We start from the raw sequence: 144179 nt of genomic DNA on the forward strand, positions 1-144179 counted from the left end.
ACCGAATGAAATACATGCAAATATCATAGTCCATTCTGTGCTGAAAATGACATCTTAATACTGGCCTGGTGTTGTCAAATAAGTCAGCTGCCATTCACGTCAGTGTGAAAGAGAAAAACACAACACAAGTTGCAAAGCACAAAGCAAATAATAGCTCTGATTTGCCTTCCACTGATTGCGTTATATAAGGAAATTGCCCATCAGTATCTTTGTTTCTTTGCCAACGCAAAAAAAAAATAAATTTATCACTTAAATATTCAGTTATACCTTTTGGTGCACTTTTGTGTGCATATCTGATGGGTATATATCATGGAGTGAAATTTCTGGGTCCTGGGGTACATACGGATATGTTCATTTTAATCGAAAGCGAAAGTTTTTCAAAACCAACGTATCAGTTGAAACTTGAACCAGCAGTAGATGAGAGTTCCAGATGCACCACATCCTCACTACTATCCTTCCTTCCTTTACTTCCAAGTAAAATATTTGATTTTAGCCATTCCCTAATGAATACTGAAGTTGAAGTGCTTTTTATAGGTGTAATGGCTTCCTTCATATTGTTTTTGGTGAAGTGCATTTATAAGCCTCTCGCTCCACCCCCAGGTTGTTTGTCTTACTCAGGGGACAACAGCTAACCGGAATGAATGGTCATTCTACATATGCTGGGCATAGGCTGGCCTCTGAACGAAAACCCTGTTCAAATGCATTAGTCTTAAAATAAATGTTAGGGTTTTTTTCCTTCTAATTCGAAGTAAGTTTCAACTTACTATATTTAGTCAAAGGGTTGGTTGCTCTATACAACAGTATCGTCGCTCGAAGCGTGGAGCTTTGGGAAATGGTCGGCAGAGCGGCTGTGTGGCCGAATGATGAGGCTGGTGGACAGATCCTTAATGTTTGAATCTATAGGGCTTCTCACCATTACTGGAGGCCAAACGTTGCTAAAAATACAATATGGAGGCCGTTCTCTTTACCAGGACTGTTAGAAGTAGGTGGTGTGAAGACTAATTCGATAAACTACTGAGATAGGAGATATGAATATCAAGAATTATGCTGGAGTAAGTACAGACGATCTCTAAATGGCACTTCTGACGGGCTGTATTTTCTTGTAGGAAAATGTATCATATTTTTTTCTTTTATGCCTTCTGAGAGCATATGCTTTTGCTGTGATGCATTCAGAAATCATATAGCTCTGCTTTGTTCTCTTCTCATTTTGGGCAGGTTACAACTCCGCAACAAAACTGAATAATCGTTTTAGGCTTTCGCAACATAATCATATTGCCACCTATCCCATCTGAGATTGCCATTCAATAGTTATTCACTGAGATCTTTCTATATGCCTAGAAATCAGAGAAGAAAAAAAACCACTAAATTACAGAACCATCGTGAAATACAATTTACACTGAGCCACTAATCTTGCTCTTTATTAACTTTGTGAAAAAGTGCTATTTCCTTCTCATCAGCCTTAAACAAGTATAATATTAAGCTTGCCTGATACTTATAAATATATTTTTATTATTTTTCATTCTGTTACTTTCTTAGAAATAGTTAAATGCCTTCCGATACCATTTTTGTCGAATGTTCAAGTGCCATCTTCATTAGTATACAGGTTAAACCTCTGTAGCAAGAAGATTACTTTTTAGGTAAATGTCTATTAGGTAAACATCAGTACTGAGTCATGTGGTCACAATGGGCTCCAAATAAGGCTGAGAAATTTCATTTCTACCTGGTCAGCCATGTATTTGCTAAAATTTTGGTTAGTTCTATGATTAGAAGGAATTAAGGGATACTGAATACTAGGGGACACTAAGTAGCTTCTACCATGACCTATTTGCATGGTAACTCAGTTATCTCCTGTCCCTTTCATCCCACACACGTCTTTTCCAAGAGTGAACAATGTAGAGTCCAATCCAGTTTAGCTCAAAATCTAGAAAGTCTGCATTACAGGATTTCCTTTCCTTTAATGCCCGTGGTTCTTGGTCATGCCACTGGGAAGAATGAAGAAGTAGATCAGATGAAGAGTGGTGGGCAGCAAAGCATAGCTTATTGAGTGACAGAACAAAGCTCCTGAAGAGGGAGGGGACCCGAGAGGGTTGCCTTGGCGTTTCTAAGGCCAGGGGTATTTACGGGCTTGTTGATGGGCTGTTTTAATCTGATTAACCCTCCCTGCACCTGTCACCCAGTCAGGTTTTTGTCCACGTGGTCATCTACCTATCAGGTAGTTATTCACATGGGAAAGGGTGGAGGGCTCCTTCCAGGGTGGTGTGTAGAATAAGATGGGGTCTTTTTCCTTTGAAGGGTAGTTTCCTCTTAGGATGGGGCCCCTTGCCCCTGCCTGCCTTTCTTCCAACTATCTTCCATTATCTAGGTGAGGCAAATTACTTCCATGAACCCCGATGAGGCTTTGTCTGATTCCTGTGACCTATAAACTAGTAGATACTTTCACTGCCATGCCTCCAGCACCCCCACACAAGTGCAAATACCCTGACATACAGCGATGAAATAGAACTAGGAAAACTGTAAGAAAAATTCCTACTTGGACATGCAAAGAATGGGAAACATACAGAATCACTTGTTTAGAGCAGTGCTGAGATCTTGCTGGGCAGAAAGTGTGAAGACTACCCTCATAGTGGTGGAGAAAGTTCCTTAATGAAATTCTTCTTTGCTCTCTGAAAAAGTCCTGTGTCCTTTTGGTCTCCAGGCTTTGTTCTTTGCAAACTCTCCTCTGGCCGTAATCCCCTGGGACACAGCTACTATGCGTGTTGGAGAGCATACCCTCTTTTCCATTCTAGATGGGATGATAGACAAGGAGTTCTAGGTTTTGAGCAGAATGTAGCACAAGTTTCTCAGCTCTCTGCTGAGAAGATCTCAGGAGGTGCTTTATGGTTAAATAATTGCAAATGTTTGTAGACTAGACTTGTAAGTTCTTTAGTAGTATAATTGGCTCAAAACCAGAACTGATTTCTTGTCTGCTTGGTTCCAGGTAGCTCTATATGAGAGAAACCACAATCAGAGGCTTTATCTGGTTATCACGGTACGAATCATCCCTCTCTCCCTTAAATTAAGAGCAGCTACATTGAGTGGGAAAACACCCTTAATCTGATTTTGGATTGGCTCACATTCCTGGTTGAGAACACTTAAAGGAAGGCTCTTGAATAAGGTCCTGAGTGACAACTTTATCTACTGTTATTTTGTTTATAGAAACAGTTGGCTTTTCCAAGTTACTAATGCCTTAGTCAATTTAGATTAAAGGCCACCTGCTGAGAAGAGAGCAGACTTAGATCCCCTTTCATCTCTGCTTTAAACTGATTAATTCTTGCCTGACTTCATCTCTCTCTGAGAGCACATTGCAAAAAGCTGCAAGGAACAGCCAACACACATTACCACTCTGCATTTTCTCAACCTTAGCCTGAATCTGATCTGCCTTCTTAGTTACCACTGGTAACAGTTTTATTTAATAGTTTTACCATATAAAGGATTACGTGCAGCTCAGCCTAAAATATCTATTTACTCACTCTTAGCAAGTCTGTCATTAAGGCGGGATGCCATATATTAGAACATTTTTATGAAAAACTCTACTTCTGATATCAGTTTTTATATTAATGAAGGTACAGGCTAAACTGGTCTGAAAAGACTCCACAATACAGTGGCTCAAATATGACAGAATGTTCTTTCTTTTTATTTATCAATCTTAAAATAAGCAGATCCAAGTCATAGTAGAGAAGGTCTGTCATCTACTACATGTGGCTTCTGTCTCTGGACCCAAGGGAGCCATTCAAGCTCCCGTCACTTTCCAGCGAGTGGGAAAGGGAACAGAAAAGTGTAGGACAGAGGACTTCCTTTTTAAGGAATTGACTAGAAACCTGCCCTTATAATTCAAAGAACTTCTGCTCATATGTCATTGGCTGGAATTTAGTCAGACGACCACACCTTGCTTCTGGGAATGAGAAGAATATGAACTATGAAGGCATGTAGGTGGGTTTCTATTACTAAAAGGAAAAAGTCAAGAATGCATAATACAGACTGATTAGCAGATACAGATATAACATTAATATGTTTTGTTCCTCTCTTGCTTGTGTTTTTGACATCACTTTGACATCATATATTTAGAAACAGTATTTTTAGCTCCCAAGTTACATACAAAATTACATCTTTTCAATCTATATTTCATATCTTTTGAATATTCAGACTGTTTATCAGCACCAAGTCACAATCAATAAAAATATTATTTATTTGCAATACATTCTGCTTTTTTATTGTTCTTTGTCCTTTAAGTTACACTCATTTTTTTTTTTTTTTCAGAGCTAGAGAGAATACCTCTCTAAACTTCTACCTTCTACTTTCTGAATGTTCAATATAATTGCAATGTCTTACTGATGTGCTTGATGGTAGAAGACTCTATCTGGTAAATGCAAAAAGTGAGTGGATATATAAAATGGTTAATAACATTCCTATATGAGGTGGATATTTTTCTCCCAAAAAATTCCTTCCCCAAAAATTTCTTCTGTAAATGAAGGAATTTTCCCTACCTTCTATATAGGTGTTGTTTATTTAATTTTTTACTTCTCACCTTTGCTTATATAACAAATCTCATCGAGCACTTCAAAGCAGTAAGAGAGTTTCTGGCACTCAGTTTTCTTCAACATCGCCCCACCCTCACCACCATTATTGTTTTATTTATTCTACTCAATCCTTGAGCTTCTCCCGACACTCCCTCCTTTTCTTGCCAAGGTTTCTATGAGTAGTGAATAATTAATTAAGCTTATTACTCCATTCCTCAGCATATCCACTTTTTGACACGTCTGTTAATTTTGGCTTTGTTCACACAGTTTATCTTGCCTTCTCCATATTCTGTACATCAGAGACTGGCCATGCTCTTGTTCATTGTCTCCTTCTCTTGTCATTTGGCTTAGCCTGGGGTGGCAGCCCAATGACCTCCTCTGACTTCCGGTGTTTTTCCCAGCATCCACACTCACCAGTGAAGGCTATCTTATATGTGGATTGTAAGGTGAGTAGGCAAGCAAATGTATGCTTACCTATTAGAGAACCTGAGGTTACAGAGTAATTAAGCGATTTACCTAATATCCCCGTCCCGACTAGTAATGATAGAGCCAGGGTTCTTCCCAAGGTCTCTTTTAGTTAAAGGACCTATGAAGACACCATGCAGTGTTCTTTAGTGTGGCGTTGGTACCATAACCAACTTTCTGACAAAACAAAGGAAGTCCAACAGATCAGTAATCTTTCCATTATATTTATATTAGGTGTCACCATAGGGATGCCCAGGAGGGCATCTGGTTCTGCTGAGACTGAGTAGTTTCCTTTCTGTGGGAAAAACCATGCCTGGAATGAAATCACACCCTTTCCTTTTTGGTCTCATGTAATGATCACCCTAAAAGTCCACAAGTACTAAATACATTAAAAAATAAAAACCCATAGAGCTAGAAATTTCAGGATCATAGAATATTTTAACTAACTACAGAGTACCTCTAATCCTTACCAGGAAATAGAACATAATAACTTTGCTATTAATGTTGTTTCATTAAAAGCTGTGGACTCATTATTCTGTGTTTATTTTTGCCTACACATTCTTTTGAGCTTATGGCAGTTTTGGTACTAGAACATGAAATGGTTTGCTCCCATGTGTCTTTTATAAAATTCCTTGAGAAATATATGGTGTTTGGCAGCAGTCTCTTTTCCTAAGGAATATCATCATGGGAACATGAAGCAGAGGGTTGTGTGGATTCTGTAGGAACGGTTAGGCATTGTACCAATTTTCCGCTTTGAGTGACCGATGACCTCTTGGGGCCTAAAACATTACAAAGGAAAGTATAAAATACAGACTTAAATGAGCAGCTGATTCAAGGATTGTAAAATCAGATGTTATCTGTAGTGCCCTCATAAAAGTTCATATAAAATAATACTTGACCTAACAAAAATATGACCTTTTTTGAAATACTCTTATATTCAGAAGTCAAAATTTCAGATAATGATTCTTCTCATTCAAACCCAGGCTGAATATTATGTACCATTAGAAGCCTGTTGGCTAACCTCACTGATGACCTGCTGAGACTATTATCATTCTAGCAATGTCTCTACTGTATCTTCAAACACAGGGCATTCACAGATATGTTGTGCCTGAGAATAGAAAAATGCCACTCTCAAAAACCAAAGCGCAAAAATCTCTTATTGAACTGGATCCTTAGTTGTTCAAAATATTTTGTTTTTGGCTAAAGCCCCATGAAATATTGTACCTACTCCCTTGTCCCCATAATTGTCCCATATTTACTTTTGTCTTTTCAAGTAGTGTTACTATAATCCTACAGACAGCAACTGCCTTACGTAAGCCCAGGATAAGGGATTTCTTTCTGCCTCCTTATAAGATTCTCAGGTTGGAGCAAGAACAGCAACTTGGCAAGAATTAGGAAAGAGATGAAATGCTGATTAGATGTCCCCCTAGCTACAATTATATTTATTTTCTATTTCGGAAATGAAGGTCTGAGGCTGAAGGAGGAATAGATGGAAGAGAGTCGGAAAATCTATCAGTTTCTCAGCTTTCCCCCAGTATGCCAACGACTAGAATACTGATTTCATTGTACACCTTTCTACCCAGTGTGGTAGGTAGAATAACAAACCCTCAAAGATGACCACAACTTGTCTGGGACCTGGGGATATATTACCTTACATGGCGAAAGGACTGTATAGAAGTGATTAAATTAAGGATCTTAAAATGGGGAGATTACTCCGGAGGACCCAACATAATTAGAGCGGTCCTTACAACTGAAGGAAGGAGTGAAGGTAGGAAAGTCAGTCAGAGAAGGAGACGTTACTGATGGTCACATAGCAGAGGTCAGACAGGGAGAGAGAAAGATTTTTGAAGATGCTACACTGTTAACTTTAAATATGGAAGAAGTGGCCCCAGGCCAAGGAATGCAGGAGGCCTCTGAGAGCTGGAAAAGGCAAGGAGAGGGATTCTCCCCCCAGGACCCCCAAAAGGATCACAACACTGATGATCCATTTTATAATTCTGAGCTCCAGAACTGGAAGACAATACATTTGTGTTGTTTTAAAGCCACTGAATTTGGGATAATTTGTAACGCAGCAATAGGAAATGAATATACCATGATTCAACATCAATTTTAAATATAGCATCTCAAAATTGTAGTGTTTAAAACTGAATAAAAGGATCTACACACACATTTGTGTTCATATATTTTAATATCTGCTAAATAACTAAGTCAGGTATAGGATCTCTATTTCATGATGATAAGAATATGGCAAATTCAGTTAGTTAATTTGAAGACCTTATTTGTCCTTTATGTGAAATATCATGTTAAAAAAAGAACGCAGCTGTCCTATCATTTGCTAACGTCTCATTTTAGCTTCTTTCCTTAAAATTTCTCTGTGGTAACTCCCTACTTTTTTTTCCATTTGAAATGTAGTTCCTCTAGGTTTGGGATTCTTGGCCTCAGCGATGTTGACATGTCGGACTAAATAATCCTTGTCACGAGGTCTCTCCTGTGCTGTAGGATGTGGAGCAGCATCTCTGGGTTCCACCTACTGGATGCCAGTAGCACGTGATGTTCCCTCATGTGACAACCAAAAATGTCACCAGACATTGCTAAGTGACTCCTGGGGAGCAAAATTAGCTCTGGTTGAAAGTCACTGCTTTAGGTAATGCATAATTTGGTGATAAATGCCCCATAAGCATCCACTACAACATTCACAAGAATATGATTATATTGTGGGAATATTATCAGAAAGGCATGGGTTGTTGTATGACTAAAGGAGGCCGACAGCCTCAACCATCATGGATGCCCTTGGATTTCTTGCCTCACCATCCTCTTTGCTGCTCCTCCCCACCTCTCGCACCTCTCCATAGTGAAACGTCCTGGGACTCAGTTATCCTGTCAGATGCCTTCTTTATCTACACTCACACCCCATGTCATCACATCTGCTCTCATATCTTTAAATGTATCCATGTGCTGACTCATAGCAAATATATGTCCCTGGCCATGAATTCTCTATTGAACTTGAATAGCCTACCTGACAACTTCCATTGACAGTCCAGTAGGATAGGCATTTAAAATAGGAACATGCTCAACTCCTGTTTTCCCAGTCAAACCTCTCCTCCCACAGCATTTCCCAGCTCAGTAAATGGCAATTCCTCTGAGAGTCAATTTCTCTCATTTTCTCACACCCATTATCAAATCCATTATCCTCTTATTGGCTTCATATTTCAAACATATCAGAATCCAGTCCCTCCTTGCCATTACCACCATCAGCTCTGGCCTGGTTTATAATCAAAGCTCTTTACTGGCCTCTCCTAGGCTTGCCATTCTCAGTCTCTTCTTGACTCAGCAGCCACAGCCATCCTCTTAAAATGTGAGACAAATCATGTCACTCCACCGTATCTCACCCAGAGGGAAAATGGAAATATCATAATTTCTAGGTGATCTATGCCTCTACTGCCTTTCTGCCTCATCTCCCGTACTTCTCCATCTGTCTCAATCCTCTCCAGCAACACTGGCCTCCACACAATGCCTTGAACAAGCCAAGCAGCTTCTTTCCCAGGGTATCTGCCCAGAGATATGTCCAGGGTATTAGTCATTAGTCATGATTCTCCAGAGAAACAAATCCAGTAGGAGGTGTGTGTGTGTGTGTGTATAATTGAGAATTATTTTTAAGAAATTTGCTCACGTGATTATGAAGGCTGAGAAGTCCCACGGTATGCTGTCTATGAGCTGGGGACCCAGGAGAAACGGTGGTGTAAATTCCCATCTGAGTACCAAGCCCTGAGAACCAAGAGAGCTGATGGTGTAAATCATAGTCCTAGGGCAGAAAACTGATATTTCAATTCAAGCAGTTAGACAGAGAGAGCCAATTCAACCTGCTGCCACATTTTTGTTCTATTCGGGCCCTCCACAGACTGGAAGATGCCCACCCATACTGGGGAAGGCCATCTGCTTTACAGTCTACCAGTTCAAATGCTAATCCCTTTGAGAAACACCTCCACAGGGATGCCTGGGTGGCTTAGTCAGTTAAATGTCTGCCTTCGGCTCAGGTGATGATCTCAGGGGGAGCCCCGTGTCGGGCTCCCTGCTCAGCAAGGAGTCTGCTTCTCCCTCTTCCTCTGCCACTTGCCCTGCTTGTGCTTACTCACTCGGTCTCTGTCTCTCTCAAACAAATAGATAAAATCTTAAAAAAAAAAAAAAAAAAAAAGAAGAAACACCACAGACACACCCAGAAACAATGTTTAACCAGATATCTGGGCATCTCATGACCTGGTCAAGATGACATAAAGTTAATGATCACAGACTCATCCCCTCACTTCCTTTAGGTCTCTGATCAAATGTCACCTTAGAAAGGCCTTTCCTGTTCACTCCATCTGAAATGGAATCCCTCATCCCACAAATGCAATCCTCTCTGGCCTTATTTTTTTTATAACACTTATTGCTATACAGCAGAATACATATTTGACTATTTGCTTCTTTTCTGTCTCTATCCACTCAATTGTAGCTCCATTGAGGACAGGGCATCCTTAACTATCTGCTCTCTACTGTATCACCAGTTCAAGGATATATACCAGCATCGATCGATCAATCGATCTGTATCTATATAATATAGATATAATAGATATTACAGATATAGACATATATCAATATAGATATATAGATATAGACAGATATCATATATATATCAGATAGATAGATAGATAGATAGATAGATAGATAGATAGATAGATAGATAGAGATATGCTAGGATATACATGCCAGGCTATCTTGGCATGAGCAAATATATTACAAAAATCAATACATGATTTCACTCTGTTGAACCTCAAATTTAGAAGATAGTATAACATATTTTTAGAGTGAGAACACAGCCATATTTGACTTGCCTAGAAGCACTATTCTTTTTCAATCTAAAATAAAATAAATGACTGTATTCCTCAGTGTTTTGACCATGAGGTCGGTCTTTATTAACATGGAGAAAGAGTGCCCTCTACTGTGCTGTTTAGACGTATACAGTTCTGAAGGGTTTTAAAAAATGTCTTAATTTTTGGTTTAATCAGGCAGAACACTGTTTCAATGAATTTGAAGAGAGTTACAAATAGATAACTTCCATTCTTATTGCTTTAAAATAAAAATCTATTTCTAGAGTAAACGGAGAATAAATCTTATGCTGTTGGCGTGTAGATTTCTTGTAACGGAGTATTCACTGCCTCAAATTTGTTTCGAGGCTAGAGTAGGACATGGAAAGAAGTTTTAAGTCAAAGGGATGTTTGGCAGTTATCAAATACTGTGTTTGAAAGATAAATAATTATCGTTTTTGCTGTTCCTGCATATGAAAATAATATAAGTATGCTCCCTGGTTAATGAAGAGGGCTCTAGAGCTGGAGAGAGCTGTATTTGATTTGCAGAAGGCTCTGTCCTTGTTGCATATTATAATCACCTGGGAGCATTTAAAAACTATTAACACCCAGATCACTTTCACCAAGAATACTTCTTTTTCAATCTTTGAGTCTTTAGCTCTTTCTCTTATTAAAGTGGTTCTCCACAGAGGGGCCATTGTGCTTCTCTGTCTCCCCAAGGACATTTGGAAAAGTCTGGAGGCATTTTCAATTGGTACACCATCGGTAGAGGAGAAGAGTGCCACTGGTATCCGGGGAGCAGAGGCCAGAGGTGCTACTAATCATCCTGGAATGCACAGCACAGCACCACCTACTTAAAACAAAGAATTATCAAAATGTCAATAGTGCCCAGGTTTTTTTGTTTGTTTGCTTTTTGTTTTTTAAAGATTTTTAAAATTTATTTGACAAAGAGAGAGACACAACGAGAGAGGGAACACAAGCAGGGGGAGTGGGAGAGGGAGAAGCAGGCTTCCCGCGGAGCAGGGAGCCCAATGTGGGGCTTGATCCCAGGACCCTGGGATCATGACCTGAGCCGAAGGCAGACGCTTGACGGCTGAGCCGCCCAGGCACCCAATAGTACCAAGGTTTAAAAGCCCTGCCTTATTAGACTGCTTATAACCTCCAGTAAAATATGGAATAAGAAAGATGAGAACAAACAACTGTATTTTGCTCCAGATCTTACTGGGAAACATTTGTTTTCCTTTGTCAAATAGGATATACTTTTTTTTTTTTTTTTTTTGGCAGATATCCCTTTCAAAATCGAGGAACTTCCATTCTATTCCTTTGTTGAGAGTTTTTATTATGAATGTTTATTGGATTTTATTAAATGCTTTGCTACATCTATTCAGATATTCACATGGTTTTTCCTTTTTAGTCTGTTAATATGGAGAATTCTTGACACATTCTTAAATGTTAGGATGGGTTCCATGATAAACTTCTTCAATTTTTACATATTGTTGGATTCAATTTGATGTGTTTTCAAGGTTTTGGTATCTATGTTTTGAGAAATGCTGGTATGTAGTTTTTCTTTCTTATAATCTGCTTCTTTTTGACATCAGGGTAATACTGGCCTCATCAATGAACCAGGAAATGTTCTCTCCTTTTTCTTTTTACCAACATCTTCTAGTATGTGGAAGAGTTTGTATAGAACTGGTTTTATTGCTTTCTTAAAGGTTTGATAGAAGTCACCAGTGAAGTCCAATTGAGCCTAGGCTTTTCTCTCCTAGGAGGTGTAACTACGAATTCATTTTCCTTAGGATGCACAGGTTTTGCTACCTAGGTGGCTGTACTCCTCTGAGTTAGCCTTACTAGTCTGTCTCCCAAGGAATTTGCCTGTTCATAATGTCAAATTTATAAGCATAAAATTATGTTTCTTATTTTTTTAGTGACCATAGGTTTTATGGACTCTTTTTTCCCAATATCAGCAATTCCTATTTCTTCCCTTTCTCTGGAGGAGTCCGTATTTGTCGTTCCTGGGTCTCCCTGCTTTCTTTGGGTTTAGTTTGCTCTTCTTTCAGTTTCTTAAGGCAGAAGCTTCCATCATTGACTTAAGGCCTTTCCATTTATCTTATGTTAACATTTAATGTTATAAATTTCCTTTTGAATACTGAGTTAGCCTTACTTTTGATAGGTTGTATTCCAATTTTCACTGAAATAAAAATATTTTCTCATTTCCCTTGGGATTTCTCCTTTCATCCAAAGATTTGGAGATTAGCCAGATATCTCCCTGTCATTCATATTTAGTTTAATTCCACTGTGGTTAGATACCATTGTATGATTTTTCAATACCTTAAATTTGTTGAAATTTGTTTTATGGCTCAGAGTATTATTTTCTCTCTTGGTGAACATTCTAAATGCCCTTACAAAGCAAATATGCATGCTGCTATTACTGGTGGAGTGTTCAGTACATATCAATCCGGTTAAGCTGGTTGAGAAAGTTGTTTGAGACCTCTAGGTCCTGACTGATTTTCTTCTCACTCTACTAGCTATTGAGAGATGATTTCCCTATTGAGATGTAATTCTGTGTCTTCTGTTTTTTTCATAGTTTCCTTTTCAGTTTAACTTTTTGAACCATATGAACTTTATCTCGGCACATACATGAAAATGTGGATCCAACCTTTTCTGTTTCTTCTCCCACCACCGAAGTAGCTCATCATTAATATTTTAGGTAGTATGGTAAGATGGTATTTGAGAGAAAATTATTTTAGATAATTTGTAAAATACATGGCATACTTTAAAAATATCTAATGTAGTCTTTAAAACTAAAAGGGAAGAAATCATAGCAGAGAAAAAATAAGACAGCAAGAAAAAAGTTTCGATGACACATTTTTGAACTACAACATATGCATCCTGTATACATAAAATGAATACTATTATTCTTTTCTTTATTTTGACTAGAATTCCATCCCTCTGAATAACCTGTCCAATGTAGAAGTTATTTTGAAGCCAATTCTGTAGTGGTCTTGCAAAATAAAACAAATTGATAAGACAATTATTTTACATAGGTTCCTTGTTTCCTGGTCTTTTGCTCAAAGTTAATGTCACAATCTGATTTCTTATTTAAAATTCCTGATATTGGGGTGCCTGGGTGGCTCAGTTGGTTAAGCGTCTGCCTTCAGCTCAAGTCATGATATCAGGGTCCTGGGATTGAGCCCCGCGTCAGGGGCTCCCTCTTTCTCTGCCCCCCCACCCCAGCCCCTGCTCGTGTTCTCTCTTTCTCTCAAATAAATAAATAAAATCTTAAAAAAATAAAATTCCTGAGATGTGCTACTTCTTACTAGAATACTTATTTCTGGTTAGCACTTGGTTTTCCTGTGCTAAATTTTGTTTGTTTTCTAGTCACGCATTTCATACAAAAGAGTGTACTATATTATCTGAAGCAAGGAAAGGTCTGTAAAAGCACTAGTCACTGAGAAACAACTGTATTTGTTTTGGTTTTTCATTCTAAAAATCTTTGAGGAAGATCGAAGAGAAGAAAGAAATCTAAAGTTCATATTAAAAATTAATAAGCAATAGCTCCAAAAAAATAGGAAGTTATGAAACTTAAAAAGTTAGGTTGCATGAAACTGCATTTTAAATCCAGAAAACTAACATCTATGAGGGCTTACATATATTTTGAGTTTTAAGGCTTTCACCTAATATTTCCTGCCCTCATTCCCTACATATCTTTCCTCCATAGAACTTATATTTTAGTATATTTTATAATATACAGTAGTCCCCACTTATCCACAGGGGATACATTCCAAGATCCCCAGTAGATGCCTGAAACTAAGGTTAGTAAGAACCGTATATAGGCTATTTTTTTTCCTATACATACATAGCTCTTGTTGAGGTTTAATTTATAAATTAGCTCTTACGAAATCTCAGTCGTTAGGCATCTGCCTTTGGCTCGGGTCATGATCCCAGGGTCCTGGGATCGAGCCCCACATCGGGCTCCCTGCTCCGCGGGAAGCCTGCTTCTCCCTCTCCCACTCCCCCTGCTTGTTTTCCCTCTCTCACTGTGTCTCTCTGTCAAATAAATACATAAAATCTTTTAAAAAAATAGAACAATTATAATATACTGTAATAAAAGTTATGTGAATGCGGGCTTTCTCTCTCTCAAAATGTCTTATTGCACAGTACTCACCCTACTTCTGGTGGTGATGTGAGATAATAAAATGCCTGTGTGACGCAATTAAGTGAAGTGAATGGCATAGCCGTTGTGTTGTCGCGTTAGGCGACTATTGGCCTTCTGAATATACATCAGAAGGAGGATCGGCTGCTTCCACGCCACAGCTGACCGTGGTTAACTGAAACCATGGAAAGCAAGACTGAGGGTAAGTGGGATGACTGTATCTACTTACTGGCTTTGTTTTTGTTAGCTTCTTCCCTGGAATATAAACTCCATGACAGTTTGGATTTTGTCTGTTTCATTCATGTTGGCTCCAAAGGACTTGGAATAGTGCCCCACACCCAGTAGATGCCTAATAAAAATATTTCCTGACTGAATGAACAGTCTCTGGAAGTGCAGTTTCTCGCTGTTTCCTCACCACTCACACATGCTGCAGGTCCCCACAAGACCACTCACTTTTCCACCATAATGGTCCTGGGCTCGATTCTCCACGCCAGGACCCATGCCAGGATCCAGTCCGAAACACATCCACCATTCATTTCCCCCTGAGGCAGTGTGAGAATTCCTCAGATCATTCCTTGGCTCTGAGTCCCCTTTCCACGGAAAAGTGGTTCCTGCTCCTCCACAGGCCACCTCCTAGCCTGCTGCCAAAGTTGGTTTCTGCTTTACTGGCACCCCACCTTCTGCCCCGACTCCTGTTTTCTGGGGCCGGTTAAATCAGTTAAACGAGGAGGCCATTAGACTCACGTGGTTCTAATGCTGTGGAGACCTATGTAAGCAAACCAAAATCTAAGCTATAAATGCCTCCAGGTTACGAAGTCAAAACCTGAGGACAACCAAGCACAGTCAAGTGGGCTTTCAGCCTAGCCAATCAAGAATTCCCTACTTGGGGTGCCTGGGTGGCTCAGTCAGTTAAACGTCTGCCATCGGCTCAGGGCATGATCCCGGGGTCCTGGGATCCAGTCCCCGCATCGGGCTCCCTGCTCAGTGGGGGGGCCTGCTTCTTTCTCTGCTGCTCCCCCTGCTTGTGCTCGCTCGCTCTTTCTCTCTCTGACAAATAAATAAGTAAAATCTTAAAAAAAGAAAAAAAGAATTTCCTTACTTTGCTTTACTTTTTCTTTAGAAGAGTCTTTCCCTGCGCTCCTGCTGGTAGAGTTGGGCACTGCCAAATCCAAATTGATTTTTGCTCAAATAAACTCTTGAAATGTCTGATACGCCTCAGTTTATCCTTTAACAGGGCCCAGATGTCATATGTACTGATCTTCAAAATCTTTCATAATTATGTAACCTTGGAAAAGTTGTTTAAGTTTGACTACTTAATGAGGATGAATTAAGAAAGATTAAATTCATATTTATTTATGCATAAAAGTATTTAACCTTAAAACTGTGTAATTAACTCACATGTCATATTTAAATAAACTGTCACAACAAAAAACCTTTCCAAAAGAGATGCATTTTAATGATGAAAGACAGCATTAGTGAATTTTTTCATACATAACCTTTGTGGTATTAAACATGTCAAATACATACATACATACATACAACCGGATAAGACTGTAATTATTTTGTCATGAAAAAGCTGTGATTTCAAAGGCTCTTTAAAAGGCAAAAATGTTAAAATTACTCAGAAAAAGATACTTAGGAGTGAATGGTATCAGAGTCACATTGGCTGAAGAAGGAAAATAACAACAAACTTTTAAACCATCTTAACATAAACCTCACTGCAAATATACAATTCTTTTGAACACAGCACATGGAAAGGAGAATAACCTCAAAATTATGGCTTACTTCTCTGGCATATTAAAGAACAAGTTTGGCTAAAGTTTCCTGAATTATAAAATTCCCTGATGAACTCCCCTAGATTACGTGCAGCTTCTCACTTTTAAAAGGTCATATAAAAAGATATAAGTCAGTTTCCAGCAGAGTTAACATTGGTCCATAACAAAAATTTCCTTTAGGTTATTTTAAAATACTAACATAAGAAAATTCTAGTTTAAAAAGAATTTCAAACCAATAGTAGGCATTAAAAAATAGTCATAGGGCCGGTTAATTTTCTAAAACCAAACAAACTAAAAAACCTTTCTTCCCCTCAAAACAGCAATGGGACAGAGGCTCCAAAATATTTGCTTGTTTTTTTCCTACAAAAACCAGTTTACCACTTTCTGGAATCCCAGCCCAGGAACCAGCCTGTGAACGTGGCCGGCTCATGGCCCTGCTTTACGATGACAATTGGCGTCCTCTTGTCTCTTCCAGAAGGATCTGTCTCAAGATACATTTTGGCTATAAAGAATTGAAAAACAAACACATTCAGTTAGTTGTTTTTTAAAAAAAAAATTATTTAAATTCAATTTAATTAGCATATATTGTCTTATTAGTTTCGGAGGTAGAATTCGGTGATTCCTCAGTTGCATACAACACCCAGTGCCATTACTTCAAGTTCCCTCTTAATGCCCGTCACCCAGTTACCCCATCCCCCACCCACCAACCCTCCAGCAACCCTCAGTTTGTTGCCTATAGTTAAGAGTCTCTTATGGTTTGTCTCCCTCTCTGTTGTCCTCTTATTTTATTTTTCCTTCCCTTCCCCTATGTTCATCTATTTTGTTTCTTAAATTCCACATATGAGTGAAATTATATGGTATTTGTCTTTCTCTGACTGACTTATTTCACTGAGCATAATACCCTCTAGTTCCATCCACGTCATTGCAAATGGCAAGATTTCATTCTTTTTGATGGCTGAGTAATATTCCATTGTATATGTGTGTGTATACACACACAACACACACACACACACATCTTCTTTATCCATTCATCTGGGCTCTTTCCATAGTTTGGCTATCGTGGACATTGTTGCTATAAACATTGGGGTGCATGTGCCCCTTCAAATCACTATGTTTGTATCCTTTGGATAAATACCTAGTAGTGCAATTTCTGGGTCGTAGGGTCAGTTAGTTTTGATTAAACTAAAATAACCATGAAATGAAAAGTCTCCCAATAAAAATAATGAATCAAATTTTCATTGCCCTGAAGTAGCCAAATACTGTTCCATATGAACAACGCCTTATTGATTTCTCTCATCTGCCATGGATTGCACATGAGAGTCTAATGGTTGCCTAAAAAAATTTCAAACTTTATAGAATTATCCTTATGGCATAATTATTCCTGTACTTTTCAAAAATAAAAAAAAAATTGTGCAGAAAGAACAGCATTACTCAAAAAACTTTAAAAAATCTAGGTTATCATAGAGGTTTTACTATTTCTATAATACAATATTGTTTAAGTGAATTTAAAGTTTTCAGAATAAACTGATGTAATCATGTTCTAAATTAGGTAATAAAACATTCTTCTTATTCTTATTCTGAAATTCTTCAGTTCAAAAAAATTCCATTACACTTAAGTTCTGAAAGCAAAAGCTTATTAGATTCTGCTCAGTTTTAATATGTGGTTTTGAAGAATGTGGTGAAAAGAGCAGTCAAGAGCTTTGTAATAAGCACTCAGGATAAATGCCATTCATTGTCCATGGGATCTCGCTTACCAGACTTCAGAGATTCTGTTCTCTCAACTTCATTGGCATCTTTGCCGACCCAAATAAAAATCTGAAAAGTGAAACAATAATATGTACGGTTCGGGAAGTAAAGGCTCAGTGCGAGCCCTGTACCAAATGCTTCTCACACATTGCTCATTTCACCTTCACAGCAAGCCCCCAAGTTAGGGATGTGGAGAAGGAGGTGCAGAGAAGGCCCACCACTTTCCCAATGTTTGCACTTATTAAGAGATACTCTAGATTGATATCCAGCCAGTTTGACTCCAGAATCCACATTCTGATATTTCAGGTTTATATAGTATTTTCTAGTTTACACACTTTCTCAAAACAACATATTGGCTGTTTTCTGCAGCCACCCATTTAGGGTATGTAAGGTAGTCATTATCCCCATATTATTATCCTGGGGGGACCTCAGCCTCCCTTGCAAAGCCTCTGCCATAAGCCTGTAGTGTACACCTAAAACTGTATCTTCTAACACTTTGGTAAAAGTGCTACAATGTTTAGTATTTAGTTTTTTTAAAAACTGATATAATTACATATTCTGTATGTATCCTTCTTGTCAAATGTATAGGCTGTGAACTTCAATGCTGAAACATTCTCTTGAATTACCTTATATTTATTTACTTTAAAAGATTTTATTTATTTATTTATTTATTTATTTGAGAAAGAGGGGGGTGGGGGGAAGCACACACATGCGAGAGCCAGAGCGAGGGCGCACAGGAGCTGGGGGAGGGCCAGAAGCAGGCCCCCCACTGAGCAGCAAGCCCAATGGGGGGCTCGATCCCAAGACCCTGGGATCATGACCTGAGCCGAAGGCAGACACTTACCTAACAACTGAGCCACCCAGGTGCCCTGAATTACCTTATATTTAAATCACTTTAAAATAACTTGTTGGCAGAGAAATTTTGGCCAAATTAGTTTTGATTGTATTCTAATTCATACTGAAAGTACTGAAATATTTGCTTGCAGGGCATAGAACAAACAATGACAGCTTGGTCATGTAAATGAAAAAAATGATTTAAAAAATAAAATGTAGTAAGGGAAATATTCTCAAGTATCCTTGACTGCAGAACTGACTACAAATGGACATAATTATTTTGAATAAGGAAATGCCATTCTTATTTTGTAATTCTTAATATACAAAGGTGTTTTATTGACATGACATTTTAAATTTCCTATCTATAAATATGTGATCCATTCACCTGGGGAGAATCTGTGACTAGATTCCAAATTCAAATATGGCAATTCTATACCAAGAAGCTAAGGGGTAATATAACCAAATGACTTTAGCAATTAAGAACAGACCTAGAAGTAACAATTACTAGGGTTGACTCTAAGAGTGGGCCTAATTCAGATACGGGTTTCATAATTGTTCTATACATTTTAGTTCCTAATATATTTATTTTTCCCTTCCACTATTATCAGTTTACACAAAGGGTAAAAAACAACAACAACAACAACAACAAAAAACCCCAACTATCAGATATGGCATGCCAAATCCCCATTCATTTTCTTCCAAATAAAGATATACATAACAGCAACATATTTTCTGTGTAGATTCAAAACTATTCTATGTCTGTTTCTTTGTCAGGGGAAAGGCCCCCTATGATGACTTCTCATCAGATTTCAAGAAAAATTCTGAATCTTTGACGTCCCCATGGCCCTGTTCCCCCATGGCATTATATCCACTAATGCATTTACTAGTTGAATGGATGAATGCATGAAGAAATTAGGAGTGAATCAATTTTAAAAATAAATGAAAAATGGAAGTTTTTCACCTAAAACTATACAGCCACAGACAGTAGCCATGGAATTTTTTCCATTTTAAGAAATCAATTTGCTACATGTATCAGTTTTATTTTTTGCCAAACTGTGTCGAGTCTTTAGAATACAGCCTAAATCCATAGGTCCATTTATTATTAGACTTGCCATTTTTCAAAGCAGGTTTTGTCAGCTCCCAAGTACAAGCACACCAAATACAGTTTTACCTGTTCCCAAGCATCTAGTAACATGACATCATCTTCTGCTAAATCATCCTGGGTGAACTCTCCTGGAACCTCTTGAATCTGAAATGTATGAAAAAGCCTTAGGATCAAAGAGTAAAGCAATAATTTTTCTAATATATAGGATACCAATGCATTGTATTATTTTAAAGCACCACAAAAATAAAGTTTGTTAGTCATCTTTTTTTGTTCTTTCTGGGTAATAAAGATTTAGATAATTGTTGGGCGCCTGGGTGGCTCAGTCAGTTAAGCAGCTGCCTTCGGCTCAGGTCATGATCCCGGAGTCCCAGGATCGAGCCACACGTCAGGCTCCCTGCTCAGTGGGGAGTCTGCTCCTCACCCTGCTCTCGTCCTCTCTCTCTCTCTTTCTCTCTCAAATAAATAAAATCTTAAAAAAAAAAGATTTAGAAAATTGTTTATTTGTTTCATCGTCTATCACAAGCTGATGGAATCTTATCTGGGAAGCACAGTGCTGACTACGAACATGGCCCCTGAATGCCTCAGGGAGGCTACAGGCAGTCGGACCCCAGTTCCACTTCCGGTCCCTTGTGACAAGCTGCTTCACAGATTTCCATTGCCTTCCTCGTCCCTAAAGACATTTGAGTTTATGGTCTAAGTATTCAATTGTTTTTTATTGTGTAGGTCAAGATTATTTTAATAAAATCAATAGGTCTGGTCATTTTCTAAATCAACAATTTTTGACAAGATGATATAATATTTCATATGCCAAGTTTTCTTATTATTATTATCTTAGATGTGTTAAATCATGTTCTCTGTAGTTAACTTTAAAGTTTGCCAGGGAGGTTTAGTTTAACACACCCACTACCAGTGGGCAGGTATTAATCCAAAGTTCCAAATTTTTAAAAGATTCTGGATAACGAACCCCCTGACCCTTAGGAAGGTGTGGTAGATAGGGTTGTGGTTCTTAATTCTTCACTCCTTCCCTCTGCTGTGTGACTTTGTTATAGTACAGTCGAGTGAGTGGAGGTGGCTTTGGCCTTGGCCATGTCATATTAGCAAATGTGACTCATCAGGGGCCCTCTTGCATTCCTGGGCTCAGTCGTGGGAAAAACAGGCATGAATCCAGCCTGCAGCCCAAAGGAGAACCACCCAGCTGGGCTGGACCTAGGTTAACTTGGTCCCAGGCAACCTGCAGCCTTCTGAGCATAACACATATTTATTATAACCTGATGAAATTTTGAGACTGTTATACAAAAACAGACAAAAACTACTTACAGAAGGCAAAAACTTAGTTTATATCATCTTTTTTACAGAATATTTACCAATCACATAATGATTTAAAAAAGCAAAAAATTTTAAATATCATTCCATGTCAGGCACTGTTCTAAATCCTTTATATGAACAACGAATTTAATATTCACACAACTCTATGAAGTGGGTACTAGGATTATCCCCATTTTACAGATGAGAATACTACAGCACAGAGAGGGTAAGTAACCAGCCTAAGGTCACACAGCTAGTAAGTAACATCACCAAGTAAGCGATATTGCACAGGCAGACTGGCTCCAAAACCTGTGTTATTAACCCATAGGCTCTGCTCTCTTGTGTGAATCTATATGTCTAAAGCCTGCTTTTTGATTATGATAACTAGATCAAATACTTTTCAGTGACATTTCTTTCCTTAAATTGTGAGGGGAATAGTCGGGAGTTCCAAATACCAAACAAGAAAATCAGCTGGTGTAGAGGAAAAGTCCACCCCATCCCTCCCACCCCCCACCACTCCAGCAACCCTCAGTTTATTTCCTGAGATTAAGAATTCCTCCTATCAGTGAGATCCAAAGACTAACAGATTTTTTTAAACCTGACGGAGAACAAAGCCTAGGTATTATTTTTGTAAAATACATCTTCATTGGAGACAAGCAGGTTATTTACAATAATATTAGCAAATAATACTAGTAAGAAATTATAGAAGCATTAGTTGAAAAAGAAGTTGGTTGGATGCCATACCAAATTAACAGTCAAAAGAGTAAAATAACAGATTTTTTCTGACAAGTTGCTAAAATACAAGGATTTCCTAGAAAATAGGTGAGCTACTGTGGTGCCCAACAACCAAATATTTATCACAATTCGAATCTTTAATTTGAACCTTCAATTTTCAGGTCAAATCACTTATCATCTTCAAGTGTGGTTTGAATATGAGCAGTTTCTTCCTCAAAGCATTTTATTTCTAGCAAACAATGTAGCTGGGAAAAGACAGACGATTTTCATGTGCGTGTTGAAAAATAAAGCTTGTATTCACCAGGACATAGTGACCAAATCTTTAGATCAAATTTTACATAGGAAAGAAGTTTGTCCTTTAAACAAAAAATTTACTCAAAAACCTACATGTCAAACAGAGAAAAGAGAATTTTTATGCTTAAACTGAGATGAGGGGCTGCACTCCAGGATATTTTGGAGCCCAATATAAAATCAGTCTGAAATTTAAAACCTGTGAATGGGGGCGCCTGGGTGGCTCAGTTGGTTAAGCGTCTGCCTTCGGCTCAGGTCATGATCCTGGAGTCCCGGGATCGAGTCCCGCATCGGGCTCCCTGCTCAGTGGAGAGTCTGCTTCTCCCTCTCCCTCTGCTTGCCTCTCTGCTTACTTGTGCTCTCTCTCTATCTCTCTGTCAAATAAATAAATAAAATCTTAAAAAAATAAATAAATAAATAAATAAAATAAAACCTGTGAATGACTATAAAATAAAACCTTCTTGCTGATTTCATTCAGTTTGCAGGTGCATATGTAGCTTTTTATGATGCTGCCCAATGATCATAATATTTTCATAATATCTCTAGTCAGTCAACATGGTGAAACTTTTTATTCCCTGGGAAATTGAAGTGTAAAACTGACACAGTTTGATCAGAACCCACCACGGTTTCCCACAGAAAGTGTCAAATTATTAAATTAGGAAATCCAACCATATGCATATTCATATAGCAACAACCTCATGCTGACACAGGTGCAAAGTAGTTGATATTTTCAAGAGCGGCTTGATTTATATAGTACTTTACAGTATTCCTATGCTTTCACATCCATTATGTCATTGACTCTTAAAACAAGCCTGCGTAGAGAGCTAAGACTATCATGTCTGGTTTGCAGATAAGCAAGCTAAAACTGAGACCCAGAGCACCGACATGGCTGAAAAGTGCCAGAGCCACCCCTCCCAATGTTGTTCAGTTTTACCCCAGTGTTTTGCAAGACACTCACGATGAATCGTCCAGTTTTGTTAGAGCAGCCGTAAAGCCGAGGCGGATGGTCTTCAGCCTGGGTTTCTAGCAGTGGAGAGGTCTGGTAGTGTTTTTTCCCTCCAAGGGAATTCCAAAACTCCTCTGTGAAAAACACAATGAGTTATCCAGTGCATTTCCAGGAGCACAGGGCTGGTCTTGCCTTACATTAACGAATGATGTGATTTCACCTTGATTTCAATGTTAGGAAATTATTTAAATATAGCGGGTACCATCGCCCAATTTTGCAACTAATGGAAGGATCTGTAATGCCCTATAACTGTTACAAGGGTCCTATTTATGAAAAAATAAATAAATTACATGATTAGCAATTATGCCAAATGTAAGTCCTGGCTCGTGTCCTTGACCCCACAGTACACACCTGGTTCCTGGCCCTCCTGAATCTTTGTGGTTTTGCATTTGAGGACACTTGCCACATACTCTGCTCCTTTCTCCTCCTCCTGGCTAGCACCTTTTCCTATCCAGATGAAGCCACTGTTTTGTCGCAGTTTCAAGACAAAAACATCATTGGAATTCAAAGAATGTGCACCGACATCTACCTAGGGTATAAAGAAAAACAACACCGTGATTCAGATTCATTGCTACTCCCTCAATAAACATGTCTGAGAAGCTGTGACAGGGACAAACCACCCGTCGCCTTCCGTCCTGATCCCAAGGTGGCACTAGGACACCACTCTGGCATTAGAAACCTTAGTAGCTCTTTGCTCTGTATCACTTTAATGCTCAACTGCCCACAGACAGCAGCACAGGACTCTAAGGATAAAATTAGCCAAACTTAAGTGAGAAGTAACAAAGATAATATTCAAAGAAGCCATAAGAACAAGTATGGGCTATAATTGATGTTTGGGAAGCGGGTGTGATAGACACAAACGACACACATAAAGCAAAGATGTTCAGTTTTTCTCTCCCCCGCTAAAGAGGTTTTCCAAATAATCAAAGGGATACCTACCCAAAGCAGTCTACAGATTTAATGCAATCCTTGTGAAAATACCAACGGCATTTTTCCATAGAGCTAGAACAAACAATCCTAAAATTTGTAGAGAACCACAAAAGACCCTGAATAGTCAAAGCAATCTTGGAAAAATACAGACAAGACTAGAGGCATCACAATTCCAGACTCCCAAGGTATATTACAAAGCCGTAGTGATCAAAACAGTATGGTCCTGGCACAAAAATAGCACACAGATCAGTGGACAGAATAGAAAACCCAGAAATACAGCCATGCTTATATGGTCAATTAATCTTTGACAAAGAAGGCAGAAATATGCAATGGGAAAAAGACAGTCTCTTTATCTAACACATGGTGTTAGGAAAACTGGACAGCTACATGCAAAAGAATGAAACTGGACTACTTTTGGGTGCCTGGATGGCTCAGTTGGTTAAGCGTCTGCCTTCGGCTCAGGTCATGATCCTGGGGTCCTGGGATCAAGTCCCACATCGGGCTCCTTGCTCCATGGGGAACCTGCTTCTCCTTCTGCCTCTCTCTCTCTCTGTCTCTCATTAATAAATAAAATCTTTAAAAAAATATATTAAAAAAAGAAACTGGACCACATTCTTACACAATACACAAAAATTAACTCAAAATGGATGAAGGACCTAAATGTGAGACCTGGAACTACAAAAATCCTAGAAGAGAGCATAGGCAGTCATTTGTCTGACATTGGCCGTAGCAACGTCTTTCTAGATATGTCTCCTGAGGCAAGCGAAACAAAAGCAAAAATAAACTATTGGTACTACATCAAAATTAAAAAAAAAAAAACAAACTTTTGCACACCAAAGGAAACAACCAACAAAACTAAAAGACACCCTACTGAATGGGAGAAGATATTTGCTAGTGACATACCTGATAAAGGGTTAGTATCCAAAATATATAAAGAACTTAAGTAACTCAACACCAAAAAAACAAATAATCCAATTAAAAGTGGGCAGAAGACATGAATAGACATTTCTCCAAAGAAGACATCCAGATGGCCAAAAAACACATGAAAAGATGCTCAACATCACTACTCATCAGAGAAACCGCAAATCAAAACCACAATGAGGTATCATCTTACCCCTGTCAGAATGGCTAAAATCAAAAACACAAAACAAATGTTGGCGAGGATGTGGAGAAAAAGGAACTCTCGTGTCCTGGTGGTAGGCATGCAAACTGGTGCAGCCACCCTGGAAAACAGTATGGAGGTTCTTCAGAAAGCTAAAAATAGAACAATCCGATGATCCAGTAAAGGCACTACTGGGTATTAACCCACAGAATCTGAGAACACTAATTTGAAAGGATATGCACACCTATGTTTATTGAAGCATTATTTACAATAGCCAAATTATGGAAGCAGCCCAAGTGTCCACTGATAAATGAATGGATAAAGAAGAAGGGGTATATATATATATATTATTCAGCCGTAAAAAGCAATGAGATCTTGCCATTTGTAACAACATAGATGGATCTACGGAGTATAATGGCAAGTGAAATAAGTCAGTCAGAGAAAGACAAATACCATATACCACATATTCACTCATATGTGGAATTTAAGAAACAAAACAAACAAACAAAGGAAAAAAAAAAGAGACAACCCAAAAAACAGACCTTAACTATAGAGAACAAACAGGGTTACCAGAGGGAAGGTGGGTGGGGGGATGGGTGAAATAGGTGATGGGGATTAAGAGTACACTTATCTTGATGAGCACTGAGTAATATATGGAAGTGTTGAATCACTATATTGTACACCTGAAACTAATATAGCACTGTATATTAACTATACTGAAATTAAAAAAAAACAAACCTACAAAGGGACACCTAAAAATCATAAAACAGGGACTGGAGTCCAATTTTGGCAAAGAGATAACAATGCAAATTCACTAAAGGGGTCTCCAGGCTCAGATAAATTATCCCTCAAACTGTAAAAGACTGTAGCGGATTATTAACACAGCACTGACATACCCCCTCCTTTCAACCAAGAAGCTGTGGCCACTGTCTGGGATCGGCCAGGTGAGCACAGTTGTGCTCCCTGTGGCCACAGAGGAATGAGGAGGACCCACCTGGGCCCAGACTCTGACCTGAGGGGGAGGCTGAAGGCGGACCGCCAGGGCAGGACAAGCATGTGCAGTCTCAGCCCTGGGATTGAGCCCGAGGGTCCTATGATGGGCTTCTGCCTTCATGTCTATGATCTTGGGATTCTATGACTCTAGTCAGACTCTGTGAGAACCTCTGTCTGACCACATGGCTATGTGACTAGGACAGTACGTGTCTGGCTTTCGGCACCACCGTGGGACTCAATGTGATGAAGAAGAACCAGCGGGCAAGTCTGAGATGGAGCAGCCATGAGAGAGGAAGGAAATACAAGGGTGGTGTTCTGGAGGCCAAGTGCAGAAGGTGTTTCAAGAGGGAGGAGATGCTCAACTGCCAAAGGATGGCGTTTGGCCAACTGGGTCGAGCTGCCATCAACTATGTGGAGAGCTGAATGTCACCAGGTTTACCAGGACACTGTCTCCAGAGAGGGCACTAGAGGAGGAAGGAATGGTTGTTGGAACTTTTATTTTTCATTTATTTATTTATTTTTAAAGTATAGTTGAAACACAATCTGTTGGAAATGTTAGATGTGTTCCAGGGGTTGCTAACATTCAGGGAAGCGGGTATCGTCCTTTTGCAGGAGGAACAAGGCCTCTTGGACCAAGATTTAAAGGAATCTACCAGATGTGATGACGGAGACTGATAAGAACCGGGACTGCCAATTTCTCATCCGAATGTCTCCTTATAGGTACAGAGGGAAGAGTTTGGATGACAGACAGACAGGGGACAATAGACCCACACACAGACTAGTGTGACATCAGGGAAGTAGTTCCAAAATAGAACATTATAAAGCTTGAGCCTCCCAGAAAGCCTTACAAACAATGATTTTGATGAGCACATTTCAGAGAGGCTGGGAATGTGAAGGCCAGTTTGACAGGCTGCAAGCAAACAAAGGAACCATATCACAAACAGCTTGCATGTCTCATAAAGACGTGCCTGCTGGGAAGAGATTAGGAATGCAAGGATTCTCGACTCTTCCATCTGAAGTCAGCTGAGAGTGCCTGCGGAGGAGAGCTGTTCATGGCTAACTTGATAGATTTAAAAAAAAGTCATAATCGAATACATGAGAATCCATGTACAGAATGTTCTAGATGAAGTCAATACATATGATGTCATTTAAATGATATGACTGAATGAGATCGCCATGGAGAGGGCCAAGACTGAGCCTTGGGGGTTTGGAGGACGGGCAGAGGAGGAGCAGCAGAAACCCAATTGGCATAAGTGGAGTGAAAACACTCTTCGGAAGCTTGGAAGAAATCTTGGTAAGTGTGGTTGCTCCAGAGTCCTAGTGAAAAAAAGTGTTTCAAGAAGCTAGGGAAGGGCAACTGTGGAAAAAGCCAGTGGAAGGCTAAGGAAAGGGGTCAGAAAAGATACTTCTGACCTCTTGAAAGACGGGCACTAGGTAACAGGCTAGGAGTGGCTGGAATGATGCCCAAGGAGAGTGGCTTTACAGAGAAGAGGCTTACCCATGTAGGGACAGGGAGTGAGTGAGGCCAATGCTTTTGAGGATCTGTGCTTTTAAGGAGGTCGGAGAAAGGATATGGCAGCTGGGAGGATCGGGGTTAAGAGATAGTTTTTAATGGAAAACGGGAGTGTTTTGAAGGCATGCTTGTATTCTGAAGTAAATGATCCGGAAGAGAAGAATACACTAATGCTAGAGAAGAGAAAGATTACTGCCCGCCATAATGATGAACTGGACATGAGGTAAGAACATGGGACAGAGGGAAATTCAGGAAAGTAGGAAGTCAAGAGGGCGGGGGGCGGTTCTGGATGGAAGTTGGGGGTTGTGGTGGTAGGAATTTCACCTTAGGACGGGAGTCACATTTTATTTGTTTATGTAATATATTACTTTTTACAAACATTACTTTGTAATATTAATTTATGGATAAGAGCATGTTGATATTAATTTTTAAAATATTTAGTATTTATATGTAAGTAACTATTATAAAATACTTATAAATTGTTAAATATAAATAAATTATATTTACTTCATGAAACAGGCAGGAAGGAGAATATATATGTACAGACAGGGGCACGTTGGTGACACCGGTGGGGGGTAGATAAGGTGACTCTTGTGTGATTACATTTATGTTCTCTGAGAACTCTGACTCAGTGCTCAGTGGAGAGCAGGCATTTTGGAGGTTTGGAGAGAGAAGACACGAAAGGTGTGATGGATGGAGAGCGTGCATGGATTCAGGTTTGAGACTGGAAATTGCTGGGATGTGCATCCTAGAGCAAAGGGGCCAAACGACAGGAGAGGGTTGTCAGAGATTAGGTGTTGGAAACAGATTTCCAGAGGTGCTAAAATTATAGTAAGGTTTAGTACGGGACCACAAGAGTGTGAGATGAAAGGGTCAAGGACAAGCCAGAGGGATGGAGTTAGTGAGACAATGGCCAAAGCCACCAAAGAATAAGAGGGGAAGGACGGGCAGCTCCATGGATGATGGCACAATGATGCCGAGGGAGGGAGAGACTGATAAAAGTCAAGGAGGCAAGAGTGAGCAAGGAGGGTAGCCCACCCACACCCATACCTGGTAAGAGGGTACTGAGGAAAAACAACTTCCCCTCGTGAGGGTCGTATGGGAATCTGTATCCTCAGAGGATAGCCATAGAACAAGAAGGTTAATTGGGAGGCTGGTTTAAAGAAGAGATTGCAAGTGGAGGGTATGCCATGACCCAGCTGGTTCCAAGGGCTCAGCCAAATGGCTTGTGCAAAGGGGAAGGCTTAGCAGGTGGGTCCAGGTGTGGGGATTTACAGAATACGTTGGGCAGTTTAGGGGTGACGGGAGAGACTTGGATTTCAATAGTGAGAGAGATGTCTAGATCATGAAATGTGATGGATGGTCCTAGAGGCAAAACGCTCAGCCATTTAAACACCTGGGCCTGCTGGCTTGTCCATACCTAGAGGTCTTCTTGTCTTCTGACCTGTGACATGGGGTTTGATTTCTTTCTCAGCTGCTGTCAGAGACGGCTTATTTGGCCAGTTGAGTTATGGTTCCGGCCCGATACGGTGAAGCTGGCTTTCCACATTTGTTACACTTGTACACCCAAGGGCTTTCCCTCTCGAATTTCCCATGTGACCACTTGACCATCACCTGCCATCCATCTTCCCCTAGGCCTTTCGAAGATAAAGCTTCGGGCCTTTGACCATTTGATTTGTTACATTACTCTTAAAATTCTTCTTCTTCTTCTTCTTTTTTTTTTTTTTGGTACAATGCAGTTGAAAAGTGTGAGAGGCCTGGTTTCCATCGTTAACTTTTAACTTGGTTCTCCTGCCTTTGGGTTTTTTTTTTTTTTTTTGGTTTTGGGTTTTTTTTTTTTTTTGTGAACAACGGATTAATTATTGAAATAGACGGAATTTGCTTGCCAATTTTTTGAAAACTAATATTTGTTGATGGCTCAGGTCCACTGGGAAGTCCATAAACAGGGCACATTTTATTGAATGCACGACATTACCTCCATGATTCTGGTGATAGATGCCAGGTTTCTCCGGACTTGAAAGAGGCGTGTAGGGGGAGCAGGCGCCTGACCTCCTTTCTTTGATGTTCCATTCTTGTAAATAATGAGCGGTTTGTCTTTGAACAAACTCAGCAGGTGAGCAGGCTCTTTGCCTTGGGAGACTCGGATCTGGAGGGGGCGGGATAAAAGAAACGTAATGAAGGGTGCAATGAAGGAGGGTTGTATTTCCACATGTGTTATTTTCCTTTTTGAAAACAAAACAAAAAATAAATAAGAAATCAAGAGCAGGAGGCATGACGATTAACAGACAATACAGGTTAATGCTAATCAAGCACAGTTTTCTGGCTGACTTAAGAGTCTTAGACTCCAGACACAGCACGCTGAGCCATTTCTTCTGGGGGGAAACATCACCGTATGGCACCACTTCCTGCTTCCAGAAAGTATAAAGCTGTAAGTGTGTTCACGTACGTCTCCATAAGAGACAAACCAACAAAGTGCGGATGTATGCCATCGTTTGTGAAAATGACTTTTTTCAAGAGCACCAACACTTGATAGCTGTGTAGTGACACACTTGTTTCTGAAATGTTTTGGATCTTGTTCAGAAGGTAAAGAGATGTGCATTTAAATGCTTCCAAAAATAAGAGGACACCAAAGCGTACTCATTATTTCTACATCTCTGTAACTATGAAATGAAAAAATTATGACAATCTGGCCTCCAAGCATCAAAATCTGGCAAAAATAAATAGAATATATTTTCTACTTTTTATTCATAGAAATGGTAATAGATTTGCTTAATATAAGCACTTTAAAAGTATGTAATTTAAGGACTTTTCAGGATAAGGAAATTGAAGAAAGTAAATGGTTAATTATTTAATTTCACCTATTAGTTTAATACCAGATATTGGATTAGAAATGAGTTTCTTATTTCTTACATAAATTATTGATGCAATTTTTTACATAAAGAGTTCAACTTTTGTGTCAGCTCTCTACTTTTTTTTTTCATTTATTTTGCCCTATGCTAAAATTGAACTGTCTTATGCACCCTGGTGTATCCTTTTCTAAAAGCCAAATAAATGGGAATGCAGATGCAATACCATAGCAGGGAGGCCTAGGGAGCACTGAAAATAATTAACTTCACAGATATCTTTCTTTTTCATTTTATTTAAAAAAAATTTTTGAGGAAGTTCTATGCACAACATGAGGCTTGAACTCACAAACTCAAGATCAAGAGTCACATGCTTAATGTCCACAATAGCCAAACTGTGGAAAGAGCCAAGATGTCCATCAACAGATGAATGGATAAAGAAGATGTGGTATATATATACAATGGAATATTAGGCAGCCATCAAAAGGAATGAAATCTTGCCATTTGCAATGACATGGATGGAACTGGAGGATATCATGCTGAGTGAAATAAGTCAATCAGAGAAAGACATGTATCATGTGACCTCACTGATACGAGGAATTCTTAATCTCAGAAAACAAACCGAGGGTTGCTGGAGTGGTGGGGGGTGGGAGGGATGGGGTGGCTGGGTGATAGACATTGGGGTGGGTATGTGCTATGGTGAGCACTGTGAATTGTGTAAGACTGTTGAATCACAGACCTGTACCTCTGAAACAAATAATATGTTAAAAAAAAAAAAAGAAGAAGAAGATAGCAGGAGGGGAAGAATGAAGGGGGGGAAATCGGAGGGGGAGACGAACCATGAGAGACTATGGACTCTGAGAAACAAACTGAGGTTTCTAGAGGGGAGGGGGGTGGGGGAATGGGTTAGCCTGGTGGTGGGTATTAAAGAGGGCACATTCTGCATGGAGCACTGGGTGTTATACGCAAACAATGAATCATGGAACACTACATCAAAAACTAATGATGTAATGTATGGTGATTAACATAATTTAAAAAAAAAGTGGGAGAAAAAAAAAAAGAGTCGCATGCTTTACTGACTGAGCCTGCCAGGTGTCCCCCATAGGTATCTTCCAATTAGCAGTGGAATAAGCAAGTAGCAACTTACAGAAATGTCTTTTAAATCACAATCCCAAAGCTGTTGGGGTGAGGTTAGCTAGGATTACCTAAAACTGTTGCTGGCTTGGAATTTCCCATAACGTTGGGAAAACCTCAATCGCCAACATAAAAAAAAAAAAAAAAAAGAGGGCCAATGATTAAGACTCATTTTCCACTGTTAAATTAAAATAAAAGAGATAAAGCGTAAGTTGAACATTTTTCACTACTGTTAACATACTCTACCAACGACTGGAGTTGTTTATACATTATTGTAAACTACTGCCACCTAGTGACTAAACTAAACATACCATTTCATTGTGAATTTAGGATGTGATAGGCTAACAATGGAAATTCTTTCATGGGTATATCAAATATTTTATTGCAAAATACAGAACTTATAAGTCACAATGCATGTCTTCAAAGTTTTTGCATAATTTGGTAAGGAACACTTTAAAGATCAATTAAATGACACTCATGTCAGTTCTTATCTAGAAAGATTTCATTCAAGAAGTGAATATAATAGTTCAGGGGAAAGTAGAGTTCAGTGCATTTAAAGAATTCAGTCACCTTGCTAATTTGTAAAAAAATAAAAAAGTTAATATGAACCTTTAAATTTAGATCTAACTTGCTTTATATATCGACTAAGAAGTACCAAGATGGGAAAGAAACCAGCTAGAAGACCAAAGTTGGCGTCCACATCTTAGATTTCATGTACTAAAGTATCTGACTTACCTCTCTGTTTAATTATTATCTTTTAAGAAGTAATTGCACATTTACAAAGATCTGAAAACTGGAAAGTGATCAGCTGGAGGTAATAACTTGTGTAGAACGGTTTTATGTCAAATAACTGTCGATTCTTTTGGTTCCTTAGGTCTGTTAATAGTTCTTTGTTTTTGCTTTTATTTTTCAATTTTGTTTGCTCCCTCTTTTCCAGAATCTGAGAGAACTAGTATGGCATGAGATTAGGAACACTTAAGTTGCAAAATGAAAAAAAATATATTTAGAAAATGTCAAATTCCCATCCCAACTTGGGAGGAAGGCTTTAACTAGTCATTGAGCTAGCAAAACTTTAACGTGGATGAGTTCTGGGAGTAAAACTATCCCAACCTGCACAGCCTGTCCTCCAAGGGACCGATCCAACTGAACAGTCAGAAATGCAGATGTTGTCAGCTCATCTCTCGTGGCATTTGCTCCTTGCCTGGAGGAACCAAAGTAAAGTAAATTAGCTTGTATTTAAGTTTTAAGACTTTCTAGTGTAGGCATTTCAGAGACTTAAGTCATTAGGAAAGTTCAAGATGAAACCGTTTTGACATGATATGGCCACAGAAGCTATCAGGTGTTTTTTTTTCCAAAGATTTTATTTAACTATTTGAGAGACAGTGAGAGAGAGAGCATGAGAGCAGGGTGGGGGGCAGAGTGAGAAGCAGATTCCCCACCAAGCAGGGAGCCTGACGCGGGGCTCAATCCCGGGACCCCAGGATCACGACCCGAGGCAAAGGCAGATGCTCAACCGACCGAGCCACCCAGGCGCCCTTATCGTTTTTTTTTTTTTTTTAAGTACTAACATTGAGCCATGAATTACCCTGTGTATTGCCTAGAACTACACATGATAATTATATTTTTATCTTCATTTTATAGGAAAAGAAATTGAGGCTTAGCTCCTTACATAACTTAGCTAAGTAATCGGGTCTGTCTTATTTCAAATTGGAGCTGCCTATTTTGGGAAACCATCTCCACAGTAAAAATAATCCATTTGAGTAGAATATGAGCTTCATCTATTAGGCTGGATTTTAGAAGCAACCTATCTTTACCTGAACATTTGGTGACCGTAGTAACAAATGTCTGGACCCAAAAAAATCAAGGAAAGAAACATCAGAAGTAGGTGATGGAGTGGCCCCATTTTGTCATTCTAGCAATTCTTTAAAGGAGTTAGTAATAAAACCGTAGGAGTGGCTCAACTAACAGAGACCCAGATAGGGGTCAATAAATCAGTTCGTCCAGTTCATTTGCAATTTCTCTTTCTAAGGTAGCTTGTGGCTATAACTCCAGTCACTAGCTTAACCTGTATAGGAACCTTTGGGAGATCTGCTTGTTTGATGAGTTTGTGGGAGGAAAAGCCAAAGCACTGAGCATGGTTTGTTTCTAGCCAATTCTCCCATCTCTGTCTGACTAGGGGTTAGCAGGAAAAATACTAATCCTGGAATCGGATTTCAGAAGTTTACCCTATCAGGATGTCTGGGTGGCTCAGTCAGTTAGGTGTCCGACTCTTGATTTTGGCTCAAGTCATGATCTCATTGGTCTCTCTGCTCAGCGGGGAGGCTGTTGGAATTTCTCTCTCCCTCCCCCTCTCCCTCTGACCTTCCCCCCAACTCACACACACCCGCTCCCTCCCTCTCTCTCTCTAAAATAAATAAATAAATCTTAAAAAAAAAGAAGTTAACCATATCTTTTCTTCTGAAACCTTAAGAGTGACCTACTTGTCCAATACCCAGAAGAGATTAGCAATAACCTCCCATCCTGGGCAATACACACATACACATACACATACCCCAAACACTGGGTACAGGAAACACATTTTGTTTATTTCAGAATATTTCATTGCATCAACAGAGTCAAATGATATAAAAATGTTCTACAAAGGGGGGCAAAAAAAAAAAAAAAAGGACATGCTCATGTGAGGCACACATTTAAAAGAAAATAAAAAATGTTTTCCCTAATAAAGACACTCATAAAAATATAGTCTTTTAATGCCAATAGCCTAAATTTTCCAGGAGGCTATAATGTCATCAAACACTTCTGTGAGCCATGGGAGCAGAGTGGGGAGTAACAGAGAGCTGAGAATGACAGCTGGGTCTGTGACCACCTGTCTTTTCTCTGTCACATCTGCAGTTCCCTGCCTATTTCTCCATTTCCTTTTTTTTTTTTCTGTAGGAAAACATTCAACTGACTATAGACAGTATCAACAAACTTTTGTCCCAATTTCTGTTTTTTTTCCCCTAAAGTATTTCAACCAGCAAACCTGGAAAGCCTCATCAAACTCCCGCCTTCTGACACTCGCAATAAATTTTTTACTACTTACCTCCAGCCGCTCTGCCACTTCACGTCAAAGTGACCCTTGCTCCCATCCACACAGATTCAGAGTAATTTGCTTTATGGATCTGTGACCCAGGGGGTCAAATAGTCCACTACAACTAAGACATAATAAAGTCGCTCTTTGCCTCGAGTTTTGGAAACCTATGCTTAGGGGCGGAGGTTGGGGAGGGTGGAGCGCAATCTACTTTGACATGATTTCTTCTTTATAAACCTTTGGCACTTGTTACTCATTAAAAATAAATGCTGTGGGAAAATAGAATTTACTGCTTTCAGAGATTCACCACTGCCATTGTTCAATGTTTGTTCAATTTCAATTACCTGACATTCCAGAAAAAAGATCACTGCTGAAATTATTTTTCTCCTACCATTTTAGAATATAAGTGGTTTCAGAAATTTAAAATAAGCCACAACAAATATGTGTATTCAGCTGTTGATTTAATTCTAGTCCTTCCCCTGGACTTAATGTACCTCTGGACTTAACCATTTATACCCCTGCATCAAAATTATCACATAACCTGGCAAGTTGTTTAGTCTGAAAGCTAATCTTCAAGAGATCTGCTTATTTTCTAAATGTCTCTTCACTGCCTTTATAGAAGCTTTTGAAGTCCTGCAAACCATGCAATGTTAACAAACTTACATATTTAACATCCATGATATTAAATGGCAAAGACTCTCAAAAGGACTCTCAAGTATCTAACTTATCTTCTTGATATCTCAAAAAAATGATAAATTATCATAGAAAACTTGAACACATAAAATTGGAAAGAACAAATTAAATGACCTCTCCCTCCATCCCAGTCCCATCCCAAAGAGAGTAACTATTAAGAGTGTGGCATATTCTCATCTTTCTTCCCTTTGAATTTTTCACAGTGAGGGCCAAACCTGCCCTCCTTCTACGTTTCTTATCTCAGTGAATGAAACACTACCCACGTGTGTGCATGGACCAGAAATCTGAGGTCACCCTTGATTTGGCCATCTTCCCTGTTTCCCATAGCCAGTCTTTCAGATGCCAACACCTTAATACTACAAACTCAACTTATCCTTTCCCTCCCTGTTGCTCTAACACTAAGTTCTGGCCACATTATCCTTCAGTTGGATTACTGCAACACATTCCCAATGGCTTCTCTGCCACTGATCTTCTCCCACCAGCCCATTCTCGTAGAGGTCAACCAGAATAATTTCTCTAAGAGGAAGGCCAATCATACCATTCCCCTGAGCAAATTCTTTGACTGGTTCCCAATGCCCTGAAAAATAAAGTTCATCTATCCCCAACATGGTTACAAGGCCATTCACAGGTTGGCTCCTTCTGATTTCTCTGATTTTATCTTTTGCTCCCTAACTTTGCTCCAGCCATATGTCATTACTGGTAAGTTAGAGCACACTTTCCCTGCATTGCTTAGAACAATGTCTCTATTTGCTCGCTTGCTAGCTGCTACTTCTGCTCCCACTTAGATGTCACTTCTAGGAGCCCTAGGAGTGGGCTTGGTGTCTTGCCTAGAATTCCCCAAAGATCAGCTTGGTTTTATTTTTTAAATCCTTCATACTTCATTGAAATGCCTGTTCAGTGCCCTCATTGAAATCACCTGCTTCTTTTTAAAGTATAAAATCTCGGGACACAGCTCATTTTTTTTTAACCATTATATCTTTAGTATCTATCTAGCACAGTGCTTGGCACATAGAAAGTGCTTGGTGAATACTTTCAAATGATTTGAGAAATAGTAACTACATTTAACATTTATCATCTGATTTAGTCTGTTTTAGTTACAGCTACATAGTTATTTACATAGATTGCAAATTGCTAATTTTTCAAAATATTCTCTTGAATTGCTTATTTAGTCTTTCTTGTTTGATCTAAGTGCCACAATCAATTATATTTTTTATATACAAATCAGAGTTAAGAGGAAGACCAAGAAACAGAATGTAAAAGAAAAGCTGACTGAGAACAACTGATTTATCCCTATAAATGCCATGCTTTGCACAAACACTTTTCCGAATTAAAATTTTGGAAGAGGAAATTGCAAAAGAAAGACATAGCTTATACCAGGGTATAGCTGCACTCAGCTTTAGACTTAAAGAGAGCTGTAGATCAGGGTGTGAAATGTTGCTTTACTAGTTACGATAGTTGTGAATTTGGGTTATGTTACTTAATCTGTCTGCTTCTCCCCTCCCTTTTTGTCTTTCGAAAATAACCTGGTTGTGAGGAAGAAACATAACAAATGGAAACATCTAGCACTTTGCTGGCACAAACATGCTGCCCCCAAAAATGGATGCTATGAAGATGACATCATAAACACAGAGTTAAGTAGCTAAATACATTAATCTCTGACAGGATATGATAGGAACCATTGCCTAAGGCAGTGCAGTGCCTTAGTCGTGAAAGTGCATGTGAATCATCTGGGGATCTTGTTAAAATGCATGTTCTGCTTTAGTGGGCCAAAGGTGGGTACTGGAAATCTACATTTTTAACCAGCTCCCAGGGGATGCTGATGTTTCTGGTTCCCGGACCACCCTTTGGGTACCAAGACCCTATAGAATAAACATAATCATCCCATCTCCTGAACTTGGTTGGGCTCAAGACACTGGTCAGGGTAAGTGATAAGTGGTCACACTGTCAGGATAGAGGTGACTCTGTCATCTGGTAGGACCCTCACCATAGAGAAATGTCACCATATCAGCAGAGACCCATGTCCATGACACTCCATACACCCACTGAAGGTTGCCATCACCATGTAGGCAAAAGTAGGATCCTGCTTCACCCCTGCACCTTCCACCCACACCTCTCAGTTTTAATATCTTTTTGGAAATTTTTTTTCTTTTTTCCAGTCTCCTCAGAAATATTTTATTTTACCTGATTTCACTTAGTAAAAAGTTTGAGAGTCCCACACTATATGATTTGTTGCAGAATCCCCATCCCTTTGGAACAGCCCAGCATGGTATGTATACTTACCTTACCTGATTGGACATTCCCCATTGATCAGAGCCTTGGCACTGGACTCTAAGTATCTTAACCTTCAATTAACTCAAATCATTATGCAAAACCATATAAGATGTGGATACACTGGCATTTTTTCCTCCTTTATTGCCACAAATTTCATGGGGACCAAGAGTAAAAAATGCATCAATTTGAGGTTTCTGGAGTATGAAACAGTATAAATGATATATATCCCTTAGAGGGTTTGCCTCACTGCAACTCTGCAGCTCCAATTAGGATGGACCTCTGTGAATTTTAATAATAAGAACACACGGTAGCCAGTGCTGGCCAACTGGAGTTAGTTTGCCCCGGAGGTGAGATATTCAACTACATATCCACTAAAAGAACACTACATTTAGATACCAAAATCTTTTTCCTAGACTAGAAAGGATGTTTTTTAAAAAATTTATTTATTTATTTGAGAGAGAGAGAGCATGCAAGAGTGGGGGGAGGGGCAGAGGGAGAGGATGAGGGAGAATCTCCAGCAGACTCCACTCTGAGCACAGGGAGCCCAACCCGGGGCTTGATCTCATGACCCTGAGATCTTGATCCTGAGATCATGACCTGAGCTGAAATTAAGAGTTGGAGGCTTAACCAACGGAGTCACCCAGGTGCCCCTAGAAAGGATGATTTTTATTTAACCCTTCCTGCTTGTGGACAAGGCTACAAAATACAGTCAAAAATCATATTGAAAGAAAATACCACATGCATCACCGGGGTAACTATAGGATAATTCTACCCCATAGCCCATGGAATTTGATGAAACGTAACTTTGGAGCAAAATCTGTCCTCCTTGGAACTCGAGATCTTAAGAAAGAGGAAAACTTACCAGGTGTAGATAATCTGTCCTCTGGGATGAGTGTAGAGTATAATGTAGCAGTCACCACCATAGAATTCGCCATATGAGTTTTGATCAATTTCGATCCTACCATTATTTTCTACACGCCAAATCTGAAAGGAATGGAATGTGTGTAACAAAATTAAAATTTTCTTGATCTAATAGTACTTCTCAGGAGTTAATTTTGGGAGGGGGGTTAGATCTATTGTTAAACAACTTTTAAATACTTTTCTAACTAGCTTACAAATTAAGCAATGGGAAGAAATTTTATCAGTTTGACCGTTTGTTCACTATTAATACATACCTCCTGTTTGATTGATTAGTGAAAATAACACGAGACTCCGGTGGAATAAGGAACTAAAATATTCGGCTCAGAAATATGTCTCTTAACTTGCATAAAATATTTCATCCATTAGGAGATAACTTGTTTGTTAAAAACATTTTTTCCCCTGCACTGTAAGGCATGAAACTATTATTTCTTTAGGCACGAGTGGCAGATTGGGGCCAAATAATCAAGATGCCAATTACTTGAGTATTTTTAAGAGGCATCATCTAGGCATAAGACTGAAAAGGTAAAAATAGGCAGAACCAGTTTTTGTTTTTGTTTTTGTTTTCTAGTTTCTCATCCTCATCACAGATTAAAGACGCTCCAAGTTGGAGAGATGAGAGCTGCAGGTGAACCAGGAAAGTAACACTAGAGAGCCTGCCAGGCACTGTGCGCATGAGCACCCTCCTGGGGAGCGTGAAGCTACACCCCTTCCCTTGAAATCTGGAGATGAAGGAGCAGCAGTGCTTTCAGAGAGACGCACGACATCCTGGTGAGCAGGGGAGAAACAACAGCACTATCGGGCTAAGCCCAAAAGCCTAGAGAAAGCCCCCAGGCTTCCGAAGTCCGGGGACGACTCAGGAGGACATCTCGGAGACAACATGACCCAACACAAGGAGACTGCAGCTGGGACATGGTGCTGGGGAGCCACATCTGCCAAGAGGCCCTGCGGCTGTGCAGAGCTGCAGAAAAGCACGTGTGAGCAGGAAACAGGCTCAGACTGGAAGCTGATACCCCTGGAACAATGGCCACGAGGTGCCTTTCTCCCTTTGCACTTCCCACAACCCCTCGATGGCTTAGATGCATACTTCATGTCTTTGAAAAGAGGCAAAACTACTTCCTAAATCTCTTTCCCATTCACTTTGCTCCAGACATTGTAGTAAGTCTTGGGAATACAAAGATAAAATAGTCAATTCCTACCCTCCAGGAACTAACGAGAGCACTAGGAAGAAAAATAAACAGTTTTGCAGTCCCTAGATGATGGTTCTGTGAAAAATATCACTTATGGTTTGAGCACAGAGAGCTGCTCCAGGGCAGAGGGAGGGCTTCTCAAAGAGGTGCAGCTTGTGACTGAACTGAATTAGGCAGGAGGACGAGTGGAGACTTTAGCCAGAGGGAGGAGGGTGAGGCAGCAAGGAGAGCAAGGATCAAATCCTGGAAGACCTTGTGGGCCCAGCTGAAGATGGAGTGCCATTAAAATATTTTATAAGACATAACATTACCCAGGTCTCATTAAGTTAGATGACTTAAGAGTAGAGGGTGAAGAGAGTTGAATTAGGGAGAATTATAAGGGGGTTATGAGCAATTTTTTGTCAAAAAATGGGAATAATCAACAAACAATTTGAATGCTCTAAAAATATTTATGAGTTTAGCACATGCCCAATTTGCTTTTGTGAATGCCTGTAAGATACAAGGAAAGGTCTAAATAATGGTCATTGGTACATTCAGAGCAACTCGCCCTCACTGGATAATCCCAGTTCCAGGAGCGGGAGCAATTCTGGACCAGGAAACAAGATGACTGGGTTCCACAACATGTCTCTAAGATGATAATGAGGTGATCTTGCACAAATCACCTAACTTCTTGAAATCTCAACACACACACTGTAAAATAGGATTGAAGGTCAGAGAGTATCTCTTCTGGATTTAAACTCCCTGATTTAATATACAGTCATGGTCCACCTTTATTAATAAGTAAAATTAACAAGTAAAATGACAAGTTTGTAGTCTTCTGAAATTACATTTCCAGGTGTACTGGCATAAATGGACTTGATGAAAACAAACAAACACAAACAGGAACAACCAAATACCTCCACTTTGCCGGAACCATCATCCACCATATTGTGCTGGGCGGCCATCTGCGGAGAAGTATGTAGTTTTGAGGCATCAAATGGAATTTGTTTTATTCGAGCCACTTTCTCGGTGACATAGACTTTCCTGAAGCCATCACTCTGATCTTTCTCTCTCCAGTCCTTAAAGAACTGTTTGAAGATTGGTGTTTCCCCTCCTTCTGGAAGAACTTGAATCTAAAATTTAAAACAATAATAATTATTATAAAAAGAAAATAGAGGAAAAACATTCATCCAGGAATGGAGAAAAAACTAAGGAAATGAAAAGACTGTCTTGGTTTCTGTGATGACAGATGTAAATTAGAAGCCGGGATCCATAAGTGAATGTAAAATGGAAGATTATCAGATATGAAGGTAAAACAATCCAACTGTACTTTTTGTCACAACTAAAGTGATTGCCACTGAATTTGGATGTTTGAAGTAAGAACAAAGTTCTTTCGTGTTACCATTACACATATGACTGGTTTTCTGCATTAGGTTTATAAGAGATCTGTGACCTGGAAGAAATTATCTCATTGTGTTCCTTGTGCCAGGACATAAAACTGAAGAGAAAGGATGAGGCTGAAAGACTCAGAAAAGGAAGAGTACCTAGTCAGGTGACTAAGCTGATGTCAATGAAGCCAAATATTATGTGGGTATTAGCCCATGTCTGCACAACTTGCTCTCAGGACTAACTGAAAAGTGCTCTCAGTGCATTCAACTGTGGTTGATCATCTTGACTGAAATGCCATGGAAGAAACAGATGGGGTCTTTTTTTTATCATGCAGCCCCATGGAAGGTCTGATCTCCAGTTTCTGCAAAATTCCATCCTCCACAAAGCTATGGTTCTAGGGACATGGGGCACAATGTGGCACACACATAAGGGAAGAATGACTTCCATGCATAGGTTACTTTGAACCAAATTCTCTCATGAGTTTTATGGAGATAGGATGAGCTCCCACATTTTAAATTTTTTTTCTAGCCAGCTCATTTTCACGCACACTTACTTGGGTATTGGTGGAATAATTCATTTGCTTCAGAAATTCTTCAGCTGTCTTCATTGCAGCCTTTCTCTCCTGGGGATTAGCATCTTTACCTAAAATAGAGGATAAATGAAAAAGACAGAATCCCAGAGAGGGAAGGTATTACATGATTATTAAATACTTGCACACCAAGTAATAAACATAATTATAATTTAATTTAAATATGACACTGAGAATGGCAAAAATGTCCTGGTATGTTAAATATATTTATTAATATCATAATGATCGCTATATATGTATAAAAGATTCGTTTTATATTGCCCTAATGCTTTCTTTAACCCCATCGTTCCTGGCAAATGATACTAGTAGGAAGAAAATATGGTTTTCATGTCTGCGTTTTACATGAGCTATTTACAGATCAAGTCTCAAAATCATAGGTTTTTTTTTAATCAGAAAAGATGTTTTCTTTACCTCTTCAAAGAAATAGCTGTAAATCTGAAGCACAGCTACAACGTCAATGGTTTACCTTTCCATACGAAAATCTGTTTTGCAGCACCGTGGTCCAAAATAAAGCATTCTTCAGAAAGCAGCATTGCCATGGAGAAGGGGTTCTCTTCTGCAACCACAGTCACTCTCATGGATCCACTGGCATCTGAAACCTAATATAAAAACTGTTAGCTTGTTTGCAGATAATAAAAATGTCCTAAAATTACATTATGGTGATGGCTGTACAACTCTGTAAATGTAACAACAACCATTGAATTGTATACTTTAAATGGGTATGGTACGTAAATTATATCTCAACAAAGCTATTTAAAAAAAAAAAAACAACAACAAAAATCCATGAGCCAAATTATACCCTAAAAGGCTTCTTCAAAGTCCTTTGAACAATCAACAAAACTAAAAGACAATCTACGGAATGGGAGAAGATATTTTTGAATGACATATCTGATAAAGGGTCAGTATCCTAAATATATAAAGAACTTACATAACTCAACACCAAAAAACCCCCAATAGTCCAAGTAAAAATGGGCAAAAGACATGAACAGACATTCCTCCAAAGAAGACATACAGATGGACAACAGACACATGAAAAGATGCTCATCATCACTTATCATCAGGGAAATAAAAATCAAAACCATAATGTGATATCACTTAAACCTGTCAGATCGGCTAAAATCAAAAACACAAGAAACAACAAGTGTTGGCAAGAATGAGGAGAAAAAGAAACCCTCATGCACTGTTGGGGGCAATGCAAACTGGTGCAGCCACTGTGGAAAACATTATGGAGGTTCTTCAAAAAATTAAAAATAGAACTACCATCTGATCCAGTAATTCCACTACTGGATATTTAACCAAGAATACTAAAACAGTAATTCAAAAAGATTTATGCACCCACACCTATGTTTATAGCAGCCAAATTATGGAAACAGCCCAAGTGTCCATTGACTGATGAATGTGTAAAGAAAGTATGGCATGTATATAAACAATGGAATATTACTCAGCCACACAAAAGAATGAAGTTTTGCCATCTGCAGCAACATGGATAGATCTAGAAAGGATAATGCTAAGTGAAATAAGTCAGAGAAAGACAAATACCATATGATGAAACTCATATGTGGAATTTAAGAAACAAAACAAACAAACAAAGGAAAAAGAGAGAGAGAAAGATACCAAGAAACAGGCTCTTAACTATAGAGAACAAACTGATGGTTACCAGAGGGGAGGTGGGTGGGGGATGGATGAAATCTGTGAAGGGGTTAAGAGTACACTTATCACGATGAGCACTGAGTAATGTACAGAACTGTTGAATCACTATATTGTACATCTGAAACTAAGATAACACTAAATGTTAACTATATGGAATTAAAGTCTTTTGGAGTAAAAGAACCATTAATAAAAAGTGAAGTTTCAACACTGGACCTAAAGCATGAGAAAATAATAATGATAATAGTAATGGCTAAGGTTTATTTTGTTCTCTCATTAATCTATTCTCCTCTGCACAAAATGACAAGACGGAAAAAATCACCTCAACAAAAAGAACAAGAGGTAGTACCGACTGCCAGGGACCTACTCAATACGGACATTAGTACAATGTCAGATCTAGAGTTCAGAATCATCATTTTAAAGATACTAGCTGGGCTTGAAAAAAATATGGAAGTTATTAGAGAAACCCTTTCTGGAGAAGTAAAAGAGCTAAAATCCAACCAAGTAGAAATCAAAAAGGCTATTAATGAGGTGCAATAAAAAATGGGGGCACTAAGTGCTAGAATAAATGAGGCAGAAGAGAGAATCAGTAATATAGAAGATGAAATGATGGAAAATAAAGAAGCTGAGAAAAAGAGAGATAAACAACTACTGGATCACGAGGGCAGAATTCGAGAGATAAGCGATACCATAAGACGAAACAACATTAGAATAATTGGGATCCCAGAAGAAGAAGAAAGAGAGAGAGGGGCAGAAGGTATAATGGAGCAAATTATAGCAGAGAACTTCCCTAATTTGGGGAAAGAAACAGGCATCAAAATCCAGGAAGCACAGAGAACCCCTCTCAAAATCAATAAAAATAGGTCAACACCCCGACATCTAATAGTAAAACTTACGAGTCTCATAGACAAAGAGAAAATCCTGAAAGCAGCTCGGGAGAAGAGATATGTAACCTACAATGGTAGAAACATTAGATTGGCAACAGACCTATCCACAGAGACCTGGCAGGCCAGAAAGGACTGGCAGGATATATTCAGAGCACTAAATGAGAAAAATATGCAGCCAAGAATACTCTATCCAGCTAGGCTGTCATTGAAAATTGAAGGAGAGATAAAAATCTTCCAGGACAAACAAAAACTAAAGGAATTTGCAAACACAAAACCAGCCCTACAGGAAATCTTGAAAGGGGTCCTCTAAGCAAAGAGAGAGCCTAAAAGCAACATAGACCAGAAAGGAACACAGACAGTATACGGTAACAGTCACCTTACAGGCAATACAATGGCACTAAATTCCTATCTTTCAATAGTTACCCTGAATGTAAATGGGCTAAATGCCCCAATCAAAAGACACAGGCTAACAGACTGGATTAAAAAACAAGACTCATCGATATGCTGTCTGCAAGAGACTCATTTTAGAACCAAAGACACCCCCAGATTGAAAGTGAGGGGGTGGAAAACCATTTACCATGCTAATGGACACCAAAAGAAAGCTGGGGTGGCAATCCTTATATCAGACAAATTAGATTTTAAACCAAAGACTGTAATAAGAGATGAGGAAGGACACTATATCCTACTTAAAGGATCTATCTATCCAACAAGAAGATCTAACAATTGTAAATATCTATGCCCCTAACATGGGAGCAGCCAATTATATAAGGCAATTAATAACAAAAGCAAAGAAACACATCGACAACAATACAATAATAGTGGGGGACTTTAACATCCCCCTCACTGAAATGGACAGATCGTCTAAGCAAAAGATCAGCAAGGAAATAAAGACTTTAAATGACACACTGGACCAAATGGACTTCACAGACATATTCAGAATATTCCACCCCAAAGCAACTGAATACACATTCTTCTCTAGTGCCCATGGAACATTCTCCAGAATAGATCACATCCTAGGTCATAAATCAGGTCTCAACCGGTACCAAAAGACTGGGATCATTCCCTGCCTATTTTCAGACCACAGTGCTTTGAAACTAGAACTCAATCACAAGAGGAAAGTCGGAAAGAACTCAAATACATGGAGGCTAAAGAGCATCCTACTGAAGAATGAATGGGTCAAACAGGAAATTAAAGAAGAATTAAAAAAATTCATGGAAACCAATGAAAATGAAAACACAACTGTTCAAAATCTTTGGGATGCAGCAAAGGCAGTCCTAAGAGGAAAGTATATAGCAATACAAGCCTTTCTCAAGAAACAAGAAAGGTCTCAAGTACACAACCTAACTCTACACATAAAGGAGCTAGAGAAAGAACAGCAAATAAAGCCTAAACCCAGCAGGAGAAGAGAAATAATAAAGATCACAGCAGAAATCAATAAAATAGAAGCCAAAAGAACAGTAGAACAGATCAACGAAACTAGGAGCTGGTTCTTTGAAAGAATTAACAAGATTGATAAACCCCTGGCCAGACTTATCAAAAAGAGAAGAGAAATGACCCAAATCAACAAAATCATGAATGAAAGACGAGAGATCACAACCAACACCAAAGAAATACAAACAATTATAAGAACATATTATGAGCAACTCTATGCCAGCAAATTAGATAACCTGGAAGAGATGGATGCACTCCTAGGGATGTATCAACTACCCAAACTGAACCAGGATGAAATAGAAAACCTGAACAGACCTATAACCGCTAAGGAAATTGAAGCAGTCATCAAAAATCCCCCAAAAAACAAAAGCCCAGGACCAGATGGCTTCCCAGGGGAATTCTACCAAACATTTCAAGAAGAATTAATACCTATTCTTCTGAAACTGTTCCAAAAAATAGAAACAGAAGGAAAACTTCCAAACTCTTTTTATGAGGCCAGCATTACCTTGATCCCAAAACCAGACGAAGACCCCATCAAAAAGGAGAATTACAGGCCAATATCCCTGATGAACATGGATGCAAAAATTCTCACCAAAATACTAGCCAATAGGATCCAACAGTACATTAAAAGGATTGTTCACCATGACCAAGTGGGATTTATCCCTGGGCTGCAAGGTTGGTTCAACATCCGCAGATGAATCAATGTGATACAATACATTAACAAAAGAAAGAACAAGAATCATATGATCCTCTCAATAGATGCAGAAAAAGCTTTTGACAAAGTACAGCATCCTTTCTTGATCAAAACTCTTCAGAGTATAGGGATAGAGGGTACATACCTCAATATCATAAAAGCCTCTATGAAAAACCTACAGCGAATATTATTCTCAATGGGGAAAAACTGAGAGCTTTCCCCCTAAGGTCAGGAACGCGGCAGGGATGTCCACTGTCACCACTGCTATTCAACATAGTATTGGAAGTCCTAGCCACAGCAATCAGACAACAAAAAGAAATCAAAGGCATCCAAATTGGCAAAGAAGAAGTCAAACTCTCACTCTTTGCAGATGATAGGATACTTTATGTGGACCCCAAAGACTCCACCCCAAAACTGCTAGAACTCATACAGGAATTCAGTAAAGTGGCAGGATATAAAATCAATGCACAGAAGTCAGTGGCATTCCTATACACCAACAACAAGACAGAAGAAAGAGAAATTAAGGAGTCGATCCCATTTACAATTGCACCCAAAACCATAAGATACCTAGGAATAAATCTAACCAAAGAGACAAAGGATCTGTACTCAGAAAACTATAAAATACTCATGAAAGAAATTGAGGAAGACACAAAGAAATGGAAAAACGTTCCATGCTCATGGATTGGAAGAACAAATATTGTGAAGATGTCAATGCTACCTAGAGCAATCTACACATTCAATGCAATCCCCATCAAAATACCATCCACTTTTTTCAAAGAAATGGAACAAATAATCCTAAAATTTGTATGGAACCAGAAAAGACCCCGCATAGCCAGAGGAATGTTGAAAAAGAAAAGCAAAGCCGGCGGCATCACAATTCTGGACTTCAAGCTCTATTACAAAGCTGTCATCATCAAGACAGCATGGTACTGGCACAAAAACAGACACATAGATCAATGGAACAGAATAGAGAGCCCAGAAATGGACCCTCAACTCTATGGTCAACTCATCTTTGACAAAGAAGGAAAGAATGTCCAATGGAACAAAGACAGTCTCTTCAACAAATGGTGTTGGGAAAATTGGATAGCCACATGCAGAAGAATGAAACTGGACCATTTCCTTACACCACACACAAAAATAGACTCCAAATGGTTGAAAGACCTCAATGTGAGACAGGAGTCCATCAAAATCCTAAAGGAGAACAGGCAGCAACCTCTTTGACCTCAGCCAAAGCAACTTCTTCCTAGAAACATCGCCAAAGGCAAGGGAAGCAAGGGCAAAAATGAACTATTGGGACTTCATCAAGATAAAAAGCTTTTGCAAAGCAAAGGAAACAGTCAACATAACCAAAAGACAACCGACAGAATGGGAGAAGATATTTGCAAATGACATATCAGATAAAGGGCTAGTATCCTAAATCTATAAAGAACTCATCAAACTCAACACCCAAAGAACAAAGAATCCAATCAAGAAATGGGCAGAAGACATGAACAGACATTTTTCCAAAGAAGACATCCAAATGGCCAACAGACACATGAAAAAGTGCTCAATATTGCTCAGCATCAGGGAAATCCAAATCAAAACCTCAATGAAATACCACCTCACACCAGTCAGAATGGCTAAAATTAACAAGTCAGGAAACGACAGATGTTGGCGGGGATGTGGAGAAAGGGGAACCCTCCTACACTGTTGGTGGGAATGCAAGCTGGTGCAGCCACTCTGGAAAACTGTATGGAGGTTCCTCAAAAAGTTGAAAATAGAGCTACCATATGATCCAGCAATTGCACTACTGGGTATTTACCCCAAAGATACAAAAGTAGGGATCCGAAGGGGTACGTGCACCCCAATGTTTATAGCAGCAATGTCCACAATAGCCAAACTGTGGAAAGAGCCAAGATGTCCATCGACAGATGAATGGATAAAGAAGACCTGGTATATATATACAATGGAATATTATACAGCCATCAAAAGGAATGAGATCTTGCCATTTGCAACGACGTGGATGGAACTGGAGGGTATTATGTTGAGTGAAATAAGTCAAACAGAGGAAGACATGTATCATATGATCTCACTGATATGAGGAATTCTTAATCGCAGGAAATAAACTGAGTGTTGTTGGAGTGGGGGGTGGGGTGGGAGGGATGGGGTGACTGGGTGATAGACACTGGGGAGGGTATGTGTTCTGGTAAGCGCTGTGAATTGTGCAAGACTGTTGAATTTCAGATCTGTACCTCTGAAACAAATAATGCAATATATGTTAAGAAAAAAAAAGAAGAAGAAGGTAGCGGGAGGGGAAGAATGAAGCGGGGGAAATCGGAGGGGTAGACGAAACATGAGAGACGATGGACTCTGAAAAACAAACAGGGTTCTAGAGGGGAGGTGGGTGGGAGGATGGGTTAGCCTGGTGATGGGTATTGAGGAGGGCACATTCTGCATGGAGCACTGGGTGTTGTGCACAAACAATGAATCATGGAACACTTCATCTAAAACTAATGATGTAATGTATGGGGATTAACATAAGAATAAAAAAAATAAAAAAATAAAAAAAATAGTAATGGCTAAGATTTGTTGAGATTTCTATATAATATGCACCAAGTGATGAACTTTACATGATTATTTACTAATTTTTATAGCAATTTTTTCAACTAGGTAATAGTCTTATACTTATTGCACACACACAAAAGCTAAAGCTTAAATATTTATTCATTTAACATTTACTGAGTGCCTACCATATGCCAAGCACTATGCTAAGAAGGCACTGGCACATTACAGTCTATGCTTATAGATAGACTGTTTTCAAATTAGGTCCTGCAAATTGTCAAAGTAAATTTCCTCTGTCACAAATAGTTATTTACTTAGATTCTTGAAGTTTGGAAATAACCACACAACATTTTTTTTAGGGGCGCCTGGGTGGCTCAGTCGGTTAAGCATCTGCCTTCGGCTCAGGTCATGATCTCAGCGTCCTGGGATTGAGCCCTGCATGGGGCTTACTGCTCAGCGGGGAGTCTGCCTCTCCCTCTCCCTCTGCCCCTCCTTGTGCACGCATGCTCTTTCTCTCTGTCTCAAATAAATAAATCTAAAAATTAAAAAAAAAATTTAAAAAGAACAGTTTTTTAAAGTTAAAGGTAGTCTTGCAAAATTGAAAGTGATATTAATGCCCAGGTTAGAATTCCGTTTTTCAAAGGCCAGCTTATAGGCTGCAAGGTAATCACCTGGGCACTTGATAAATATGCAGATTCCAGGGCCCTCCCAGTGGTGGAGTTTTGCAGCATTGTGGTGGGACTTGAGTTCTGTTTTTTTAGAAATTGCCTAGGTGACTCTGCTTCCCAGCTTTGTTCTGCCATCCCAAATTAAAGTATTTTCAAACAGACTTTGTATTTTACATATATGCAATACATTATATATCCACTAGAGGGAGCAATGATTCAGGATTAACATCTTCACATTTAAAAACATTTCTTCATCAGTTCCTAATGCTGCCCAAGAGGGAGAATCGTTTTATTTGATGAGGCAGCATAAAAGGTATTTGTTAAGCTGTTGAAAATGGGTTTTAGAAGCAGTAACGAAAAAGAGGTGCCATGAAGTCTTAATTTTTAAATTTTTATTTATTTGAGAGAGAGAAAAGAGTGCGCATACAAACGGGGGGAGGGGCAGAGGGAAAGGGAAGAGAGAATCCCAAGCAGACTCTACACTGAGCTCACAGTCTGGGGAGGGGGGGTGGGATGCCGATCCCTCGACTGCGAGATCACCACCTGAGCCGAAACCAAGAGTCCCACGCTCAACTAACTGTGCCACCGAGGCACCCCCTCGAATTATTTAGAATAACAATTTCTGTGTGGCTTATATTAAAATCATGAGTATTTAGCAGCAGTCGTGACCACATTTTCCTTTGCCATCTAGGAAGAAAATAATTCACTTCCCCTTTACAAAACGCAAGTTATTAGACACAAGTTAGTAACTTGATCGTCATTCAAAATCAGTTTCTTTTTTTATTGTTATGCTAATCACCATACATTACATCACTAGTTTTTGATGTAGTGTTCCATGATTCATTGTTTGCGTATAACACCCAGTGCTCCATGCAGATCGTGCCCTCTTTAATACCCATCACCAGGCTAACCCATCTTCCCGCCCCCCTCCCTCTAGAACCCTCAGTTTGTTTCTCAGAGTCCATCGTCTCTCATGGTTCGTCTCCCCCTCCAATTTCCCCCCCTTCATTCTTCCCCTCCTGCTATCTTCTTCTTCTTCTTCTTTTTTAACATATATTGTATTGTTTCAGAGGTACAGGTCTGTGATTCAACAGTCTTGCACAATTCACAGCACTCACCATAGCACATACCCTCCCTAATGTCTATGACCCAGCCACCCCATCCCTCCCACCCCCACCACTTCAGCAACCGAGTTAGAAGTTCCCTTCAAGAATAGCAAATATAACTCCTTCCTGTGATGACTGATGACTACCTAGTTCTGCAGGGAGATTAGAGCTCTAAATCATGCTCTTGGAAAGTTACAAGGGGAGGGAACTCCTGAAGGATCCCATTTGAGCAGTCTCAGATACCGGTGTATCTGTGACTTCTGTTACCATCACCAGCAATAAAATCATAAAATTCTGGAGTTGTAAGGAACCTGAATAATCTTCTAATGGAATCTGTCTTTGTTTTTTTCAGATAAGAAAACTGAGACCCAGCATGGTCATATCTTGCCCAAGGTCATCCAGGGGTCATCACTACAGCAGTGACATGGAACTAGGAGTCCAATGGCCAGGACAGGGTTGTTTTTACCCTGTTTCCTCCCAGCTGTTTGATTTGATAGATTTGCCCTCCTGTAACAAAAAAAGCCTTCATTATGGCTGAACAAGATATTTAAAATAACGTGAAGCTTTTATAGTTTATCAAAATTTTATAAGAAAAACCTTACTGAGTATTTTTATTCCATGAAGGAAACATTTTATTGAATGTCATGTATCAAAACATATTGTTGCAAACTAGCACGGCAACACTATATAATTTTATTTAAGTTGTAGCAGTAATTTCACTGATTATTTGACATTTTTAAAAAAAATAACAAAAAGTAATAAAAAGAAGAATTTTAATAAACATACTAGAGCATAGAATGGATTCTACCTACACACTTCTCTTTGAGAGCAATGAGAATTATCAGCTACAGCAGAGTCCCTTCCAGAACAGGTCTCCCGGCTGTATCCAGTCTAGTAAAAACAATAGAACTCACTAACAGTGAACTCACCATGTAGAGTTTAGCCATTTTCCTGTTGGTTATGTCTGCTACGGTGTCGTCATCATCGTCTCCATCCCTAAGCTCCGGCTTTGTCCCTAAAACCTGGAAAAAAGTGAACAGATAAAAGATAAAGACCGCTCATTAAAGAATGCAGAGTTAAAAAAAAAAAAAAGTAAACTATCTTATATTTCTAAAGACATAGATTATAAAATTTTGCAATTAAAATGACCAGGCTCAAACATTTCTCACCAATCATACTGCATTGGCCTTTGCTCATGGATCAAATGAATGAATTGCATTCAGTAAACAAACACTGAGTTTGCTCATGATACTAACTTCCAAGAAAGTAAAATCCTACACTTGAAAGCATAGGTGTTCATATTATTGAAGACTAGCAGGAATCAATTAAAATATGAGTTCTAAATTCACTTCTGTAACAGATTTCTTCTTGTGACCTCTTGTGACAGTTGGGAATTGAACCCACGGGATTTACCAGAAACAAGCTTAACTGCAGGGGTAGGGGGATGCTGTACATTGTCCAAGAATCATTTTAAAATTCAGTACAACAACTAAGCATTTACCAAAAACCTCATTGGGGTATACAAATGAGTTTCTAACCATCTTCTCAAACCTTAAGGACTTTACATCTTATATAGAATGAGGAAAATAACTAAACATATTCTCTTTATCAACTATGCCATACATTATGATCTTTGAAATAGACTGTAAATACAGCTTCTTTTTTTTTTTTTTTTTTACAGGTAGGATAATGCCTAAATTTTAAACAGTCATTTTAGGTTTGTCAAGTGATTAGCATTTAACTCATGTAATCCTTGGTGTGTGAAAAAAAAAACATATATTTTGACAATTTAAAGAGGAAGGGAGGGGCACCTGGGTGGCTCAGTTGGTAAAGCGTCTGCCTTCGGCTCAGGTCATGATCCCGGGGGTCCTGGGATCAAGCCCCCTGCTCCGCAGGGAGCCTCCTTCTCCCTCTGCCCCTCCCCCTGCTTGTGCTCTCTTTCTCTTAAATAAATAAAATCTTAACAAAAATTAAATAAACTTTAAAGAGGAAGGGAAACAGAGAAGCCTTATCTGATGATGTTTCTTAAAAATTTCATCTATTGTTCCAGCCAAGACCTGTCACTCAAGCTTGGAGTCTCCCCACCCCTCCCCTTCCTTCAATTATTTTCTGTAAATTTCCACTTAAAAGTATCATCATCCTTTAACATGCTCCAAAGTGAACTTAGCTTTCCACAAAACTGGCCATTCTTAATTCTCCATTTGTGTCAGTGAATCTCTATTCTGTTCACCTGGACTTAAAATCAGGAGATCAGTTCTGAATACTGCCTGTCCTCCATATTGAATCTCCTACTCACTTAGTCATTAAATTCTGCTTCTTTATAATGTTTGGAGTCACCTTAATTCCCACCTCAGTGAAGTCCCTCATCACCTGAGCGATGGGTTACACCTACTCCGTTCGGTTCCCTCCTGCCTTCAGGCTCACCTCATTTTTTCATCCAGAAAGTTATCCTGTACACTGGCTGGAAGGCCCCTCATTTCACTTTACTCCTAAGTTTCAAGAATATGACTCCAGAAAAAAAGGCTTATATCCTCTATCTGCACCAGTGACTCTTAAAAAGTTCAATGTGCTCAAGCAACATCTGGGTAACCTGATAAAATAAACAATCTCAATAGCCAGCTATTAAGTCGTCAGGTCTGCGGTGAGGCCCAGGGAACTGCATTCCAGATGATGCTGAATTGGCTGCTTACTGACAGAGCCAAAACTTCTGTCTGGATTCCAAAGCCCCTTCAGAGGCTGGATGTTACCGACACTGCATTATTTCTCAGCATTCTCTACCACCTCCCTTCTCTCATCAAGCTGATGTTTTCAGTGTCCCTTGTGGGAGCCACACACTTTCCTTCCCCAAGGCTCTCTGGAATGCTATATGTAACTTCTACCCAGGTTGACTGGGTGTGGTAGAAGCAAAACTGAGCAATTATTCTTTGGTTGGTTCAGCTAATCATAATTGGCCCAGGAATAGTTACTGCTTATTGAGTGTCTACTATGAGTCACGCACTGTCAGGAGCTTTGGACGTGTATTGTTTCATCTTTATAAGAGATCCTATGAGCTAGATACTGTTATCCTCATTTTACAGAAAAGCTCACCGATGCTCAAAGAGAAGTGAATGTTCCACAGAACTGCTAAGTGTTGAGGCTTAAATTCCATCACAGATTCCTTCAATGTCATAACTTTAATGATCTTTAAAATTTTTCTATTTTTAATTTTTTTAGAGAGAGAGAGAACAGGGTTGGGGGGAAGGGGTAAAGGGAGAAAGAGAATCTTAAGCAGGCTCCACACCCAGCATAGAGCCTAACCCTGGACTCATTCTCATGCCCTCGAGATCATGACCTGAGCTGAAATCAAGAGTTGGACACCTAACCGACTGAGCCACCCAGGCGCCCTTCAGTCATTTTCAGAATAATTAGTTGCATACTTCCCTAAATCAAGGGAAACTAGGAAACTCTTCGAAACAAACAAAAAGATTCTTTCCAAGGATGGTGTCTAGGGGCTCCTTCTGGTGATCTGATACCATAAAGTTATTTTCTTTCCTTTTCTTTATTTTCTAATTCAGTAGAAGATTGATAGCAGCAAATGATTTCATCCACAGAGATGCACAGGAATTTTTTCTGGTGGAGATGAGACTAATTTCTCCCCTGTGGAAGAGGCCAGCTTTGCATTTGTCAGCAAATTCATCTTAACACTGATCACCCATTCACTTGTCTGTTCTTTAGATTCTTCTTTGAACTAATTACAATATCTTACTAGTTCTCTTTTTTTTTTTTTTTAAAGATTTTACTTATTTACTTGAGAGAGAGAGAAAGAGAGCACAAGCAGGGAAAAGGGGCAGAGGAGAGGGAGAAGCAGACTCCCCGCTGAGCAGGGAGCCCGATGCGGGGCTTGATCCCAGGAGTCTGGGATCATGACCTGAGCCACCTAGGCTTAATGACTTAAATAAAAATTTTTGATATGGGTTATTTTATATTTGTATGAGAGTCATGATTTTATTTGTTTGAAACTACCTTTTAACACCTAGTACCCCTCTTGTCTAAACCACATGTATTGAAATCTGTTTACATATTTATTGCCTTTTATTGTGTATTACATGTCTTCAGCTAACACTTCTCAAGTGCTACTGTGTGCCATGCCTGAGATTTCATAAATTTTGCTTAAAATATGCTTCCAGAGGCGCCTGAGTGGCTCATTCGCTAAGCGTCTGACTCTTGCTTTCAGCTCAGGTCATGATCTCAGGGTCGTGAGATCGAGCCCCACATCAGGCTCCACCCTGAGTGTGGAGCCTGCTTTGGATTCTCTCTCTCCCTCTACCCCTCTCCCCACTCTTGCGTGCTCTCTCTCTCTCTCTCAAAAAATAAAAATTAAAATATAAAAAAAAAATTCTCACATAGCCCTACTTACTAGACACCAGTCTAAGAACATTAGATTTATTAAGTCATTTCATCGTCACATCAACTGGGCTCTCTTATTATCCCATTTTATGCCTCAAGAAACAGACTAAGTGACTTGCCCACTGCCATGCATCTTACAACAAATGACAGTCAGGATTTGAACTCTGGCTCCAGAGTGGGTGCCTGTAACTCGCACGCCGTGCTGCCTCTGTGGGAGCTTCAGAAAGGTCTTCACACTTAATCGCTCAGGCCTTGCCTCTGGAGATAAAGCAGAAAGTGTTTCGCAGCAGAGACTGTAGAGGGGACACTCTTAGTTCTCTCTTTCTGAGGAGAGCGGTTCTGGCACATCTACCGCGCAGCATGCACGCCGGTCGATACCGCGACGGTGTTCCGCCCTCCTCCCTCCACAGCCGTCCTCATCTCTCCCCAGACCGTCTCTCCGCTCCCCTTCCTGGCGGCTCTGCCCATGCTGGGGGCCTCAAAGGCTGACAGAGGGAAGGTCTTCCATCACATCAGGGTGTCGTGAGAACAAACAGCGCTTCAAACAAGATACGACAGTGTCCAACCAACCTGAGTGCACTACCAAGGAATGTAAAATAAGGCAATAATACTTCTTTACCCATAAAATTGTTACAAGTTAGGAGACAACTGACAACATCCGATGTTGGGAAAGATGCTGTATTCTACTAAGCACTCTCTGGTGAGAAATAGGTAGCAGAAATCCAAGAAACAGTCCAATTATTTAACCCAGTAGTTCTATTCTAACGGTTCATTCCAAGGAAATAATTAAAATACAAGCAAAGGATCAACCTAATAAATACATCACAGCATTTTACAATATTAAAAGACACAAACCACGTAAATGCCCAACATGAAAGGGATTCATTGAGTAAATTAGGCTGTATCGATAGAATAGAAAACTATACAGACATTAAAGTATTATAAAAATTAGGCGATGGTCAGGAATATGTTCGTAATATCTCAAGTATAAATTTAGTTTGCGAGACATTATCTATAGTATGAACTCTTTCTTGTGAAAGCACAGAGATACGTACATGAAAACAAAGATTAGGAAGGATTTAGTTATTTTTTCCTCAAAGGTGGGACTTGGGGATATATTTTTTCTCTATTGTGACTATACATATTTTTTAAAATTTCAATAACAAGCAGGTATTTGGGGGTGCCTGGGTGGCTCAGTCGTTAGGCATCTGTCTTCGGCTCGGGTCATGATCCCAGGGTCGAGCCCCACATCAGGCTCCTTGCTCAGTGGGGAGCCTGCTTCTCCCTCTCCCACTCCCCCTGCTTGTGTTCCCTCTCTGTCTCTCTCTCTGTCAAATACATAAAATCTTTAAAACAAACAAACAGGTATTTGTCCTTTAATAAATAAAATTGTAAAAGCTTTTATTAAACAAACAAAAAAAAATACTGACCTCTTGTTTTTGTATTTATTTTCTCTCCCCAGTGGAAGAAACAGTTGCATTTCATTACCTCAAATGGAATAATTATAATTCCCTTTTAATTTATAAACCACCTTAAGCTTCTCCCTCAGGCTTCCTCATTCAGTTCATCAAAGCATAGTAACTATTCTTGATGGATTCCTAAATCCTCTAGGCATTTTGATCAGAGAAACTTTTGTTAATGTAAAGACCTAGAACTGGCTACCAGTGACAAAGGGGCCTTAATATTTCAGCTAGAAATTAAGTGACTCCAAAGGTCACAGGTACTATTTTGTTATAGATGTGATCTGAGTAGAAAAATGGGAGTATCTCTATCTTCTCTCTGTCAGTAACATAATGGAAATGTTTAACAACTTAAGACACTACTCTAAGTACATTAGAGAGGCTGGAAATTTGTGGAAATAAAATTTTGTTCTATGCCAAAGTAGACCTTCTGTTGTGCTGTTCACTCTTTGCCTTCAACGGGCGTTCAATTCAAAATAATTCAGAAGATATTTATATTAAATCATTACAGCAAATACACCAACTTGCTTTAGATTCACAGTCCCGCAGCTTCAGATTTTCTGGGTCCTCATGACATGGGTCAAGACTATCCTTAGAGTCCTGTGTTTTCTCTCAATGACCCGTTGTGACTTTTTCTTTTAAAACATAAATGGGCCTATGTGTAAATTTGTTTTAGAAAGAAGGACCAGGAAGTTAAGAAAAAAGTTGCTCTTCACAATCTTTACTTAGTTTTCACATTTGCACCAGCCTTTATTTATTTATGTTGAATCTTTTAGCCAGCCCCACCTATTTGGAATATGAAATTCCAACATTTATGATTTGCTCCCTCAAGACACGCTTTCTCTATTTTAACTTTCTACAGAAAAGTTAGGATGTTTGGACAATTTGCAGTAAGTATTTGGAGTGAAGAGTAGGAAAAGAAAGGATAATATGTGCTCTGGAGGAAGGACAATACCTAACTCAAGACTCCAGATCACTCTGGATGAAAATGTTCCAAGCTGGTGACAAGTCCCCAGAGGATTTAACATAGAGGGTCTTATATGTTTCTCAACTGTGATTTTGCCTTGACAGATCAGGAAATTGATGATGAGAGAAGTTAGGAGTTGTGCCAGAGGTCCAAGTCCTATAAAGAGTAAAAGCAAGGACGCAAACCCCAGGCTTCCCAGCTCCTACTGCAGTGCTCCCCACAGCAAGGGAGACCTCACAGTCTTCTTACGTCATCACATTAGTATGCATGGCTATCTCTGGTCTCACTAAAAAAGCAAAGGAGGGCGCCTGGGTGGCTCAGTTGGTTAAGCGACTGCCTTCGGCTCAGGTCATGATCCTGGAGTCCCCGGATCGAGTCCCGCATCGGGCTCCCTGCTCGGGGGGGGAGTCTGCTTCGTCCTCTGACCCTATCCCCTCTCATGTGTTCTCTCTCTCTCATTCTCTCTCTGTCAAATAAATAAATAAAATCTTTAAAAAAAAAAAAAAAAGCAAAGGAAGCTCTCGGGTCCTCAGAGCTAACACTTTAATTACCTAGAAATTCACCTGTCTTATTTCCTTTCCCTAACTGGAAAAAAAAAAAATCAGTCCATCGTTAACATATGGTGAATAGATAAAAATTATAAAGGCGAAATACAGCCTTGTTATGGTATATATTCTTGCTTCCAGGAATTTTATGGCTTAGGTCAGACAAATATTTGATAATAGGAAAGACATACAGAGATATAAGATTACAGGCAGTTCTGAGAAAAGCTGTGACCCCGTTTAGCTAGCTCCACCTAATCTTCCAACATTTGCTCTCCTGATCTCAGCGTGTGCTCTCCTGCCTCTGAAATGCTTCTATCCTGTTACTGATGGATCAAATAAAAAGGGTAATTTAATATATCAAATAGCGGGTAAAGTCATTCTAGACTGAGAGAAAGCATGTGAAGTACATGTTTGGATAAAAGGATAAAGTGAATGACGAGTCTGCAAGAGAGGTTTGGTTATTTAATAATCTGGGCTAGGACTGTCCAATAGAATCTTCTGTAAATAAAATATTTCATACTTGTCCTGTCCAACATGGTAGTCATTAGCTATCTCCAAGTACTGAGCGCCTGAAACGTGGCTAGTGTAACCAGGTAACTGGATTTTTAATTTTAATTAATTTAAGTAGCCATCTGTGTCTGACAATGCTGTATTTGACAGTGTAGCTCTAGAGGACTCAGGGAACGCTGTGACCTTGGAAAACTCACCATGATGCAGGTCTGATCCTCAGTGTGACAGTAACATCACCATATTAGAGATTAGGTTTAGAGGGTCCAACTCACAAGAAAGTCAACTCCTAAGTGATTATAATATGGAGAGCAAATTGACAAGTTACTATACAATGGAAAGCTAACTTACAAGATACTATAACATGGAAAAAGCTAACTCACAAATTATTGAAATACATAAGCCAGAATGCCAAGTTATTAAATCAGAGCAGTTATCTTAACTGGCTACATATTAGAACCATCTGGGGAGTTATGATAATGACTACTAAAGTCTGAATGTGAGCCCAAAATTCTGATTGAAGCCCTGGTACGGTGTAATTTCAAAGCCCTCTGGGCCTGGTTCTGTGATATATTCAAGTTTTTAGTGGCATCAGCTTTGTTAACCTGGTTCATCCATCTCAACCATTAAGGCAGGTCTGCCAAGCATTTCTGATGTTCAAATAGCTTCTCAGGGAACCCTTCCCTGGACAAATGGTCATGGCCTGGCAGTCCGGAGGCTACCCCAGAGCAAATCTCAGGTAAAGATTTTAGCCCATCTGCTCTTTCTGGAAATCTTTTTTTTTTTTTTTTTTTTTTTTTTGGTAAGAGCACAAACTCGTTTGGACACTTCTACCTGATTAGTGCTTGAATAGTCACTCCTGTTGTTTGCCTCTGGAGTTTCTAATTAGTATGTTTCACAATGACCATCACACCTTTCTTCTTGACAATCCTCATTTGGTAGAATCTGGCACTCTGAGCTGGATGGACCCACTACTGGGTGACTCTGTGACTTTGTTTCCACACTTAAAATGGTCTAATAATTAATGCCATTCACAATCATCAGGATGATTAAGTGAAATAATGTATGTGAAGTGACTGTCACTATACCTGGCACATCGTGAGAACTCCACAAAAGTCAGGTCTCATCCTTTTTCCACCCTTATATACATTGAATGAAACTTGTCTTGCTCAAAGGGTCATTCTCTCTCTTTGGTATGACCTTGCCAATCACCACTCTGATTCTTTGCATGATGATTTTACCACTGAACTTCTTGCCACACACCTCCCTGTGGGCTTATATTTACTTATTCACTTATTACTTGTTTACATCTCGATCTAATGATGCCACTAAGTAGTCTCTATGTCTTGACCATGTACCCTTAAAGTCTTATATTTTAGACTTAAAACTACAAGTTGAAGACAGATCTAAATGTCCCTCTTCAAGCAAAACCTGAAGAATAGTCTCCTGTGTATCAGCAAGGGCATAATAATGCTGAAAAGGAAGTACTCTCTTCTCTTCTTTGAAGTTTCTCCACATTTGAGGTATGTAGGATGACACTGGTCCTTGGTTATAAAGCAGATTCTCTTGGCTTCCCATGTGTTTCAATCCTATCTCCCCATTTAGTGCTGTACACATGACCTTATCTTGGTGAGTCAGCACACAGCAGTTACAGTTTATTTATCAGTAAGGTTGATGTATGGAGTGTCTGTGCTATATCAGCACCATAGGAAAGAGCTGGGGCTATGATGATTAATAAGTTAGCCGTGGCCCCTGTCCTCAGTGAGCTGACTTTCAGGGCAGGGATGCTAAATAGGTTTTGCCTATCCTTGCTAAATGCTGGAGGTTGCTAGAGCAGCCCACAGGGAAAGATTCTCAGGTTGCTTCCAAATTTAGTGAGGAAGTCTAACATGATCCACCAGCTATTACACTCATGGACAAGCGGTAGAAGTGGCAGGACACATTCCATTTGTTTTCAACCCTAAATACATGAAAATAGCCTGCAGGGATTCTCAAACTCAGAGATGTATAAAGAGTGTATCTTATCCAGAGAGGATCACCCTTCTCTCAAGATTGGCTCTCTATCATAATGCCTTTAGGCTTCTCCCCTCATCACTTACTGCCTATTTTCACCAACTTTGGAGATTACCAGAGGGAAAACTACTATTGGTTGGGTGAGGGGAGGAACGGAGAAGAAGAAACTGCCTTTCTTCTCCAGATTCTTTTGAGGCAACAAGAAGACAAAGACCTACACAGAGCACCCCTACTGTGAGAACATGAGCTAAACAAACCTCTAGGAGTATTTTCTCATTGTCCCTTATCACCACATACACATATGCACGTATTTACACAAATTTATTTCATTTTATTTCCTTCTATCCCTTTAGAGAGAGGTAAATAAACCTGATTTATATATTCCCTTTAACTGGGTTAAGCCAAGTTTTATGGTAAGAGAGTTGTGAAAACTTCCTCTCCATCGACATAATTCAGAAAATTTCCCCATACCAAAATTTAACCAAGCAAACTCAAAAAGGCTTTCATATACTCTGAGGTGCTTGAAAAGTATTTCCATAGTTTTTATACTCACATTAAAAAATGTATTTTCCTTCCAAGAAAATGTCTGCCCCAATTACCCTGTATTACCTTCCATAGTAAGGACGAAAGATTTTATGCTGACAGTAAGAGATATGAAACAAAGGGACAAGCCAAGCTACTGAGTACAAACGTATGTTACTAAAGGTATTATGATATGGAATACGTAAAATAGGTATGATTGTCAGAAGCATGTGGCATGATTTTGGAAGTTCTAAAATAACTTCCCAGCAGATGGGATTCCCATCTCTCCGTATGTTCAAGATGGTTGCTCTGTAATGAAGACTGCCTGGTGAGTTGCCACTCTCCCATTCCCACACTCCCTTGGGCAAGTTAGGCAGGCTCTCCATGACTTACTTCCTTCATCCATAAAGTAAGGGTATAGAGATCCCATTTGGTGCTCTGCCCATCCCACCCTGGTCTACCTGAGAGGTCATCTATAGATAATTTCTTAAAGGTCAAAGCCTCTTGCTCTTTGTCTGATGGCATTATCTGGCCACCGAGCTGTACTATATCCACACACAAGGAAGGCTGGAATTCTGGGGAGTTAACACCCAAGGAGCAACCTTCAACTAATGAAGGATGGGAAATTATTGGCTAAATCCTGTAGCAACCTCAACCACTTGTGGGCTGACTCTGAAGGGTGTTCCATAGTTTTCATAGGGTTCCTCTGGGACTAAACCCCAGTGCCCCATAGCTGTAAACTACTTATTTATAAAGTATTGCCTCACTTTACTCCTACTTGCTGTTTCCAGGACCATCTTCCAAACAATCGCCTGCCCCCAAGTCCTTGTATAGAGTTGGCTTTTGGAGAAACACAAACCAAGACAGGGGATAACAGACGGATCCACTTCCTGGGGTTGTGGTAAGAATGAAATGAGCTCATTCTTGTAAAGCCCATAGAAGAATGCCAGTCACAAGGCAGGCACTGGATATTTGCCATGATGGTGGCTGTTGTTACCTCCTCTACAGCAAAAACAAAAACAAAAACAAAAAAACCATCACAGATTTTTTCTTAGATGATGGAATTTCTGGGTTAATGATCAGAAGTACTTGTATGATATAAAGAAAGTGCAACTAGAGAGATTAAAGAACACACAGAAAATTCAGCCCGCCAGCGAGCCACTTGCCTTTACCCCTGCAGAACAGCAAGATGAGAGAAATTAAGTCATCACATAGCAACAGAGCTCCACGACAGGGAATAAATACCACAGCAACTGACACTTAACTGTAGTGCATCTGCTGCTTGCTTTGAGATGGCTTTTGATTAACCTATTAGTCTTGTCGACATGCACTCTGTCAGACTTCATTAAAATCTATATTCAGTTTGGGTTTGCTTTTTAGTTGCCAGCATTCATTGAAATTGAGCATTGATATTTAATTTATCCACTATGCATGGCAGAGGACTTCATTTCCCTGTATATTTGCATGGCTCTTGTTTGTTTGCGTGCAGGTACTTAAAATATTTTAATATTTTTTAACAGTATGTTAGTACTTTTTTCCTGATTAGTAGAGTGTTATACCCAGAACTGAGGATTGCCTCTTGCTTTCCCCTGAAAATATACTTTATTTACCTGAACAAACCATGCTTTCCTGAGAAAGTCACTTTAAAATCCCTTTTTATAGATAAATATGTATATGCATATTTAGACAGATTACATATATGTGTATACATATGCACATATATATATCAGGATAAGATGAAATTGTCCTAAAATTGTTGAAATATACTCTTACTGTTAATTTTTTTATTACATAGTATCACTAATATTATAACAAACATGAGGAATAATATAAAATTAAAATGAAACCTGCCATTCTAGTTTAATATTTAAATTAAATTTATAAATCTTAAATAGTTAATATTTAATATTCTAGTTTAATAATTGATTTAGTTAATTCCAGTATGGACCTTGTGGGGACAAAGATCTATTCTTCTATATAGTCCATCTGTCCTAGAATTGTACTATCTTATTTATACGTCTTACCACACTATTCCCTCACTTCAGCCATAAACTAAAGGAAAAATTGCCTCATTTAGAAATGACTGCCAAGTGTTATCAATTTGGGTTCATTAAATAAAAGTGACACCTGATCAGTAAGGTCGCAAGTCTTCATGTTGAACTTTGGTGTGATAAAGTGGAAAATTATTTGAAATATTATATTGCAGCATATGGTTAACTATACTGTTACTATCTTTCTTATCTTTGTTCAGAATATTTCAACTTCCTGGAATGCCTGGGTGGCTCAGACAGTTGAGCATCCAATTATTGGGTTTTGGCTCGGGTCCCGATCTCAGGGTCCTGGTATCAAGCCCCACATCAGGCTCCACGCTCTGGGGAGTTAGCTTGAGATTCTCCCTCTGCCCCTCCCCCAACTCATGCACGCATGCGTGAGGGCTCGCGCTCTCTCTCTCTCTCTCTCTCACTCAAATAAATAAATAAATCTTTAAAAAAGAGAATATTTCAACTTTCCCCGCTGGATGAACTGGCAAGGAACAAAATGAGTACGTGAATTAAATACTAGAAATCCAAATAAAAGATTCATTAAAATAAATGACAACAATGAATGGTGCCTTGAATAGTGCCTGGGACATAGTGAACTATCAGTAAATGGTAGATAAAATTAGCTATACTAAAAAAAAAGAGAGAGAGAGAGTGAGAGAGCTATAGCAACCACAGTGTTCTTTAAAGCATTATAACCCTGCAGCATGTGCTACTTGTCACTATAATTCTTTGGATTTTGAGTACGTACTAAGTATCATGGCTGTAAAGAAAAATGGAGAAAATGATTTAATTATAATGCAATAGAAGAAAAGGAAAGATTTCTATTTTCTGGTCCTCTGATACTTTCTCTCTAGGCAGGACTAAACTAGAGAGAGTGACAAATATTTTGAAACCTTTTAACTTAAAAATCTTTGAATGCGAAAGCCCATAAATGGACCTCCTCTTTCTACATGGCTCTCATAATAATGTTATTTCAGACAACAAATACTAATGAGCACCTATGTACCAGACACCATGCTCCAAGACTGGGAAATTACAAAATGTTTAAGACATTGTTCAATTTCCCAAGAATTTACAAAAAGACCCTGGAAAATAAAGGAGGGATAAACAAGGAAGCTAAAGCTGCTTGGACAGCACACAGGAGAAGTGTTTTCTCTGACAAAATCTTTGTCTCTTAGTGTCAAAGTGTTTAATGTGTCTATTGACCAAATTAATATCTCAAGCTACTCAAATTTCTGCCCTTACAAAGTACAGAGTTGTGACTAACAATGAAATCAATAAGAAGGCAACAGAAAATAGTTTACTGAGTGATTTGTATGTGTGTGTGTGTGTGGCTATTAATAGCTCCACCCAGCGTGGAGCCTGATGTGGGGCTTGATACCAGGACCCTGAGATCGGGACCCTAGCCAAACCTACAAAACAACCTTAGGTCTTACATATAAGGTGCTAAAATACCCATGTTTGTTCCCAGATGCTAAAAGGCAATGTGATTTTTATTCTTGTATTACTTTTCCATAAATTTTTAGACACTTTAAAAAAATACTGTATACTCATTGTTCCAAAATGGTCATGAGGGGGATTTTCAAAACAGCTCCCCATTCTATTTTTGGAACTTCTAAGGTTCATTTGATATTCTACAAAGATAAATGGGAATTGATTTATCTAATCAAAGATCATCCCCAGGAAATAGTTTCTCCCACCCTCTATAGAATCATGTTCAAAATGGTCATGCTTGATTTAAGTATACAATAATATTTAAGTTAAAAGGTTAAAATGCAATCTCATGTAAATCCAAATACCCAAGATTATGCTATTAAACAAACATTTCCAGAAAGAAACTTTAAGGAATGTTGGCAGAATTCTAAATTTCCAAATTCCAATTTTTTTCTTTCTTAATCTTACTTTACATGTTGAGGTATGAATATTCCAATGCTTAGGTTATTTAATGTTCAAAATCACTTCTGGTTTGACTTTTCTGTAAATTTAAATTGTATTAGAACTTGGGAAGCATTAGTAATGTGCACAGCCTTTTGATGTTGGGGGAAGAGTAAGACAAATATATTAGGTGATTTCAAAAATAAAGCTCTATACTTGTGTAGTTCCCTGGAGTTCATGGGGCATGTTCACTTTTCATCTAGTGATGAGAAGGGGCAGCACCAGGGCTGTGGGGAACAGCCAAGCAAAATGGTCAAGGCCAGTGGACAGCAGTGTTGTGTGCTAAGCAGTGAGAGAAGTGGGTTTTTGGTTGCTGGACACAAAATGGGGAGGTTACCTGACCTGCGAGGAAGGATTCTACAGATAAGACTATCCAACTACAGCTCCGATGAACATGCATTTTATCACAAAATGAAAAGTTTTAGACCCAGTTACTTATTTCTTACTGTGCTGCATGCTTTCACTTGAAGTACATGCAGCCTAATCCGTGGGAAAGTATTGCAGTAAATATAAACAAGCCCAAGATTCAGTTACGATTTTCCAAAAGGTTAGTTGTAACTATCTGCCTGCAGACAGAAGACTAGCAAAATATATGAATTGTCCTTATCTAAATACCAACTGCTCTTATATAAATACAGTTGATTTTAAAGCCATCAATAGTGTGGCTTTTTTTAAATCTTCACCAACACTGTTATCTAAAAAATAGTAAAGATACTTTACGAGGTCCTACTATCCTCTAGAAAACAGAAAAACAAATATAATGGGTTTCTGGTACCCTATAGTTCACAGTTAATTGCATCAATTATCCAAATATGAATGAGCAATGAGAGCTGTAAAGGTGAGATAGACATAAAGGCAGTGTACTTCTACTTCCTTCCCTCAAGGAACTTAGCACGGCAATGATAACATATAAATTTTATTTTATTTATTTTTTTATTAAGGATTTTTATTTATTATTTATTTGAGGGAGAGAGAGAAAAAGAGAGCACAAGCAGGGGGAGGGGCAGAGGGAGAAGGAGAAGCAGGCTCCCCCGCTTAGCAGGGAGCCTGATATGGGCTCCATCCCAGAACCCTGGGATCATGACCTGAGCTGAAGGCAGACGTTTAACCCACTGAGCCATCCAGGTGCTCCAACATATAAATTTTATTTGGCAAAATACTCTGGGAAAATATGACTAAAATTTTACTCGTAGCCTAGATAGACATCTCAAAGAATAATTTAAAAAATATCTGCACTATTCAACTCTAGATTTTACTTACAAGATATCCAGATGGGCACGTCGTACATATCCAATCAACTTGCCAAGAGAATGACTGAAAGGATTATTTTATTTTCAAGCTGTCAATTATGACTTATAATAAGATGAATACAAGATCTAGCCTATATGCTATTATCATACAGTCTAAAATACATGAATTTTATCGTGAGAAAGCTTTCAATAATGGTGGTACCCAGCTATGCTTTCTGGTGTTTGCGGATCCTCACCATCTGCTCCCACTTTCTGACTCTGTCTTGATCTAGAGTGTGCTTATCTCAATCAGATGATAAAATAAGCAGTTTCTGAGCTTCACTGGGAACCAACCCAGTGCTCAATAAACACTTATTAATTGAGATGGAACATGATATTCCAACTTTCCTTCCAATTTCCTTTCTTTTTGTCCAGAATCCAAAACAATGATTGTGCATGACTTTCCAGGGGGCCTTCGTGTTTTTATAAAAGTGAGAAAGGCTAACAATTCAGCAATATAGTAGTTGCTTACAATCTCCCTATATTTTTACTGCCAGTATTCCACCACAAGCATTTACAATTATTGTAGACTTCATAAGTTCATTAAATTATATTGAAAAGAGTCTTTCTGGATTAGAAAAATTACTTGATTTTTGGTATCATTTCAAAAAACTTGCCCCTTCTGCATTCTCTTGTTGATATCCTCCAGATGTTCTTTTTTAAAAACTGGAAGTCTATAAAACAGATAAATTATTGACTTTAGCAATTTTTCCTCAGGGCACTTTTTTAGCTTCCCTCCTAATGTTTAGAGGATGAATTGGACCAATGAAGAAAGTCTGGAACCTTAGGGTTAGTGACATATTTAAGGTTCCTTCACATTCACAGACTGTTTATTTTAAATAAGAAAAGAAGAAAGAGTAAGAAAAAGCTTTACATAATTTATGTGCAGCTTTTCCCGGTAAATACGTTTACAGTGAAGAAAAAACACGCACAGGGTAAAATGTGACTTTGGTTACAGGCCTTAGTTAGTTCCATGTACAGGATAATTTTCATATTTAGGCACATGAGTTTTTAAAAGTGCTCACGATAACAGGTAAGAGGCTGAACATACACCCTATTTCCCCAGACAGTCTTGTTAATACAGTCTAGTTGTCTCCTAATCCTGTCTGGTTAGTGCCCCCCTATTACTCTCCAAAGTGCTTTGGTTTGAAGGATAAATTTATGATCATCCTAGAGATAAGCCATGTTAAAATGGTATGACTATAATAGCATGAACAGATAGCTGAAATACCCAGAAATAAAGATGAATTCTTAAAAAAAAAAAACTCTCAGAAAAAGTACTTTTCACTATTTATAGTGTTGAGGACTTTGACGTGTTAGAAAGACACACTCTGAATATTCTGCATCAAATATGGAGTAATGATAATAGCATCATGGACCTGGTTTAGTTACATGAAGTCCTTGATTTTAAGCTATTAGTTACATCAACTAAGTTATTAGTTAATATTTTAAGCTATTAGTTAGTTACATCAATTTAGTTACAGCAAGTCCTTGATTTTAAGTTATTACTTACCTTCATATAGAGACTTCCAAAGTTTTTGAAGATAAATAACTTTAAAAGAGTCTTATTAAAAATGAATCACTTAAAAGGACAGTTTTAAAAGATATTTTGAGAGAGTTTTAGATTTTTGGAATCCTTCTCTAGCAATATCAATAGTTCCATTAGAGTCTCAGAAAAAGAAATGACATTCCATTGTCTTCAACAAAGAAACCTTTTGTGTGCGTGTAATATTAACCACTTGGGATAATTTCCGAAGGCTATGGGCCCCTTCTAAGAAAAATACTTTCTAAATGCATAAAATAAGATACAAAGTATTATAATGGAAACCTATTATATTGGAATATAGCTATCAAAATGTATTTTCTAAATGTGATAAAGTAATATATGAGCTTCTTCATTTACTCATTATATAATATTATTGAACAGCAGGTCTAATAGCTATCATAATTACCAAGAAGTGATGAACACAAATAATATTTTAAAGTTATCTACAATAACTATAATGTGATCTGAAAAGTCACAGATGCTGCTCATGCTACTGGTTTGTCAAATACATTCACAACTGGAGAAAATTTTAATTAAGAGGTTAGTGAAAATAAAGTAAATTTTTCCCAAACAAGTTCATGACCTCTTTGAATTCTATCATTATGGGTATAATACTAAGCCTAGAAAGTCAAACTAGTTTATTATAGGTGCATAATTAATTCATCAAACAACTATTTAAACAATTATTTAATCAGGCTACAAAACAACATTTGTGAAAACAAAGAGCCCAGCAAATGCTTTTTAAAAGAAAGAAAAATGAAAATTCATTGTGTAAATGAGAGTTGTCAAATATAATACAGTATACATTGAATGCACTGAAAAGAAAGCACGGTAGGTGTTTTCTAGAATGTTTTAAAAAACAAAAAATGAAAATCCCCTAACACATAAACATCACATTTTACATTAAGGATTATGTCCCTTATCCCTATCACTAATATTTTAAAATTGAAGTTATATTTTTACAATTTTTCTCTTCAGGTTTGCATTTTCTTTTTAACTTTCACAGTGTAATGTATTAATTAATGTATTAATTTACTGCTTAACCTTTTTTGCCCTCAAAACTCTAAATGAAATCCAATAAGCAAGCAAACGTATACACGCACAGGTTAGGCCCTCAGCCTGTGGCTTCACTTCCTGGTACAGAGTTCAGACAATTTGGTAAACACAGAAACTGCTTAAAAGGCAAGGTGGGATCACAGATCATTGGAAACTAAAGGGACCATAGAATGGCCACTCTGTCTAACCCTGCACTTTACAAATGAGGAACCAGAGACAACAGAGGTTAAGGGACTTACTTGGGACCCAAGATGACAGAGGAGAAGCTAGTCTGATAGTTAACAGAGCACCCCCTTCACTACTCCACCAGGACGAGTCCTGGGTCCACTCTTAGCAAAGCATAGTTATTGAAACAAGACATACAATCAATTAGAAATATATCTTATTTACAGATTTTTGCTTCCAAATATGAAATCTGCAAGACTTAAACAGTGATTATATCTCTAGGACAGAGGCCTTGAAAGAATATTAAAAGTTCAAGAAATTGTTTTGAATAGTTTTCAAAGTCTAATTTATTAGCGATGTTATTATGACTATTGGAAACTGAGTTAATCCCTAATTTTACTTTGTTTTTTTAAGTTGGCCTTTTTTTCCTGATTATAAAAGGAAAGCACATAAAAAATAAAAAATAATAATAAAAGGAATATACATCTATTATAATACATTTTGAAAATGCAAGGACAAATAAAGAAAAAAATAACAAGGACCCATATCTCAAGAGTCAAAGACAATATTGGTAATATTGTAATATTTCAGCCTATTTCTTCCCAGATATATATGTATATACAAATATATACCTATATTCCTACATATAAACTTATATTAAGATATTATTGTATATAAAATTTTATATCCTGCCTTTTCTCTTAGCATTTGACCATGAACATTTTCCCACTGAATAAAAGTCATTTCTAAAACATCACTAACATGAAAGTCTGTGTTTGGTGGTTATTAAAAAAAATTAAGTTTAAAGACATTATGACAATAAAATTATCCCATATAATTTTTGATCACTGGGCTACTGAGGCTATCACTACATCAAGTAACTCTAATGCATGAAATCACTCTAAATCAAAATTATTAAAAACACGTTTATATGAGAGAGTGTTTAGAAAAACTTGAGTGCAGATAGCGAAAGTCATTGAGGAAAATGTGTACTATCCCAAGAAACGAAAACTCACAGAGACACCACCTGCTACTATTAAATGCAGGAAGATTCAGAATGGTATTATTACAACAGTAAATTTTGACAGGGTTCTGCGAAGTCATGAGGGAATAAACATTGGTACAAACATTTAGGGCCTGATATACCATAGGAGTTCAATAAATATTGTGGAATGAACATACGGGAGTCAAAGTACCAACATGAATCAAGACACCTGAATATGATTACACCCTTGACTCATAATCTTAAAGGAAAATAAAAAATATATATATTGAGGCACTCGCTGCAGTTTTCTTAAAGGGGAAAAACTGGTCACAACTAAATGTCCAAGGCTGCTATCATTGTTAAGTAAATAACAAAGGTATAAAGAGCCATGGAGATAATTTTCAAATTAATTTAACAACTATACTAAAATCGTAAGGGTCTTACCAAGAATTCTTAGTTTAAAATGATTGAAATATTTAAAATATTGGTATATTTGTTCTCATGGAATAAGATTTTATTTCATCCTTTTAATAAAGTAATGAATGCTAAAATTGAAGAATATCATGGCATTAAAGAAATATATATTCAGAATCCCACATGAAAAAACTATTATTTGCCTTCCAAAATATATTCTTATATTCAATGTCAAAGTGTTACCCATCTGTCCGCCTATACAACAGAAGATGAAGTCAGAGTCATACCAGTGGTGAAAGAAAAGAGTCATGACCTTCTATTTTCTCTATATCATGACATAGATAACCTTGATGTTTCCTCTTACTGAATCTTAGCCTAGGCCCAGTATTAGAGAATTTGTTAAAACTAACAGACACAGGGCGCCTGGGTGGCTCAGTTGGTTAAGCTACTGCCTTCGGCTCAGGTCATGATCCTGGAGTCCCGGGATCGAGTCCCACATCAGGCTCCCTGCTCAGCAGGGAGTCTGCTTCTCTCTCTGACCCTCCTCCCTCTCATGCTCTCTGTCTCTCATTCTCTCTTTTGCAAATAAATAAAAAAAAAATTAAAAAAACAAAAAACAAAAAACTAACAGACACACACACACACACATACACACACACCCCACTTACAGTGATCAACCTTTAAAAAACAACACAAGTCACAATACCTTTCTGAGCTCTGATGGCTCACTTCCTTCTTCCACCACAATTAGTTGAGATCTTCCTTTTCTTTCGTTGTCCCGAATGCCAATGGCAACCTGGCTTGCCTTCAGACGCTCATATTTGTTGCACGAGGAACCACACCATTGGTAAATTTCCTAAAAGAAAAGGACAGATCTTTTGACCCTGAAATACATGGAGGACAATTAGCCCTGTTGTAATACTCACTGTTAGTATTAGGAAAAAACAAAAAGATATTTAAAAAAAAAAAGAAAGTTATCTATTGTTGAGGTATATATAATTTTACGTACTTATACCTCATTCTGTATCCTGTTGTTTTCAGTTAGCATTATAAAGTAAACATTTTTTAAACATGGAAAATATAAGTATGTATCTCACCATTCTTTGGGTATATCCACTAATTACAATTTACGAAAGTAAACTTGTATGTTACCTAAATTTAAAATAATAATTTTACCATATTTCAGAAAGGTAATAAAGAATCTGTTACAGTAACGTGCTCTTGATGATTATAAAAATTGATCTAATGCTTTTGTAAAGCAATTTAATGAATCTTATCAAAAGCCATAAAAAGAATTAAGACATATGACCCAGTAATAATACTATCTGGAATTCATTTTAATAAATTATTCATAAAGATTAGGAAGAAACCATATGTACAAGGGTTTTTATTGCTATATAATTATATTAGTGAGGCATTGGGAAGACATTAAATGTTCTATAATAGGATAATAGTATATATATTTATGATACAGAGAAAAAACAGATACTTAATAGCAAAGTTGTATTTTAACATAGAGATTTATAAAAATAAAAATAGAATGACAGTTCGATATATTCTAAAATCAGTAGATTATATTAGCTGCCATTTAGATTAAAATATTATATATTTTAGACTTGGGTACAGTGTTCAGAAGATATAGATAAAATTTAAACTAATAATAAAATATCATTTTCTCCATTAAATGTGGTTTTAATGAAAGAAAGAAAAATTTAATGGTGCCTAGTCTTGGTGGGGGAGTAGGAATGGGCATTATCACAGTCTATTTGGGTTGTATAAACTGATACACAGTCCTTTTCTGAGGGAAGTTTGGTATCGTATCAAAAAATTACATGTGCTTTTAGGATCAGGAAATTCAATTTCTAGGACTCTATGCTACGGAGGTATTCAAACATGGTTTACAAAAACAAAGAAACAAAACAAAACCCCCACAAATGTCCATCAGTAGGGTGATGGCTGTGTAAATGTTGTTATATGGAGACTGCAGACTGTTCTTTAATGCCTAAAACCTGAGAAAAGTGTTTAAATGCCGACACAGAAAATCATTCAAGGTATACCATCAAGAATAAAATAAAGCCACGAATAGTATAGTTCCATTTAAGTGGAAGCAGAAACATAAGCTCTGTTTCTGTGTTTGCAAAGAAAGATTTTTAAAGATATACAGTTTTAACAGGTGGAGAGAGGCATGTATATGTAGAAAGAGAGCCTTCAATTTTTATCTAATAGCTTTTTTCTTTTTTTTTTTTTAATGTCACATATATTAGGTGCCTATGATGAGCTAGATGTTGGGAATAGAGAGAAGAATAAGAGAAAGCTAGCAAGGAGAGATTGACATGTAGACAACCAATGCTAATAATGTATTTGCACTACACTTGCTTTCAAAACAAGTTCCACACAAACTGTGTGCAGTCCGTCTTGGAGAGGTGGTTAGCGCAGTGGTTAAGTGTGAAGGAGACAGACCCAGGCTGCAACTTACCAGCTATAGGACCTTGTGTCTGCAATGTTTAAAAGAGCACATCAATTAATAACAGCAAAATAAAAGAGCACCCAGGCATCCACAGACAGAATGGCTCTTTTCTCTGATGATAAAACATTTCCAGCCCAGAGTCATTTCTTTATTCACAAATAGTTTACCGATTGCCTAAAATGGGCTCTCTTCCAGGCCCTGGGGGCCCAAATTTGAATCACACAGGCCTGGGGGAGATTCTCTGACCCCTCACCCCACTCCCAGGTTCCTTATGCACTTATTCCATATTCCTCTTTTTTTTTTTTTTTTTTTTTTTTTTTTAATTTTTTTATTCTTATGTTAATCCCCTTACATTACAACATTAGTTTTAGATGAAGTGTTCCATGATTCATTGTTTGTGCATAACACCCAGTGCTCCATGCAGAATGTGCCCTCCTAAATACCCACCACCAGGCTAACCCATCCTCCCACCCCCCTCCCCTCTAGAACCCTGTTTGTTTTTCAGAGTCCATCGTCTCTCATGGTTCGTCTACCCCTCCGACTTCCCCCGCTTCATTCCTCCCCTCCCGCTACCTTCTTCTTCTTCTTCTTTTTTTTTTTCTTAACATATATTGCATTATTTGTTTCAGAGGCACAGATCTGAGATTCAACAGTCCTGCACAATTCACAGCGCTTACCAGAGCACATACACTCCCCAGTGTCTATCACCCAGTCCCCCCATCCCTCCCACCCCACCCCCCACTCCAACAACACTCAGTTTGCTTCCTGCGATTAAGAATTCCTCATATCAGTGAGATCATATGATACATGTCTTTCTCTGTTTGACTTATTTCACTCAACATAATACCCTCCAGTTCCATCCACGTCGTTGCAAATGGCAAGATCTCATTCCTTTTGATGGCTGCATAATATTCCATTGAATATATATACCACATCTTCTTTATCCATTCATCTGTCGATGGACATCTTGGCTCTTTCCACAGTTTGGCTATTGTGGACATTGCTGCTATAAACATCGGGGTGCACGTAGCCCTTCGGATCCCTACTTTTGTATCTTTGGGGTAAATACCCAGTAGTGCAATTGCTGGATCATATGGTAGCTCTATTTTCAACTTTTTGAGGAACCTCCATACAGTTTTCCAGAGTGGCTGCACCAGCTTGCATTCCCACCAACAGTGGAGGAGGGTTCCCCTTTCTCCGCATCCCCGCCAACATCTGTCGTTTCCTGACTTGTTAATTTTAGCCATTCTGACTGGTGTGAGGTGATATCTCATTGAGGTTTTGATTTGGATTTCCCTGATGCCGAGCGATATTGAGCACTTTTTCATGTGTCTGTTGGCCATTTGGATGTCTTCTTTGGAAAAATGTCTGTTCATGTCTTCTGCCCATTTCTTAATTGGATTCTTTGTTCTTTGGGTGTTGAGTTTGATGAGTTCTTTATAGATTTTGGATACTAGCCCTTTATCTGATATGTCATTTGCAAATATCTTCTCCCATTCTGTCGGTTGTCTTTTGGTTTTCTTAACTGTTTCCTTTGCTTTGCAAAAGCTTCTTATCTTGATGAAGTCCCAATAGTTCATTTTTGCCCTTGCTTCCCTTGCCTTTGGCGATGTTTCTAGGAAGAAGTTGCTTCGGCTGAGGTCAAAGAGGTTGTTGCCTGTGTTCTCCTTTAGGATTTTGATGGACTCCTGTCTCACATTGAGGTCTTTCAACCATTTGGAGTCTATTTTTGTGTGTGGTGTAAGGAAGTGGTCCAGTTTCATTCTTCTGCATGTGTCTATCCAATTTTCCCAACACCATTTGTTGAAGAGACTGTCTTTGTTCCATTGGACATTCTTTCCTGCTTTGTCGAAGATTAGTTGACCATAGAGTTGAGGGTCCATTTCTGGGCTCTCTATTCTGTTCCATTGATCGATGTGTCTGTTTTTGTGCCAGTACCATGCTGTCTTGATGATGACAGCTTTGTAATAGAGCTTGAAGTCCGGAATTGTGATGCCACCGGCTTTGCTTTTCTTTTTCAATATTCCTCTGGCTATGCGGGGTCTTTTCTGGTTCCATACAAATTTTAGGATTATTTGTTCCATTTCTTTGAAAAAAGTGGGTGGTATTTTGATGGGGATTGCATTGAATGTGTAGATTGCTCTAGGTAGCATTGACATCTTCACAATATTTGTTCTTCCAATCCATGAGCATGGAACGTTTTTCCATTTCTTTGTGTCTTCCTCAATTTCTTTCATGAGTATTTTATAGTTTTCTGAGTACAGATCCTTTGTCTCTTTGGTTAGATTTATTCCTAGGTATCTTATGGTTTTGGGTGCAATTGTAAATGGGATCGACTCCTTAATTTCTCTTTCTTCTGTCTTGTTGTTGGTGTATAGGAATGCCACTGACTTCTGTGCATTGATTTTATATCCTGCCACTTTACTGAATTCCTGTATGAGTTCTAGCAGTTTTGGGGTGGAGTCTTTTGGGTTTTCCACATAAAGTATCATATCATCTGCAAAGAGTGAGAGTTTGACTTCTTCTTTGCCAATTTGGATGCCTTTGATTTCTTTTTGTTGTCTGATTGCTGTGGCTAGGACTTCCAATACTATGTTGAATAGCAGTGGTGATAGTGGACATCCCTGCCGCGTTCCTGACCTTAGGGGGAAAGCTCTCAGTTTTTCCCCATTGAGAATAATATTTGCTGTAGGTTTTTCATAGATGGCTTTTATGATATTGAGGTATGTACCCTCTATCCCTATACTCTGAAGAGTTTTGATCAAGAAAGGATGCTGTACTTTGTCAAAAGCTTTTTCGGCATCTATCGAGAGGATCATATGATTCTTGTTCTTTCCTTTGTTAATGTACTGTATCACATTGATTGATTTGCGGATGTTGAACCAACCTTGCAGCCCAGGGATAAATCCCACTTGGTCATGGTGAATAATCCTTTTAATGTACTGTTGGATCCTATTGGCTAGTATTTTGGTGAGAATTTTTGCATCCATGTTCATCAGGGATATTGGTCTGTAATTCTCCTTTTTGATGGGGTCTTTGTCTGGTTTGGGGATCAAGGTAATGCTGGCCTCATAAAATGAGTTTGGAAGTTTTCCTTCCGTTTCAATTTTTTGGAACAGTTTCAGAAGAATAGGTATTAATTCTTCTTGAAATGTTTGGTAGAATTCCCCTGGGAAGCCATCTGGCCCTGGGCTTTTGTTTTTTGGGAGATTTTTGATGACTGCTTCAATTTCCTTAGTGGTTATAGGTCTGTTCAGGTTTTCTATTTCATCCTGGTTCAGTTTTGGTAGTTGATACATCTCTAGGAATGCATCCATCTCTTCCAGGTTATCTAATTTGCTGGCATAGAGTTGCTCATAATATGTTCTTATAATTGTTTGTATTTCTTTGGTGTTGGTTGTGATCTCTCCTCTTTCATTCATGATTTTGTTGATTTGGGTCATTTCTCTTCTCTTTTTGATAAGTCTGGCCAGGGGTTTATCAATCTTGTTAATTCTTTCAAAGAACCAGCTCCTAGTTTCGTTGATCTGTTCTACTGTTCTTTTAGTTTCTATTTCATTGATTTCTGCTCTGATCTTTATGATTTCTCTTCTCCTGCTGGGTTTAGGCTTTATTTGCTGTTCTTTCTCCAGCTCCTTTAGGTGTAGGGTTAGGTTGTGTACTTGAGACCTTTCTTGTTTCTTGAGAAAGGCTTGTATTGCTATATACTTTCCTCTTAGGACTGCCTTTGCTGCATCCCAAAGATTTTGAACAGTTGTGTTTTCATTTTCATTAGTTTCCATGTATTTTTTTAATTCTTCTTTAATTTCCTGGTTGACCCATTCATTCTTCAGTAGGATGCTCTTTAGCCTCCATGTATTTGAGTTCTTTCCGACTTTCCTCTTGGGATTGAGTTCTAGTTTCAAAGCATTGTGGTCTGAAAATAGGCAGGGAATGATCCCAATCTTTTGGTACCGGTTGAGACCTGATTTATGACCTAGGATGTGGTCGATTCTGGAGAATGTTCCATGGGCAGTAGAGAAGAATGTGTATTCCGTTGCTTTGGGGTGGAATGTTCTGAATATGTCTGTGAAGTCCATTTGGTCCAGTGTGTCATTTAAAGTCTTTATTTCCTTGTTGATCTTTTGCTTAGATGATCTGTCCATTTCAGTGAGGGGGATGTTAAAGTCCCCCACTATTATTGTATTGTTGTTGATGTGTTTCTTTGCTTTTGTTATTAATTGCCTTATATAATTGGCTGCTCCCATGTTAGGGGCATAGATATTTACAATTGTTAGATCTTCTTGTTGGATAGATCCTTTAAGTATGATATAGTGTCCTTCCTCATCTCTTATTACAGTCTTTGGTTTAAAATCTAATTTGTCTGATATAAGGATTGCCACCCCAGCTTTCTTTTGGTGTCCATTAGCATGGTAAATGGTTTTCCACCCCCTCACTTTCAATCTGGGGGTGTCTTTGGGTCTAAAATGAGTCTCTTGCAGACAGCATATCGATGGATCTTGTTTTTTAATCCAGTCTGTTAGCCTGTGTCTTTTGATTGGGGCATTTAGCCCATTTACATTCAAGGTAACTATTGAAAGATAGGAATTTAGTGCCATTATATTGCCTGTAAGGTGACTGTTACCATATATTGTCTGTGTTCCTTTCTGGTCTATGTTGCTTTTAGGGTCTCTCTTTGCTTAGAGGACCCCTTTCAAGATTTCCTGTAGGGCTGGTTTTGTGTTTGCAAATTCCTTTAGTTTTTTTTTGTCCTGGAAACTTTTTATCTCTCCTTCAATTTTCAATGACAGCCTAGCTGGATAGAGTATTCTTGGCTGCATATTTTTCTCATTTAGTGCTCTGAATATATCCTGCCAGTCCTTTCTGGCCTGCCAGGTCTCTGTGGATAGGTCTGTTGCCAATCTAATGTTTCTACCATTGTAGGTTACATATCTCTTCTCCCGAGCTGCTTTCAGGATTTTCTCTTTGTCTGTGAGACTTGTAAGTTTTACTATTAGATGTCGGGGAGTTGACCTATTTTTATTGATTTTGAGAGGGGTTCTCTGTGCTTCCTGGATTTTCATGCCTGTTTCTTTCCCCAAATTAGGGAAGTTCTCTGCTATAATTTGCTCCATTATACCTTCTGCCCCCCTCTCTCTTTCTTCTTCTTCTGGGATCCCAATTATTCTAATGTTGTTTCGTCTTATGGTATCACTTATCTCTCGAATTCTGCCCTCATGATCCAGTAGTTGTTTATCTCTCTTTTTCTCAGCTTCTTTATTTTCCAGCATTTCATCTTCTATATTACTGATTCTCTCTTCTGCCTCATTTATTCTAGCAGTTAGTGCCCCCATTTTTGATTGCACCTCATTAATAGCCTTTTTGATTTCTACTTGGTTGGATTTTAGCTCTTTTACTTCTCCAGAAAGAGTTTCTCTAATAACTTCCATATTTTTTTCAAGCCCAGCTAGTATCTTTAAAGTGATGATTCTGAACTCTAGATCTGACATCGTACTAATGTCCGTATTGAGTAGGTCCCTGGCAGTCGGTACTGCCTCTTGTTCTTTTTGTTGAGGTGATTTTTTCCGTCTCGTCATTTTGTGCAGAGGAGAATAGATTAATGAGAGAACAAAATGCTAGCAGAGTAACCACGTCCCCAGAAAATATACTCTAAACAAATCAGAAAAGACCTGAAGCAGTGGGATAAGAAGGGGAAAGAGAGAAAAAAAAAAAAAAAAGAAAAAAAAAGAAAAAGATAAAGATAAAAACAACAACAAACAAAACAAAAGAACAACAACAAAAGAAAAACCAGAATGTGATCAAATATGATCTATATGGTATATAGATCAGTGCCACACACTAGATTTGGGGTGTGTTTTGGTCTTTTAGAAGAAAGTGTCTCCCAAAATTTTAAAGAAAGAAAAACTTATATATGTACAAAAATAAGGGTTGATATGATGAAGGGATGGAAAATGACTGTAAAAATGGAAATTATAAAAAATTTTATAAAAGGAATTGATAAGAAGTTGTTTGAAAAAAGAAAGAGGATTTAAAAAAAGAAAAAAGTTCCATATTCCTCTTTGAGAATAAAATACACATTTTAGCAATTCGAGTCTTTATAAGAAGTAAAATAAAAAAAGAGTATGCCTTGCAACTCTTCTCACTCTAGAATCTATCAAGGGGCATTTCTTTTCCGTTTTTAAAAGAATGGTACACTGCTGTTGTTTCTCATTTCTTTTCTACATCTGGGCATCTGAATATGAGACTCACATTTGGAATCAATTGAATACTATGCCCAGGTCAGCAATTACAAAGAGTGAAAACAAATGGTCCCCAACGATTAGTCAATGCCTATCACCGTGCATTAGGATCAGGTGGTGGCATAGGAAGGTGATTTTTAAAAATACAGAAAACTGAGCACTACCCTTAGGGACTCTCAGGTATGTTCTGGGCAGCCCTGTTTTTTGAACACTCCCCAGATGATTCTAGCATTCAACTGAGAATCCCTGCTGGTGGTCTTGAGCACAGTGCAACTGGCAGGCATTTGCAGAGAATCTGCAACATCTAATTACCCAGTGCAGCAAAACACGCTACTCTGCTAAATACACGTGGGCTCTCGGCTCTGATTTCTTCCCTATCTTATTCCATGAGATTTTGCCACTGATTCTTTTCTCAGTGGGTCTGAGAAAGCAAACTTCTAATATTTACATTACAGCGAAATATAGGAAGCAGATCAGAAGATTAGATCTCTAGATTTCTCACTTGTTAGTAACTTTCACTACTGACTTTCTCTGCATTTATATAATTGTCCAACAGATGTTTATGTTCTCCATATAAGTGACCTTTCATCGACTTCAAAGAGATTATATAAAATCACACTAAATTTTATTAGCTTCTGTAGTACATTATGGAAGCTTGGTAAAATGTGTTTAGAAGAGAAATGTAGATAATAATTTGACTAACATAATTATTTAATGTAGAATTTTACAGTATTCCATGGATCCCCAAATATTTTCTATGACATTATCTTGGGTTGGGAGTTTTTATGTGCAGTATCAACTCACAGGTAAATTCAGTTGTAGAAAATATTCTTCACCATTACTGAAAGACCTCAGTTTATACTTTTAAAATAGCAAAAAGAACAAAGCTGGAGGTATCACAATCCATGATTTCAAGATTTACTACAAAGCTACAGTAATCAAAATAGCATGGTGCAGGTGCAAAAATAGACACGTAGAACAGAACAGAGAGCCCAGAAATAAACCCATGCTTACACAGTCTATTAGTCTATGACAAAAGGGCAAGAATATGCATTGGGGAAAAGACAGTCTCTTCAACGTGTTGGGAAAACTGGACAGCTGCATGCAAAAGAGTAAAACTGGACTACTTTCTTATGCCATACACAAAACTGCACTCAAAATAGATCAAAGACCTATATGTAAGACCTGAAACCATTATATTCCTAAAGGAAATCACAGGCGGTAATCTCTTGGACATCAGCCTTAGCAACATTTTTCTGGATATGTCTCTTCAGGCAAGGGGAAAAAAAAGCAAAAATGAACAATTGGGACTACATCAAACTAAAAAGCTTCTGCACAGCAAAGGAAACTATCAACAAAATGAAAAGGCAAATATCATAAGATTTCACTTAAATGTGGAATCTAAAAAATAAAACACACAAAACCCAGAAATATTATCATAAATACAGAGAACAAATTAGTGGTTGCCAGAAGGGAGAGGGATGGGTGAAATAGGTGAAGGGAATTCAGAGGTACAAACTTCCAGTTATAAATAAATCACAGGAATGAAAAGCACAGCATAGGGAATATAGTCAATAATATTGCAATAACATTGTATGGTGACAGAGGGTAACTACACTTATCGTGGTGAACGCTGTGTAGTGTACAGAGTTGTCAAATCACTATGTTGTACACCTGAAACTAAAATAACATGGTATGTCAACAACACTTCAATAAAAAAATTTTAAAATAGCAAAAAACATATCTAGGAAATGCTCATGAAAACAATAAAACTGTTAAAAGTAAAATTTTCCTTTTTAACTCAAAGATGACCCAATCACTAAAGAAAGTGTTACAGAAAATTTCTTATTGGGCATGAAAATGAATGCTTTGTGTTATGCTTACTCTTTTATTATTTTCACTTAATTCTGTGCTATTTCTATAAAAGTGACATACCATCTTATTTCCTAGACTTAATTTTTAGTGGTGAATTCAGACAAGAAATACAATAAAATATGGACTTTAATTATAAATTGCCAAAAGCCAGAATTGTTTAAGGAGTTCTATTAATTTAAAAAACCCTTTTCTTTCAATGCGACTTAAGTTTTTCTGCAAATATATTTTATTCAATCATGGCAGCAACACAGTTAAAACATGCTTTAGATTTTAAACAGAAAATTTGTTTAGATTTTAAACAGAATTTTAGCAATTCATTAAATTTGAGCAATTTAAATTCTATCATGGATGGATGATGTGGTTAGGACATCTCATTTTAACAAAGCTCTACTGTGCTAAATAAATGTGTATAGTACTATTAATAAGCTGCACTACCAACACTTACTCTATTCAGAGGTAGTTGGGCAAGACCACTTCTCTGCTCTGTGCACAAGGAAACTCTGTGCTCAATTGGCCCCATGCTTGAAAAATGTTCCTATAATTCAACTTACCCTGTTTTTTGGAGGGAGTGAGCTAAAAAAAACCCAAGAATGCTACACAGAGCTAAAAAAAATGCCCAAATTGATGTAACAGGTTCATACTATTATTACAACAAAAAGTTTTCATAATTTATATTGTTTTATTTATAATACTTTGATGAGATTTAGATAAAAATTCTTTTGTAAAGGTGATTTAAGCAGATGAGACACTGAAAATGATAAAGCAAACATGGTTTCAGAGGCAACTATTTACCGTCTAAGATTCTAAAGAATTTAACAATTCAACACTAAGTGTTATACTTCTTTGGGGGAAGGGACATAAAGCCCCCTGTGAATATGAAAGGATCCATTCAATTCAGACTGAAATGCACTTAAATTTTGGCCAAAATCTGTTGATATATATATTGCCCATGAACACCCTGTGCTGGAGTTTGTCAAATTATAATTAACTCTCAATATACAAACTATTAAAGGAAAACAAAACTACTCTGGATAGCTGGAAAAGTAAAGAAGGGAGTAAAGACAAATCTGTTACAGGCAATTTGTTTGGACCACCAATAACAAGAAATAATAGTGAGTGAGTGATATTCATGGAAACAACCGTACTGGGGACAGACTAGAGGTTTCTAAAATTTCCTTTAAACCATGTGGTCAGAGTTAACAAGTAAAAACATCAAAGTGCAGCCAAACCTCATTTGAGGGCAGGAAATAAGAGGAGAAATAAAACAATGCTCAACGATGCCCTTGAAGGGAAGCAAGATTTCAGAAGCTGAGTTTAAAGGAGCACCCAGACCAGCCCATGTGATGTTGACTCATAACATGTGCAAAGAATTCAGCATAGCCTTGTTACTCTTTTGTCCTTTGCTAAGTTATTTATTCTAAATACATCTACAATTTTATAAAAGGAGAAGGGTGGCCAGACCCCTTGCTCTCCCTTGCCTCTACTGGCTTTATTTTTACTGTGCTTACTTTTCCCTTAGATCTAGTTAACAAAATATAAAAGCTCATTCAGATATCCTCTCTGCCTGAGGCTCTAGTCTAAGCATAACTTAAACACCATACTGACTTGTGAGATACCTCCAGGAATCTAACTTTTTCTATTTTTAAACTTTAAACCATGACTTTTTTTTTTAGTTTTGGATGAATGAGTGTTTATTTACATCCTATCTTGTTGTTGTCCAAAGCCAAACCAACTCAATATCATTCAATGACACATACATGTATTTTTAAAAACACCTCTGATTGAGGAAGGGGAGATGAATGGAATGGGTATGCATGGCCACTGAAGGCTCGGTGACCAGAAAGGAAGGGATTGCATGTGAACTAGGGCAGAGCAGTGGCTATGGAAAAGAGAGGAATCAAGGGATAGCTAGAAGGTTAAAGCCTCCAGGATTCATCAACAATGTCCTTTGGATGTAAACTGGAGGACAAGGAGAAGTGGAAATGACTTGGACCCCTTTAGCTTGTCTGCTGGTAGTGATGTCACTTACTGGGACCAGGTGACAGCTTTTGGAGCATTCTTTTCATAGCAATAATGAGAGTTGGTAAAATTATGTTCTCTATACTCTTCAGAGTATTTGGATCAAAGAAGTTTTATAGTCACATTTCATCAAAAATAATTTCTGTCAGCCACATAAGTTGGTGACTTAACTATTTTTTTTTTAAAGATTTTATTTATTTATTTGAGAGAGACAGAATGAGAGAGAGCACATGAGAGGGGTTAGGATCAGAGGGAGAAGCAGACTCCCTGCCGAGCAGGGAGCCCGATGCGGGACTTGATCCTGGGACTCCAGGATCATGACCTGAGCTGAAGGCAGTCGCTTAACCAACTGAGCCACCCAGGCGCCCGTGACTTAACTATTTTTAACTGATCTACTATTCTTTTCAGATACGTAGCCCTGAATTTTCCTGCACCTTTAGACATTTCCCATAGTGAAATGGTTCTCAGTGTTAACTGTATAATAAAATGACCTGGGGTAGGGCCTAAAAAGTACTTACCCCGAAGTCCCATCCCAAAACTTTAAAATCAGAATCTTTAGGGGTCATATCACACATGCATCAATATTTTAAAAACTTCTTCCCAATGATTCTAATGTGAAACTGTGAGAATGAAAACATAAATACTAATACCTTGGGAGTTGTCTTTCCTAGTCCCTCATCTATTCTCTAATTGTAATGTGTCTGTGTCTCCATTCCAGCCCTTCCTAACTTCTACCTCGTCATACTCCCAGCTGTGTATCTGTCTGTGCCTCTCACCATTTGACAGCACCTGGAGGTCAAAGACTATTTGGTTTCCATCTTTATACTCCAGCACCCAGCACATACCAAGTGCACAATAAATACCATTCATCCCTACTTTTGTTGAAGGGTAAATTTTAGAGATTTAACATTAGGTTTATTTTTCCCATTATCTTTTCTTGTTGCCTCAAGGCTTTCTCCTTATAAAACTAGTGGAATGGCTTACTTTCAGATAAGGACGAATTTATCCAGAACAAAGAAGACTTTGCTCAGTTTTTTGTTCTTTTTTTTTTTTTTTTTTTTTTTAAGATTTCATTTATTTGACAGAGAGAGACACAGCGAGAGAGGGAACACAAGCAGAGGAAGTGGGAAAAGGAGAAGCAGACTCCTGGCCGAGCAGGGAGCCCGATCTGGGGCTCAATCCCAGGACCCTAGGACCATGACCCGAGCTGAAGGCAGATGCCCAACGACTGAGCCACCCAGGTGCCCCTAGTTTTTTGTTCTAAAATAAACAGTTTAAGTCATAGCAGAGACAAAATTCCAAAAGCAGAGACAGAATTCCAAAATTCCAATAGGTTTAATTTAAAAGAACCTTGATTTTGTGAGAGTAAAGTTTTCTGAGGGAAGGAGTGAGAATGCAGCAATTTACAGAAAATTGGTTTTACATATCAAGAATCAAGAGTCTTGGCTTTAGGGACTAAAGTGTATTGCAGGAACCACACAGTAGGCAACACTGTGAAATGGTATAAGACTGGTTGGTCAGGTCCAGGAAGAGAAAAGTATGGGGATTACAAGAGAACTAGGAAACTCGATCAGATGCAATGAATCTCTGAGAAGAGCTCAGTACATTCCCCTCCAACACATTTGTCATATATTCATCCATGACCCTGAACATTAGTTAGAAACAACAGTGGGCAGTGTCCATGCAGTTGGACTGAAGGGCACTGGTACATGTGGGTACAGTGTCCCCACAACAGCATGTGGTACGGGAAAAATAAGGCAGAATTCCAGAGGGGCTACTATAATGGCTGACAGAACCAGAAAGGGTGGGCATATCAAAAGACCAAAGTAAGGCCATGGATATTTTCCAGCAAAAGTCTTGGGACAGAGGCCAAAGTTCAAAGCTCAAAGCTCAAGAATTAATGAAACGGCAAAGCCTCAGTGAATGTTAGAGAGGAGTGAGGGCTAAACTATGCAAATCAGACTCACTTCCATTCTCAACCCGGTTCCCCATTCTCAGGCCATAATATCACATACACACATCCCCTATACCTGAAGGATGGAAAAGGGGATGGGTGTGATAAGTTTGATTTGCTTTCATGATAAACAAGGTTCACCTTAATAGGGCAAGATCATTTTATTTTTAACCCTTCTGTGGAAATAGAAGCTTGGCTATGAACACAGGTTGAGCTACAGGTGAAAAAAAGAAAATTATATCTCTATCCACATGACTGCATGAGACTGTATGCTTTGTGTTGGACAGGTGTACATTTGTTGAGTGACTGTAAATTCTGGGTCTTCTAATAAGGACAAAGTGAGTGAGTGAGGTTGATAAATGAATGGACAAGCAATGTGGAAAATGCTCAAGGCAAGTCTGCAAGGTGATAGGAAATATGAGATAAAGGCTTGCCTAATTCTACAGGGGTGCGAGGTGGGACTGGGGAAGGACGGAGGAAGAGACCAAGGAACACATCATAAAAAAAGCAACATTGGAGTTGAATATTTAAAGATGAGATGATATTGGATGCTTTCCAAAGAAAAGTGATAGAGAGCAAGAGTGGATTTTAGGCAAAGGAAACAATGTATACAAAGCAAAAACATGGTGACTTGAGGAAAAGCGTCATGTGCAGGACAATGAGACAGTATCATGGTGATAAAGAGCATGGGAAGGATTCAGGAGACACTCAGGAGGTAGAAGAGAGTAGGCCCAGTGACCAGTTGAACATAAAGCCTCTGGGAGAAGCCATCTGGATGATTTCTAGATTTGGAGTTTGAGGTCTGAATGACGGGTAGCTCCATTCAACATTATAAGGACAATAAGAGGAGAAATCATTTTGGAATGAGAGGGTGAAGTTGACGAGTTCCATTTTTAGACTTGTTGAGTTTGAGGTTCTTGTGATACAAGAAATATCTGGGAGGCAGTCTGAAATGCTGACATAGATCTCCCGTAAGAGTTCTGAGCGAGACTATAAAACTGAGATTTACCAGTGGGTGAGTAGTTGAAGCTTTGGGTGAGGGTAAGTTTGCTCAGGAAGAATGTATAAAAAGACAATGATCAAAAGTGGAATCCTTAAACAAAACAAAACAAACTTGAGGGGGTGGGCAGACCATGCAAAGAAGAATGAGAAAGAATGGCTTGAAAGGGAGGAAAAGCAAGGAGCCAGAGGAGGAGTGAGGCTGAGATAAAAGGGAGTAATCAACAGTGTCAGTTGCAGCACAGGGATGGAGTGGATAATGAACAGTGTCCACTGGATTTAGCAGAAGCCATTGCTGCCGTAGGATGAACAGACTCAAAGAAATGGTGGGAGCAAAAGTCAGGAAACGTGGGTTGCGGACCAACTGGTAAATGAGGAAGCGTAGACTGCTGTTTCAAAGCAGCAGGAGGGAACAATGAGAGAGGGGCAATAGGTTATAAATAGCAAGGCGAGTGGGGCAAACTGACCAAACAAGTTAACAAGGAAACGGAACATGCCCAACAGCACAATTAGTAACTCACCACAGAAATTCCTCCGCCTGTGAAACCCGACTCTCCATTAGTGGCTGGCTCGGACACATATTTCCAAAAACATTAGCTCCAGATCCCAAACTTTGAAATTATAGACTCTTTCCATTATCATTCACATTCTGTAGTTACTGATGGCTTTGTTGCAATATATTTAGATGTGATTTTGTGAGTCATTTCTACAACTACCTCAACCGCCTCATAGCTTTAAAACTGATGATTGATAAATTCACCAACGTTAAAATACACAGTTCAAAAGCACTTCTCCAAAGATTCGATAAATTCCAAATTGCTAAGATCTAGCCATGTTCCATATTATTTTCTGAGAATACACTAAATATAAGATAGCTTATCCAAATCATCCTCTAAAATGTTGATGATTTCTTAAAGTTCAAAGGGATTAAATGGGTAATTTTATAATCTCATGCTTTAGATCGAGGTGGTTACATGGTCATATCAGGAAATATTTTCTGTAGTCTCAAATCCTATAACAGCATATGTTTCAAAGGTATATGGCATATCATATTAATACTAGTGATTGTTCATCAAAAAAGTTGACTTCCCCAAACAAAATCAAAATATAGGATTTAGGTTATGTCCATAACCTTAGTTTTGGCCAGCTGGCTCTAGTTGGATGAGAACTTTGGAGGTCCAACCTACTTTTTTCATACCTGGATAATAAAACAAACTTGAAGAAATTGCACTGGCTTCCTTTTGTACTCTCTAATGCAGAAGGTAATTTTGAAATCATGAACTCATTAAGCTTTTATAGTAGAGAAAGTTTTGGTCCCATGTCCTTCTTTGTCTACCGTGACACACCCCAAAAATAAAGTCTCCAAGGTAATTGCAAGATCTTATCACCATTCAGAGATTGTTGGCAACATACCAACTGGTTAAAGGTTATTACATAAAAAGAGATCATGTGAATAAACGACTAGAGTGTATGAAGTACTGCTTGATTCCTACCAGGGTATCCCTCTGGGGTATAGTATACTTCTACAACATAAGAGATAATCAGCTATCTCTGCAACAAAATCATTCCATATGTCTCTCTAACCAGGCATGAGAGCAGGAGACAACTTGAAAGTCATTAAAGGTAATTAACTCTATAAAATAGATAATTTACTCTTAAACAGATAAATGTCCTTGAATCTCACAATAGCGGCTCTGTCCGTATTACAGGAGCCTGTACTTACTGGTCATACTCCCATGGCAGACATTACCCACAGGAAGACAGAATATGGCACTGGAACCACCATCTGCCTACCACAGCACCCAACCATCTAATCCACTGTGGAAGCGCAATACTTGCTCAACAACAACATGATTTCATTAACAATACTACTTTGAGAAGATTTTAAGCTAGATTAGACATAATTCTGAATTGAGCAGATTCAGAAACTATCACAAGATACTCTGTTATAGAGCCATGCCATCTTATATCCCACCAAGTTAGCTTAGGGTAGTGGAAAGAATGTAAACTAAGAATAGAAAACCGCAGGTCATCCTCAACCTGTATTCATGCAAGTGACTTGCTCCCACCCTCTATGGCTTTTTTTCTCTTGTGAAACCACGATAACAACTGTCATTTCCAGATGTGACTCTGTGTCAGAGGAGAGTGAATCATAGTCAGCTAAGGTTAGAAGCACCATCAGAAATTGGAGTCAAGATGAAAACAATAAATGAGGAAGTTAAGGCTCTGGAGAGGTTAATAACTTGCTCAAGATTAAAGAGCAGGTAGAAAGCTGAACTGGAAGCCATTCATGGTAATTAAAGAGATTATTGAATGTGTGGAGCAATTACATTACACATAAAAAGCTATTTTAAGAAAGAAGTGTGTTCACGTAATGGCAGTGATGAATTACATTATCAACGGAAAGTGTCTCTTCTGTGTAGAAGCCCCAGAGATCATCTAATCGACTTTTATAGATGAGAATCTAAGATTAAAGTCAGCTTGGAGGAAAACTGAGGTCTCTTTTTTCTATGAAAAATACTATCTTCTATGTTAAAACACTTCATAAATTATCAAGGGATAAAGGGCTATAAAAATGTTAGGAGAAGCCGGTTAGGGGAACGGGTTAGCATTTAAAGTTGAAAAGGGCTTTTCCAAGAAATTCACCGTGAGGTTCAGGACAGTGGTACTGCCATTTTCGGTGCAGATGTGTAAGTGTGATACTGAGAACTGTACTTTGGGCGTTATTAACATGATGATCGCAACTCTGCACACAAGCTGGTGTGATCCAAGGTAGCCGAATTACATTAGCAGTAATAAAACTATAGGTGTATCCTAACTGAGAGAAACCCACGAAGTTTATAGCCTGGAGCCATTTTCCAAATGATTTATAACCTTAGCACACTTAATCTCTGTGCTGTTGCTAAGTTAATATTGCCTTAACAGAACCTTGACTGCGGGGCTCCGTTTTCAAAACCCTTAGTGTCCCTTCTCTCTGCACGTGGAATAAACTCTTTTGGCTTTTGTCTGATGCTTTTCCCCAAAATACTGCCCATGGAGAGGCAATAAAATAAAATGCTCAGGTGGGAATCAGACATCCCCAGGGTGGAATCCTGGCTTCACCATTCACTGGCTGTGCACTGGGAAGAAATTCCACAGCCGGTGCAAGCCTCAGGCTAACTGAATCAGCACTGGTCAGAGCAAGTCTCTGTACAATGCTGAGCACAGAAATGTTCCTGACGACGAGCAGGATGCTGATATACATGGTGTAATGAGAAGGATGACCATGAGGAGGAGGAAAAGGGCATCATAAAGGCTCTGGGCTCTCCTGCCTTCTCTGCTTCGCCCATGGGTTTTCAATGGTAGAGAATGCCTTTTATTCCAACTTTATTTCTACCTTACAAATTTTAAAAGACCCAACTTAAATCCCACCATCTAGAGTCTAGCACAAGACTTTGCAATAATACCGATAATAATGATTTGCAGCGCCTGGGTGGCTCAGTCGGTTAAGCTTCTGCCTTCAGCTCAGGTCATGATCCCAGGGTCCTGGGATCGAGCCCCACATCTGGCTCCCTGCTCAGCGGGAGCCTGTTTCTCCCTCTCCCTCTGCCCCTCACCCTCGTTTGTGCTCTCTCCCACTCTCTCTCAAAATAAATAAATAAAATCTTTAAAAAAAATAATTATTAGTAAGTATATGTGAACTCAGAGGGGCCTCTTTTCCTGGAAAAAAACATAAGTCAGATATTGCCCATCCCATTAAGATGATACTTAATATCTACACTCGTGCCTTTTCTCTTAATACCCTAAAATAATTAAAAAGTATGAAATAGTATGGTGTAGTAAATGTGTGATATATATCCCAAAATATCCCCTAAAATCTCCTCAGGCAAGTTGTTTAGACTCATCTTATGTCCATTTGAAATCCTAGAAACTTTGCTTTCTGGAGGAAATTCCATTTGCCCCTCAAATAATGTTTTCCCACACCCAATTAAGGACAAAAATAATTAGCGGAAGCTCCATTCAGACAGAGGGTAAATATATTAAAAACTATTCTATGTGTGTTCTATGGTAGGAAGAACTAAATCATTACTCCATGCTAAACCTATCAAAGAAAATAAAAACTTTGAAGTCTCACTTTGTGTGATTTAAATACTTGCCAATTCATCCTATGATATGATTGCCTCTCACATAAACATGACCTGTTCCCTGTGTGTCGAAAATGTGATTATCCTCCACGGCACGTACATCTGATTTGATCTGAACACAATTTACTCTCCGTTAGACGTCTGCATGTGTTAATAATACTTACAGTGCCAAGGTCAATGATGAAGCAGTCGCCCTTGTTGAAACTGTCCCAGCTAAGGGGAACTTCCGTGGCCCTGACCACTCTCCGACCCTTCACATGCAGGAGCCTCTTAGCGGTCAAGTCATTTGTGAGAACATGATTTAGTCCAGATGCCACACCTCCGGCCTGATCAGTGGGAGGAAGACAGAAAACAAAACAAAAAGAGATGAGGCTTCTAACTAGATATAAAAACACATAAAACCACAGGTGTACGTGCCAAAACTGCCTGTCAGCCCAAGACAAAATAGCCACCTCAGAGCATGTGAAACAGCAAGGACACAGAAGAGAATGCCTTGGCAAATCAACCCATTTTTTTTTCTTTTAAGGCCTTTTGTCCTTCCTGTTTTAATCATTCAACTTAACATTGCAGGTATTTACTAAGAACCTTCAGTGGATAAAACCTGTGACATAAATGAAAAGAAGCAGTAGCTCAGTGCGGGGTCTGCTTGTCCCTCTCCCTCTGCTCCTCTCCCTGTGTGTGCTCTCTCTCTCTCAAATAAATAACAAAATATTTTTAAAAAATTTATTCATAAACATATATAGTAAATATAGTAAATCCAGAGAAAGAAGTTAAGCTGCCTATGTAATCATTAGCACATTCCTGAAATTTCCACTGACTTTATTTTTTTTTTAAAGATTATATATTTATTTATTTGTCAGAGAGAGAGAGAGCACAAGCAGGGGGAGCTGCAGACGGAGAAGCAGGCTTCCCGCTGAGCAAGGAGCCTGAGGTGGGAATCATCCCAGGACCCTGGGATCATGACATGAGCTAATGGCAGACATTTAACCAACTAAGCCACCCAGGTGCCACGAAATTTCCACTGACTTTAAATTACCACCATTTTCCGGGAAAAGACCCTCATGAATAGAAAGGTTTTATTACAATAGGCTAAAAGTTGACTTCAAGACGATTATAACCACAAATTTTATGAACTGTATAATAATTTCTCAGTCCATAATATTATCAAGATTGCCATAAATGAGCAAACTATTATACAATAAAAATAAACACAAGTTTTCATCTATATACTACCGTTCTTGGCCATTTCACTTTTCAAAAAAATAAGTACACTGTGATCTGATAAACAGTGTAAGAACGCTGTGATCTGAAAAAAGTTATAAAATATAAAACAGACTGAGGAGACTTACGTAACATTTAAGCTACTGTCATATGGTGAACCATCAGAGTGATATATCGTCTGTGAACATTTAACAGTGCTTTAAAAATTAATTTTGTCTTAATAAAATTTGATGTGAAAAAGGCACAAAAGAAAAACTGTAAGTTTCATATATGTTGGTATTTGATAGTAAGTATTTCTGGAATAGTGTTTGAATTAACCCTCGAAGCTCCCAGTCTCTTTCTACCTTCACACAGCAGAATGAAAGCAAGGTGGATAATCCTCTAAATCAGTGACACCGTAAACACAGTTTTGCTGGCTGATGGATGTTTGATGGTCACTATTTACAATCATGGCTAAGAGCCGGGTCTTGTTGAGCTTGGGAAAGAGATTTAATATAAAGAAGCAGTGGTAAGGGAGGCCTGGGTGCCTCAGTCGGTTAAGGGTCTGCCTTTGGCTCAGGTCACGGTCCCAGGGTCCTGGGATCGAGTCTCCCAGGTCGGGCTCCCTGCTCAGCGGGGAGTCTGCTTCTCCCTCTGCCTGCCACTTCCACTGCTTGTGTGCTCGTGCTCTCTCTCTCCGACAAATAAATAAATACGATCTTTAAGAAAGGAAAAAAAAAAAAGGAAGTAGTGGTAAATATTACTCCTCTAGAACTCCCCCAGCCTAAAAAACCTCATAAAAAGAAACCTCAGGGAGGGCGCCTGGGTGGCTCAGTTGGTTAAGCGACTGCCTTCGGCTCAGGTCATGATCCTGGAGTCCTGGGATCGAGTCCCGCATCAGGCTCCCTGCTCAGCAGGGAGTCAGCTTCTCCCTCTGACCCTCCCCCTTCTCATGCTCTCTCTATCTCATTCTCTCTCTCAAATAAATAAATAAAATCTTTAAAAAAAAAAAAAAGAAACCTCAGGTGAATTAAATGACCTGACAAGATGGTCTTAATGTTGCCTCTCTGAATCTTTCCCTTACACACGGCAACTAAATATGGCAGCTGCTGGCTTGGTAATGGTAGGCTTGGCCAGACTGTGTCCATTCCAAACAGACACGATACCCTGTTTCACAGAGTAATCTTAAATAAAAAAATTCATCCTGATATTTGAGCCATTTATTTATATTGAGAGCATCATAGTATAGTGATTACTAGCTTAGGCACTGAAGTCAGATGGTCACCCAGTCACATATCCAGTTAGACCTTGCTAAGTTACATAGTTTCTCAAAGCTTTTGTTTACTTATCTTAATAGGGTGACAATGATAGAAACTGCACCTAGGGGGTGTTATTTGGATGAAAGGAGATAATAGACATGAAATGCTTAGCACATTCTTATAAGTATGAAATTAAGTACAACATAATGGTCTTTGCTATTCTGGGATACCTGGGTGGCTTAGTTGGTTAAGCATCTGACTCTTGATTTCAGCTCAGATCATGATCTCAGGGTCATGAGATTGAGCCCCGTGTTAGGCTCGGAGCTCAGCATGGAGTTTGGTTGAGATTCTCTCCCTCTCTCCTTCTGCCTCTGCCCCTTCCCCCGCTTGTATCCTCTCTCTCTCCTTCTCTCTCAAAATAAATAAGATCTTTAAAAAAATAGTCTTTGCTATTCTGGGTGGCAAATTATCCTTGCTTCCAAATTTCTTATCAAGTACTTTGCAACTGCACACATTGTCATCTGCTCAATGTCACTAATGATAAGACAGTGAACTGATTTTTTTGCTGATAAATTTGACCTCCATTAGCAAATACCATCTTTCTAAAAAATGCTGATTTGTGATTTTGATGTAGAAGATAATTACCTTATAACTGTAAAATTGCTTTTTCATGTCCACCTTTAAATATATATCCAGGAGTTTGATTTCAGAGGTCCTGCTAACAGCCAGAAGGATTAATAATATCACAATTTCCTACTGACTGTATATGCACGTTATTATTTAATTTGATCCCTAATCCTTACAACACCGATATGAGGAAGCTGTTGTTATACCCATTACATATTTGAGGAAACAGCACAGAAAGCTTACTTGCCCTGAAGTAAACAAGTCATATGTAGCAGAAATGGGTCATAACCAGGATGTTGTCACATTACATGCTTTTAGTAACTACATGACCCAGCTTATTCAAAATGTTGGTTTCATTGACATAAAGGAAGTTTCAGGATCATTTGACATAAACTGTAGGAACTCATGTGAATTAAATGAAATGAGAAGTCATACATTGTTTCATATCTAGGGTTGTTCATAACCTAGAGTGAAAAACATCATTTCAAGAGAGAAGAGAATTTATATGTGTTTATCCTCACCTCAATAGCATCACAAAATATTCACTAAGGCTCTGATCAGGCAAAAGTAGAAATAAACCCTGGCATTGTAGTAGATAAATTCAATACATATTCAGAATTCTAGTTTAGCTCTGAGGTTTTAAGTCTTTAGTAAGCTAACAGGCTTAAAGGGTGAGGTGGTGGGGTCTGCAGAAGACCTGTTGGAGCATGTCTGATTTTGAAAAGGATTGCTTCTGAAATGTTTGTCTAGGGAGGTATTTCTCACACTATAACTGAACACTCGGGGGCAGGGGAGATTGTGAAGAGTGGCCAGTCCACAAGGGTCATGGAGGGAATTCCCCCCCAAAAAAGGCTGTCTTTCACTGAAGGTTGCCTTAAAAGAATAGAACTACTTAACTTGTTTTTTTTTTCTTTTTCCCCCAGGAGAAAAGCTGGTTGATGATCAGTGTTTCAGGCCAAAACACATAAATTGTGGGCAGGTGTGTGTAGCAGTGTAGGTATATTTGACTTTGTGAGGCTGAACCACACATATATTTAACTCAATGGTTTGTTTCATTTGTATCATTTCCAAGATCAAACCACACTATTTGAGAAATGTGTGTATAGTTCTTTCTATAGAAGTAGCTGGAATTATAATTGTTATAAATATTGCACTAAAACATTCCAGAACAACTGAGATTCCCAAGTCTTGGGTCATTTGCAGTAACTTCAGAGGTTCTCTAGAATGGCATTAACAGAAATTGTGAATACCCAAGTTGCTAATATTTAATTATCGAAGTAACTCCACAAAATTTTAAAGGGCTTTCTTGTGACAACATTACTGAAAGCTCTTAACTTTATTAAAAATTAACCTATTAAATGAAATCAATCCAGAACATTTCACATATTACACTCATGTTCCACAAACATTTATTGAGTACCTACTATGTATCCAGCAGGTACTGGTATGTATCAGTAAACAAAACATATTGAAACAAAAACAAAACAAAAAAACCCTGCCCTCAATGAACTTCCATTCTCTGAAGACATGAGGTGTGGATGCATAGGAGGAGAAAGGGGGTCATAATGGAAAGAGTTCAAGAGAGCGGCTTACCTTGTATTTCAGACCTCCTTTGAAGTAGCCAACAAAATCAGTAGATTCATAGCCTTGAAGTTCTCTACTCTGCACTGGCTTGCCTCCCAAATAGTCATCCATCTGAACAGTAAAGATGGCAGCCGCTGTGCTTTCATCCTGAGTGCACTCCTTTCCTGAAACAGCAAAGGACAGCACTGCATTTCTCAAGCCAGGAAAATGACTAAGGCAGAATTTTTGATACAAAAGGCTCAGAAATTTTCTTTGAATTATATATACATCAATACAATAAACCGTCTTCAGCAGAACAATCTTTTGACAGAAATGTTGTAATATAAAAATATTATTTTGTTAATAGCTACAAGAATTGTTTTGTTCTTGCTTTTCAATTCTTTTTAAAAACTGTTTAAAAGAAGCACTGCTGGGGGCACCTGGGTGGGACAGTCGGTTAACTGTCCTACTCTTGGTTTTGGCTCAGGTCATGATCTCAGGGTCGTGGAATGGAGCCCCATGTTGGGCTCCGTGCTCCTTGCAGAGTCTGCTTGGGACCCTCTCTCTCCCTCACCCTCTGCCCCTCCCGTTCATGCTCTCTCTCCCTCCCTTTCTCTCTCTCTCTAAAATAAATAAGTTAATCTTAAAAAAAACAACACATGACACTGCTATCTGTATATGCTCAAGAAGATATAGCACTATACTCTAGTAGGATTCAGATTCATTTGCTAATCAGATCAGACTATGAGAATGTTTTCCAATTGTTTTAGTTTTTTTAGCATCAATATGCCAATATGTTAATATTTGTAAGGAATATGAACATCATAGGCTATAGATAAATAGCTTTAGAAAAGCAAGTGGTTTTTAGAATGGGAAAATTGACCTTATCCCTATTTTTAAGTCCTAGTGCCCCCACTTCATTATTTTATTGGTGTAAGATCATATTCTCTACGTGGAAAGGGAGAATAAGAGATTAATAAGATTCACATCTATTGAATGTGAATGTAGGTGTTATTAATCCAAGAATTTAACACACAACACACATTTAATTTTCACAGTTCTAGTATAAATCCCATCCAGGCAACCTCGCTGAGGTCAAAACACCAATTCTTCAGCCCCGGCGTCTTCCATGTGCCCAAGGATCCGAGCCAGTCCTGAGGGAAACTCAAATTTTAGAAAACACACTTCAAAACCCTTACTACATAAGAGCTGTGTAAAAATCATCAATGATTCTAGAAATAATAATAGCCAACATTTATACATTTATACTATCCTTGATATGGGCCAGATACTATGCTAGTGGTTTACACGGATGATCTCATTTAATCTTCAAGCTAACACATGCAGCAAAAATATTTTCCACCACGTACAACAGATCCAGTAAAGGCTTCGAGAGGCCAAGTAACATCATAAAGTTGGCCTCTGGTAGAACATGACACAGAGGCAGGTTTCTGTGATTCTGAAGCACAGGCTCTTAGAAACTACAATAGCAATTGATAGTTCTTTATACTCAGAATTTCATTAGCAGTAACATTTTGTGGTGACGGGGTTATGCTATTTTCCTCCGCAGATAACTGATGTAGAAAAGTTTAGAAGCCGTAACAATACTACAGTTCACAGGAAACCCCAATTGAGAGTATTCACCAAAACTGAAAGGGAAACAGCTATATTAATGGAAAAACTGTATTTCTTTACATTCCTCCCTTACTCTCAAAGGGAACCTGTGTAGCAACTTACCTTCTCAGGAAAAGAATCCACTAGCTGTAAGAGTATTTGACATGGTAACAATTTTATAAACTTGTGGTCACAGGAAAAAAAACACATATGCGACTTTGCAGTCAGAAAGAACATTAGTGCCATTCTGCCCACTTTCCCATCCATAAATGAGAATACTAATAAAGACATAGATGTAGATTTGCACAGAGATGTTTTAAGAGGGAAGTTTAAATCAAGATTAATATCGAAAGTGTTAAGGATAATGTGTTTGACATAAACATTCTTACTTGAGCACAAGTTGAAACGCAAATTTCTTTACACGGATATAAATGGACAGGCATGCAATTAATGAATGAACTGAAAGTAAGTTAATTAAATTATGCTATCATTTTTTTGATGCTTGTGTACTCTGCTTGGCCAAGGAATATCAGTATGAATAAACTAGAATCCTTGCTCTAAAGAAGTTGAAAGATCCTAAAGAAGCCAATACCAGCCTTTGAATGTGAAAACTAGAATCCAATTCAGTGATATCATGATGCAGTTTTAGCAATGTTCAGGAACATATGAACTTGCTCTATGAATTTTGCTTATGACCCCATTTATTTTCCCTTTTCTGACGTCTTTTACCAATGTCTTTCAAGTTATGATATGTTCTTTTGTGTTATGTTATTTTATATTCTGTTGCCTTACATTATATTTGTACATATGCGGCAAACTTCCTAAAATTGTTTCGGGGATGTGATGACACGTACGTGATCTATATGCTAAAAATTATACAACGTTAATGAAAAAAATCAAAGACCTTAATAAATATAAAGACATAGTGTTCAAAAAAAAAAAAGATATAGTGTTCATGGACTGTAAGACCCAATATAATAAAGATGTTAATTTTCCCTAAGTTGATCTACAAGTTTAACACTATTCCTATAAAAATCATAGGAAGGTTTATTTGGATTATATAAGTTTACTGTAAAATTTATATGAAAAGGCACAGGCCCTGAAAGAGTTAAAATATCTTGACAAAGAAAAATAAGAGGAATAACTCTATCTGATATTAAGGTTTACTATACAGGTACAATAATTAAGACAGTGTGGTATTGGTAGGAGGAGAGACATAGATCGACAGACCAAACTTCCCCAATTGGTAACATTTTTCAAACTAGAGTATAGTCTGGTATACCACAATATACTAAACCAGAAGCATATAAGCACAGTACAGTACAGAATGCAAAAATCAGGATATTGAGGCTGACACAATCCACTTATCTTTCTCATATTTCCCCAGTTTTACCTGCACTCTTCTATGTGTGTTTAGTTCTCTAAATCACCTGTAAATTCATGTATTCATCATCCCAGTCAAGATACTATATAGTTATATCGCCAAAAAATCCCTTAAGTTGCCCTTTTATAACTACCCCATCTCCCACCTGTATCACCCCCTCCCCACCCCATCCCTAACCTCTGATAACAGCAAATCTAAACTTGTTATTTCAAATATGTTATATAAATGGAATCACACAGTATGGAACCTTTTGGCATTGTTTTTTTTCACTCAGAATAATTTACTGGGGATTCATCTGAATTGTATGTATCAATAGTTTGTTCCTTTTTCTTGCTGAGTAATATTCTCTGTTATAGATATGCCACAATTTGATTAATCAGTCACTCGTGGAAGGATATCTGGACTGAATCAAGTTTTTGTCTATTCAAATAAGGCTGCTATGGACATGTGTAGGTTTTTACATAAATATAAATTTTCATTTCTCTGGAATAAACGCCCATGAATGCAATTGCTGGGTCATACGGTAGTTGCAAGTTTAGTTTTGTAAGAAACTGTCAAACTCTTCTTCATAATGGCTGTACCATTTTATATTCCCCCCCCCAGCAATGTATAAAAATCTGGTTTCTCAGCACCCTCACCAGCCCTTATATATTATAAGTTCCTTGAATTATACACTGTTTATTGTAATCTAATTCTTTGGATTCCCTGTGCCTTGCATAGAAGCTAGCACAGACTAGATATACTACAAATGTTTACTGCTCTCAAATACATTTATGTAAAGTTTAAAACTGGAAAAGAGAAATGATGAGGGTGGGTGTTTGTAGCGTAGGTCCAGGATGTGACTGAGTAGCTTTATCATCCAGCTGTGCTCATAGACATGATGCTCTAAGTAACGAGAAGCAGAAGGCAGATGCATTTAAACTGCTAGGTACAAAGCTGAAATGGTTTTTATGGAAGGACCAGTGCAACAACTTTTAAGTTATATGCAACAAATTCTTACTTAGTAAAGTAAGTAAAAAAGAAAATAATAAAAGGAAATAATCTGAGATACGTGAGGGTATCATGGAAAGCCTCTGAGAGACAGGGCAGGAAAGAGGACTCTTTAGTTTCTGAGTTTAGTTCTGGTTTAGTGATTTCCTTTAGTTAAACTTCCTTTCCCCCTGAACTTTCAGCTCTCCCTCTTGGAACGTTTCCTCAATCTGTCTCTCTGATTAATCCTCATGAATTCATCCAAATTTAGGTCTTAGGGTAGAAGATTTTGGATGAAATCCAGCTTGCTTCCGGGAACTAAAGTAGGAAGAGCTGCCGAACAATTCCATCGAAAGGCCCAGTGGACCATTTTACTCTAAACTTTTCCACGTTCCCCAGGATTCTCTCTTGGACAAGATCCCTTCCAATCACCCTCATTTTCCTTTTTTCTGTCAAAGCTTCTCTCCTTCCCTGCTTCCCCATAACTACAGACACTGTCTCTTTCACAGCGTTTAGCCGTTCTGCCTGTGTTATATCACTTTTTGTCTTATTGTATCTTTGAGATTATAAACTTTCGGAGAAGGTTCATAAATCAGTCACATGCAGAAATGCCTTACACAATGCTGGGCACATTGAATAATTATTGAATGAATTAACTTATTAATTAACACACTATTAACTTCAGTTTTAGTAGATCTTGACAATCATGAAGTGTTTTTGCCCAAAGCATTTTCTATTACAGTTTTCAAAATTGGTGAGCACTAAATGAATGATTGAGCTAATGTGAATCTGTAAACCCTAAAAAACAATTTGTTTAATGAGCGAGCTTCTTTGGATAAGAAAGAACCCATAGAATAACCACCACTACCCCCAAAAAACCCCCACAAACTGTGTTCAAAGCCTCTTGCAGTCTTCTGAAAAACTGTTGTCTACAGCAAGATATGAGGTCCCTTCATATCTTAATTCACCAAAATTACAAATGTGGCATTTCAGACGCTTTTATTCATTCTAGATCCAAGTTCTGAATAGAAAGACCAAGATGAGGACATTACTATTCTGAACATGGTTTTATATTAACGTTTCAGTGATTTCTGGTATAAAATATAAGTAGATCACTGTCTATTTATCGTAGGAATAGTGACACTACACTGGGAAACCAAAAAGTGTTTGGAACTCAGCTTGAGCTTCGTCAAGCAAGCACAAAATTTTAACATCAAACGCTATAATAAAAACAATCCTTCTCCCTCTTTGTATTTCTCACTTGGAGTGTCTGTTTCAGGGGTTCACTACCGTTGAGAACATCACTTCTTAATGGTTTCTGCCATGTTATTTCTTAAGTTCTTCAGATGTTAGAAATAAAAATGATGGCTTTTCAAGGACTTCAAAATGCGTGTGTGTGTGGTTTTGTGTGGTCTCCCCACAGGCTCAGGAATAAAGCTAAAAATAAAGAACGCGAAGTCCAGGGGAGGCAAGCTAGTTTTAAAAGAAGGCCCTAAGTCTCAGATAATCGGCACGTTGTTAGACGGGGTGTGTCCACTGGTGCAGGATCCTACAGGGAGAGGTTGGACATTCAGGATGTTTACGAGTAAAAGTAGAAGGTGGAAAAAGTAGAACACACAAGGCCCAGTATTCTGACAACCTGGCCCAAGTGCCGCCCAAAATAATCACTATTGCTGAAGGAGCTGTTTTGTTTCACATTGTGTCCTTGTTCAAATAGATAAATAACAATAATACAAATAACTATTATAATAAAGCAACTCATTTAAGTAATACATGTGCCATATAAAGCTATTTATTTATATTGACAAGAGCGGTATTTTTTTCTCTTTTCCACCCAGGGTCGCCAACATCCTGATCAGCAGGAATTCGTTAGCCGACCGTGTGAGCAGTGTGGAGCAAGTGGATTCTGATTTAAAGTCGCCCAGAGCATTAACTGCCAAAATGTGTGGAGAAATATAAGCTGGGGCCCAAGGGCAAAAAATAAAAATAAATTAACTAGAGAAAAGGGAGGCGGGGGTGTTCGTGTGTCGGGGGGGGGGTACCTCTCCACAGCTGCGGCGGATTCCTACAAACTGGTTTGACTTCATCTCCTCCCTGACAGGGAAACCAGGACTGAACTTGCCGGAAGGTGAGCGGGGCTTGGTCAGAGCCAGGGTGCGCTAAGCAGCGGCCCTGGGCGGGAGCGCGGTTTCCAAACTGGAAGGTGCAAGGGGGAGAAGCGAGAGGAACCAGCCTCCAAGCAACAGAGGTCAAAGCCCGGGGGGACCGGCCTGACAGAGGTCAAAGCCCGGGGGGTAAGACTGCTCCCGACCACTCTGTGCCGCGCGTTCGCAGCCGCGTTCTCAAGAGCGGACTCTGGCGTGGAGAAGGCGGGCAGCCCAAAGGGGGCCGCCCGGAGGGGACGCGACGGGCGCGACGGGTCCCAGGCCCTTCCCGTGTGCGGTTCCCCTCTCCCCCCGCCCCAGCCCCACCTCCAGCTGCCAAGCTCAGCCTCCCGCGGCCTCGCCCCTCCACGACCTGGGCGCGTCGGGGTCCCGCTGCCTGCACCCCCTTACCCAGCCAGAAGTGCAGGCGGTAGGTGAAGCCCCGGCTCGCCTTGGCGGTGTGCAGCACCAGGTAGGCATCCCCGACGTAAAAGTCGCCGTAAGCGCTCTGGGGCACCGGCACGAGCTCGAGCTTCTCGACCCGCCAGACCTGCAGCCCCGCCTGCTTGCCCGCTCGGGCGAACTCCTCGTGGCACAGGCCCTGGGACATGGCTCCGACGGGCACTGCTCCGGGAAAGGGGCGCGTGATCCAGTCGATCCCGAAGTGGGACTAATCCGAGACCGGCCGGCGGACCCGGCTCGCCGCGACTTTATAGGACTCGCCCTGCGGGGAGGCGGGGCTCGGAAGCGGGAGGGGCTAAGTGCCCGAGCCCCAGTCGCTCCGGGAGTAGAGCATCCTTTCCATTCTCACAGCTGCGCCCAGCACCAAACTTCTACGTCCTACTCCGAGTTAGCAGGAGGATCAGAATCCCAGAAATCCTGAGAGCATCTGTAAATTCCGGAGGGAATTTACAGAAATTCCTGAAACTGCCTCCTAGTCTAAGAAGGACATTTCTTTCTGGTAACACATGGAGGAGATCAACAATTTAAACTCTGGTGGGCGCATCCTTCTTTAAAAAAAAAAAAAAAAAATGGCTGTCCAGGCAACAGTCATCTTCATCACCAACTCCTTCATTTCACTGGCCAGTCTCTCCATTCCTGATGGCCGAAATTTCTGTCTTGATCTTTCCAATTTGAAAATGCTGTGACAAACAACAATGTCAGCTTTCTTGGAGGGGATGAAAACCTGGAAGGCTGATGCCGGTCCTATGCAGAGGACAGAGCTCTTGTAAATCCCCTGGGGTTCAGGAGCTGTGTTTTTGCCACCTGCTTCATTTGGCCAGGAAAGTTGCTGAAAAAAAAAAAAAATAGCCGTCCTCCTGGGGTGTTCTCACGCTGCGTTGTTTGTGTTTGCGGTATTATGCGCAGTTTGCCTTGTGACCTACCTGGTACCTGTCTTCAAGGGCCCGATTTCTCATCGTTTACCATACAGTTCTTGCTTTTGCAGCCCTGTGTCATACATGTGGAAGTTTACTCTTTATTTTGCATTATTTTAACCAGCTGAAAGGATTTTGTTATTGAAAAAGCAAATTGCTCAGGATCTGAAGATTAAGAAAACTGATTTTTATTCATGTGCATTTTCTTTCACTGTTTCCCAAATTACAAGAGTCCCCAGAAGGTCCCTAATCATGTACAATTCAATTTTCCCTTAATTAATTTATGCTTTTAATGTAGGTATTACATGACTACGGGAAAAGTTTCAAAAGTACAAAGTTGTGAAATAAAAAAATTAACTTCATTTCACCTGCCACCCAATTGCTTTCCCCAGAGGCAACTAAGTTACCAGTTTCTTAGGTATTTTTCCAAAAACACTCTTTTAGCGACTAGAATATATTCTATTTTCTAATAGAAACGGTATTATACACACTGTTCTTAAACAATATTATCAATATATATTAATACACAGTGCTCCTAGAGCTGCCTTTTTTACTATGTGGTAAAGAGAAATATCATCTTATAAATGTACTGTAGCTTCTTTAATCTGTCCAAGTTCATAGACATTTACATTTTTTATCTTTTGCTAATACAGTGTTATAAACAACATTTCTGAACATACTTCTTTATGCACATGCATTATTATAACTGAGTTAAATTCCTAGAAATATAATTGCTGGAGGGGTTGGAATTAAATGGTTTTGAGGGTGGTGATGATAATTATGAAACACTACAATTTATTGTTCTGCAGTGATGGGCTATGGCACATCAATTCCTGCCTACACCTCTTAGTTCTGAGGCTTTCGGCAAGTTAGCAAATTGTAGTAAATCTCAGGCTCCTCATCTATAAAATGGGAAAATAGTAGTATTCACCATAAAGAACATTATCTGAATGAAATGAAATGACACAGTAAAGCATCTGTGTCTGTTACATAGAAAATGCTTGCTAATCATGAGCTATTATTTTTGTGGGAGTCAGCTTTCTTTTGCTCCTCTAGGTGCTTTCTCCACCCTTCTGCATCCTACAGTTTTCCCTTAGGGCTGACTTGCATGGAATAAAGCAACTGGTCTCTGATAACCTCTAGCTTAGGGTTTGGTTGGAAATCAAAGGAAGAAAGAAGAGTGAGGTCAGAATATTTATTTACGTGGTCCCTTCTACCAAGTCACTGTAACTCTATGTCGCTTTTTCTCTCTCTTTGGTTTCCAGCAACCAGGTGCATTATCCTTCTTGGTTTTTCTGTCCTTCTACTTCTATATATAGCCTACTAAAACAAAACAAAACAAAAACAAAAAACAAAAAACTTCTGGGATTTTCCTATTTTGTGAGTATCATGTGCTTATAGGTTGAGATGCTGATTGATAAATACCATTAGCTATAGTCTCTTCCCCCCACCCAACCAAAACAATAAAAGGTAGGTATAATGAGGCTCATTTTATAGATGAGAAAACTAAGTAAGGCTTTGGAACTTGTCAAAGGTTGCCCAGCTGTAAATGGCTGAGGGGGAATGCAAGGCTGTTTACCAAAACTCATTCTTTCAGTCCAATTATTTAGCTAAGATTTGCTCACATAAATATACTTCATATTTTTTTTTCTTCCAATTTATTCCCAGGGAAGCTTCTGATCTAGCATGTCCCACGCAATACCAAGAAGTTTAGTTTTAACTTTGTCACTGAGTCATTATATGTCTTGGTTTCCTTATCTGTAAAGGAGAAATTGTTTGTTCTCTTCCTTCTTCTTGTGAAAAATTATGAGAACTGGTGATCTGGACACAAGGTAACTTAAAAACCAGAGTCATCACTTAAATTCAGTTTCAGTTTTAGTAATAATTTCTTTCCTGCTAGTGAAGGAATTCCTTTTAATGAAGAAATAAAAAATAAAAGGAAATAATTTCTTTTTAGTGAAGAAATAAAAAAGAACTTTGGTACAGATAAGTGGAATTTCCTCTTTCTTCGGCCAGGACTAAGGTAAGACAAATGAAGCATCTGCCTGGGATGCAAAATTTCGGGATGCAACAAAAAAGCCCGGTAATCAAGATCAATTCTCTCCCTCTCTCTCTCTTTTTAGCCCTGACTTTACCAGTCTCTTTCTGGAGAGAGAGAGAGAGAGACAGAGAGAGAGAGAGGAGAGGGAGAGGGAGAGAGAGAGAATCTTAAGCAGACTCCATGCCCAGCATGGAGCCTGACTATAGGGCTCAATATCACAACCCTGAGATCATGACCTGAGCTGAAATCAACAGTCAGATGCTTAACTGATTAAGACACCCAGGCGCCCCAAGACCAATTCTCTCTTAAGGCAGTATTTTAACAAATCAAAATTGATGCAAAAATCACGATAAAAATTAAAAATTTTCAAATAAAGGTAGAATTGTTAATAATGCTATCTGGGGCCATATTGGAGACTAAGGGAAAGGAAAAATACTGATCTTTCTTAAAATTTTGATATTTGGGTTGTCATTTTTTTGCATTGATTTTGATATTTTTACAAGTATCACATTGAAATATTATTGATCTTGATTACTTTTTTTCCATTCCCCTTAAATTTTGTGCCTGAGGCAGAATCATACCATTCTGTCCTGGCTAAGCAGCCTTCAGACTTAAATTTGCAGCTTCCTGCTAGACAGACCTCCCTAAATTGATCCTGCCAAGTTCAAGTTCAGCATGTTCAAAACAATCTCATCATTCCCTCCAAACATGCTTCTCCTCTTCCTAATTTCATTAACATGATGTAATTTTGACTCAGCATTCTCATTTTATCTCCACATTTAATCAACTAGGGTAACCAAAATGTTTCGCAGTCCATCCCAGCTGCCCACTTTCTTGCTATGACTCTGAGTCCCATCTTCAGGAGAGGCATCCTCGAAGTGAGTGCCCTAGTGTATAGTAGGGCCTTGACCAAGCTGAGTAATGGCTCCTGTACTTTTCAACTGATTGAGCTTGGACAAGTTACCTAACATTACTGTGTCTCATTTTTCTCACCTGTGGAATGGGAATACCAATAAAAAAAAAAATACCTCGTAGGATTGTCATGAATATTAAATGGATAAATAAATACAACCTAGAATAGTGACTAGTGGCTAATCCACCTCTCTAAATGCACTCCTATAAGGATAATGTCTCTAAGTCTAACTGAAATAAGGACTGCCCATTTTCCACACAAGAAAGTTTCCTAAAACCAGATAACAAATTCCTGTCTGTGCCTATATTTTCTCTCTCTTATATCCTAGATTCTTTTTTTTTTAAAGATTTTATTTATTTATTTGAGACAGAGAGAATGAGAGACAGAGAGCATGAGAGGGAGGAGGGTCAGAGGGAGAAGCAGACTCCCTGCCAAGCAGGTAGCCCGATGCGGGACTCGATCCCGGGACTCCAGGATCATGACCTGAGCCGAAGGCAGTCGCTCAATCAACTGAGCCACCCAGGCGCCCTATCCTAGATTCTTAAAAGTGGATTCTTTTCTCTCCTTTGTGTTATAGTCCTTCTTCCATATCTATCTTACCAATTCTTTAAGGTTTAAGTAAAGATACACAGACTCAACATCATTATTACCCTGGCTCTACTGAATTTCAGCATCCTGCATGCTCCCAGTGCTCTTGGTATGCAGTTACCACACTGGAAAGTGTGTTTTCTCTCACAAGATTGTAGGCTCGCTCAGTGACTTGTGTCTCATCATTTTCTTCTCTGGCCTTATGGTAATACACACTGAATCGGTGTGGTTGAATAGTTGATTTTGGATTACATTACTTTTTTTTTTAAATCAATTTACCAATACTCTTTTAGTCCAGGTCTAAACAGGCAAGGTAATTAAATCTTTTACTAAGAATCAAGAGGTTTGAGGTGTGAGGGCTGTGTTTAAATTCAAGACCGGTGTTCTTCTAGAAGGCTAATGCTCAAGGGGAAATGTTGCACAGTTTAATCCTTGAAATAAATAACAAAATTAAAGAATATAATTGATTAATTGTGCTATTAATTGGGATGAGTTGATAAAACAAAAATAAAAACATACAAACAAAAATAAATTTGTTTCCAAGTGATCTTCATTCCTCAAGTTGCAGAATCAGAGCTCAGACGATTTTATTTTATTTCCATCACTGAATTGTGACCACAGAATTGTTGAAATTAAATACATACAGAAGACAGGAAGTGTATATTTTTTTTTCCAGGAGAGGGAAATGCTTCAAGTTTGACATTTATTTATTTTCTTTTGTCTATGAATAATGAAATAATGTAATTAAAAATACATTTGTTTTATTGGTAGTCTTGTTAAATAGCAATCACTTTTGTTTGATTTACCAAATGATTTGAGAGTTTAAGTATGGAACCTAGAGTCAGAAGAGTTGAGTTTTGTGAGGATTAAAAGTGATAATGTATGCCAAAGCTGTGAGAACACAGTCAATAAACACAGTTAATAATTAGCAAGGGCCCTTAGCCCCAGTACATATCAAAGTTGTGTGATTATTAAAAGGGAAAATACACTCTAGGGAAGTCGTAATTAAATTGTTCCTGACCATACTAGACAAACTAGAACTTTTAAAAAAAAAATTCACCTTTTTTTTCCAGCTTCAGTCAGAATCTATGATTTTCCCTTTCATTAATTAATTATAATTTTAAATAAATTATACATAACACTGTGAAAACATTGTCATGACTCAGTACTATGGTCACGATTTTATTGGTCGTGAATGTCTGCTGTTTTGATAAATAATTCATTTCTTGTAAACCTACTTACTACAGCAGGTTGATTCAGCAACTTTTTTTTTACTATTTTCATTATATATAAAAAGTCATTTATTATTTTTATTATGTAGGAAATAGCTAACCCCTGCAAGACTATTGGGAGAAAACACCATCATTATTTTAGGAGTTCACATATTAGGGAATGCTTATGACAAAAGGAAAGGTTGAGGATCTGAAGTCCCATGAAGATTTCTGATTTATGATAATTTTTGCTTTAAGTTTGTGTTTATGCAGATAGAGATCTAAAGATAATTCAGGTTTTAAAATATGATAAAATTGAGGCTAACATGCTTGAGACTATAGCAGCTTTTCTTTGCCTGATTTTTCTAAATATATCTATTTACTAATTATCATTTATCATACAATTAACATTTCATTCAGTTTTGTGTGTAACCCAGTGAGAAATAACTTCAGATTTTCATGGACTATGTCCACAACTACTTAGAATATTTGAATGTCAGAACGGTATGACCATAGAGAATGATGGAAATGAAACATGATCAGATCATCATTTTGTGTGCACATACTTACAAAAATAAGGTTAATTACTTCACCTAAACAAAATGGCAGGTTGTTTAAAAGAGTTAAGGCATGAAGACCTGCTTCTCACTTACAAAAAATCACTTCCTTTAGCAAATTCTCTTCTTGACTCAGTGTCTCTTTATATGAGTTTAAATTAAGCAATTGGTTATTCCTTTTACTCTTAGCTTCCTCTTACCTCGATATTTTGAGGTTTCCCTAAAATCACAGGCTTTACGGACTATCCAAATTGATTGAAAGGATTTTTGAAGAGTTCTGTTTTGTTTTGTCTTACGTGTTTCAGAGAACACTGCTCTGAACCTGGCAAAGGGTTCCTCATCACTTCCAGATCTACTCAGTCCGTCTCCTGAAGTGACAAAAATTAAAAGTAAGCCATTCAATAATGATTCTCTAGACACTTGGTGCTCATTTTTCCAACTGAGGCCCACTGAGGAGAAAATGGAAGGCAGTTTGTTTCACCAAAGAAATTGTGGGGCACTAAGATACTTGGGAGACTTTTGAAAGGCAAGAATCTTTTTTATTTGGGCTCCTGGGTGGCTCAGTTGGTTAAGCAACTGCCTTCGGCTCAGGTCATGATCCTGGAGTCCCAGGATCGAGTCCCGCATCGGGCTCCCTGCTCGGCGGGGGGTCTGCTTCTCCCTCTCCCACTTCCCCTGCTTGTGTTCCCTCTCTCTCTGTCTCTCTCTGTCAAATAAATAAATAAATCTTAAAAAAAAAAAAGACCATTAGAATATAGCTGAAAGAGAAGAAATATTTTCCTCCTTTTTTTTTTTCTTTTCTTACTCTAAGTACTCGCTAAGCTTCTTCCTCTTTGCTGTTTCCTTGATTCAATAAATAAATACATTTTGGGGTCATTGTAAGTTTTGGAACTAGACCACAAGAAAGGCCATATATGCAACCTAAGGCATTTTTTTCCTTAGCCATCATTGAATGTAATGATAGTTTGTAGGGCTGCAAGATTTCCGGTCACAGAAACAAGTATTTTTCCATGCATTCTTAAGCCAGATAGCAATAAAATAGTAAATTAGTAACCCACGTTTTACAATCCATGTGAAACACTTCCCGAGTTAAAGGTTTTCCTTTTTGTCACACAGCTAAAAGAATATACAGGGATAAAAGGGATTAGAACCACTATATTCATCTCCAATAATTCTCTCTGTGCTATTCTATAGGTCTCCTTAATTTCTTTAAATCCCTACATAATTTTTTATTATCATAGGTCTAAGTTCTATGTAACTTTTATGTACTGATATACCAACATTAAAAATATATATATATCAGATAGATTTTAAAATTTTGTTGCTATTTCTATTTTATTTGCCTTGGGATTTTTGGATCTCAGGTGCACAGAATTGAATTCCTTGGGTCATGGCAAATTTTTATTGTCAACCAGTGTTTTATTTTGTGATTCTTCCCATTCATTCCTCCATCATCAATCCCCTTCCCACACCCACCTGACACCTGCTCACATGCAGTTAATTTGCACTCTTCCATGCAACAATCCACATAGTTTGTGGTCATTTGTAAGTATGTGCATCCTTGAAGTTTCTTTCTTTCTTTCTTTCTTTCTTTCTTTCTCTCTCTCTTCTCTCTTTCTTCTTTTTATTTCAGAGAGAGAGAGGGCACAAGCTGGAGGGGCAAATGCATGGAAGATGATGAGGACTGCTCTGGAAGTCTGTGCAGAGTAGGCTTTCCAATAGGATAATGGAACCAGCTGGCTTCCTCCACTTGTCATGTCAAGTAAACCAAACTCATTCTTTAGAAAAGGGTCACATCTTTCAAAAGATCATCAGGCGGTTGACTTTCTTGTGTCATTTGGATGACCAGGACAGGTTTTCAATTTTTCTAGCTTTCAACTTTCCCTCTTGGGATTATGAGACTGTAAAAGTGAATCTTTTCTGCAGAACGTGCTCTGTCCATCTGCTAAGAGAAGTTGAAAAGTTTTATGATGAAATTAGAATTTAAAAGTTTAAAGTTCTACTTTGCTAAAAGGAAAATAGTTTGACGTTTGAATATTTTTACTTTGTATTTCAACCAATGAAAAAATGGAATGTTCCTCAACAGTTGTTAAAAAATAATGGCGGTTATCTTGGCTTGATGTTGTATCTCCCATCCTAGACAATGTGGAAAAGACATTCCTCAAACTTCAGAGAAAAATAAAAAGCCGTTTTTGTGTGTGTGTCAAATTTTATAGACAAACAAATATGTCAAATACTTTGTAGTTTAGGAGATGCAGTTTAGCAGTTGGTTTTCCAGTGATAAAATTAGAGATGAAAAGATACTTGAAGTCTGTTTCCTGCCCCCTGCATGGTTATAGCTCTTAGAGGCACTGAGTATAATAGTTAGGAATCTGGAGAAACAGAGCTACTTAGATTTTATTTCCAGATGCTCCATTTATAAGCAGTGTGGCCTTTGGCAAATTAGTAACCTCCTCAACATCTCCATCTGTAAAATAGTGATGATGAATATATACTGGGCACATACATATAAAAACATGTGCACACTGTTGTACAGGTTAAATTAAATTGTACATAAAAGGTACATAACAAGTAACTAGCATATTTATAGAATGTGCCCAGTAAATATTATTATTGGCTCTGGGATAGCATTTACATTTAATTTAAAATACATAGCAATAGATATGTATGATTGTCAAAATAACTGCTTTGAAAAGAAGTTTAAAAAACACATTTGTTGTACAGAATGAGACAAAAATGCAGCATGTATCTGCACAGTTGAATGATTCTGAATTGCCCTGAAGTTCCCTAAAAAAGACAGTTTTCTCACTGGAAAATACTTTGACTTTCAAACTGCATCTGGTTTGAGTTAGCCTTGGAAATCACTGCACTTTTTTCCTAAAAAAAAAGTGCTTGATAATCTCCACATGATCCTGACAAAAATGCCTTAAATTTAATGTGTTTTTTTTTTTTGATAGTCTCTTGATTGCTCAAAACTTTCAAAAAGAGAAATATAAGCAGCCAGTTATGCACCCGGGCCTTTATCGATTGTTAATGTAATTGTCTGACTGTGAGAATGTGAACAGGCTCATCTCCGGCTCACCATTGTTGTATAACTGTACTCAAATATAGAACATTTCTCCTCACTGCTTTCAGTTCCTAATTATTAATATTCTCAAATCGATATTAGTGTGGCTACAATTAAAAGCTTCTCACCCAACAGGTTTTTTTTATTTTATTTTATTTTATTTTTTTATTTTCCCCCAAAACTATTCCTTATCTAATAGGACCTTAGTATATTATATTCATTAACTTTCCATTTTATTCCCTAGAGATATTAACTGAAACATCAAAGGTAGAATCCAACTGCTTATTGTTGGATAAGATAAAGGAGCCCAGGCCTTTAAAAAATCACAAGAGCTCTCCAAGTGTTCCTGGCTGGCTCAGCAGAGAATCTAACATCTGTGGGACTCTGAGAGCTTGACAACACGAACCAGGCTGTGTGGTCCGCTGTCCTGTTTCAGGCTGGACCTGTTCACAGCATTTCAGTGAAAGGTTTAAGAGATGCAGATTCTGGGGGCGCCTGGGTGGCTCAGTCGTTAAGCGTCTGCCTTCGGCTCAGGTCATGATCCCAGGGTCCTGGGATCGAGTTCCGCATCGGGCTCTCTGCTCCTTGGGAGCCTGCTTCTCCCTCTGCCTCTCTCTCTCTCTGTCTCTCATGAATGAATAAATAAAATCTTTAAAAAAAAAAAAAAGAGATGCAGATTCTGGAGACAAACTGTTGAAATCAATTCTAGTTCTGTCACCTACTCTGTGTCTCAGGTATAATTGTTTGTGGTCTTTCAAAAAGGGAGAAAACTAATCCCTAGCTGGTAGAGTAGTTTTGAGGATTAGTTGAGTCAATCCATGTAGAGTGCTTAGGATAGGGCTTAGCACAAGGTAACGGCCAGTATGTATTAGTTATATCAACAATATCAACAGAATCATCATCATTATCATAAACACCCAGATAATTATACATATATACGCATACATATAAATATGCATATATGAGCCAAAATGGTATGCCTTTTGGTTTTACCTTGCAATTTTTACTTACCATGCACTACTTTTTTTAGGGAAGTACATAAAGATTTATCTCATTTAAAAAGCGCTGTCTTCTGGCACATTATATTGATGTACTGATCTTATGTTGGTGTACCTTTCTGGGCTTTTTGCTTTACAAATAATTTTTAAACCTACAGGATTTTATACATATGAATACCACTCTTTCTGAAGAATGGATTTGTAGAAGTGAAACTAATGGATCAAATTATATTTCTATTTTAAAATCTGATAGATCTAAAGTATTTTCCAAGTATATCATGCCCATTTTATTCTTCTAAAAACCGTATAAGACTATTCATTTTCACAGGCCCTAGTCAGCACTTAGTGCTATCAGTTTAATTATTGCAAATCCAGTGAGTATGAAATTGTGTTGCATTTGGTTTTAATTTGCATTTTCCGGCTAAGAGTGAAGCTCAGCACATTTTAAAAATATTTTTTGGCTGCCTATAGGTATTCCAGAACTTTTATTTTCATATTATTTATGTATCTTTTGTGTGGTTTCTTTTTCTTATATTTCTTTAATCATTGTATATATTAGGAGTATTGATTCATTTTCTCTTTTATGTGTTACAAATATGTTGTCCTCAGCTATTGGTGGGGATAAAATGTCTAGATTTTTTTTAAGTGGGCCTTTCCAAACTTAGAATATTCTCTCATTTTGTCTTCTAACCATTTTACAGCTCTGCTTTTACTCTTCAGATATTTAATCTACATATAAAATACTTTGGCATAAGGTGGTTGCTAAAATGCAGCTTTATATAAATTGGGTAGCCGATTTTCTCATAGTGAAATTCGAGTGAAGTCAGAGCTAGAAACTGAGAGATGGATAAGGCTTTAAACATTATTTGGTCCACAGTCCCATCTTGCTATTCAGATGACTAAGTGCCCCCAAAAGAAAACCAAATAGCTGATCCCAGCTTAGGGCGATTTGATGTGAATGTTAAAGCTTGATGGTTGGTCAGAAATTGCATCAGCTGGCTAGACCATTTCTTGCCATGACATTTCCTGCCACATGGATCTGCATTAAGAAATTCGGCTGGTAGCAATGTCCACAATAGCCAAACTGTGGAAAGAGCCAAGATGTCCATCGACAGATGAATGGATAAAGAAGATGTGGTCCATATATACAATGGAATATTATGCAGCTATCAAAAGGAATGAGATCTTGCCATTTGCAATGACGTGGATGGAACTGGAGGGTGTTATGCTGAGCGAAATAAGTCAAACAGAGAAAGACATGTATCATATGATCTCACTGATATGAGGAATTCTTAATCGCAGGAATCAAACTGAGGGTTGCTGGAGTGGGGGGTGGGGTGGGAGGGATGGGGTGACTGGGTGATAGACACTGGGGAGGGTATGTGCTCTGTTAAGCGCTGTGAATTGTGCAAGACTGTTGAATCTCAGATCTGTACCTCTGAAACAAATAATGCAATATATGTTAAGAAAAAAAAAAAAAAGAAGAAGAAGAAGAAGGTAGCGGGAGGGGAAAAATGAAGCGGGGGAAATCGGAGGGGTAGACGAACCATGAGAGACGATGGACTCTGAAAAACAAACAGGGTTCTAGAGGGGAGGGGAGTGAGAGGATGGGTTAGCCTGGTGGTGGGTATTGAGGAGGGCACATTCTGCATGGAGCACTGGGTGTTGTGCACAAACAATGAATCATGGAACACTTCATCTAAAACTAATGATGTAATGTATGGGGATTAACATAAGAATAAAAAAAAAAAAGAAATTCGGCTGGTACTATTTCCATGTTAAGCTTCCTCTTCTAGATATTTTTGCCCTTCCCTGAAATCATAGGTTTTACAGCATTATTTCAGACAGATAGGATTTTTGCACCCCTTTTCTTTTAATATATATATATATATATTTTTTTTTTTTTTTTTCAAAGCTCTGAGAGAATTTCTTCAGCTTTTGGTCTGGCTCAACCCTTCTTCTGAAAATGAGAAAGTTTAATATTCCATCTATAAATGTCTATCAGACACAAAGATGCTCAGTTTTGCAGGCCAGGCTCAGGTAGAAAAACATACAATTTGATTCCTAAAATTCATATATATATATATATACACATATATATATGTATATATATATATATACACACACACACTTGACTGTAATCTTCAATGGATAATCTGTGATACAAGCTTGTTTTGAGAGGAATGGTTTTTAAATTGGTTTTAATTAGCATTACCTAATTGGCCTTTATTGTTTCTTTTCTACTTGCTAAAATAATGCATATAAATTGAAGGGAATTTAGAAACTACACAAAAATATAAAGAAAAATTCCATATTGACATCATCACTTCAAATATTCTTATATTTTTTAATCTTTATATGGATACATACGTGATTTTTTAACAGAATTAGTATCATATTGAACATGATTTTTCTTTTTAAAATTTCCTTTTATTATTTGAAAAAGTAGTTGAAAATTATGAGATTTAACATTAAAATCTGGGGAGACTGGTGGTAGGTCAGTTTATAATCTTCAATTGCCCACTGGGAGAATGTATCCCTTTCACATGATTTTAATTTTTAAAACTTTTCTCAGTTCTTAACTGTTATATTTTGTTTCTCAGTCTTTGAGAAATCTAAGTAAGTATAATACGCAAATAGTCAAAGTAGGTCACAGCTCTAGAAAAGAAGCACAGTATTTTGCTTCAATAGGAGGAATCTGGAATGAAATGAATTACCTATATATAAAATTTAAGGGGACAAGTATTTGAAAAAAGTAAATACCAGACCAATGCAGGAAGAGGAGCTAAGAAAACATAATGAACTGTTATAGAATGTGTACTTCTTATCCTCTGAGATAATTCAGAGCTAATACAGCAATGAATAGAGATAAATATATGGTTTTGAAAAACTATTTAGAAAAAATATATATATACGTATAAATTATATAAGCCTTAAAATAAAGAACATAGAAAAAGATTAACAGAATGAACAAATAATAAAATATGGAACAAAGGAATAATAAAGAGAATGCCATTAAATGAATTGGGAGACAAAGACATGATTTACCAAACTCAAAGCTGTTTTTCCTTTTTTTTCTAAATATCAGTTAGCCAGACATACGTTTACAAAAATTGATCTGGGAAATGGGAACAAACCAAACACAAATGAAGTAGGTGAAATAACTAAAGGTACAAAAGGCATATTGAAACTTACCAACTTATGCTATAAGTAACAATTTAACAGTGCATTAGAAAACCAAATTAAATGGACAAATAAAATAAAAATGTAAAGTGACAAAATTAGTAAAAGATGGAAAAGCAACTTGAATAAACGAATGGCCACTAAATATATTTTATTACTAGTTGGGAGCTTTCTGTTTTAGAAAGCACACGACAAGTAAGAATTTACAGGTAATTCTTACCATGTATTCAAAGAACAGTGCTAATTTCTAGTTTATACAAGTTGAATGAAAAAATAAGAAAAGAGAAAAAAATGCCAAGCTATTGTTATGAGGCCACATTTTATTTCCATTGGCTGCATTTCCTCAAAAAGACTTTTGCCTTGAAAAACCATTAAGCAAGGACCTTTTTCCTAATTCCATTTCTATTTCAATTTTCTATTTCCATTTCAATTTTCTATTTCCATTTCAATTTAAAATGTCTTCCAAACTGTATTCTGTGATAATGACAATCAGAATTAATCCCCTATGCTTTCTTCCTATGAAATAAGAGCAATTTACAAACCAAACCTATGAAGTAGGAATGAAAGTGAACAAAAGCATTGAATTTTATTCCACTACAGAAAGTTTAATATGAACTTTTTTCCCATATTAATTTTTAATTTATTTTTATTGACATATAATTAACACAGTTTTATTAATTTCAGGGGTACAACATAATTGATTTTATAAAGGTTAAAGAAATAGTATTTTCCTATAATTACAAAAACTTTTTTTTTTGGTATAGATTTTTTCCTACTCATCCTGGAAAACAGGAAAAACATTTTTCTTGTCTAAAGAAAGAATGATGTATCCTTAATTTTAATTTGCTTAACAAATGTTTAGCCATTTAATTGATACGGGTAGAATGAATTAATTTTGAAGTCATCCCTGTGTATAACATAGTGGTTAATAGTTCAGGCTTTGCAGTTAAGAAGCCTGGATTTTATTTCCAGTTCCTCCTTAGAAGCTGTGTGGCCTTTAGCAAGTTACATAAATGCTCTTAGCCTCCACATCTCTAAAATGGTAATAATATCTTAAAGAATTTTTGTAAGAATTAAACTAGGTAACTAATATAAAGAGATTTAGGGTAGCTGGCTCCCAGTAACCCTCTATGCATCTTAGTTACCTGTGCTGTGATAGATTTTGTTAGAATAATTCAATTATAATTTTTTTTTAAAGATTTTTTTTATTTATTTATTTGACACAGAGAGAGAGACAGTGAGAGAGGGAACACAGGCAGGGAGAGTGGGAGAGGGAGAAGCAGGCTTCCCTGCTGAGCAAGGAGCCCAATGCGGGGCTCGATCCCAGGACCCTGGGATCATGACCTGAGCCGAAGGCAGACGCTTAACCAACTGAGCCACCCAGGCGCCCCTAATTCAATTATAATTTAAAGTAAAGAATCTTTAGCTAAAAGCTTAAGCATCATGATATATATGATGAACAAAAATGCCTTTCAAATAACTTTTAAAAACACATTTAGTATCCTAAATAAGGTAATGCTGTAGAAAAATTCTATTTGCTATCATTTAATGTCCTAGGAGCCAAAGACTACAATTCCTGGTTGGAAATGTTATGTGTAGCGACTCAAAACTTGGAAATAAGGCAAAAGAAGTACAGCACAACCTTTCCACATCATCCTGAGGCACTGTTTAACAAGTCCATCCAATGATTATTTAATCATCTAAAACTACACTGTCTAATAGGGTGACCACCAGCCATAGGCAGCCACTGAGAACTTGCAATATGGCTAGTCAGCACTGAGATGTACTAGAGGTATAAAATGGACACCAGATTTGAAGACGTAGTAAGAAAAAAGAATGTAAAATATCCCATTAATAATTTGTTATATTATGTGTTAAACTGATATAGTTTTCATATAATAGGTTACATAAAGTTTATTATTAAAAGTATCTTTTACTGGGCGCCTGGGTGGCTCAGTTGGTTGGGCAACTGCCTTCGGCTCAGGTCATGATTCTGGAGTCCCAGGATCAAGTCCCGCATCGGGCTCCCTGCTCGGCAGGGAGTCTGCTTCTCCCTCTGACCCTCCTCCCTCTCATGCTCTCTGTCTCTCATTCTCTCTGTCTCAAATAAATAAATAAAATCTTTAAAAAAAAAAATCTTTTACTTTTTTCTTTTTTTTTCAATATGTTTACTGGAAATTTTTGAATTACTTATGTGGCTGGCATTTTATTTCTATTGGATTGCTGATCTAGAGTATATAGCTTTGTGTGATTCACTATTTATAATTAACTAAGGCCTGGACTCTATAAAGGTACATGGTAACTGGTAGATTTAGTTGCAGTAGGAGTGCAAATGATTTCTCTCTGGTTATGACTTTATTACCCTGAAGGACAGCAAGCAGTTTTGTAAATAACCTGGGAATCTTATTACAAGATTTTTTTAAAAATTTTTTATTGTTATGTTAATCACCATACATCATTAGTTTTTGATGTAGTGTTGCATGATTCACTGTTTGCGTATAACACCCAGTGCTCCATGCAGAACATGCCCTCTTCAATACCCATCACCAGGCTAACCCATCCTCCCACCCCCTTCCCCTCTAGAACCCTCAGTTTGTTTTTCAGAGTCCATCATCTCTCACGGTTCGTCTCCCCCTCCGATTTCCCCCCCTTCATTCTTTGCCTCCTGCTATCTTCTTCTTCTTTTTTTTTTCTTAACATATATTGCATTATTTGTTTCAGAGGTACAGATCTGTGATTCAACAGTCTTGCACAATTCACAGCGCTCACCATAACACATACCCTCCCCAATGTCTATCACCCAGCCACCCCATCCCTCCCACCTCACCCCCCACTCGAGCAACCCTCAGTTTGTTTCCTGAGATTAAGAATTCCTCATATCAGTGAGGTCATATGATACATGTCTTACTCTGTTTGACTTATTTCGCTCAGCATAACACCCTCCAGTTCCATCCACGTCATTGCAAATGGCAAGATCTCATTCCTTTTGATGGCTGTATAATATTCCATTGTATATACACACCACATCTTCTTTATCCATTCATCTGTCGATGGACATCTTGGCTCTTTCCACAGCTTGGCTATTGTGGACATTGCTGCTATAAACATCGGAGTGCACGTACCCCTTCGGATCCCTACATTTGTATCTTTGGGGTAAATACCCAGTAGTGCAATTGCTGGATCATATGGTAGCTCTATTTTCAACTTTCTGAGGAACCTCCATACTGTTTTCCAGAGTGGTTGCACCAGCTTGCATTCCCACCAACAGTGTAGGAGGGTTCCCCTTTCTCCACATCCTCACCAATATCTGTCATTTCCTGACTTGTTAATTTTAGCCATTCTGACTGGTGTGGGGTGGTATCTCATTGAGGTTTTGACTTGGATTTCCCTGATGCCGAGCAATGTTGAGCACTTTTTCATGTGTCTGTTGGCCATTTGGATGTCCTCTTTGGAAAAATGTCTGTTCATGTCTTCTGCCCATTTCTTGATTGGATTCTTTGTTCTTTGGGTGTTGAGTTTAAGAAGTTCTTTATAGATTTTGGATACTAGCCCTTTATCTGATATGTCATTTGCAAATATCTTCTCCCATTCTGTCAGTTGTCTTTTGGTTTTATTGACTGTTTCTTTTGCTGTGCAAAAGCTTTTTATCTTGATGAAGTCCCAATAGTTCATTTTTGCCCTTGCTTCCCTTGCCTTTGGCGATGTTTCTAGGAAGAAGTTGCTGTGGCTGAGGTCGAAGAGGTTGCTGCCTGTGTTCTCCTTTAGGATTTTGATGGACTCCTGTCTCACATTGAGGTCTTTCAACCATTTTGAGTCTATTGTTGTGTGTGTGGTGTAAGGAAATGGTCCAGTTTCATTCTTCTGCATGTGGCTGTCCAATTTTCCCAACACCATTTGTTGAAGAGACTGTCTTTTTGCCATTGGACATTCTTTCCTGCTTTGTCAAAGATGAGTTGGCCATAGAGTTGAGGGTCCATTTCTGGGCTCTCTAATCTGTTCCATTGATCTCTGTCTGTTTTTGTGCCAGTACCATACTGTCTTGATGATGACAGCTTTGTAATAGATCTTGAAGTCCGGAATTGTGATGCCGCCAGCTTTGCTTTTCTTTTTCAACATTCCTCTGGCTATTCGGCGTCTTTTCTGGTTCCATACAAATTTTAGGAATCTTTGTTCCATTTCTTTGAAAAAAGTGGATGGTATTTTGATGGGGATTGCTTTGAATGTGTAGATTGCTCTAGGTAGCATTGACATCTTCACAATATTTATTCTTCCAATCCATGAGCATGGGACGTTTTTCCATTTCTTTGTGTCTTCCTCAACTTCTTTCATGAGTATTTTATAGTTTTCTGAGTACAGATCCTTTGCCTCTTTGGTTAGATTTATTCCTAGGTATCTTATGGTTTTGGGTGCAATGTAAATGGGATCGACTCCTTAATTTTTCTTTCTTCTGTCTTGTTGTTGGTGTATAGGAATGCCACTGATTTCTGTGCATTGATTTTATGTCCTGCCACTTTACTGAATTCCTGTATGAGTTCTAGCAGTTTGGGGGTGGAGTCTTTTGGCTTTTCCACATAAAGTATCATATCATCTGCAAAGAGTGAGAGTTTGACTTCCTCTTTGCCGATTTGGATGCCTTTTGTTTCTTTTTGTTGTCTGATTGCTGTGGCTAGGACTTCCAATACTATGTTGAATAGCAGTGGTGATAGTGGACATCCCTGCTGTGTTCCTGACCTTAGGGGGAAAGCTCTCAGTTTTTCCCCTTTGAGAATGATATTTGCTGTAGGTTTTTCAAAGATGGATTTTATGATATTGAGGTATGTACCCTCTATCCCTATACTCTTCAGAGATTTGATCATGAAAGATGCTGTACTTTGTCAAATGCTTTTTCTGCATCTATTGAGAGAATCATATGATTCTTGTTCTTTCTTTTGTTAATGTATTGTATCACGTTGATTGATTTGCGGATGTTGAACCAACCTTGCAGCCCAGGGATAAATCCCACTTGGTCATGGTGAATAATCCTTTTAATGTACTGTTGGATCCTATTGGCTAGTATTTTGGTGAGAATTTTTGCACCCATGTTCATCAAGGATATTGGTCTGTAATTATCCTTTTTGACGGGGTCTTTCTCTGGTTTGGGATCAAGGTAATGGTGGTCTCATAAAACGAGTTTAGAAGTTTTCCTTCCATTTCCATTTTTTGGAACAGTTTCAGAAGAATAGGTATTAATTCTTCTTGAAATGTTTGGTAGAATTCCCCTGGGAAGCCATCTGGCCCTGGGCTTTTGTTTTTTGGGAGATTTTTGATGACTGCTTCAATTTCCTTAGTGGTTATAGGTCTGTTCAGGTTTTCTATTTCTTCCTGGTTCAGTTTTGGTAGTTGATACATCTCTAAGAATGCATCCATTTCTTCCAGGTTATCTAATTTGCTGGCATAGAGTTGCTCATAATACGTTCTTATAATTGTTTGTATTTCTTTGGTGTTGGTGGTGATCTCTCCTCTTTCATTCATGATTTTGTGGATTTGGGTCATTTCTCTTTTCTTTTTGATAAGTCTGGCCAGGGGTTTATCAATCTTGTTAATTCTTTCAAAGAACCAGCTCCTAGTTTCGTTGATCTGTTCTACTGTTCTTTTGGTTTCTATTTCATTGATTTCTGCTCTGATCTTTATGATTTCTCTTCTCCTGCTGGGTTTAGGCTTTATTTGCTGTTCTTTCTCCAGCTCCTTTAGGTGTAGGGTTAGGTTGTGTACTTGAGACCTTTCTTGTTTCTTGAGAAAGGCTTGTATTGCTATTTACTTTCCTCTTAGGACTGCCTTTGCTGCATCCCAAAGATTTTGAACAGTTGTGTTTTCATTCTCATTGGTTTCCATGAATTTTTAAAATTCTTCTTTAATTTCCTGGTTGACCCATTCATTCTTTAGTAGGATGCTCTTTAACCTCCATGTATTTGAATTCTTTCTGACTTTCCTCTTGTGATTGAGTTCTAGTTTCAAAGCATTGTGGTCTGAAAATAGGCAGGGAATGATCCCAATCTTTTGGTACCAGTTGAGACCTGATTTGTGACCTAGGATGTGATCGATTCTGGAGAATGTTCCATGGGCGCTAGAGAAGAATGTGTATTTCGTTGCTTTGGGATGGAATGTTCTGAATATATCTGTGAAGTCCATTTGGTCCACTGTGTCATTTAAAGTCTTTATTTCCTTGTTGATCTTTTGCTTAGATGATCTGTCCATTTCAGTGAGGGGGGTGTTAAAGTCCCCTTCTATTACTGTATTGTTGTCAATGTGTTTCTTTGCTTTTGTTATTAAGTGGCTTATATAATTGGCTGCTCCCATGTTAGGGGCATAGATATTTACAGTTGTTAGATCTTTTTGTTGGATAGACCCTTTAAGTAGGATATAGTGTCCTTCCTCATCTCTTATTACAGTCTTTGGTTTAAAATCTAATTTGTCTGATATAAGGATTGCCACCCCAGCTTTCTTTTGGTGTCCATTAGCATGGTAAATTGTTTCCCACCCCCTCACTTTCAATCTGGGGGTGGTTTTGGTCTAAAATGAATCTCTTGCAGATAGCATATCGATGGGTCTTGTTTTTTAATCCAATCTGATAGCCTGTGTCTTTTGATTGGGGCATTTAGCCCATTTACATTCAGGGTAACTATTGAAAGATAGGAATTTAGTGCCATTGTATTGCCTGTAAGGTAACTATTACTGTATATTGTCCGTGTTCCTTTCTGGTCTATGTTGCTTTTAAGCTCTCTCTTTGCTTAGAGGACCCCTTTCAAGATTTCTTGTAGGACTGGTTTCATGTTTGCAAATTCCTTTAGTTTTTGTTTGTCCTGGAAGATTTTTATCTCTCCTTCTATTTCAATGACAGCCTAGCTGGATATAGTATTCTTGGCTGCATATTTTTCTCATTAAGTGCTCTGAATATATCATGTCCATCCTTTCTGGCCTGCCAGGTCTCTGTGGATAGGTCTGTTGCCAATCTAATGTTCTACCATTGTAGGTTACAGATCTCTTCTGAGTTGCTTTCAGGATTTTCTCTTTGTCTCTGAGACTCATAAGTTTTACTATTAGATGTCAGGGTGTTGACCTATTTTTATTGATTTTGAGAGAGGTTTTCTGTGCCTCCTGGATTTTGATGCCTGTTTCCTTCCCCAAATTAGGGAAGTTCTCTGCTATAATTTGCTCCAATATACCTTCTGCCCCTCTCTCTCTTTCTTCTTCTTCTGGGATCCCAATTATTCTAATGATGTTTCGTCTTATGGTATTGCTTATCTCTCGAATTCTGCCCTCGTGATCCAGTAGTTGTTTATCTCTCTTTTTCTCAGTTTCTTTATTTTCCATCATTTGGTCTTCTATAGCATTGATTCTCTCTTCTGCCTCATTTATCCTAGCAGTTAGTACCCCCATTTTTGATTGCACCTCATTAATAGCCTTTTTGATTTCGACTTGGTTAGATTTTAGTTCTTTTATTTCTCCAGAAGGGTTTCTCTAATAACTCCCATGCTTTTTTCAAGCCCAGCTGGTATCTTTAAAGTCATGATTCTGAAATCTAGATCCGACATCGTACTAATGTCCGTATTGAGTAGGTCCCTGGCAGTTGGTACTACCTCTTGTTCTTTTTGTTGAGGTGATTTTTTCCATCTTGTCTTTTTGTCCAGTGGAGAACAGATAATAAGAGAACAAAATGCTAACAGGGTGACAATGTCCCCAGAAAATATACTCTAAACAAATCAGAAAATACCTGATGCCAGGGGAAAAGAAAGGGAAAGAAAGAAAAAAGGAAAAGAAAAAAAAAAAAGAAAAAGAAAAAGATAAAAACAAACAAAAACAGAACAAAACAAAAAAAAACAGAATATGATCAAATATGATCAGGCTGGTGCATAGATCAGTGCCACACACTAGATTTTGGGTGTATTTTTGTCTGTTAGAAGAAAGTGCCTCCCAAAATTTTAAAGAAAGAAAAACTTATATATGTACAAAAATAAGGGTTGATATGATGAAGGGATGGAATATGACTGTAAAGTTGAAAATTATAAAAAACTTCATAAAAAGAATTGATAACAAGTTGTTTGAAGAAAGAAAGAAGAGGATTTAAAAAAAAAAAAAGGGAGAGAATGTGATCAGGCAGGAGACTAGAACAGAGCCATACACTAGAGATTTAGGGTATATTTTGATCTGTTAGAAGAAACTGTATCTCAAAATTTTAAAGAGAGAACAACTTATATATATATGCCAAAAATAAAGGTAACTACTATGAAGGGATGACTCTAAAAATGAAAAATAAAAATGTTTTTTAAAAAGGGGATTGATAAGATGTTGGTTGAAAAAGGGAAAAAGAAAAATTCAAAAAAAAATAAAAAGACAGTTAAAAAAAAATTAACCTTGAAAGACTAAAGAATCATGGGAAAAAAAGCCATGAATTCTATGTGCTGTATTCCCCTAGCGCTGGAGTTCTGCCGTTCTCATTGATGGGTAATCTTGGTCTTGGCTGGCTGTTCTTGCTGATCTTCTGGGGGAGGGGCCTGTTGCCGTGGTTCCCAAATGTCTTTGCTGCAGGTGGAATTGCCCCGCCCTTGCCTGTCCGGGCTAAGTAATCTGCTTGGGTTTGCTCTCGGGAGCTTTTGTTCCCTGCAAACTTTCCATATAGCTTTGGAGGATGAGAGTGAAAATGGCGGCCTCCCAATCTCCGCCCCGGAGGAGCCGAGAACTCGGGGCCCCACTCCTCAGTGTGCCCCAGAGAAAAGCAGTCAGTCACTCCCGTCTCCCCGGTCTCCGGCCGCACTCTGAGCTCACCCGGCCTGTGACCAAGCATTTCTGTCTCTGGCTCACAACCCTGTGTGGAGTCTCCAAACCCAGCAGATCCCTACGGTGAACTCCCATGCCACTCCTCCTGGGGGAGGAAGGAGAGTCTCCCCAGATCTGCCGCCTGTTGGGTCCCTGCTGGAGGAGTAGGGGCCCGACTGTGCCGCGGATCCCGGTTTATGGCAACCCCGAGCTGAGAGCCCGCGCCTGGGCTCTGCCTCTGCAGCCAGCTTCCCTGCTCCGTTACCTGGGAGCTCTGCCATACTCAGGCACCCCCGGTCTTCCTGTGACCCCGAGGGTCCTGAGACCACACTGTCCCATGAGGGTCCTACCCCCCACTTAGCCACCAGAGCGACATCCCTCAGCGGAGCTGACTTCTAAAAGTTCTGATTTTGTGCTCCGCGGCTCTATCACTTGCCGGAATCGGCCGACGGAGGTCCCCCTCCCCCGCCGTCTATCCTCCCGAATATCGCCTCGGATTCACTTCTCCGCACGTCCTACCTTCCAGAAAGTGGTCGCTTTTTTGTTCAGAGAGTTGCTGCTTTTCTTTTCTTTGATCTCCTGTTGAGTTTGTAGGTGTTCTGAATGGTTTGATCCCTAGCTAGCTGAATTCCTGAGACCAGATGAAATCCAGGGCTCCTACTCCTCCACCATCTTGCTCTGCCCCTTATTACAACATTTTTAAAACGTGTATAAGTACCCAGAACCTTAAAATGATCTTATAACCAGCTTCATCATCTTCTTGACTCCCTCATTAATGAATTAGTAAACCTCTAATGATTTAATAGATATGGTTTAGAAGATATCATTCCAATGAACAGTACATTTTTTCAACTTTCCAAAAAACTATACTTTGATAAAAGAAAGTTCTTATTATGCTTACAATATTTGAATTAGTTTAGCTTTACAAACTGTCTTTTGTCTATTAATTGCAGAATGCTTTTCTTAAAATTCAGCTATGACACAATTTAACATTGTTCTGAAAGTCATCTTACAATTCACAATTCACAAACAACTCACCAAGAGAAATAGAACCAGGAGTTTATGGCATGACCTTTATCCATTGTCTGCAAGAATGTGAACACGTATCATAGAGATTTATGTTAATCAGACCACTTCCCTCACGCATCTTTGAACAGTTAATCATTAACCTTTCCAGCAAGCCTTAAGGCTAAGCCTGTGTTTGCCTGGCAATGATGAAAAGACTTGGCAATCACTGAAGTGCACGCATTTTCCCTAAAACCTCCCTTTCTTACATCAAGGGATAGTATTTCCATTTCAAGTACAATGAACAAAAATCTTAAAATTTCAACATTCCTGACAGATGCAAAGCAGTGAGGTGCGTACTACTCTGCAAAGATATTTAGAAATCAGTTCGTTTTCACCTATTGTTAGCTAGAAGAGGTACATAGAATATATACATACTCCAGTACTCTTCAATTGCTGGTGAGTAACTTCAGCTTCATTGGCTCTTTTCAGTGAGAATCAACAACTAGGTCATCTATACCTTATGCGCTCTCAGATTATTCCAGTGAAGCCATTCATTCAACAGAGTTTTAGTGGGCATCTACTATACATCAGCTACTGTACTTGACACTGGGACACAGCAGTGAACACTGACAAAATCCTGGCCTTTTCTGTTAGTAGGAAGACCCTAATAGCTGAAGAAGAGTAAATGAAGGCAGTAGTGGATGAGTTCAGTCAAGTAACCAGGACAAGACAGAAAAAGACCATGCAGGATATTGAAAGAACTTTGGACTAAGATGTGAAAGACACTGTAAAGTTTTAAGCAGAAAAGTGACATGTTAGGAATTGCATTTTACAAGAGTCAAACAACTCTACTGCTCTGTTGAGAATAGACTAAGGTAAGGGTGGGCCTCCAGGAGGCTCCCTAATAGGAGGCTATGGCAATAATTCAGGCAAGGGATAATGGGGATTTTGACCATGTATTTACTAGAGATGGTGCAGAATAGTTGAGGTTATAGTATAATGTGAAGTAGAAAAGACAGGATTTGTTGATAGTGGTGTAAAGTAAAGAATAGAGATAGAGCGACTTATTTTTATTTCTTGCCTGAGCAAGTGGGAGAATGAAGTTACTCTTTAATGAGATAGGCAGGACTATCAGAGAATCGGTAAAGAACATCAGGGCTCAGTTTTGAGCATGGTAAGTTTGGGAGGAATATTAGACATCATGGAGAGACGTCCAGTTGCCTGGAGTTGAAGAGAGAAGACAGGGCTAGTGATACACAATAGAAGTCTTACACATGTGGATGACATTTATTTTCTTAGATATTATTTAAATTCAAGTTAGTTAACATATAGTATATTGTTAGTTTCAGGGGTAGAATTTAGTGATTCATCAGTTGCATATAACATCCAGCACTCATTACATCTAGTGCCCTCCTTAATGCTCATCACCCAGGTACCCCATCCCCCCACCCATAAGGCATGTAGATGGGATCACCAAGGGTACACAGGAAAGAGATTGGGGCCAAGCAAGGAGCCCTGGAGCATTCCCACCTTTCTACTCACATGTTCTGAGTAAATTCACCTGTCTGATGTATTTAATCCAGTATCTGCTACATCTGTTTTTCTAAAGATACATTTTCTTTTCATGGATTATCTATTACAATTCCAGGGAACTTGAATTATGCAGAACATCCTCAAGGGAAATGATGTAACTCATTGCCTCATCTTTCCACTTAATGTTGCTTATGTAAACAGAGCTATTAAGTCCTTATTTAACTTTATTCCAGTCAGTTTCCATAGTGAAATTGGAAAGGAGATAGGATAATTCATTTGAAAAAATGTGAGTGGCATGAAGTTCTACGCTTTCCATTTTTTATTTAAAATGAAAATTATCAAATCTTGGACAGAAACAAAAACATTTCAGTCATTTTTTTACTTTCCCACAAAATTTTTAAGCAAAATTTTAGAAAATGATTTTAATATGTTAAAAGAAAGGACCCCCCCCCCCCGGACTATAAATCCTCCAAGCCTAATGATCCTCAAGAAGGACATGTTTTGTCTCAGTTGGAGATTTTCTCTCTTTTAATATGTTTGAGTATGTCAAATAAACTTCAAAATTATTTTGGAAAAAAACCCTGAAAAATAAAGATTCAGATTTTGATTCAATATGCCATAAATATGCAAAGTAAATTTGTATTATTTCATCCCATGCCATTTTGTAAATATGAACACAAAGTTTATACACATAACTCTTGAGTTCTTGTGTTTTTTGTTTTTTTCTTAAGAAATAATACTGTTTACAGGCCCTTTGGTGTCCCAAGAATTCTGAAATAAAATCTACTTCTGGGAACAACTTAACTTTAGAAAAGCATCACTGTGCCACAAATTAATCTCCAGGTTTTTTTCCTTTGGATAATATCCCACTAGAAAAATGCCCAATTTATGTGAACTACTTCAACTCTGGTTGCTACATTGTTCTCTATTTTTTTAGGTCAAAATTTTTTATCTTTAACCAACTATAGGTCCCCAAAAGATATAATAGTTATCCTTTAAGAGAATATATGCTATTTAAAGGAAATTCTTATTAATGTGAAGGAGGCTAACAAAATTCACAATGCCTGGTTAGAGAAGCTTGGTGGTCAAATTTAGTAAGCATCATTCTTACTTACCTGCCTCTTCTTAGCTTAACCTGAGACTAGAGCACCTCTTTAACTTTGGGCATTAATGGAAAGTACACGTTTTATCATCTTTCCACTCAAAGGTGCAAGATCTAACTTTTACAAATCACGAGTCTGATAACTATTCCCGTCTATGTTACAAAAAAGCAATTTCAAGTTAGGCAACTTTAGTTTGAAAAACTTATAGTTTTAGAACTTTCTTATGACTTTGGGAGTGTGCTTATTTCTGTAGAATCCAGGATTATACAAAAATCCATAGATGCGTTCATAAGGAAATGCACAGAAGATGAATCTCCTTCATTCAGGAGAGATTTCAGGAAGCCCTATGTTGTTTCAGTCCATCAGCTATCTAAATGATCAAGAGAAATGTAAGACCAGAATTTCCTGAATCAGCTTCTATAAACGGGGGAAATTTACCTGATACGTTACTCCCAGGACCAGAAACTTGACTGCAAACCTCATCTGTTCTGTCCTCTTACCTTATTATAGTGCTAGTCATCTAAAACCAAGCTCATAACGGCAGGATAACAAGAGGAATAGTTGAGCATGACTGCAGCTATGATCGGGAATGAGACTATACTATGTTGGCCATATAAATTTATTTGGGGTTATTTATCAGAAAGCATGTATTTGCCACTGAGATCTGAAACTCAGTTGTGTTTTGGAGCATCAGAGTGAGTAAGTGCTGTGAACAGTAAGTTTCTAATGAGGACTTCAGTTTCCTAGTTCATAAAATTAGATCCATGATGATGAGGATGATGATGATACTGAAGTAAACGTGCGCTTGGGAGGGAATTGAGTGAAGCTACGCCTATGAAAGTGATTGCACATTGCTGAGTTCGATTTGTAAAAGACGACTAAACAATGCTGAAGTCAAGGAATTCTAAACACATCGTGTCTCGCACAGTTAAACATCTCCCTTCCATCAGCAGCAGTAGGGTGGAAGGTACTGAGGAGTGCACAATGGACCATTTTATGTCCAATTTCCAGGAATCTTTATCAATGCTTCACAATGAACCTCAACCACTTTCTTCTATTTACTCATTAAGCAAATTTTTTAAATACCACATTCCAGGCACTCACCTATAAAATGAAATCAGGCCTGGCTCTGAAGTTGTTTATTACCTAGTTGGTAATAGGTAATTACCTAGTTGGTAATTTATTACCTAGTTGGGGAAAAGGGCGTGTAATAAAAGCTATGCTAGAGGTATGCTGTGGGTCGTGTTAGCCCCTGGGTGGATGAGGGGTATTCAAATAAAATAGGTGGGTAGGAAAGGCCTAGGAGGGATGTTAAAGGTATGTGAGGAGTTTGACAGGAGTGCACCCCAGGCTTCTCTCTTAGGCAAGAAAGGTAGGGGCTCAGTGAGGCAAGGAATACAAGTGTTAACAGCAAGGAGAAGTGGGATCTTTCCTGTTGTCTTGAAATGAGGCAAAATTCCCAAAGGCGAAAACACAAGGAGAGAAGCTGCTAGAAGACATATTCCCACAAGGCTTCCTAAAATGTGAGTGGGCCAGACCTGCTACTCTCATCCTCTATTCCATCCAAATTAAGTAAGTAAATGATTAAGACTCTGAAGGCATTATTTATTTATTTATTTTATTTATTTATTTTGCTTTAAGTAGTCATCATTATCCTTGGGGGGAAGCATTGTAGAGTACCCATTCTGGTGCCTGTGAGAAAGCAAAGCTGGTGATCCCCACAAAGCCAATTCAGAAATTCTCAGAATTATCATTTATAGAGAATAGAGATAGTGGTTGCCTAGAAGAGGAGGAAATCAGCAGGTATGGTGGCTTCTTGCTGAGCTGCAGAAAATGCAGAGACCACGGGGTGCCCCTCAGCACAAGGTAGTATGGCAGTTCCTCGTGGATGGCTGGTTTCATCTATATCCCCAGCAGTTTCAGAGGGTGCACATTTGATCATAGAGAAGGATCTAGAGATTAAAAGATGGCTGGCTCACAGTGTCAGGAAATGGAGAAAGGAAAATATGGGGCCATCCACAAGCTCACCATGTATGGAGTGTTCCTTGAACACAGGGACTCATAAGAAAGCCAGGCTCCAGCCTGCACAGGGCTTGGGTTCTCCTGTGAGAGGCAGCAGGATAGACTGCTAAGGGCAGGACACTGGAGGTTAGTCCTCATCAAATGACCATGCAGAATTAGATCCCTGTACAGGATAAAGAAGAATGTAAAAAATGGGCTCCATAAGCAAGTCACCATTTGGACATCTGCCACAAAGGCAATGTCAATGTCTGATTACAGCAATCCCTTCTACTTAGGTTTTTGTCCCCGTTCCTCCCTTTTGCCCCTCCCATTTCTCCTTTGGACACCAACACCTTGGAGATAAAAAGCAGACCAAGAAATAATGGAGTGTGATGGGGAGAAGATGCAGAAAGAGAAAACAGGAGATGATGTTCCTTTCCTCACTGTAAACCCCTGACCTGCAGGACAGGCTTTTGTTGAGGAGAGCAAAGAAGTTTTGAGATTAAAGTTTTAATTTAGAACAGATGAGGCCTTATTATTTATTTATTTGTGAAATTTAAGGTAATTACGAGAAAACTTCCAGTTGTTAATTTTTTATTAAAGCTTTATATACATGCAGCATAGTGTGCATATATTAAATGTATATTTCTATGAAATATCACAAAGGGAATGTATCTACGTTACTACCACCTGGGTCAAGAATTATTACATTTCCAGGACCCAAAAACTCCTCATTGTACTCCTTTCCTTTAAACCAAAGGAAACCAACTTTTTGATTTTTTACAGAGACAAGTGTTTTTTTTTTCTATAAAATGGAATAACTATATATACACTATATATACTATATAATTATATATGATATATAATACATATACAGTATATATGATATATACTATAAAACTTTATATATACTATATATACACTATATAATAGATATACCACATAATATATATTATTTATAATATATCTGTACTCTTATTTTTTACTCATTAGTATGTTTGTGAAACTCATCCATGTAGTTGCAAATAGCAGGGATCTAATTCTGCATTGTTCATTTTCTCATTTATCCATTTTACTGTTTATTGGCGTTAGACTTGTTTCTAGTTTGAAGATTATAACAAATAATTTTGCAATGAATATTCCTGTACATATGTAATATGTATATGTCTTAGATAAGTATACTAGGAATTAAATGTTGTATCATATGTTATATATACACATTCAACTTTAGAATATATTGCTAATTAGTTTTCCAAGGTACTAGTCCCAATTTACATTCCCTCAAGTGGTGTAGAGGAGTCTAGTTGCTTCATACTTTTACCAGTGCTTCATATTTTCTATCTTTTTCATGTTAGCAATTCTGGTAGGTATATGATGGTATTCCCTTGTGTTTCTGACTGCATTTCCCTGACGACTCATGAAGATGAGCACATTTTCCTAAGTGTGGTCATTTCGGGGCGCCTGGGTGGCTCAGTCATTAAGTGTCTGCCTTGGGCTCAGATCATGATCTCAGGGTCCTGGGATCAAGCCCCTCATCGGGCTCCCTGCTCAGCGGGAGGCCTGCTTCTCCCTCTCCCACTCCCCCTGCTTGTGTTCCCTCTCTCGCTGTGTCTCTCTCTGTCAAATAAATAAATAAAATCTTAAAAAAAATAGATAAATAAGTGCGATCATTTGGATATCCTCATCTGTGAAACCCCCATGACTTTTTCTTGAGTTGCTTGTCTATTTCATAGTTATTTGCATGAGTTCTGTGGCTGCCTTTTCAATCCTGAATTGTTTCTTTTGAAACATTTTTATAATTTTTATAATTTTTTTCTATATGGATACTCCCTTTTTTATGGTCCTGTTTAAGATATTTATGTCCTTGAATTTATTTTAGAAGCATTATTTTTTTTCCTTTCTCATTTGAATCTATAATATATATGAATTGATTTCTTTATGGAAGGTATGAGGTAACAATCATACATACTTTTTATCCTCACCTGAGCTTTTTCATGGCTGAATGTGAGTTGAAGTTACAGAAATGATATTGCTGGTACAAATGGAGTGATTGAAAAGCTATGGGATCTGCCAAAGATGTTCTCAAGCTCAGGGGAGAAAGATCCAACACAGGACATTTAAAAGTCATGTTTGAGAAAAATAAAGCCATTTTGCTTGAACTATCACAGGGTGCAATTTGCTAACTATAGCAAATATTTTTTAAAGAAAAAAATAAGAGGATCTATGACTTCAGATTAATGAGAAGCCTGTGGGATATTGAGGTAGATCTGTTCTTGAAATTAAGCGAAGATGCTTCCCAGTGGAAGCAGCTAGGAAGGGTGAGGTTCTGGTGGAGACTGGAGGCCCTTAATTCTTAATGCTGTAGCCAGCCAGAGTGTATGATTTTCTGCAACCAATTTAAGTAAGTTGGTGATGGACTGCCCTGTCATTTTCTTTGTGATTGGAGCCTGTGTTTGGCTATAAGATAGCATTGAGCATGGAGCCCCTAATTACGAAGCTCAAGTACAAAATCATCTATAGAGGAGAAGCCCCTGCTATTGCTATGGTGATCAACACTTCTATGCACAACAGGATCTTTGCAATTTGAAAGAAGCACTTTGTACACTTTGAAAGAATAAGTCTACAACCTATGTCATTAGTGGGGTGACTTCATACATACCACTTGCAAACATAAAACAAGTTTCTGTCCATTTGAACACAATTTTCTGGATACTGACCTCCTCTTTAGGTATTCATCTGTAATCTGTTCCTCTTACAATAGCCGTCTGCTGACTGTTCACTCTCTGGGTTCCCCTCATTTCATAAGGCCATAAATTTATCTTACTAAAGAGTGTCTCTCTCTCTCTCTCTCTCCCTCTTTCTCTCTCTCTCTCTGTCCCCTTCCCACCCCCAAACTTCTTTTCCTCTCTTTACTTTCAGTCAACTCTTGACTTGACTAGTCCCTAGACACTTGTTTTGTACATGCAGTATGTATAGTTTTTAAATTTTTATTCATAAAATACTTGTATAGTAATCAGTGTCATCTATGTTCCACATGTTTTACAACGTTTTAACTTTACTCTATGAAATGGGTGCTATTATTATTGTCATTTTACAGATGAGAAAACTGAGCCATAGATGATTAAGTAACTTTTCTATGGTTTTGCAAAGCCCTATCTCTATATTATTGTTAACAATAATAACCAATGATAAGTCAATCCAGAAGATATGAGGGACTTTACCAGCAGTATATATATATATTGTTTCACTTAGCTCTCCTGAAACCTGGGAAAGATTGATTCAGAAAATGTAAGCAAATCATCCAAAATTACGTTTTTTTATAAAGATTTTATTTATTTATTTGACAGAGAGAGACACAGCGAGAGAGAGAACACAAGCAGGGGGAGTGGGAGAGGGAGAAGCAGGCTTCCCGCAGATCAGGGAGCCCGATGCGGGGCTCGATCCCAGGACCCTGGGATCATGACCTGAGCTGAAGGCAGACGCTTAACGACTGAGCCACCCAGGCGCCTCCAAAATTACATTTACAGGTATTTGGTTAGGATTTGAATCCATTTTGACCAAATCCCAAACTCAAACTATTCACTATGTTAATCCCCCCTCCCACTCCCTTCCTACAGATGACATTGACAAGTGCATAAAGAGAGCTAAGAGAAGCTATAAGTTGACTCGGACACCCCCTCCTTGTCTGCATCTAAGGACAGAGCATATTATTCCCATTCTACAGGTGAAGAACTAAGAGAGTGTGGTTGAGTAACCTGCCCAAGATCACATGGCCAGGCTGGGATTCAAAGCCAGGCTTTCTGCCTTCTAAGATCATCATACTACTGCCTTCTGGTGTCATGATTTAGGTTTCCCCAGAAGCAGGCACTTAGCAAGCATTCTGGTGAAACCATAGGTGGTCCCCAAGTGAAGGTAAAATGGTGGCAAGGTAACCACATGAGCAAGTGAGACAGGAAGGAAGCCAACAAAGTGCACGAGGGTATCAGACAACCAGCGTTTAGCCCCCTGGGGGAATGCTGGGGAGCAGTGTAGACCAATCACCTCCATTATTACTTGAGGGCTGTTGCTGGGAGCTCTTAACCCCCAGCACTTCCGACTTGCTCCAGCAGCCGCAGATAGCCTTGGGCAAGGGGATGCAGATGCTGGCTCTTGGCAGTTGGCAGAAATGCTCTAGAACGATCAAGTCTGAGTGGATATGGGCGAAACCTGGAATTGTGACATAGTCATGACAGTTTTCCAGAATTCCACTGAACCTAGGAGAAATAATAATATCTGATCAAGGGACTAGATTCTCTCAGACTCCACTTAAAATGATTTAAGCATCATCCAAATACTTCATTTACAGTTCTTTTTTTTTTTTCTTTTTTTTAAAGATTTTATTTATTTATTTGAGAGAGAGAATGAGAGAGAGAGCACATGAGAGGGGGGAGGGTCAGAGGGAGAAGCAGACTCCCTGCTGAGCAGGGAGCCCGATGTGGGACTCGATCCCGGGACTCCAGGATCATGACCTGAGCCGAAGGCAGTCGCTTAACCAACTGAGCCACCCAGGCGCCCTCATTTACAGTTCTTATGACAGAGCTTCTATAGGGCAAAGTACATATTACTGAAAAAAATCATTTGAGTAGCATGTGCTCAACAACAAATCTTGAAGTGTTTACCCACCTGTTCTTGCATGTTTGGGTAAACTTTTCTTCCACACGATCCATAAATGCACTGTACACATCTCGCCGCCTTCTGTGTCTCTTCGGGGAGATGGCACAAAGGAAGTCAGCAAAAGCAAACATGTACTGATTTTAATTGTGGTTTATCTTTTTAAAATTGTTATTTAATAATCTTTGCTTTAAAAACTGGCTCCGTATGCCAAATGCACATCTTGCTGTTTTGGGACATACAGGGATACAAAGCAGTCTTACTTGTCCAGGGTAGAATTTGAGCCATGGTAAAAGTGTGTTTTCTCAACATCTTTTTATGAGTGGATGACAAAGTCTTCTTGTCAGGGCTTCTTACTGAGTGCAGTTCACTCAATGGGCTGCTGCAAATGGGGTGGGAGTAAATTTGGGGGAAAATTCCTTACAATATTGAGGTCTCAGTCCATCATACCAACTATCTTTGTAATAAGAAAAGGAAATTCTAAATTCTGGATAATTCACTGTTCGCATTTTAAGAGAAAAACAGAGATCTCTCTGCTTTACTTTTAAAGATAATGTCTTTCACTATATATGCTAGCAACAAATTAAAAACTCCTGCCTTAGAGCAATCATTAATAACGGTGTTGGAGACATTTCCCAACAGCTGTAGGGAAAGAGTCAAGCTCACCGTGAATGAAGCAGATTTAATGCGCCACGGAGCTTTTGGTAAAATTAGCTTTGAATCCCAGGTGCATTCATGAGGCTTGTAGGTGATAAATCTTTCTGTACTATTCTTCTGTTTATCATCTTTCAGCGAGTGGCACCCATGTACTACAGATATGGAGACAAATGAGAAACTTAGCAATTACACAGGTCTTTGTTCATATCTCTCAGAATTTAGTTGGAGATCAGGGTCCAGGAGAGATAAATTGATGGACAATTTATAATGCAAATCCAAATAAAATTTTGCTTGTCCTGCCCACCATTTCTACTGGAATTTAATGTCATCCTTCAAACTCCAATTCACATTCCAGCTTTTGTTTCCCAGGAAATCTTTTTTAAACTTCTCAGTAGTGCTTTGTGACTTGAATGGCATATTTTGCATTCTACTTAAATTTTACTTACACATTTCTTGAGATCAGAGTCTGGGTTTATAAAGTATCCCTGGCCTTTTTTTCCATAGTGACTTACACATAGTACACATAAGTTGACTTGTCCCATTTTAATTACACGCATAGACAAGACTTTTATCAATATAATCCATGCTAAAATGTGTACATTATTTACAAATAAATTATCTCAATTTCATAACTATAGAACTACTTGATACTCATATTTAAAAGAAGAAAATAAAATTTAACCATTATTCCACTACCCAGGGACAACCACTATTAACATCTTATTGTTTTGTTTATAATTGAGAAACAATTATAATATGTAAATATAGAATGCATGTATTGTCACCCTTGTCCAAATGAGGAATGCTGGGTAATACAAAGTTAACTCTGGACAAGCACTGTTCAAATGGCACCACAATGACAATAATTGTGTGTGTGTGTGTGTGTGTATGTTCATGTACCAGATAACACATGCTATATATACATTATTAACTAAGTGATCTATGTAAGTGTAACAGAGTAATGTTCACAATAATTCTATGATATAGATTCAATGATTATCATTCTCGTTTATAGATAGGTAGACCAAAAGATGGACAGTTTAGGTAACTTGGGGCAGCTTGCTTCCTGGTCTATACTCTTAAGCACTAACTCTATTGGTTTTCTATACAGAACACTTTGAGTTAAAAACTCAATCTTCAATAATATATTAAAAGTTGTAGATAATGAAGTAAATGGATTGTTTCATTAATTAAGTGGGCATTTTAAAAATTTACCAAATTATTAAAGGTGATAAGTAAAGGGGCGCCTGGGTGGCTCAGTCCGTTAAGCATCTGCCTTCGGCTCAGGTCATGATCCCGGGGTCCTGGGATCGAGCCCCACATCGGGCTCCCTGCTCAGCAGGAAGCCTGCTTCTCCCTCTCCCTCTGCTGCTCCCCCTGCTTGTGTGTTCTTTCTCTCTCTCTCTCTGTCAAATAAATAAATAAAAGCTTTAAAAAAAAAGGTGATAAGTAAAAAAAAAAATCATTTTAGTTGTATGTTTTTACAAGTATTACTATTTTTTAAAGATTTTATTTTTATTTATTTATTTATTTATTTATTTATTTATTTATTTATTTATTTAGAGCACAAGCGGGAGGAGGGGCAAAGGGAGGGGGGAGAGAGAGAGAATCTCAAGCAGACTCTGTGCTGAGTGGGGGGCCCAATGCAGGGCTCGATCCCACCACCCAGAGATCATAACCTGAGCTGAAATCAGGAGTCCAAGGCCCAACTGACTGAGCCACCCCAGTGCTCCTAAGTGTTACTATTAAGATAATGCAGAAAGTTTATTTTTTGCTGTATTCATAAGTTTATGATAATGACTCACCTGTACTTAAGTGTCTGGACTTAAATTTTAATCCAAAAGGGTCCCTTTCACAGTTGTCACAAAGTTTGGTAAATTACGTTGGTACTAGATATGTAAAGAAAAGATTGTATTATTACTAATAAATATTGTTTATTACTGACATTGTATTTGCAATGTGATTTTTACAAGTATTAATTATTTCACTGGCAAAATGAAATTCTGATGATTTTGTTATAACATTTAAAACTTGCATATGAGGGGTGCCTGGGTGGCTCAGTCGGTTAAGCAACTGCCTTCGGCTTAGGTCATGATCCTGGAGTCCCGGGATCCAGTCCCACATCGGGCTCCCTGCTCGGCGGGGAGTCTGCTTCTCCCTCTGACCCTCCCCCCTCTCATGCTCTCTCTCATTCTCTCTCTCTCAAATAAATTCTAAAAATCTAAAAAAAAACTTGCATATGAAAATTTGAATGAATAACCTAATTCAAGATACTGTAATAATTCATTTTATAGTGGAACAGAGTACTTCAAATATCTTAGTGTGAATAAATCAGATATAATATTTTTAACAGCATGAAATTAAAGGAATCTATTCAAAATTTGCATTTATTTTCAAATGCAAATAGAGTTACATGTTATATTTCTGGAGCTGGGTTTATTTCAGGGACATAAAAATATTTAACAAAGCTAAAATAATTTACTGAGATTGACATAGAGTAATTATTGACTGCTTTCAGTAAACTATAACACAAAGTAAGTTTTTTTTAGATGGTTTAAATGAACTAATTAATATGATCTGAAATAGAATTTGTACGCTTCCAGAAACTAATTTAAAAAACATCACAAATGTCTCTGCTTGAAAGTTGAATCAATGGGGCATAAAAGGGAGAACTCAGGCAGAAGTCAGACAGGGTCCTCTTCTTTATGAGTGATTCTAGATCCTGCAGAAGCAAATAGGAAAATATTAAAAGTCCCAAAGGAAACTCTAATACAAGATTTTTCACTTTTTAATCAAATAAAATGTGAGGCCCTGTCGGTTTAAAAAAGTTATACTGACATCTGGTGGTTGCACAATTTATAGTACACAGTCTCCAATTCACTTTTTCATAAACACAAATTAATTCAGCTAAAATTAAAATGTCCCCATTCCTTGAACTTTACTTACTCAAGTCTTGTACCTGTAACCGTAGCTAGTGAAATATTTGAATAAACCAATGACATTTGCTATTTAACTGACTTCCCCTCATCTCCAAAAGGTAATATACTTCATTTACTTCAAATAGAAGGGTTTAGATGCCTTAAATGAGTAAAGAAGTTTATGGATCAAGGCTTCTTGAATTTTCCAGCTTTTATCCTAAGACCTCCTAAGAGCTAACATTCATTGAATACCTCGATATTCCAGACCATGGTGTATTTTGTATATAATTTTCTCCTTCATTACCTAAAAGAACCATATCAAATAGGGTGTAGTGTGATCCATGTTATAAATAAGTAAGACGCTCAATAACTTGTCCCAAATTAGTAGCACTAAGAAGACAAGAATAGATAATCTGATCCCAAAGACCACATTCCTAACTGCTTTCTTATATTTTCCAAGAATAAATTTATTCTTTTTTGTAGCTATTTTTTTTTGTATTGCCAGCCCTATTGCTTCTCTTGTTACTGAGCAAGAGTCATATTTATTGTTAAATTATAGACCTAAGTAGAGAATATATTCATTTTCTAGAGGCATTCTATTTTGACCTCATTTGTATTTCCTTAAATATATATTCCCCACCACCATTTCAAATTATAAATCTAATTTTTGCTCACATATTATTTAAGTTATTAATCATTAGAAAACTCATTAAAGTAACATGATGCCCCTTTTGTCAATTCTTATTCATCCATTCATTCCATGAATTGATTTTTTTACTTTCTGGATTGTAAACTGGCAATTGAGGTTTGTTTCCCAAACACATCTAAGTCCCAACCGTTCTAAAAACTAAAAAAGTCCATCCCCAGAGTCAGTCTTTCCACCTGGCAGATAAAACCACATCAGAAACATTAACCAAGGTCTTACCTCTCTCCTCTGTCATTTACTGCTGAATCTGAATTGTATTGTTCCATGGGAAATGAAGATGCAGATTCATACTTTTATATGCACATACCTTTTTTGCTCGTGTAATAGTAGTCATAATTAAGAAATGAATAAAAAATAATATATATTTCACCTTATCTGTTTTAAGTTATTTTGAATCAAACGCTCTTTTGTACCTGTCGAAATTCATGTGGTTTGGGATTGAGGTATACACCATTTGGATATTTTCCACTCTTCACAAACATTAACTTCGCTTTATGTGAATCCAGATGTGGGAATGTAGTTTTAAACTCAGGGGATTTGGTCTTCTTGGGATGATTCCTTATGCTGGGCAGGTGAAGCCTTGTTTCCTGAAAATTACCTTTTTTCCCCCACCCTTGTTCTTCCTTAATACTCCTTGATGGTTTTTCGGGAAATCTCAAAGATGTGTACAGTTAATAACTGAAATCGGGAGGCTTTATTTCCCATATGTTGACTCCCATTTCAGATTGTGGTGGTTGCAGGATCTCCACTTGGAGTTGAGATCCTCTCTGGGATACCACAACCTTTTTGCGACATCCCTGCTTCTGTTGCCTTTCTGGGAGTCAAGGTACGTTGGGTGGAGAGTGTTTTCAGGTGTAGCAATCTGCAACAGACACACCAGTTGGTGAGGTTTACCACGATAGCAATGGTATATTGAACATTTTTTCTCCGGGCCAATGTAATCTCTGAAAGATTTATGAAACAGGGAAAAAAAGCTCAGAAATGACGGGTGCATGTGTGCAGAGGGGGAGGGAAAGCATCATGGCTGCTACATGCATCTGTTCAGCACCCTTGTCCCAGCAGTCAGGGGGCTAGGGGCTAGGAAGCCAAAGATAATTGACTTGAAATCAATGTCCTTAAGTAATGAGGGGCTACTTGGGAGAAAGACATAAAAACAAAAAATAAAACCTACATAATGTGATAGATATTACAATCGTGCTGTGAGAAACAGGGAGAGTGATGGGCTAACTCTACCAGGAAAACAGAAGAGACGTCACAAGAAAAGTCACTTGAGCCAATCTTGAAGTATAAGTAAGAATATTCTAGGTTGTAAAGGAGGTAAACAACATTTCAGCAAAGCACAGAAGGTATGAAGAATTTGTTATAAGCTATTTCTAGGATACGTATGGCTGCCTAAACCACCACAAGTGCATTGTAGTTATTGCCATTGGAATCTGTGGATAAGAATCGTGAATTTGCGTTTTGCTGACCAGTGGCAAGGAAATTGTTGGCACGTTTCTAGGATTTAATGTGTTTGTCAAGATGTTACTGGAAAATGCCGATGAATTTGAAATCCTCTTGGAAAGTGGGATAATTACGAATTAAACTATGTTTGGCTAAGTGGAAATAATATAGCAATGCTGGTTCTTGGGAATAAGAAAATGAGGTGCTATGAATTTCCTTGTCTTGTGCTAGAATTTAGTTTTGTTTGACAATAACATTAAATAGAGGATCTTTAAGATCTTTAGAATTCTAGGGGCGCCTGGGTGGCTCAGATGGTTAAGCGTCTGCCTTCGGCTCAGGTCATGATCCCGGGGCCCTGGGATCTAGTCCCGCATCGGGCTCCCTGCTCGGCGGGGAGCCTGCTTCTCCCTCTGCCTCTGCCTCTCTCTCTCTCTCTGCCTCTCATGAATAAATAAATAAAACATTTAAAAAAAAAGAGATCTTTAGAATTCTAAATGCTATTGCATGGTAAGCTAGAGTTGTAAATGAAGAGAAACTACTTTAGAGATACATGGAAAATGTCAACTTTTAAAAATTAATAATAAATATTTTGTACAACAAAATGATAAATTGCTTTTCAAATTCTAATATAAATGTTTTTATTTTTAAAAATGACTGGCACATTGAGAGAAAAGCAAGAAGCACAGTGTGGTCAGCATATAGTCTATGTATGTGAGGAGGCAGTGGAAATAGTATGATACATAAAGCCAGAAAAATCATTTGGGGTTATATTAGCAAGGGTCTTTCATGTCACATCAAGAAATTTTAATGCATCAGTGATAATGCAAAATTACTTAACCAAGATAAGAAATATAAAAAGAAGAACAGTTTATGGGAAAAGACCATAATGATCAATAGATTTAAACAAAATACACATGCATTATGTAACTGTAATTATAGACCTGTGGCTAAGTCAGTTTATCTGCAATAATGCTATATAACAAACTCTCTCAAACTCAATGACTTAAAATAAAAAATCTTATTTTTGCAGAGGATATGGGAAGAGAGAATTGGGATTGACTGCTGCCAGGTACAAGATATTCTGAGGGGGAGATGGACATGTTCTGGAATTAGATAGCTGTGATGGTTTCACAAGATTGTGAATATACTAAAAACCACTAAGGTGTACACTTCAGCATGGTAAGTAGTGAAATTATGTGAATTTTGTCTCAGTTAGAAAAAAACCAAATTAATCATTAAATATGTTGGATACATTTTAATATATACAAAAGACAAACTTTCTCTGAAAAATAAAAAGAACAAGACCAAAGGTATTACCTAATTGAGTCTACTTAAATTTTGCAAAAACAAAACAAAACAAAAAAACCAAAAACCAAAAGCAAAAAAAGTCAAAGGGAATGGGAAATATGCACAGCAAAGGACATAATCAACCCAGTGAAAGGCAACCTACAGAAAGGGAGAAAACATTTGCAAACGATTTATCTGATAAGGATTAATATCCAAAATATATAAAGAACTCCTACACTTCAATAGCAACAAAAACAAATAATCTGATTGAAAACTGAGCTAAATACTTGAATATACTTTCCAAAGAAGATATATAAATGGCAAACAGGTATATAAAAAGATGCTCAATATCACCATCATCAGGGAAATGCAGTGGGATAGCATCTCACATATGTTAGGATGTCTATAATAACAATTTTAAAAAGACATTAAGTGGGGCTCCTGGGTGGTTCAGTCGTTAAGCATCTGCCTTCGGCTCAGGTCATGATCCCAGGGTCCTGGGATCGAGCCCCACATCGGGCTCCCTGCTCTGCCGGAAGCCTGTTCTCCCTCTCCCACTCCCCCTGCTTGTGCTCCTGCTCTCGCTGTGTCTCTCTCTGTCAAATAAATAAATAAAATCTTTAAAAAAAAAGACATTAAGTTTTGGTGTTGATGTGGAGACATTGGAACACTTTTACACTATTGGTGAGAACGCAAAATGGTGTGGCCACTATGGAAAACAGTGTGAAGGCTCCTCAAAAAATTAAAAATAGACGTGTTGTGTTGACACTGAGGCATGCCTCTGTCTCTGTCTCTTATGTCTCCGGGCTTCCTGACTAACAAAAATTGAAACAAAGCCATATGTTATTTTATTTTTTTTAATTTTTCATTTGTTTTACTAAGTCATATTTTAAATGGTAATAAATTCTCTCCAATTTTTGTGATACTTTATTTTGGCCTTATATTATGAATTTAATATTACATGCTGTTCATTTGAATAATGTGTGTAACATTAGGCTTTTATAGTATATGAATCATGTATTGGCATGTATCATTGTAGTCCATAGGCACCACAGAAGAAAGAAATCACCTGGAGGTCTAGTTGAATGACTGAAGTCTGGAATGGTAACATCACATCATCATACTTTAAATGGAAAAAAACTACAACACAGAGAAATACAAAGTTATGAGCTGTGTGGTTGAGGAATTAAGAAAAAATAAACCAGCAATATTCTCATTCAGTCAAAGGTTTAGTGGTAAATGTTGATATTATAGAAGTTATATTTTGGCCTAAAAGTTTCATTGAAAATAACAGAATAGGTTATTTTTCATTCAATAAGCACAGTAACTTTCCACCTATGAAATTATTCTCATAGGGCGCCTGGGTGGCTCAGTTGGTTAAGCGACTGCCTTCGGCTCAGGCCATGATCCTGGAGTCCCGGGATCGAGTCCCGCATCGGGCTCCCTGCTGGGCAGGGAGTCTGCTTCTCCCTCTGACCCTCCTCCCTCTCGTGCTGTCTCTCGTTCTCTCTCGCAAATAAATAAATAAAATCTTTAAAAAATAAATAAAAATCCACCTCTAGGGACACCTGGGTAGCTTAGTCTGTTGAGCGACTGCCTTCGGCTCAGGTCATGATCCTGGAGTCCCGGGATCGAGTCCCGCATCGGGCTCCCTGCTCGGCGGGGAGTCTGCTTCTCCCTCTCCCGCTCCCCCCTCTTGTGCTCTCTCACTCTCTCTCTCAAATAAATAAATAAAATCTTTAAAAAAAAAATTATTCTCATATCTGAAGGTCCCGTAAAAGTGTTCCCAGATCCCCCTGCAGGATTCATCCTTTCTTCTGAATCGAGCAATGGTGCTTGAAGCTACATTTTGCCTCGCAGCTTGTATTAAAGTAAATTATTTACAAGATCTGCCTCCAAATTAGATTATAAAATTGTTGAGACAAGAATTTCTAGCTTTACAAATCCTCCATAGGGTTCAGCATATTTTAAGTTGAGCCATGGGAAATGCTGTTTTTCAACCATTTTTCAACCTTACAAAAATGCAAATTTTATATGGTTCACTAAGAGGAATAATAGGAATTCTGTGTTTCCCAAAATCTGAAAATTACAGATTCTGTGTTTAAAAACTGTATCTAAAACCCCAAATATTTAATCATAATTTTTTTTCTAAATAATGGAAAGCTTCTTCATACCAGTGGCGATATAAAAAATAAACTTATTTAAATTTATTCCTCAAATGTTTTTAACTGGAAAGTCACAAAATATTTTTATCTGTTTTTAATGATCTACTAGTTAAAAGAAATAAATTTCTTTGGTTAGCAAATGAATGCAAATTTAAGCTTCTTTTGCTTACATATCTGAGTTTAATTTTCTAATATTAGTATTTGGGGTAATGGATATTTAAATAGATTGATATAGATATATACCTGATACCTACATGCTGTCAACATAAGAAAAAACATTAGAGTGTGCTATTAAGAGCACAGTGAACCACAAATTCGTGCATATTTTAAGTTGATAAATTCAGCACTTTCTTCTAGCTTGGCTTTCTCCTTAATACATTTTTCATAATTCCCCTTTTACAATATTATATATAAAGAAACTGTTTTTCATAAATAAATTCACCCATCTCATATTAAAATACACAGATTCCAAAAAGCTAGTCAAATTGACAAACTGAAATAATTCAAAATATAAGCAAAAGCAGGAACATTCATTAGAAAATCAATAACTTCACTCACCATTTAAAACAGAGCTTTTTGTGAAAATTTCTAGGGCTGTGTATCTCAGCAAATCTTTTCTGCAAAGCCAAGCTAGACTAAACAAACAGTTTATAAGGGAAACATTTAGCCTTTGCTTTACAAAAGAACCCTGCATATATTTAAGTTTTACCCATCTGAGTTGCTAAGAAACTGAATTAATTTCCTAAGGGACTCAAGTCAGAGTAGCAAAAAAAGTGAAAGCACATCTAATTGTTGAGTGTAAGGACCTCTAATTGTTGTCTAAAACCTAGCAACAAGGCAGTCACTCCTTTGCTCTTTTTTGAAAGGTTGGAAAATCAACATACTTGGAAGTTCAATACTTAGTAAATAGTGAGAGACGAGAGAGAAAAATTAATTGCACTCCAATGCAGTTTACTAAATAATAAGTCTTGACAATTCACCTTTTGTTATTTGTTTAGTAATCTGTTTTATAAGTCGACATGAGTTTGACACTTGATACAAACATGATTTGAGAAGCTGTTTCAACTCTCTTATTACCTTGGGCTTAAGAATGTTTGAGTTCATTTCCTCAATGTTCATTTATAAGGCAAACAAAGATTATAAGTTCTTCTTCCGCACCCATGATTTAACCTACAGTTTATGGAGAAAACTCTCTGTTTTTACTCATCAAATCCTATACTCGATGGTAATCTATGTCCTGGTGAAATATGAAAAAAGATTTTGTTATAGAAAATTTCAAATGGGGCGCCTGGGTGGCTCAGTTGGTTAAGCA

At 38.2% G+C, this 144179-nt stretch overlaps 2 protein-coding genes across 3 annotated transcripts; both read right to left on the reverse strand.

Moving 5' to 3' along the window:
* Positions 1-15449: 15449 nt before the first annotated feature.
* SCIN (scinderin) lies at positions 15450-101362 on the reverse strand. 2 transcript variants are annotated; one of them, XM_064575200.1, is made up of 16 exons: positions 101081-101362; positions 94589-94743; positions 90074-90235; positions 70939-71088; positions 51330-51422; positions 41893-42025; positions 41391-41479; positions 40366-40581; positions 38224-38345; positions 32438-32528; positions 29326-29496; positions 23164-23341; positions 22765-22886; positions 19542-19619; positions 17545-17605; positions 15450-16292 (listed from the first exon to the last, which is right to left on the reverse strand). In XM_064575200.1, the coding sequence occupies exons 1-16, from the start codon at positions 101277-101279 to the stop codon at positions 16165-16167; spliced, it is 2148 nt and encodes a 715-aa protein (XP_064431270.1). In that variant the 5' UTR covers positions 101280-101362; the 3' UTR covers positions 15450-16164. The 2 variants fall into 2 exon arrangements, with proteins under 2 accessions (XP_064431270.1, XP_064431271.1); XM_064575201.1 differs by lacking the exon at positions 17545-17605.
* Positions 101363-133038: 31676 nt separating this feature from the next.
* On the reverse strand, positions 133039-138789 carry CUNH7orf78 (chromosome unknown C7orf78 homolog). Its single transcript, XM_045865022.1, is given in 6 exon segments — positions 133039-133294; positions 133704-133783; positions 134358-134500; positions 136154-136204; positions 136207-136237; positions 138386-138789. Coding segments are annotated over 6 exon segments (867 nt in total). The 5' UTR covers positions 138692-138789.
* Between the last annotated feature and the right edge of the window lie 5390 nt (positions 138790-144179).

This window comes from Mirounga angustirostris, unplaced genomic scaffold, assembly GCF_029215605.1.
Source record: "Mirounga angustirostris isolate CCGP_5_RB_7025 unplaced genomic scaffold, mMirAng1.0.hap1 SCAF_12, whole genome shotgun sequence".
NCBI classification, from domain to species: Eukaryota; Metazoa; Chordata; class Mammalia; order Carnivora; family Phocidae; genus Mirounga; species Mirounga angustirostris.

What these genes read in the sequence shown, in the direction of transcription:
- SCIN (XM_064575200.1), bottom strand. Translation starts at nt 101,279, where the DNA reads ATGTCCCAGGGCCTGTGCCACGAGGAGTTCGCCCGAGCGGGCAAGCAG. An exon ending in ATTATTCCACCAATACCCAA is followed by an intron (nt 40,582 to 41,390) that starts GTAAGTGTGCGT and finishes TTTAAATTTTAG; the next exon opens with ATTCAAGTTCTTCCAGAAGG. An exon ending in ATGGTTCCGGCAAAGTGGAG is followed by an intron (nt 38,346 to 40,365) that starts GTATTTGGTTGT and finishes CATTCCTTTCAG; the next exon opens with ATTTGGCGTGTAGAAAATAA.